The sequence below is a fragment of the Pristiophorus japonicus genome, chromosome 12 (genome assembly GCF_044704955.1).
Source record: "Pristiophorus japonicus isolate sPriJap1 chromosome 12, sPriJap1.hap1, whole genome shotgun sequence".
NCBI classification, from domain to species: domain Eukaryota; kingdom Metazoa; phylum Chordata; class Chondrichthyes; family Pristiophoridae; genus Pristiophorus; species Pristiophorus japonicus.
Window position 1 is genome coordinate 201,166,395 of NC_091988.1, and position 144,179 is coordinate 201,310,573.

Consider the following 144,179-nt stretch of genomic DNA (forward strand, 5'->3'; position numbering starts at 1 on the left):
ACACACACACACACACACACAAAACAGCCACATATACTTTTTGAGTAGTACGGGAGTGCAACAATAAGATGTGTACTTACTCTGCCTGCCGCCACCACATTGTTCCATCTCTTCCTGCACTGGTCGCCATCACGAACCATGGTGCCCACTGCTGACATGGCCTCCCCAATCTCCCGGCAAATGCCTTTATATTGGGGCGGGGCTGGGTTGTCACGACCATCCTGGTTGAGGTCTTTATAATGGCGCTCCACCTCTGAGACAAGTGCCTCCAGCTCTTTATCAGTAAACCAGAGAGCTCCTGGCCTCCCTCCATTAGGCTCCTTGGCAGCTTTTCTTCCACTCATGAGAGCTTTGTAAGGTGGATGGCTGATGAATCTGTTGACTCACTCACTCACTCTCACTCACTCTCACTCTCACTCTCACTCACTCTCACACTCTCACTCTCTCTCTCACTCTCTCACTCTCACTCTCTCTCTCTCTCACTCCCCTCTGTCAGGTGCAAGTGAGTAATGAGGTTTTATGCGCATGCGCAGCTGAGCCCTCAGCCCCAATCGTGGGAAAAGTGATGTCATCGGGCAAAAGAAACTACAAAAAAAATTCAAAATCTCGCGCATGCGCGGTGCACGGCCTCCGATGTTTCCCGAGTCGAGAGACCTGCACCTACCGCCTGCTGCTGCTGCCTGCCGCTCACAGCCGCTGACTTCCGCTGCCTGCCGCTCCCGCTGACAAAACGCGATGAACTTCATGCCCGACTGGCCCCAGCGGTAGCGGGCGGCAAAACATCACCTACTCCTCCCGGGGAGAGCCGAAAAACGGGTGGGCCTAAGGTTTCACCATCCTGGGCCCACTATTCTGTTCAGCCACCTAATGCCCTCCTCAACTCCCCTTTTTTGGATAATCAGCAGCCCTTTAACAGCTGCTAGCCGGTCCAATCTTCTGATCGACTGGCAACCTGCTTCGAATTAAAGTGAGGGGCCTCAATCGAACACTTGAGCCAGGCCAGCCCTCCATCTTTAACACAAGATAGTTACTGATAAATCCAATAGGGAAATCTGGATAAATTACTTTACTCAGAGAGTGGTTAGAATGTGGAACTCACTACCACAGGAAGTGGTTGAGGTGAATTGCTTAGATGCTTTCAAAAGGAAACAAGATGAGTACATGAGAGAAAGGGGGATAGAAAGATATGGTGAGAGGCTGAATTGAGGCAGATGGAATGGGAGGCGACTCGTGTGGAGTATAAACCCCAGCACAGACTGGTGGGGCCGAATGGCCTGTTTCTGTGCTGTAAATTCTATGTATTTAAAAATGAAATCAGGCAAACTTCCAAATTCAGGCAGGGAATACTCTCTGAGCTGTCAAAGCCCAGAGTGAATTAGTTAAAAATCTATCTTATCTCCTCATTAGAGTGACATTTCCGGAATTGAAATACCTGTATTGATTATCAATCTTACAAATATCTCTTTCCACAGTTAGACTCCTAATCAATAAGAGTCTATTTGGTTGCGATGAATTTTTACTGGCTGTAACACACGAGATTACAACATCATCACAAACGAATGATTCGATCTGATTCAGTAGATCTGTCAGATTAATGGTTATTTCTATCCACACCAGTGTCAGCAAGCCCTACATAGCAACTGAAACAAACACAGCCCCTCAACTACACCACTAACCCACTTGCTTTTCAGAAATGTTCAAAACATTTTACGACAAAAACATATCTTTAAGGAGCTCCTGATTCTCCGTCCACCTCCCGTGCAATGACCTAAATCTTTATTAATATCGGACAGGATATACATTGGAGTTCTGCACAACTATAGAAGGATTTAGAATTATAGGGCTCAATTTTCCTGAGTCATTTGCACCGTTTTTTTGGCGTGCACCATTTTTTCTGATGTAATTATTTAATTCAAAGTTTTCCCCTAGAATCTGCTTTAGTTACAATTTTTTTAGGTTAGGTTTTTTTCCTTGTGTCTGTGCCAGTTTTCAGCATTTTTCGCAGTTTGCCCAAATTTTTTTAATCCTAGGTCGGTGTATCTGGCCATTCTCGAAAAACCTTCCGGTGAGTTAACAGCAAGCAGCGCACATTGAGAAATCAGCGCTGAAAGACGCCATTGTTTTTCATCAAAGTTTTTGGAGGGTGTCTCTAACACTTGAAATATCCATAATAAAGTTCAACTTTTATTTTACCTTTCAACGGAGTACATAGAAGTTTCTTGGATTTCTGAAGTTTTCATTTTTCGCCACCACCGAACATCTTCAAGCAGGGCTGGAGGGGGGTCTTAGCGTCGGCCGTCAGAATTGGCCCCGTGCCCGGACATAGGGACTCAGGGCTCAACTAGAAAACAGGCCTTGGCAAGGGGGGGGGGGGGGGAGACGTGGCGATCAGAAGGCTTCTGCACTGAGCCCAGGGAGAGAGGTGCCGATCGTAAGGCTTCTACACTAGACACAAGACTGCAATGAGTTGGGGGGTTGGGGGGAAAGGAGAAGTCACAAGACCTGGGTGTAGTCCGTGTGGTCCATCCATACAGACCTTGGGGAGAGAGAACAAAGAACCTGCCCTGCCTGCCTTCCTGCCATTTTGAGCTTCTTGCAAAGATACATTTTAACTATGGGGGCAATACTGACAATGCCATATCTTATGCGAGCCTTCTGCATCATGGTGCTACATAGGAGACAATTGATTCGATGTCATCACATGAGGAACCTCAGAGCCCGTAGGGTGCTGGGCAGGAGGCCTTACCCATGTCGGGTATATCGTACCTGCACCTGAGTGATGCAGACTGTGTCAGAAGGCTGCGTTTCCGCAAAGAAGTTGTAACTGAGATCTGTGAGTTGGTGAAAGCAGACCTGCAACCTAGAAGTGCCAGGAGGACTGCTTTGTCAGTTGAAGTGAAGGTTACAGCTGCACTTTCATTCTATGCCTCCGGATTGTTTCAAGCTATATCTGGGGATGTGTGCACCATCTCTCAACATGCAACACATGTCTGCATTCGGCAGGTGACAGCTGCACTATATGCCCAGAGGAATGACTACGTAAAGTTCCCCATGACCGCCCAAGCAATGTATGACAGGGCTGTGGGCTTCTCCAGGATTGCTGGCTTCCCAAAGGTACAGGGCTGCATTGATTATACCCACATCGCCTTGCAAGCACCTTTGGATGATTCCGAGATGTACAGGAACAGAAAAGGCTTCCACTCCATTAATGTACAGCTCGTATGTGACGACATGCATTGCATCATGTCAGTCGATGCAAGATACCCTGGGAGCATCCTTGATGCATTCATCCTACGCGAGAGCATTATATCAGCCATGTTTCAGCAGCAGCAGCCAGAAGGGCAGAGCTGGACCTATTCCGTAAGGGAGACAAAGGGTACGGCCTCGCTACCTGGCTCCTGACGCCCCTACGCGTAACCCGGACAGAAGCTGACCGGCAATACAACATGTTGCACATTGCGACATGCAGCATCATAGAGAGGACCGTTGGCATCATGAAACTTGCTGTACTCCCTTGAGATTGTCGGTCAGTTCACTGCTGTGTGGCAGCAGCAGCTGGTAGGGGAAGACCCACCTGCGGTGAGAGTGGCTGATGATAATCATGAGGAAGATGCAGATGACGAGCAGGAGGATGAGGACGAGGAAGCCATGCAAGTACCTGAACCCGGAGCACGACGGCGGAGGAGGTGGGGGGGGGGCATCGTGCCCCTTTAACGATTGCTCGAGCCTTGCGCCAGCAACTAATCCATGAACGCTTTGCTGATGCCTGAGGGCTCAGCGACAACTATTCTATATGAACCATGTTTACTGTTTGGACCTGTTCCGTAATATTGTGTTGTGTTAATGCAAAAAATTATGGAAATGATTCTTGTTTACTTCACAAGTTGTGTTAATAATCGAATAAATAATGGAAATGATTTTTCTTGAGTTCCAAAAGTTGTGATAATAATGGAACAAATAATGAAAATTATTCAGATTTAATGTAAAATATATTTTATTCAAAAGTTTAACAAACAGTTCTTTGTACTTAACTTTAATAAAATTATTATTGTATCAAACTTTAAAGTTTTCAGTTATGATCACTTAAAAACTTTAAGATCACTTAAAAACTTTTAAACTCGTAAATTTACATAACTTACAAAAAACTTTTAATTTGAGAACAACAGTTACAACAGTAACAATAATAACAACAGCAGCAGCAGCAAAGAAAGGCTGCACCCATCTCTCCTCCACCTTATCCTAAGACCACCCGCTGTGGTGACTCCACAACCCCTGCCTGCAGGCGGTGGCGCAGTGTTTCTGGGGTTGGTGCCAAGCTTATTCTTTCTAAGATCTCGGGTAGTGCGCACATGTTGGGGGGAGAGGGGGGCTGCGGCGGCGGCAGGCGGCAATGTGGAGGGCCGAGGAGACAGTATGGAGGGCCCGACCTGGGCCTCTTCACAGGCTGGTCTGGGGATTGGAGTGGGAGTGGCAGTTGATTCTGTCAATGGACGCGGGGTCTGGGCGTGTTCCCTTATTGCAGCAGCTAACTCCAACATGCCATCCCTCATGCGCCCTGACACTGTCTCATCGACCTGCAACATTCCCTCCCTCGTGCTCACTTATAGTGTTTGCACCATCTCTGACGTTCCCTCCCTGATGATCACTGACACTGCATCAGCTACCTGTGACATTCCCTCCCTGATGATCACTGACACTGCATCAGCTACCTGTGACATTCCCTCCCTGATGTTCAATGACAGCGCATCACCTACGTGTGACATTCCCTCACTCATGGTCCCGGACATTGTTCCCATTTCTCGTGAGATTGCTGTTACTTCTCCCAACAGTCCCGCTACCTTGTCACACACCCCACTGATGGTGTCCAGGAGTGATCGCGTAAGGTCAATGCTCTCCCCATTCATTGCCATCATCTGAAGCACATCTGTTAGATCCTGCACCTCAGGAGAGCGCAGTCCAGCTCTCCTTCCCCTCCTCCCCACGGGTATGGCGCGCACCCCACCACTGGGACCCGCAGCCTCGGAAGGTAGGACCCTGGCTGTGCCTCGCTGCACCCCACCACTAGGACTCGCAGCCTCGGAAGGTGGGGCCCTGGGTGTGCCCTGATGCATCCCACCATTGGGACCCGCAGCCTCGGAAGGTAGGGCCCTGGGTGTGCCTCACTGCACCCCACCACTGGGACCCACAGCCTCGGACGTTAGGAAACCATGGAATGTCCCACCAACACTCAAACCACTAGTCACGAAAGGGGCTGGCACCTCAGTGGGCGGCACCTGCACCTCCACCAAAGTCAGTAAAACAGTAGGGGCTTCATCCATCTCCATCCCCTCCCCCTTCCACTCACCCCCATGCTCTTGGTCTGGAGGGTAAGATTGGAAGAAGTTCTCCTCTTCAGGCTCATCCTCGTCTGAATCTTCTTCTTCATCGTCAGGATCGGCCTCAAGTTCTGCAAAATATAACAGACAAATGGTTAGCAGCAGAGGCGAGAGCAAGGTGGGTGGCATGAGCAGGCTCACACAGCACAGGCCAGGCAGCAGGCTGATTTGAAGGACCACAATGAATGATAGTACATTGCATCAATCGAAGCGTAGCTGACGGAGACATCCCTAGGAACTGAAGCATGACTAGCCTGTGCAGTACTTAACATTTGGCAAAGCCAGGCTGGAATTTGCAGGACTTACCCTCTCCCTCCAGTGTGGGCCCAGCTTGTGCGGTGGTGGTTGCTTTTCTCCAGGCAGGGCCCACCCCATCAAAGCAGCGACCCTCTCTTCCCAGGGTGTCAGTAGCTGCAGATTTGCCGGGCCTCCTCCTGTTTGAGTTCTTTCCCTTTTGTTATGTGCCACCTTCCTCTGCAAAGATGAAAATGCAACTTTTTAGAGAGGGTATCTTTTTGCTGGGTGGGACATATACAGCTGGTCAATTTACAATTGCAATTTCATTGAATAAATGAAAATATTACTTACACTAACAACTTGACCAGGGTCCTGCCACTTCTTTTTACACTGGCCTCCAGATCTCGTGGTGATCACCATTGCACAGTAATCTTCTGCAACTTGGTTCCAGCGTTTCTTCATTTCTTTGGGTGGAACTTTTATGTGACCTCTGCAGGTGTCCAGCTCCTGCCACCTGATCTCACTCACAGTAACTAGTGCCTCCACTTCACCCTGTAGGAAATTCTTGGTCCTTGCACCGTGTTGCATCTTGTACTGCTGCAGCTGCGATTTTTCCACTGCTCTCACACAACACTCCTTCTCACACAACTGCCTCTTTAAAAATGGCCGATTGCCAACCCGGAGCTATACTGCGCATGTTCGTCCATTGAAATAACATCAAAAACGTCACTTTTTTTGTTGCGCATACGCAGAAGGTACGGCATCATCTTTTCGGCGCAGACAGCAGACTCCGCCCCCCCCCCCGAGGCGACTGGACACACTGCGCGGCACCAGATTTGAATTATTCATCAGGGAAACTTTGGCAAAATATTTCTGGCACATTTCTGGCCAAGAAAAATGGCTGTAACTCTGGCAATACACTAGAAAACAGGCATGGGGAAAATTGAGCCCACTGAATAGAAGCACGGAAGGAGGCCATTCAGCCTACTGTGCCTGTTCCGGCTCTTTGAAAGAGCTATCCAATTAGTTCCATAGCCCTGCAATTTTCTCGCTTTCAAGTATTTATCCAATTCCCTTTTCAAAGTTACTATTGAATCTGCTTCCACTATCATTTCAGGCTGTGCATTGCAGATCATAACAATTTGCTGCGTTAAAAAAAATTCTCCTCATCTCACCTCTGCCTTTTTGGCCAATTACCTTAAATCAATGTCCTCTGGTTACCGACCCTTCTGCCAGTAGAAACAGTTTCTCCTTATTTACTCTATCAAAACCCATTGGTAATTTTGAACACCTCTATCAAATCTCCCCTTAACCTTCTCTGCTCTAAGAAGAACAATCCCAGCTTCTCCAGTCTATCCAAAGAACTGAAGTCCCTCATCCCTGGTACCATTCTGGTCACTACCCTCTGAACCCTCTCTAAGCATCCTACCCAAAGTGCAGTGCCCAGAATTGTAAACAATATTCCAGCTGGGGCCTAACTAGTGATTTATAATGGGTTGGCATAAGAATTTGTGACAGACAAGAGTCAATCAGGGCAACTTTCTTCATGACTGCGATACCCTCGTATTGTAGATTTCCCAGCATAAATTTCTTTTGTAAGGTGAGTGCGAGTTATTCAGTATAACTCTCCGAGCATGACTGAAAAATTCTCTCTCATTCGGGCACAATCATGCTGCTTAAACCCCTCTGATAGATTCAGTCAAAAGTCCAGGATGTAACTTTGCCAATCCATAGACTTCTGGGCCTCAACTGGTTTTTAAAAAGGCAGCATCTCGATCGAGGTATTAAGAGAACAATTTATTTTAAAAAACAGGTCCCAACTCCAAAATGGATGCAGAAGTCAGAGAAAAGAACACAGGTAGGTGTCTGAAGCCATCGTTTTAAGAAGGAAAGGAGGAAAAATATGGGAATTGGAATATGACACAGATAGAGTATGGCAATTAGTTTGAATATTGAGCTCGAATATGATAATTAGCTAGAATATGATAATTAGCTCGAATAGCTATTAGCCATAAGATAAAAAGTGAATGGGGAAAGTGGAAGGCAAGATATAAAGTGTTTGTGATTTTTGTTTTTAATCAACAATGTATTTAAGTGTTTATTTGTGTATTAATGATGATGTATAATTGTGGGAATTTTGAGCAGTTTTATTAATGTTGTTTTCAATGTTATTAAAAAAATATTTAAAAGTGGAGATTGTAACTCTCCCGAGTCTCTGGCAATTGAAAATCAGCATTTTAAGTATTACATTTTTGCTTTATTATTGGGTGCGAAGACATAGGAGTAGGAGGAGGCCAGTCAGCCCCTCAAGCCTGTTCCACCATTCAATTAGTGTCAGCTGTGTCTCAGTGGGTAGCACCCTCGGCTCTGTTGTTGGTTCATATCCCACTCCAGAGACCTGAGCACAAAAATCCAGACTGACACTCTCAGTGTGGCACTGTCGGAGGTGGCGTCTTTTGGATGCGACGTGAAACCGAGACCCCATCTTACCTCTCAGGTGGATGTAAAAGATCCCACCGCACTATATCAAAGAAGAGCAGGGGAGTTCTCCCCCGAGTCCTGGTCAATATTTATCCCTCAATCAACAAGTGTAAAACAGATAATCTGGTCATTATTCACATTGCTGTTTGTGGGAGCTTGCTGACGCTTTCCTACATTACAACAATAACTACACTTCAAAAGTACTTCAGTGGCTGTAAAGCGCTTTGGGACATCCTGAGGTTGTGAAAGGCGCTATATAAATGCAAGTCTTTTTTTTAGATCATGGCTGATCTGTATCTTAACTCCATCTACCCGCCTTTGTTCCCTAATCATTAATACCCTTACCCAACAAAAATCTAGCGATCTCGGTCTTGAAAGCTCCAATTGGTCCCCAGCCTCAACAGCTTTTTGGGGGAGAGAGTTCCAGATTCCCAGCACCCTTTGTGTGAAGAAGTGCTTCCTGACATCACCCCTGAACGGCCTGGCTCTCATTTTAAGGTTATGCCCCCTTGTTCTGGACTCCCTCACCAGAGGAAAGTTTCCCCCTATCTACCCTATCCAATCCTTTAAAGGAGACTAACACTTCCCCACATGTAGTGTGAGCAGACACCAGCCACTTACACAGGAGATTTGTCTCAGTTACTTTGGAGAGCCAAACTGCCTCTTTCATTTATTCCCCAGTTGGCGGGAGTGATTGTAAAATTTAAGCCACTTGCGTTAAATGTTGCTGTTTAAAGGGCCTATATTTCCCACAGATAAAGCAGTCGTTTAAAGTAATACTTGTGAGTTTTACAACCACTCCTTTATTGCAGCAGTTAGCTGGGAGACACTGTAATAGAGGGAGTTGAAACAATACAAATGGTCTCACTTAAATTCGGAGCCATCGACCGTCAGACTGCAGCGTTTGCAGGAGTGACTGGAGGAAAGTCTGGTGTTAATCCAATTCCACTTTCAAGGGCAGGAGTTATGAATCCACAGTTCCGCTCACTGACGACTAGGAGGAGATACAGGGACCCCCCCAGACAGTGAAGGGAGGAGATACAGTGACCTCCACCCCCACAGAGCGAAGGAAGGAGATACACTGCACCCCGCCCCCATGACAATGAAGTTAGTCCGGTGTCAGTGATTACTGATACCAGCTTTTAAAAATTGAATTCAAATTCTTCACCCTGTCAAAATCCTTCATAATTTTGCAAGCTGCTATTAAATGTCCTCTTAGCTTTCTCTACATTAGCCCGAGTATCTTGAGTCTCTCCTCAGCCTTGGTATCATCACACTGGACGTTCTCTGGCTTTAATGTCCTTTCTATAACGGGCTGTCTAAAGCTGCTCACAGTACATTGCCAGGTACACATTTATCATTGCCTCTTTGCTCTATGCCTGTTTATAAAACACAAAATACTAGTGGACTTTTTCTTACAGCTTTAACTACCCGCACTCGCACTGACAGGGAATTTTAAAATATGTTGGTATGTTTTAAACGTGTTAGTGTGTGTTTTAGATGTGTTACTGTGTTTAAACGTGTTAGGATGTGTTTAAACATATCAGTATGTATTTTCAATGTGTAAGTATGTGTTTTGAATGTGTTAGTGCATTTTAAACATACTAGAATGAGTTTTCATTTGAAACATCTTCTTAAACACAGAAGTACACAGTATGATTAAGCCAAATGAGTGCAAATAGTCCGCTTGATAATATTTGTGAAATATTATTAGATGAGGGGAGAACAGAAAGTTATTTGCAATGATGGGGAAGGTCACAGCCCATATTGTCCGTATTTAATGTCTTTTGGAAGCTGGCAACGGAATAAATGTGATGACACGTCCTCTCCTGGAAATGAGGCAATTTTTAGAAAATGCAAAAACTCATTATCTCTCTCAAGTCAAGGGATTAAATCAATTTATCAGCTCTGTTAAGGTATTAAGTGATGACACACAGCACAGCCTGCTATTGTACTGTACCCATCAATTTCACACAATCGCTGTCTGTATCTATTGGTGACCTTCACTGTGGACAACACTCCATTAACAAATCAAATAATGATCCTTTTTTTTAATTAAAACACCCATTTTGCTACATTTTGAAGGGGCCTCCAATTCCTTCTGTCATTGCTTTCCTTCACGAATATTACTGACATTACAATACAATTGATCTTTGATGCTAGCCTTGAATCTGGCATGTGCTTGTATCTGTCCCGAAACCTGCCACGTGGTAATAGGATCGAGGCTGCTATTCGACTGCCTTAGTGACAATAGTGACTCCAATACCAACAAAAGCAAGTTAACTGTTCAATCATCTCATTGCTGTTTATGGAATATTGCTGCTACATAATGGCTGTCATATCTGTCTTTTTAATTAAGAGGGGGCAAAATAGAGTACGAGAAGAAGCTTGCAGGGAACATAAAAACTGACTGCAAAAGCTTCTACAGATATGTGAAGAAAAAAAAATTAGTGAAGACAAACGAAGGTCCCTTGCAGTTGGATTCAGGTGAATTTATAATGGGGAACAAAGAAATGGCAGACCAATTGAACATATACTTTGGTTCTGTCTTCATGAAGGAAGACATAAATAACCTTCTGGAAGGACGACGGGACCGAGGGTCTAGTGAGAAGGAGGAACTGAAGGATATCCTTATTAGGCGGGAAATTGTGTTAGGGAAATTGATGGGATTGAAGGTCGATAAATCCCCGGGGCCTGATAGTCTGCATCTCAGAGTACTTAAGGAAGTGGCCCTAGAAATAGTGGATGCATTTGAGATCATTTTCCAACAAGCTATCAACTCTGGATCAGTTCCTATGGACTGGAAGGTAGCTAATGTAACACCACTTTTTAAAAAGGGAGGGAGAGAGAAAGCGGGTAATTATAGACTGGTTAGCCTGACATCAGTAGTGGGGAAAATGTTGGAATCAATTATTAAGGATGAAATAGCAGTGCATTTGGAAAGCAGTGGCAGGATCGGTCCAAGTCAACATGGATTTATGAAGGGGAAATCATGCTTGACAAATCTTCTGGAATTTTTTGAGGATGTAACTAGTAGAGTGGACAAGGGAGAACCAGTGGATGTGGTGTATTTGGACTTTCAAAAGGTTTTTGACAAGGTCCCACACAAGATATTGGTGTGCAAAATCAAAGCACATGTTATTGGGGGTAATATATTGTCGTGGATAGGGAATTGGTTGGCAGACAGGAAGCAGAGAGTCGGGATAAACGGATCCCTTTCAGAATGGCATGCAGTGACTAGTGGGGTGCCGCAGGGCTTAGTGCTGGGACCCCAGCTCTTTACAATATACATCAATGATTTAAATGAAGGAATTAAGTGTAATATCTCTAAGTTTGCAGATGACACTAAACTGGGTGGTGGTGTGAGCTGTGAGGGGGGTGCTATGAGGCTGCAGGGTGACTTGGACAGGTTAGGTGTTTGGGCAAATGCATGGCAGATGCAGTATAATGTGGATAAATGTGAGGTTATCCACTTTGGGGGCAAAAACGCGAAGACAGAATATTATCTGAATGACGGCAGATTAGGAAAAGGGGAGGTGCAACGAGACCTGGGTGTCATGGTTCATCAGTCTTTGAAAGTTGGCATGCAGGTACAGCAAGCGGTGAAGAAGGCAAATGGTATGTTGGCCTTCATAGCTAGGAGATTTGAGTACAGGAGCAGGGAGGTCTTACTGAAGTTGTACAGGGCATTGGTGAGGCCTCACCTGGAATATAGTGTTCAGTTTTGGTCTCCTAATCTGAGGAAGGACATTCTTGCTATTGAGGGAGTGCAGCGAAGGTTCACCAGACTGATTCCCGGGATGGCTGGACTGACATATGAGGAGAGACTGGATCAACTGGGCCTTTATACATTGGACTTTAGAAGGATGAGAGGGGATCTCATAGAAACATATAAGATTCTGATGGGACGGGACAGGTTAGATGCAGGAAGAATGTTCCCGATATTGGGGAAGTCCAGAACCAGGGGACACAGTCTTAGGATAAGGGGTAGGCCATTTAGGACTGAGATGAGGAGAAACCTCTTCACACAGAGTTGTTAACCTGTGGAATTCCCTGCCGCAGAGAGTTGTTGATACCAGTTCATTGGATATATTCAAGAGGGAGTTAGATATGGCCCTTACGGCTAAGGGGATCAAGGGGTATGGAGAGAAAGCAGGAAAGGGGTACTGAGGGAATGATCAGCCATGACCTTATTGAATGGTGGTGCAGGCTCGAAGGGCCGAATGGCCTACTCCTGCACCTATTTTCTATGTTTCTATGTTTAGGACCCTCCGCGATCCCTGCGCTCCTCCAATTCTGGCCTCTTGCCCATTCTCGGTTTTAATCGCTGCACCATTGACAGCTGGACCTGGTCCAGCGAAGTGGAGCTGAGTCCATGATCGGATCAGCCATGATCGTATTAAATGGCGGAGCAGGCTCGATCGGCCGTACGGCCTACTCCTGCTCCTATTTCTTATGTTCTTATGTGCCTTCAGCTGCCTGGGCCCTAAGGTCTGGAATTCCCTCCCTAAACCTCTCCGCCTCTCTACCTATCTTTCCTCCTTTAAGATGCTCCTTAAAATCTACCTCTTTGACCAAGCTGGTCAATAGAATTAGGAGCAGGTTCCGCGACAGATACAAGCATTCACCATTCAATAAGATCATAGTCGATCTTCGACCTCAACTCTACTTTCCCGCCTGATCCCCTTCTCCCTTGAATTCCTTTATGTCCAAAGAATTCTCTTAGTGACCAAAAAAAACTCACCTGTCCTAATATCCCATTATGTGGCTCGGTGTTTTACTATGTTAAAGGCAATGGGTGTTGTTGCTGTAGAACCATGTGACATAGGGTCCTTTGTCATCTGCAAATGCTCCTGAGGCATTCCGCTCAGCATTTTATCAGTCCCTCTAATGATTAGAACTTTGCCACGTATCCCAGATAAATCTGCTGGAAATGTCAATAGCAAATCTCGAACAATCCCTCAATATGTAGGAAACACTGAATTAGACGCACAGTAACTAAATAGGAAATAGTGAATTCACATTCCAAGTCTAAAATCTATATTAGTTGAGAGATATGAGGCATTCTGCCCTTCACCAATATCTATATCAGAAAATTTGACTTATTCCTAGGGGTTCATGTACGGTCCCTAAAATAGCTCCCGAGACCATTCTACGTAACGTAGCCTGAAATATCTTTGTTTTTTTTTATTAGGCCAGGTTTTGCAACAGGAGGAAGCAGTCAGACTTACCAGAGTCGTATCAAAGACTCATCTGCACACACAGTCACATTACTGACACTATCTTGTTTATCTTTAAAAAATTAATTCACGGGATATGGGTGTTGCTGGCAAGGCTGGCATTTATTGCCCACCCCAAGCTGCCCCTTGAAAAGGGGGTGGTGAGCTGCCGTCTTTCAAAAAAAATGGATTCATTCCTGGGATGTGGGTGTCACCAGCAAAGCCAGCATTTATTACCCATCTCTAATTGCTGTTGAAAAGGCGGTGATGAGCTGTCGTTGCAGAGGGCAGCTTAGAGTCAACCATATTGCTGTGGGCCAGATCGGGTAAGGATAGCAGATTTCCTTCCCTAAAAGATATTAGTGAACCAAATGGGTTTTTACAACAATAGGCTTTTATTCCAGATTTATTTATTAGCTGAATTTAAATTCCCCAGCTTCCATGGTGGGATTTGAACTTACATCTCCCAATTAATAGGCCAAGCCTTAGTCCAGTGATGTAACCACTATGCTACAGCAGCCTACATGATGAATATATGGCGGTTCTTGAACTGCTGTAGTCCGTGTAGTGAAGGTACTCCTACAATGCTGTTAGGGTGGGAGTTCCAGGAATTTGACCCAGCGACTTTTATATTACAGTTAGAATTGCCAGAAGGCTGAGTACCGACTAGTCCGGTAAAAGTAACTGATACTTAATGGTGCTGGAATTCCGATGTCCCGGATCCGTACGAAGTTTCTACGGACCTTGGAAGGCATCGGAAAAGCCGGTTTTCAACGCGCAATGCGCATGCGTTGAAAACCGGCTATTCCGATCCGTCAAGTTTCTGGTTTGACAGATCATCCGCAGATCGGGAGCGAGAACATTTGCAGGGCAAGATTTCCGATATTTACAGATATCTTGCCCTGCAAATGTCCTCAAAAATCTTGCGCCTGAAAAAGCAGGCGTATAGCTTACTTTTACAGGTGAAAGTGTTTAAAAATAGACAAAAACATTTTAAAATACAATTATAAAAACACATTTTATTCTTAAAAACCCTCCCCACTACGGTAAGTTTATTTTTAACCATAATTTACAAAACTTTTTTTTAAATCGGGAAAATATTTTATTTTATAAGACATAATAACTTTAATTTCAATTAGTTTTAAATATGTGTGGTCAGTCTTTTATTTTTTATTATTTGGTGTGATTGCTTTTGTTCCCTAACCTGAGGAAGGACATTCTTGCTATTGAGGGAGTGCAGCGAAGGTTCACCAGACTGATTCCCGGGATGGCGGGACTGACCTATCAAGAAAGACTGGATCAACTGGGCTTGTATTCACTGGAGTTCAGAAGAATGAGAGGGGACCTCATAGAAACATATAAAATTCTGACGGGGTTAGACAGGTTAGATGCAGGAAGAATGTTCCCAATGTTGGGGAAGTCCAGAACCAGAGGTCACAGTCTAAGGATAAGGGGTAAGCCAATTAGGACCGAGATGCGGAGGAACTTCTTCACCCAGAGAGTGGTGAACCTGTGGAATTCTCTACCACAGAAAGTTGTTGAGGCCAATTCACTAAATATATTCAAAAAGGAGTTAGATGAGGTCCTTACTACTAGGGGGATCAAGGGGTATGGCGAGAAAGCAGGAATGGGGTACTGAAGTTGAATGTTCAGCCATGAACTCATTGAATGGCGGTGCAGGCTAGAAGGGCCGAATGGCCTACTCCTGCACCTATTTTCTATGTTTCTATGTTTCTAGATACGCGAGTTTTAGTGCTATTAATGGGAACCTGTGAAATACTTACTAGATTGGCTGAGCAGTCACACATGACTGCATCTTCTGCATCGGGATCCTCTGGTTGGGAGCACGCTTTGCAGCGCGGGAGGAGAAGGCCTCCCAATCGGAAATCAGGGCACCTCCTAGACCACCAGGTAAATTCGTAAACAATCTCCAGCAAGGAGGCGATTGCCTGCGGGAAGACCCCCCGAGGAATTTCTGGGCCAGTATAAATCAAGGGCCCGAATCATCAAAAAAGAACATACATTTATAGTGCATCTTTGATGTCCGCAGGACATTCCAAGCTGCTTCACACTCAATGAGGTACGTTGGAAGTGCAGTCACTGTTGCTATCTGAGCAAACACAGCAGCCAATTTGTGCTCAGCAAGATCCCACTAACAGAAAATGAGGGAAAAGACCAGTTGGTGTGCTTTTGGTTGTGCTGGTTGAAGGATGAATTTTATTCACCAGGATGCTGGGGAGAACTCCCCTTGCTTTTGTTGCAGGTACTGAAATATCTCATTCCCAAATGGCCAAAGTTCCCCAAGCCCTTTGATCATGAGCTCTGCCCATCGTCTGATAGCCAAGGCTCGGAGATCATTTCATCGTCACTCTTGAAAAATAAAAGTAATTAAATGTTAACAATGGAATGATTTCCCATTCCCAGTTGGTTGCACACTGTTTGATTAAATCTGAACTTATGAAATTTCAAACTAGGGACTCACACACACACATGCACGTCCCGACACACAAACATCCAGACACACTCACATACAGACACACATACACAGACGCAGACACACATACAGAGATGCAGACATACATACACAGACACATAGATGCAGACCCAGACACATAATAAAATACAATAAAATCAAAAGCTGATTCTAACTCTCCAGCTGTTTATAGACTCCTAATAAGATGAAATACCGGCTCTGTGAGGAAGGCAGCAGGTGGCAAGTCAAGGTCATTTTTCACGCTTACCAATTTATTACCGACTGCACCTCTGAAACTTGTCACATCACCGGCTGACGGGAGGATCCAGGGGGTGGATGCGTTCGCAGACAAGATACTGCATGATGTCTGGGGGCATGGAGGTAATGGGACTGGGCCTTCCCCACAGACAGTTCTAAACCAGCACACGGCATCTGCAGAAAGGGTTGCAGCTAAAGAGGTTTTTATCCAAGGCCCATGGTTGGATTTCTCAATGGCCCATCAAACCCTAATCTTGGACGCTTGCAAAAGAACACGTCAAAAATAAATGACTCCAAACAGCTGTGAAGATTAGACCAACGTCCAGAGTAATTGCTGCAGTGACTGAAAATCACATTTTTATTTTGCAGGATTCTAGGATTTTTCCCAGTGTTGATAGATTGATACATCACGGTAGAAGGCCATTCGGCCCATCTTGCCTGTGCCGGCTCATTGAAAGAGTGATCCAATTAGTCCCACTCCCCTGCTCTTTCCCCATGACCCTGTTAGATAATGCTCCCACACTCCTCTCACACTTCTTCATCTAACCCCATTAAAATAACTTTCTATTCCTGTCTTTCGGATGAGATGTTAAATCGATGCCCCATCTGCCCTCTCAGGTGGACGTAAAAGATCCCATGGCACTATTTTGCAGGGGAGTTATCTCCAGTGTCCTGGCTAATAATTATCCCTCAATCAACATAACAAAAACAGATTATCTGGTCATTATCACATTGCTGTCTGTGGGAGCTTGCTGTGCGCAAATTGGCTGCCGTGTTTCTCACATTACAACAGTGACTACACTCCAAAAGTACTTAATTGGCTGTAAAATGCTTTGAGACGTCCGGTGGTCATGAAAGGCACTATATAAATGCAAATCTTTCTTTCTTTGTCTCACTCTCATGAGTTTATTCAGCTTCTCCTTAAATACATCTGTGCTATTTGCCCCAACCACTCCCTATGGGAGCGAGTTCCACATTCTCACCACTCTCTGGGAAAAGAGGTTTCTCCTGAATTCCCCATTGGATTTATTAATGTCTATCTTATATTTATGGCCCCTAGTTCTGGTCTCCCCCCACAAGTGGAAATATCTCTACGACGACCCTATCCGATGTAAACCCTTTTGTAATCTTCAGTGCACCTCTTTTCTAGAGAAAAGAGCCTCAGCCCATCTTTCATGATAGGTATAACCTCCCAGTTCTGGTATCATTCTAATAAATCTTTTTTGCAAATAAGTTACTCATGTAAAGAAGTTAACAACTTGGATTTCTGTAGCCAGTTGTCTCACTTGCTGTACAGATCTTGGGGCTGAACAGTGCTATCCAAATTTGGTTTGAAGACAAAAAGCTTTCAGTTTCTACATAAGGCACTAGGTCAAAAGCCTTGCAAAAATATCAATGGAAGGAGTTTAAGTGGGTTTCCCATGGGCATTACATCAGAAATCTCAAATAAAACCCACAAACCACCTGCCCAACTCATTCCTGAATGCTATGTGAGATTCTACTAAGCTGGGCCTCCCTTCTGATGACTGGAGACCACAAGTGCAGTCAGGAATATCAAGGGTACAGAACAGAATCCCATTCTCCAGCTTCAGAAGTGGCAGCTCCAAGATCATTACACAGAGCAGGGATGGCTGATTAATAATTGATCTGTTCTGACTCAGTCTGAATTGTTATTGAAGCTGAGGTATATTTCTGTCTGTGAAGGATCTGAAGATCCGATTTGTTTTTTGCAGTGTCACCATAGCTTGGGTTCAGCAGATACCTATAAAGGGTACTTGTCACCAAACCTGAACACGCTGGATTTGAACTTGGAATTGTTCATAAAACAGAGGGTAGTTTGTTCTATATTTAGTGATTATTGGGGCAACAACTGAATGGGGATTGGACAGTCTCATCTCCTTGAAGAAACTCATCGCAAAGTTTCTATCCCTGCATTTAGAAGCTAAATTAGGATATATTTTTATTATTTACAGCCTGATCAATTATTTTCACGATCTCTAAATTGTCAGACTGCTTGTCCGACATCCAGTTCTGGATTGAGCAGAAATTTCCTCCAATTGAATATTGGGAAGACCGAAGCCATTGTTTTTGGTCCCTAGCCACTGACTCCATCCCTCTCCCTAACATCTGTCTGAGGCTGAACCAGACTGTTCGCAACCTTGGTGTCATATTTGACCCTGAAATGAGCTTTCAATCACATATCCACAGCATTACTAAAACTGCCTATTTCCACCTTGGTAACATCGCCCGTCTCCGCCCTTGCCTCAGCTCATCCGCTGCTGAAACCCTCATCCATGCCTTTGTTACCTCTAGACCTGACTATTCCAACACACTCCTGGCTGGCCTCCCACATTCTACCCTATGTAAACTTGAGGTCATTCAAAACTTGGCTGCCCGTGTCCTAACTCGCACCAAGTCCCGCTCACCCATTACCCTTGTGTTTGCTGAACTACATTGGCTCCCGGTTAAGCAACACCTTGATTTCAAAATTCTCATCTTTGTTTTCAAATCCCTCCATGACCTCGCACCTCTCTATCTCTGTAATCTCCTCCAGCCCCACAATCCCCCCCGAGATGTCTGCGCTCCTCTAACCCTGCCCTCTTGAACATCCCTGATTATAACCGCTCAACCATTGGTGGCTGTGTCTTCTGTTGCCTAGGCCCTAAGCTCTGGAATCCCTCCCTAATCCTTTCCGCTTCTCTGCCTCTCTTTTAAGATGCTCTTTAAAACCTACCTCTTTGATCAAGCTTTTGGTCTCCTTATGTGGCTCGGTGTCAAATGTTTTGTCTTATAATACTCCTGTGAGGCGCCGTAGTACGTTTCACTACGTTAAAGGTGCTATATAAATACAAGTTGTTGTTGTATACTAGGCAATGTCAACCATGATAAGCTTGAAGGGGGTTTCACCTTGTCCAGAACAGTGGACCCAGAGGACACGGACTGCGCTTGAAAGGGGTTAAATTCAAAACTAATCCGCGGAAACAATATTTAAATGAGTGAGTGGCCAATCTATGGAATAGGTTTACAAGGGAGTCAGTGGAAACAGTTGGTATTGATTCATTCAAATGTGAATTAGATCGATTTCTTTCATAAAATAACATTTTGTGCTCCAGTATGTGAGCCGTGACGTGTGGTGAGTGTAGTGTGTTCGGGAGGAACAGGTGACCATGGACCTGTGGTTCCCAAAGCGCTCCCCCGCTGGGGGTTTTCCTCACCTCGGGTCTGTTGTAGACTCAGTGATGGAGATTGATCGCTGTGATTGGTCAACAACTCCATTATCGTTGGATCATGGGCCGACCAGGATGGTAGATGGTGAACGAGATGGACCTGGGTCTTATTTTTATCCAGCAATACCTATGCTCTTATGTTCCGATGCCTGTCAGTTGTTTGTTGATCGATGAGCGTATCGCCGGGTGACATGAGGTTACTGACTGACCGTGAACATGGACCTCTGCGTCAGGTGGCTGCAGCAGAAGTTTCTGATGTTGCCCCAGAGGAGGGGCCCAGCAGTGCGAGAACGTTGAACGCAGCACTGATTCCACTCAGCATGAAATGTTAATGAGCAGTATGATTGAACCATTTACTTTATATAGTTGCCACAGGAGTCGGAGCTGTCTGACATTGGGTTGAATCAGTAAGACAAGGCGTATTGATCAACCTTCTGGTACTAGATCCTTGTGACAGGATATGCTGAAATTACCAGCTCCTGCTCCGTGAAAGGAGCAAGCCTGAGGCGTAGGATTAACTTTCCTGTCTCTAAGTCAGAAGGTGAGGGGATCAAGCCCCGTTCCAGACCGTCCCAGCGAGTGAAGAGTAAAGACTGGGCTGACATCTAGCGGGGGACTTGCCCAGACGGAGAGTCAGGGGCTCAGGGGCAGTGTTCCCACCTCTGGGTCAGAAGGGTTGTGTTTGTGCCCTAATCCACACAGCCCTAGGTGAGCAGAGACTAGAGCACTGCTGTGAATACTGGATTGATGTCCAGCGGAGGGGCTGGTGACCGATGGGTGAGTGTGTAGCTGCAGCCTTGGCTACAGCCTACCTCGGAGAAGGTACACTGAAGATAAAAACTGTGAAACCGCCTCAGTGACTCTTCCCTAGTAAGTGGCTTGAGAATCTCATGTATGTGTCTTGACATAGGGTCAGTAGGCCATTCAGCCCCTCAATCCTGTTCCACCATTCAATTAGATCATGGCTGATCTGTATTTTAACTCCATCTACCTTCCTATTTTGGATCTAGTATTGTGCAATGAGAAAGGGTTCATTAATAACCTTGTAGTAAAGGAGTCTTTGGGGAAGAGTGACCATAATGTGACCATAGAATTTTATATTGAGTTTGAAAGTGATTTAGTTAAATCCAAAACTAGGGTCTTAAATCTAAACAGACCAAACTATGTAGGTATGAGGGGCGAGTTGGCCAAAGTAGATTGGAAAACTACATTAAACGGTATGATGGCAGACAAGCAATGGCTAGCATTTAAAGAATTCATACATAATTTACAACATACATTCCTTTAAGGCACAAAAAACCCACAGGAAAAGAGAAGTTAAAGATAGTATTAGATCAAAAGAAAAGTCTTATAATGTTGCCAAAAAGGGCATGTAAGCCTGAGGATTGGGAGGATTTTAAAATTCAACAAAGGAGAACCAAGAAATTGATAAAGAAAGGGAAAATAGAATATGAGAGTAAACCAGCGGGAGACATAAATACAGACGGTAAAAGCTTCTACAGGTATGTAAAAAGAAAAAGATTAGCGAAAATAAACGTGGGTCCCTTACAGGCTGAGACAGGAGAAATTATATGGGGAATAAGGAAAGGGCAGAGAAATTAAACAATTACTTTGGGATCGAAATTCCGTTTCTACTGCTATCCATTACCACCGGCGGGAGGTGTGTAACGGGCAGCAAAGGCCGACCTTCAATGGTAAACGGCATCCGCGCCTGCGCAGAAATTCAGTCGGCTCTTTGGCAGAGATGGCAAGTGCTAACGCTGTGCTGGCTAACGCCACCTGCGTGGTGACATCATCCAGCGTGCAACATCTCCTTGGCGCCTCTGTCGTGATACTTAGTTTGAACGTCGGCCTTCCCAGCAGGTGTTCTTACAACCTAAAAAACGTCTGTGGGTAAATAGCGGAACTCGGGCGGAATCGCTCAGAAGGCAAGGTAAGCTGTTTTCTTTATTTATTTCTTCATTTTTTTCATTAGTTGTAACAGTGGGGAAGTTTGTGTGTAGGTCGGAGAAGTTTGAGGTTTTTGTTCTTTGTTCCCTTTTCTTCCCGTTTTCCAGCTAGCATGGCAGCAGCCTCCCGATGCAAAATTCAGTCGACCACCTGAGCTCCTGCCCGAGGATGAATGTGCAATGTCACTTTTTAGTGCTACTCTCTCATCTTTGGGCGTAGAAACAGAATTTGGCAGTTGGAGTCTGCACCTATCGCCTGGAGGTAAAATCAGCACTCAGGCGGTGACACCGCCTCAGAAACGGCAGTACCGAATTTCGGCCCCTTTGTGTCTGTCTTCACAGAAGAAGACACAAAAAACCTCCCGGAAATAATGGAGAACCAAGAGTCTAGCGAGAATGAGAAACTGAAAGAAATTAGTATTAGTAAAAAAAGATAGTACTGGAGAAATTGATGGGACTGAAAGCCCTACATCCTAAGGTTTTGAAAGAGGTGGCTATAGAGATAGCGGATGCATTGGTTGTCATCTTCCAAAATTCCATAGATTCTGGAACAGTTCCCGCAGATTGGAAGGTAGCAAATGTAACCCCACTATTTAAGAAAGGAGGGAGAGAGAAAATGGGGAACTACAGACCAGTTAGCCTGACATCAATAGTAGGGAAAATGCTAGAATCTATTATTAAGGACGTGGTAACAGGGACTTAGAAAATAATAATAGGATTGGGCAGAGTCAACACGGATTTATGAAAGGGAAATCATTTTTGACAAATCTGTTACATTTTTTGAGGTTGTAACTAGCAGAATAGAAAAGGGGGAATCAGTGGATGTGGTTTTTCAGAAAGCATTTGATAAGGTGTTACACAAGAGGTTATTAAACAAAATTAGGGTTCATACAATTGGGAGTAATATACCAGCATGGATTGAGGATTGGTTAACGGACAGAAAACAGGAAACATTTTCGGCAGGCTGTAACTAGTGGGGTGCTGCAAGGATCTGTGCTTGGGCCCCAACTATTCACAATCTATATCAATGATTTGGATGAGAGGACCAAATGTAATATATCCAAATTTGCTGATGATACAAAGCTTGGTGAGAATGTAAGTTGTGAGGAGCATGCAAAGGGTTTTCAAGGGGATGTAGACAGACTAAGTGAATGGGCAAGAACATGATAAATGGAATATAATGTGGAGAAATGTGAAGTTATCCACTTTGGTAGGAAAAGTAGAAAATCAGAGTGTATTTTAAATGGTGAGAGATTGGGAAGTGTTGGTGTTCAGAGGGACCTGGGCATCCTTGTACACAAATCATTGGAAGTCAACATGCAGGTACAGCAAGCAATTAAAACAGCAAATGGTATGTTGGCTTTTCTTACAAGAGGATTTGAGTATAAGAGTAATATATGGCCCTGGTGAGACCACACCTGGAGTATTGTGTACAGTTTTGGTCTCCTTACCTAAGGAAGGATAGAAACATAGAAACATAGAACATAGAAAAATAGGTGCAGGAGTAGGCCATTTGGCCTTTCAAGACTGCACCACCATTCAATAAGATCATAGCTGATCATTCACCTCAGTACCCCTGTCCTGCTTTCTCTCCATACCCGTTGATCCCTTTAGCCGTAAGGGCTATATCCAACTCCCTCTTGAATATATCTAATGAACTGGCATCAACAATTCTTTGCGGAAGAGAATTCCACAGGTTAACAACTCTCTGAGTGAAGAAGTTTCTCCTCATCTCGGTCCTAAATGGCTTACCCCTTATCCTTGGTTCTGGACTTCCCCAACATCGGGAACATTCTTCCTGCATCTAACCTGTCCAGTCCCGTCAGAATTTTATATGTTTCTATGAGATCCCCTCTCATTCTTCTAAATTCCAGTGAATACAGGGCCAGTCGATCCAGTCTCTCCTCATATGTCAGTCCTGCCATCCCGGGAATCAGTCTGGTGAACCTTCGCTGCATTCCCTCAATAGCAAGAACGTTCTTTCTCAGATTAGGAGACCAAAACTGAACACAATATTCCAGGTGAGGCCTCACCAAGGCCCTGTACAGCTGCAGCAAGACCTCCCTGCTCCTATACTCATATCCCCTAGCTATGAAGGCCAACATGCCAGTTGCCTGCTGCACCTGCATGCCAACCTTCAATGACTGATGTACCATGACACCCAGGTCGCGTTGCACCTCCCCTTTTCCTAATCTGCCGCCATTCAGATAATATTCTGCCTTCGTGTTTTTGCCACCAAAGTGGAAAACCTCACATTTATGCACATTATACTGCATCTGCCATGCATTTGGCCACTCACCTAACCTGTCCAAGTTACCCTGCAGCCTCTTAGCATCCTCCTCACAGCTCACACCGCCACCAAGTTTAGTGTCATCTGCAAACTTGGAGATATTACTCTCAATTCCTTCATCTAAATCATTGATATATATTGTAAATAGCGATGGTCCCAGCACTGAGCCCTGCGGCATCCCACTAGTCACAGCCTGCTATTCTGAAAGGGACCCATTTATCCCGACTCTCTGCTTCCTGTTTGCCAACCAGTTCTCTTTCCATGTCAGTACATTACCCCCAATACATATGCTTTAATTTTGTACACCAATCTCTTGTGTGGGACCTTGTCAAAAACCTTTTGAAATACACCACATCCTCTGGTTCTCCCTTGTCCACTCTACTAGTTACATCCTCAAAAAATTCAAGAAGATTTGTCAAGCATGATTTCCCTTGCACAAATCCATGCTGACTTGGACCGATCCTGTCACTGCTTTCCAAATGCACTGCTATTTCATCTTTAATAATTGATTCCAACATTTTCCCCATTACTGATGTCAGGCTAACCGGTCCATAATTTCCCGTTTTCTCTCTCCCTCCTTTTTTAAAAAGTGGTGTTACATTAGCTACCCTCCAGTCCATAGGAACTGATCCAGAGTCAATAAACTGTTGGAAAATGATCACCAATGCATCCACTATTTCTAGGGTCACTTCCTTAAGAACTCTGGGATGCAGCCGATCAGGCCCTGGGGATTTATCGGCCTTCAATCCCATCAATTTCCCTAACACAATTTCCATAGAGGGGGTTCAACGAAGGTTCACCAGAATGATTCCTGGGATGGGGGTGATTGTCCTATGGGGAGAGATTGAGTAGACCAGGCCTATATTCTCTGGAGTTTAGAAGAATGAGAGGTGATCTCATTGATACATCCAAATTCTTACACGGCTTGACAGGGTAGATGCAGGGAGGATGTTTCCTCTGGCTCAGGAGTCTAGAACCAGGGGTCACAGTCTCAGGATAAGGGGTCGGCTAATTAGGACTGAGATGGGGAGAAATTTCTTCACTCAGAGGGTGGTGAATCTTTGGAATTCTCTGCCCCAGGGGGCTGTGGAGGCTCGGTCGCTGAGTATATTCAAGACAGAGATCGATAGATTTTTGAATAGTAAAGGATCGAGGGATATGGGGATAGCGCAGGAAAGTGGAGTTGAGGTAGAAGATCAGCCATGATCTTAGTGAATGGCGGGCAAGGCTCGAGGGGCCGAATGGCCTACTCCAGCTCCGAATTCTTATGTTCTTATGTTCCTTGGTTCTGTTTCGCTTAACACCCTTGCCCAACAAAAATCTTTCAATCTCAGTTTTGAAACTTCCAATTGACCCCCAGCCTCAGCAACTTTTTTGGGGAAGAGAGCAGATTTTCACTATTCTTTGAGTTAGGACCTGCCCTGGGGAAAGAACACAAGTGGATTCCATGAAAGTTCAGCACCTGATTAATATTTATAAAGGGATCAGCAGCAGGGGTTGGACTAACAGTGCAAAAAACAAACCATTGGGATTAAATTTTCAGCAAAACTAAAGTTAATATAAGGTCTTAATCATCAGCTGACAAGAGCACTGAATTCCTAAATTAAATGTGGCTCAAATTGTTTTACACACAAGCCATTTACAAGCGTAATCAGGAAAAAAGCCATGAATCGTTTGTCTACCCCAGATTAATGAATTCCTGCTACAACTTCACACCCTCAACACTCGTCAGTTCTGCATCAGGGCGAATAGACTCGTACATTGAGTTCATAAAATTCAATCATCGATAATGCTGTAAAATAATGTGTCAGCATTTTAATTGAGCATTCCATTAACATTAGTCTGTGAATTCCACTGATTTGGAGGCAAGATCTTTCCCTCCCTTCCTCTGTACAATACCATTTTCATGTTGTTCCACTGCACTCTAGGGTCAAGTTAGACACATCACGGATCCACTTTTCCTCTCCGAGATCTCTGTGCTCCTCCAAATTCTGGCCTATTCCACATCCCTGATTCCTTTCCCTCCACTATTGGTGTCCGTGCCTTCTGTTGCCTGGGCCCTAAGCTCTGGAATTCCCATCCTAAACCTCTCTGACTCTCTACCTCTCTCTCTCCCTTTAAGACACTCCTTAAAACATACCTTATTGACTAATCTTTTAACCTCTCCTAATATCTTACGTGGCTTGGTGTCAGATTTTGTTTGGCAATGTTCCTGTGAAGCGCCTTAAGAACATAAGAGAAAGGAGAGGTGCAGGCCATTCGAGCCTGCTCCGCCATTCAATGAGATCATGGCTGATCTTCCACCTCAACTCCACTTTCCTGCCCTATCCCCATATCCCTTAATTCCCTAATTCCCTTAGTATCCAAAAATCTACCGATTTCTGTCTTGAATATACTCAACAACTGAGCCTCCACAGTCCTCTGGGATAGAAAATCCCAAAGATTCACCATCCTCAGTGAAGAAATTTCTCCATCTCAGTCCTAAATGGCCAACCCCTTATTCTGAGACTGTAACCCCTAGTTCTAGACTCCCCAGCCAGAGGAAACATGCTACCAGCATCTACCCTGCCAAGCCCCTTAAGAATTTTATACGTTTCAGTGAGATCACCTCTCGTTCTTCTAAACTCTCGGGAACTTAGGCCTAGTCTACTTAATCTCTCCTTGTAGGACAATTCACCCCCATCCCAGGAATCAGTCGAGGCAACCTTTGTTGCCTTGGGATGTTTTAATATGTAAAAGGCGCTATATAAATGCCAGTTGTTATTGTCCACTCCATCCAATTTGTTGCACTCCTCCATCAAAAGTGATGGGAACCGGCTTCTGGAATCTTTTGCCTCAGTGGCTATTCTCCATTTGTGTCAGCAGTCTGATTTTTTTTTGCCTTCCATAGGAACATTAGGAACAGGAGGACCCCATTCAGCCCCTTGAGCCTGTTCCACCATTCAATTTGATCATGGCTGATCCGCACCTCAACTCCATTTACCCGCCTGTGCTCCATATCCCCCGATACCCTTACCCAATAAAAATCTATCGATCTCAGTCTTGAAAGCTCCAATTGACTCCCAGCACCCACTGCCTTTTTGGGGCAAACAGTTGCAGATTTCCTCTACGTTTTGTGAGGTAAAATGCTTCCTGATTTCACTCTTAAACTGTGTTGTCAGCTGTGGCTCAGTGGGTAGCACACTTGCCTCTGAGTCAGAAGATTGTGGACTCAAGTCTCACCCCTGGAACTTGAGCACATAAAAGAATCTGGGCTGACTCTCCAGTGCAGTATTGAGGGAGCACTGCACTGTTGGAGGTGCTGTCTTTTGGATGAGACATTAAACCGAGGCCCCATCTGCTCTCTCAGTTGGGGGAAAAGATCCCATGGCACTATTTCAAAGAAGTGCAGGAGAGTTATCCCCGGTGTCCTGGCAATATTTATCTTTCAATCAACATCACAAAAACAGATTATCTGGTCATTATCACATTGCTGTTTGTGGGAGCTTGCTGTGCATAAATTGGCCACCACGTTTTCCACATTACAACTGACTGCACTCCAAAAGTACTTCATTGGCTATGAAGTGCTTTGAGATGTCCGGTGGTCGTGAAAGGCACTATATAAATGCAAGTCTTTCTTTCTTTCTAAATGGCCGAGCTTTAATTTTAAGATTATGCCCCCTTGTTCTTGATTCCCCCACCAGAGGGAATAGTTTCTCCGTATCTGCCCTATTGAATCCTATTAACATTTTAAACCGCTCGATAGGATCACCCCACAATCCTCTGTGCTCAAGGGGAATACGAGCCAAGTTTATGCAACCTGTCCTCGTAATTTAACCCTTTAAGCCCTCGGATCACTGCCGCACTGCCTTCAAGCCCTGACCAGCTGATCTCAGCTCGCTCAACAGAGAGGACAAGGAAACGTCCTGTTGTGTGTGTGGTGCAGTCGGGCATTCAGCGGCTAAGTTACTAACAGATCCTCGCGGGAACCCGCACCGGGGAACATTCAACGAATCTATGCCAGGGCCAGGTTCAACATGCAGCTTTCCTCCATATCGTCATGCCAACCTATCAGACCTCAGTTTCTCACTCTGCCCTCTCTTTTCGTCTCAAATTGAGAGTCTTGATTAGTGCCTGTAAGTAAAGAACATCTCTGTATAGAATCATACAGCACTGAAGGAGGCCATTTGGCCCATCGTGTCTGTGGTAGCTCTTTGAAAGAGAAATCCCATTAGTCCCTCTCCCTTCCCCCCCCACCCCCCGCTCTCTCCCCAAAGCCCTGAAAATCTTTCCTTTTCAACTATTTATCCAATTCCCTTTTGAAAGTTACTATTATTATCTGCTCCCACCGCCCTTTCAGGCAGCACGTTCCAGATCACAACAACTCGCTGCGTAAAAAATAATTCTCCTCTTTGGTTCGTTTGCCAATTAAATACCTTAAATCCGTGTCCTTTATTTATCGAGTATCCCGCCAGTGGAAGCAGTGTCTCCTTAATTTTACTCTCTCAATACCCCTCATAATTTTGAACACCTCTATTAAATCCCCCTTAACCTTCTCTGCTCGAAGGGGGAAAAAAAATTCCAAACAGTGAGTTATTTTGTAGCGTAGTCAGGGATTGTGTAGATGAATGTAGGAGCCCAATTGCATACACCAAACTTGTATCCCAACTGGCACCTATCACCCCTGTGCTCGCTGACCAACACTGGCTCTCGGTCTGGCAATGATCAAATTTAAAATCCTCATCTTTGTTTTCAAACCCCTCCATGGCCTCGCCCCTCCCTATCTCTGTAACCTCCTCCAACACCACAACTCCCTGAGATCACTGCCCTCCTCCAATTCTGGCCTCTTGTGCATCCTGAATTTCCCACCATTGGCGGCCATACCTTCAGTAGCCGAGGCCCTATGACCACTGGAATTCCCTCCCTAAACCTCTCCACCTCCTCTCCTTTAAGAACCTTCTCAAAACCTACTTTTTGCCACTTGTCCTAATATCTCCTTATGTGACTTGGTGTCAAATTTTGTTTGATAACGCTCCTGTGACGCACTTTGGGATGTTTTACTACATTAAAGGGGTTATCTCAATGCAAGTTGTTGTTGACCCACAAACAGCAATGAGAACAACGAGCTAGTCCGTTTCTGGAGGTGTTGGTTAAGGGAAAGATGTTGGCCAGGAATCTTTGCTGCTCTTTGACTAGTATAGTGGAATATTTTAATGCCTTCTGTTTAATACATCGTCCAAAGACAACACCCCTGATGGTGCAGCACTCCCTCAGTCGTGCATTGATGTATCTTTTAGCCTAGATTATTTTCCCAAGTCCGTTAGTGGGACTTGAACCCACAACTTGTGTAACTCAGAGGCCAGATTGCTCCCAACTGAGTCGTTCTGCCAATTACGACTTACGTTTCCGGTGTACTCATCCGATAGCGAGAAATGTGTCAGAGCGCTTCACAAGCTGGAAAAATGAGGTGGATGACATACAGGAGGCCACGAGAAACAGAGAACAAAAGCATTGGGTATGGTAGTAGTGTAGTGGTTACATTACTGTACACAAGTTCAAATCCCAGCAGTTTGAGATATAGAATTCAGTTGAAAAAAACAATTTGAAATAAAAAGCAGGTATCAGTAAAAGTGACCATCATCCATCATCATCATAGGCAGTCCCTCGGAATCGAGGAAGACTTGCTTCCACTCTTAAAGTGAGTTCGTTGATGGCTGAACAGTCCAACACGAGAGCCACAGACCCTGTCACAGGTGAGACAGACATTCGTCGAGGGAAGGGGTCAGTGGGGCTGGTTTGCCGCGCGCTCCTTCCGCTGCCTGCGCTTGACCTCTTCATGCTCTCGCCGTTGAGACTCGAAGAACTCAATGCCCTCCCAGATGCAATTTCTCCACCTCGGACGGTCTTGGGCCAGGGTCTCCCAGGTGTCAGTGGTGATGTCGCACTTTACCAGGGAAGCTTTGAGGGTGTCCGTGTAACATTTCCGCTGCCCACCTTTGGCTCATTTGCCATGAAGGAGCTCCGCATAGAGAAATTGCTTTGGGAGTCTCGTGTCTGGCATGCAAACTATGTGGCCTGCCCAGCAAAGCTGATTGAGCGTGGTCAGTGCTTCAATACTGGGGATGTTAGCCTAGACGAGGATACTAATGTTGGTGCGCCTGTCCTCCCAGGGGATTTGCAGGATCTTGCGGAGACATCGTTGGTCTTATAGCTCCAGCGACTTGAGGTGCCTTCTATACATTGTCCATGCCTCTGATCCATACAGGAGGGCGGATATTACTACAGCCCTGTGGACCATGAGCTTGGTGGCAGATTTGAGGGCTTGGTCTTCGAAAACTCTTGTCCTCAGACGGCCAAAGGCTGCACTAGAGGCGATGTTGAATCTCCGCATCAATGTCTGCCTTTGTTGATAGGAGGCTCCCGAGATATGGAAAATGGTCCACGTTGTCGAGGGCCGTGCCGCGGATCTTGATGACTGGAGGGAGTGCTGTGCGGCGAGGACAGGCTGGTGGAGGACCTTTGTCTTACGGATGTTAAGTGTAAGGCCTATGCTTCCATATGCCTCGGTGAATACAGTGTGGCCATTAAAACCCAACTGGTTCATTACTGCTCTTTAGGGAAAGAAACCTGCTGGTCTGGCCTATATGTGACTCCAGTTCCACACCAACGTGGTTGCCCCGTAACAGCCCTGTGATGTAGCCTAGCAAACTACTCAGTTTTATCAAACCTGGGCAACTAGGAATGGGCAATAAATGCCAGCTTTGTCCATGAATAATAATTTTAAAAAGTATGGTTTTGAATAGGTTGTTGAAGGCAGCAGTATAGTTTCACCAGAATGATACCGGTGCTAAAAGGGTTAAATTATGAGGACAGGGTATATAGACGAGGCTTGTATTCCCTTGAAAATAGAAGTTTAAGGCATGGTCCAATTGAGGTGTTTATGATGATTAAATGATTTGATAATGTAGTTGGTGGGGGAGCGGGGGGAGAGTCCAGAACAAGGGAGCACAACCTTAAAATTAGAGCCAGGCTGTTCAGGGGTGATGTCAGGAAGCACGTCTTGGCACAAAGGGTCGAGGAAATCTGGAATTCTCTCCCCCAAAAAGCTGTTGAGGCTGGAAGCAGTCAAGATACAGATCAGCCATGATCTAACTGAATGGCGGAACAGGCACGAGGGGCTGAGTAGTCTCCTCCTGTTCCTATGAGTTCCAGAGCACGCAAATCAGAGCTGTCAGGCCTGGATCTGAATCTGGATTACAGAAGTGAAACCAGAATCTTAAACCTTCAACTCATCATAAACATGTCAACATTTCTAACCAGTGAAGCACGTTTGATCCTGCCAATGTCTGACTGATCTAATGGTAGACTGCGATTTATATTAATATGAATAGTGCACAAATAAAGCATCGCTTGTTAAAGGTTTCAGACATTCTGCCAGTTTTGATTGACCTGTAATTTCAGCTGGATATGATCGATCCAAGTCTCTGAATCCTAATTAAAAAGACCACTATTGCAATCTTCACTCAATTGTGCAGCCCTTTAAAAAAATAAATATTTTACAGCAACACAGCCCAGACGCCAAGAATTAAAATATGTAGTGCAGTTTCTCACCTCTCAGAGCCCGATGATACTCAGCTGGTTGAGTCAGCCTGGTTCAGCTCTGGCACCTCATAAATCACTAACAAGAATGTCATGCGATAAAACAGACAGTCAGAACAGTGGTAAATCAGGCAGAACTGCACTGCAAGCTCCTTCACATAATGAAATGTCAGGCAACCCTCCAAACTCTCATTAAAATTATGAATATTTAAGAAAGTTGAAGCAGTAAATAACAACCCAAAAAAACAACCTCTGCCTTAAATCCAGACAACAGGCCCTCGCATCAATAATTAGGGAGAGTTTACTTCCTATGGTTGGAGAGTCACCGTTGAGATCGCATTCATTTAAATGGCCGCTAATGGAGCACAGAGGGAGGGGAAGATATTGCACCCAGAGGGTTGTTGCTGGAGCTTGGAATGCTTTCCCACGGTGAGTGGTTGAGGTGGCAAGTGTTGCCTCTTTTAAGGGAAAGTTGTACGAAATAGTTAAAGCAGGGGTTGTAGGGAGAGAGAAGGGGAGAGAGAGAGACTAGTTTTTGGATTGCTCTAGCAAAGAGCTGGTACGGACAGAATGGGGCGAATGGCCTCCTGTGCTGTAAACGCCTGTTCACTCTAGTACTGAGAGCAGAGGATTTTGTAGCAGTTCATGATCATTTCCCTAAAAAATGAATTTCTTCAAAGTACAGCCACTACAACGCAGTCTGGATTTCTTACAATCAGTAGAACGATTAAACTGGTCCAGAATTGATCATTTCACAATACATTTCATTCAGTGATTTAAAAATAAAATTGAGACACTAAGGGCTAGTGGGTAACACACTCGCCTCTGAGTCAGAAGGTTGCAGGTTCAAATCCCACTATAAGAACTTGAGTACACAAATCTAGGTTGACACTCCCAGTGCAGTGCTGAGGGAGTGCTGCACTATCAGAGGTGCCGCCTTTTGGATGAGACATTAAACCGAAGCCCTGTCTGCCCTCTCAGGTGGAAGTAAAAGATCCCATGGCAGTATTCCGAAGAAGAGCAGGGAAGTTATCCTTGGTGTTCTGACCAATATTTATTCCTCAATCAACATAACAAAAACAGGTTATCTGGTCATTATCACATTGCTGTTTGTGGGAGTTTGCTTTGCGCAAGTTGGATGCCATGTTTCCCACATTACAACAGTGACTACATTCCAAAAGTACTTCAATGGCTATAAATTGCTTTGAGTCGTCCGGTGGTTGTGAAAGGCGCTATATAAATGCAAGTCTTTCTTCCTTCTTTCTATGAAGCAGGACACTGACAAGTTGGAAAAGGATCAGACAGAAGGCAAGGGTAATTAGGAAGCTCTGATTAGGTAACATCAGACTGGGTTTCAAAAGCGTGAAGGTTGTAGCAGTGAGGAAAGACTGAGGGAGGCAAGGAGTTCCACAGTTTTGAGGTCTTTGAGCGAGTTAGAACAGGAGATTGTGCAATGAATCTGCAGCAGTGATGATTTAAGAATAAGGAAGGCCATACAATGCATCTGAGGAACAAGATGGGAAACAATGTCTGTACAATCACAGAGAAAAGTTGAAGATTGAGTGAGATTGGAGTCTGGAGGTGAAAAATGTTTTGCTCATCAAACAACTGCCTTCCATCCAGGAATGCGAGCAAGTTACAAGAGGCTTTGCAGACATGGCAGCAGCAATTTCGGCTTGGGCTATATTTTAACCAACATCACTAAAAACAGATTATCTCATTGCTATTTCTTGGAGCTTGCTGTGCAGAAATTGGCTGCCGTGTTTCCTACATTACAAGTGACTACACTTTAGAAGTACTTCATTGGCAGTAAAGCGCTTTGGGACGTCCCGAGGTGATGAAAGGCATTGTGGAAATTTAAGTTATTTTCTCCTTCTGCTCCGTAGAAAGCTTGGATAAAGGAAGTGCTTGCTACAAGATAACTGAGCTATCGGCAACGATTTTAATGATGATAAAGCTCTGTTGATCTTTGAGATTGAGTACGGCTGATATTTCTGGCTGAACTTCCAGTACAAGCTTCAACCCTTGTATGTGAATTCCAACACATTCACTGTGAATACAAAGCTCATGGACCGATATTGCCAGCACAGAAGTTGACAGAAACTAAATAAACTTCCACTCAATAGAGACAGATTTCAAGAACGTGATCAAATCATGGGTCCAGATTATTATAAAATACCTTAATTGTTTCGAGATCATCTAACGAATTCAATTAGAGACTATAATCACTCCCTGGTGCTCATTATTCTATTCAAAAATAGAAAGGTGGCAGTGACTGTAATGGAGATAGCAATTACTACACTGAATAGATCTCTTTTTTTAAAAAAGGACTTGCATGATATTGTGTCTTTCATGGCCTCAAGATGTTTCAAAGTGCTTCACAGCCAATGGGTAACCTTTGTAGCACAGATTGTACCTCTCTAGTCTGGAACTCTTTCATCCGGAAACATCCGTGGTTTGGCATTAGTTGGGCCTGTGGGAGAGGAGTGTTTATTTTTTTAAGTTTCGATTGGCTGCACTGGTTGATCAGTCAGTGTGTTCAGCGATCGGCTGTCAGTCAGTGAGTGGGTGGGTGCTGAGGGACCCATCCACAGGCTGCCGTGGCACGCACTCACACAGGAGCCCGGCGCTGTCCACCGGCACTGGTAAGCGAGACCTCCCGTGGTTCGGGAAATTCTCTGTTCCGCTGGCCAGGTCCCGAGGGTGCCGGACTGGAGAGGTACAACTGTAATTGTGGTTCTGTAGGCAAATGCAGCAGCCGATTTTCACACAGCAAGGCCCCACAAACAGCAATGAGATAAATAACCAGTTAATGTGTTTCGGTGATGTTGACTGCGGGATAAATGTTGGCGAGAACAGGAGGACTCTCCTGCTCTTCACATAGTGTCATGGGAATTTTCACATCCATCTGAACAGACGGACGAGGGCCTCGGTTTAATGCCTCTTATTGAAAGATGGCACCTCCGACAGTGCAGCACTCCCTCAGTACTGCACTGAAGTTTCAGTCTCGATTATGTGCTTAAGTCTTGGACCCACAATCTTCTGACTCGGAATCGAGTGCCGCCACTAAGCCACAGCTGACACTTAAATCCAAGGATAGACCTAGCCGAACCAAATCAATCACAAAATTATTTTTGATACTATTCGATTTTACAGAAAGATGTTACTGGTGAGATTTAACTCAATAAAACGATCTGCACTGTCTAAATGGCAGTGTTAAATATATTTAAATGAGCAGTGGATGGCTTGTAAATTACCAAAACTAGCTAAGGGTCATTACTCTGATGCCTAAATATGCGTGGAATTCAAAAACATAAAAACTTTAATGACAATTATACTCGTTATCCATTTAGTGAACTGAAAGTGAATGAAGAAACACTGACTTTAAAAACACTGCATTAATGGAAGAATCGATGCAAAGAGGGATCGCAGATGGGGGATGGGGGTAGGTGGGAAAGGGTCAAAGGAAATGCTCTTAAATTGTACTTGGAATTAAAATGCACGCGGTTGAAGAATTACTTGTGCAGCAGGCACCTCCCCAGTAATACATCAACTCTGAAATTCTAATCACAGTCATCGATTGTGATGCAGCAATTTACAACATTCAAAGTCTCCCATTCTCCTATCAGATTAGTTAATGGCTGCTGGTTAAGTCACCGAGCTAGCGAATCAAAGATCCATCGAACAGCCATGGAGATACAATCCCAAGGGAACGATATTCAAATTTTAATAACTGTGGTAACCCTAAGATAGAGCTGCAAGCTCTCAAAAGGCACACTGATCTTTTTTTCGCTTTAGTTAGAGCTTTGTTTTAAAAACTCAGATAGAAATTTATCAAGGAGCTGTGTAAGAGATAGTGGTGATACGCAGTGACAGCGGGTTACTGTTAAAACTGAAAATCACGATGTGAGCTGTGGCTTGGTGGCAGCACTCTGACCTCTTGAGTTAGAAGGTTGTGGGTTCAAGACTCACTCCTGGGACTTGAGCCCATAATCTGACACTCCAATCCCTGAAGTACTGAGGGAGTGCTTCACTGTCAGAGGTGCCGTCTTTCAGATGATATGTTAAACCGAGAACTCGCCTGCCCTCTTGGGTCGACATAAAAGATCCCATGGCACTATTTCAACTTTAGCATCTTTCACAACCTCAGGACTTCCCAAAGCGCTTTGCAGCCAATGAATTACTTTTGAAGCATAGTCACGAAGGAAGAGACAAATGACCTTCCGGATGTACTAAGGGACCGAGGGTCTCGTGAGAAGGAGGAACTGAAGGATATCCTTATTTGGCGGGAAATTGTGTTGGGGAAATTGATGGGATTGAAGGCCGCTAAATCCCCGGGGCCTGATTGTCTGCATCCCAGAGTACTTGAGGAGGTGGCCCTAGAAATAGTGGATGCATTGGAGCTCATTTTCCAATAGTCTATCGACTCTGGATCAGTTCCAATGGACTGGAGGGTAGCAAATGTAACGGCACTTTTTAAAAAAGGAGGGAGAGAGAAAACGGGTAATTATAGACCAGCAAGTCTGACATCAGTAGTGGGGAAAATGTTGGAATCAATTATTAAGGATGAAATAGCAGCGCATTTGGAAAGCAGTGACGGGATCAGTCCAAGTCAGCATGGATTTATGAAAGGGAAATCATGCTCGACAAATTTTCTGGAATTTTTTTGAGGATGTAACTAGTAGAGTGGACAAGGGAGAACCAGTGGATGTGATGTATTTGGATTTTCAAAAGGCCTTTGACAAGGTCCCACATTAGAGATTGGTGTGCAAAGTCAAAGCACATGGTATTAGGGGTAATGTACTGGCGTGGATAGAGAATTAGTTGGCAGACAGGAAGCAGAGAGTCGGGATAAACGGGTCCTTTTCGGAATGGGAGGCAGTGACTAGTGGAGTGCCACAGGGCTCAGTGCTGGGACCCCAGCTCTTTACATTATACATTAATGATTTGGATGAGCAAATTGAGTGTAGTATCTCCAAGTTTGCAGATGACACTAAACTGGGTGGTGGTGTGAGCTGTGAGGAGGATGCTAAGAGGCTGCAGGGTGATTTGGACAGGTTAGGTGAGTGGGCAAAGGCATGGCAGATGCAGTATAATGTGGATAAATGTGAGGTTATCCACTTTGGTGGCAAAAACATGAAGGCAGAATATTAGCTGAATGGTGGCAGATTAGAAAAAGGGGAGGTGCAACGAGACCTAGGTGTCATGGCTCATCAGTCATTGAAAGTTGGCATGCAGGTACAGCAGGCGGTGAAGGTGGCAAATGGCATGTTGGCCTTCATAGCTAGGGGATTTGAGTATAGGAGTAGGGAGGTCTTACTGTAATTGTACAGGGCCTTGGTGAGGCCTCACCTGGAATATTGTGTTCAGTTTTGGTCTCCTAATCTGAGGAAGGATGTTTTTGCTATTGAGGGAGTGCAGCGAAGGTTCACCAGACTGATTCCCGGGATGGCTGGACTGACATGCGAGGAGAGACTGGATCAACTGGGCCTTTATACACTATAGAGTTTAGAAGGATGAGAGGGGATCTCATAGAAACGTGTAAGATTCTGACGGGATGGGACAGGTTAGATGCGGGAAGAATGTTCCCGATGTTGGGGAAGTCCAGAACCAGGGGTCACAGTCTTAGGATAAGGGGTAGGCCATTTAGGACTGAGATGAGGAGGAACTTCTTCACTCAAGAGAGTTGTTAACCTGTAGAATTCCCTGCCGCAGAGAGTCGTTGATGCCAGTTCATTGGATATATTCAAGAGAGAATTAGATATGGCCCCGACGGCTAAAGGGATCAAGGGGTATGGAGAGAAAGCGGGAAAGGGGTACTGAGGTGAATGATCAGCCGTGATCATATTGAATGGTGGTGCAGGCTCGAAGGGTTGAATGGCCTACTCCTGCACCTATTTTCTGTGTTTCTATGTAGGAACTGCGGCAGCCAATTATTGCACAGCAAGCTCCCAAAAAACAGCAATGAGATAAATGACCAGATAATCCATTTTTAGTGATGTTGGCTGAGGGATAAATATTGGCCAGGACACCAGGGAGAAGTCCCCTACTCTTCTTTGAAATACAGAGTCTTACATAGCATAGAAACAGGCCATGCGGGCCAACTGGTCCATGCTCCATATGAGACTCCTCCCTCCATCAACGTATCCTTCTAATCCTTTCTCCCTCGTGTTTATCCAGCTTCCCCTTAAATGCATTGATACTATTCACCTCAACCACTCTCTGTGGTAGTGAGTTCCACATTCTCACCACTCTCTGAGTAAAGAAGTTTCTCCTGAATTCCCTATTGTATTTATTAGTGACTATCTTATATTTATGGCCCCTGGTCTCCCGTGCAAAATAGTGCTCGTGGGATCTTTTGCGTCCACCTGACAGAGCAGACAGGGCCTCGATTTAACGCCTCATCCCAAACACGGCTCCTTTGACAGTGCAGCGCTCCCTCAGTACTGCACTGGGAGTGTCAGCCTGGATCTCCATGTGTTCTCACCCCAGATCCATATGCATGGACTTTCAGCGGGATCCCTGCACAGGTCCAGCCATGGCCTCATGATGTCTGCCCACTGAGATCACACCCGCTGCCGGTTCGGGAGGAGAACGGAGGAAGAATCGGCACAGGGAGTGAGATAAACGGAGATGTGGAGCGTCCTCGGGGGGAAAGAGAATGAACCAGCCGATGGCAATTTAAAGTCAGGCAAAGATTGGAGAGGAGAGACTGAACACTCAAAACAATAACTGGATAAACTCATTGAAGAATATCATTATTAATTAATCATAAGTCAACACTACATCGATTTGGAGTGCTTATTCAAGAGGCTTATTCATTGAAGCAGTCAATTATTCACTAAATACCTGCTACTGCCCAAAACACACACAACGTTTAACTTGCTGTGAGAGGCAACTTTGTATCGACTATAATGGAAAATGAATAGTGCTTTTTGGATGATTTAAATGCGGGAGTCTCAAGACCTGTACTGGCACTAGGTGCCTGAAAAGAGCTTTGTTCTCCAGCACTAAAGGTTGCCCTGCTAGTGTCAATAACACTTGGAGAACAAATTTTAAAAATAAACGCCTTATTTGCAGTCGAAATGGCGTGTACATATAAGATGATACAGCACAGAAGAGCTACCCACACCCCTGCTCTTTTTCCCCACAGCCCTGCACATTTTTCCTTTTTATGTATATATCCAGTTCCTTTCTGAAAATCACTATTGAATCTGTTTCCATCTACCTTTCAGTTACTTTCTTTTATTCCTGAGGAACTTTTCTCTGAAACACAAATAAATATTCCAGAAACGTGACAAGGCTTTTGAAAAACATTTCGCTTGTAACCAATCATTTTACAAAAGCAATTTCCCACCGTGTGTTTATTCAGCGAAGTTCCAGAAGAACCGTTATCATGAAATGGCTGTTAATGGACACGCCACTGAAGCATCCGGGATTTAGCATCTGCCGATTCACATCCCAGTCCCAAAGCAATCCCAGAATATTGTGTGCCATCAATCTGCTCTCACTCGATGCCTTAAATTGTCATTCACTAAAAACATCACAGGCAATAAATTGGTACCAAAATATGGTTATGGAAAAAATTAAATTAAAAAGCAGAACAATCACATCCTTGAATAGGTCAAAATCCTCACACAGAATCACATGACACAGAAGGAGGCCATTCGGCCTATCGTGCCTGCTCTTTGAAAGAGCGATCCCATTAGTCCCACTCACCCCTGCTCTTTCCCATTAGCCTTTCAATTTTCCCCCCAGGTATTCATCCAATTCCCCCTTAAATCTATTAAATCTCCTCCATGCGCTAAGGAGAACAATGCTAGCTTTCTAGTCTCTCCACAGAACTGTAAGGTATGAGTTGATGTTTGGAGCAACTCTTTAGTCTGTTAAATGTTGAATACACGTAGGGCAAAGGCTAGAGACGGCATCAAGGGCAAGCGGGGCAAAGTAGGCCTCATTTACAAGACACTGTGTCACCTTTGACATCAATTATTTTATTCCTTGTTCCCAAAATGTGTTTCTCCCTCAAAAAACACAAGGTTTGGAGGTGTTTGTAAAACAAGTCACATACAGTGCTTCTAAATATTTTATCTGAGCTTTAAATGAAAATGAAGAAAGCTATTGAGTTTGTAAGTGAGATCGAGAGATCAGGGCGTTCTGGCTCTGAAGCCGAGCTGGTGGGGTTGCGGGGGGGGGGGGGGGGGGGGAGGGATCTGAACACAGCCAAAGAGCCAGGACAGCTGAGAAAAGAAAATAGTACCTGGGCCCAACGCGCTGACGTTTACTGAAACCATTACATCGACAAAAAAAACCCGACAGCTTACTTAAAAAAAAGCCTCGATTAGTGACCACCCAAACTCAGTCTGGCTGAGTAACTGAAGGTGCATATACACCATATTTAAGAAAATAAATATTTGCAATTTCTTCCCAGGGCAATACTTGAAGGGGAAAATATTGCAGCGCTTTGGGGAAAGAGCAGAGGGAGTGGACTAACTGGATAGAGCTGGCACAGGCACAATGGCTTCCTTCTGTTCTGTATCATTCTATGAACTCATGAACAATTCTCCACAAAGCCCCTCAACAGAATAAGGAAACGAGTGCATCAACATGACAAATTGGAATCAAACTACTTTTTCATTTGCTCATCAGTTTATTAACAGGATCACGTAATCCAAACGCTCTGATGCATTTAACAGCACCCGCCTACCTAAAAGACATGGCACAGTGACAACTCCGTGTGACAATGTGCAGGAGGATGGTCCTAAGTCAGCACTTGAAGCATATGCCAGATACTTGACAATAAAGCACTTGGCTGCTCTTAAGAGTTTCACTCGTTCAGTTCATCAGCTATGCCCCACTGCTAAAGGCAGGCCGGTTCAGCTGAAGTTGCTGATCCTCGGATAGGTACACAGCAGAGCAAGCAGCTAAGTTACACAGTTCGTAAAATATTCATTTAACCAAAGGAAGCGAAGGCCACAGGATTCGACTAGCTGTCATCTATGCTCGAGGTTTCTTGCAACCAATCTTGTGTTAAGGGAGGAGGGAGGGGTGGGGAGGCAGAAAATCACATGAACAAGTCATCGTATCCTGGAGGAGGAAGATGATCTGGATCGGGGCTGAAAAAGAGAAACATTTTGTAACCATTTAGAAATCCAAACGTTTAGCACAAACACAGACCCCCTACACCACTCTACACAAGTAAGGTATAGTCGCCAACCCTCCAGGATTGCCCTGGAATCTTCAGGAATGAAAGATTCATCTCCCGGACACTGCCGCAACAGCTAGAAAACAAATCAAAGGGGACACTGAAAAAAGTGGTGTGTTTTTCTCAATTGCTTTGAACACTATTAGTTATAAATATATTGGAGAGGGGGGAACTTGTGGAGGTGGTGATGTTCCCGTGCGCTGCTGCCATTGTCCTTCGAGGTGGTGGAGGTCGTGGGTTTGGGCGCTGCTGTTGAAGAAGTTATGCTTCTGTCGACATACGGTGACGTAGCCCGGGAATTCACTGAGCGAGACATGGGCAAACCCCACAACAATTTCCCCATGGCTTAAGAGACTTCAGCCCATTTAAAATGAATGGCTCGATGACTTCTGTTAATAAAGAAAAGAATGCATGAAGCATTCACCCCGCTAATGTAATTATAAGGCCTACACCAGAATCTTGTGGCAAATGGGTCTCAAATGAAAATGCTCAACGCATCCTACTGGAGCATTATACACAGACACTGAAAATACACTGGGGCTGTCCAAATGAACAAACTTCTGATTGGGATGTCACGTGATTCTACCGCGGTGAGTAACATCAGGTAACCAATGTGGCAGTCAAGCCTGTCGAACTGTTTGATGTTGGAGTGTGCAGTCTTTGGGAGCAGTGGGGTGGAGCTTTGTCACACAACTAATGAAGACATGATTAATTAAAACTCATGTCCAAATCGGATCTATTTTGCATTTTTTGCAACCCTTGGATCACACCATTTAAATCTCCTTCACTTCCGTCTCCCCTCTCGCTCTCTCTCGCAACTCCTTTCTCTCTCTATTACACTACATCTATCTCCCTTTACTCAGTTTCTTCAATTCAGTCTGTGACTCTCTCCCTTTTCTTTAGTCCATCTGTACTTGTATTTTTGCACCCCTCTCACTCCTGCTCACTCTCTAATATGCATTCTTCACTTCATCTTCTCTCTCCCTCCCTCTTTCTCTCCCTCCTTCACTTCATCCACTCAACAGTACAGTTATAGATTATGTTCTTTCAAAGTCGGGCTGTATCTGGAAAGGACATTTTGAGGGGTACATGGTAATAGCGGTGGGAATAATTTGGAGTCATGAACCAAGTATATTGCACCACACTAAGCATGTTGGTTTTGAAGTGATTGTTCTGACAGTGAATGGGCACAAGTACAGTCAATCCACCACGTGGCAACGTTGCATTTTTAAAGCTTCCTGTGAATTTGTGTCAGTAAAAAGAGTTCATACATACCCAGAACGACCTGGTGCAATGGGTCCGAAGGGGTCAAACCTGGCTCCGGGCGGGACTGACCCGAGAGGAAGCTGTCCCGGTAGCCCGGACGATGGGTCAAAGCCACGACTCGGTATTCCTGACCTTAAAGGATCTGCGATCATCCCACCTCTTCGATCACTGGGGAACAAAACAACAACTTCAGAAAAACTGAGGAACAATCCTCAACTTCACCAGGGACTCAATGCAATTGGGATTGGGATTAAACCTGATCAAGGCCCAGGGTCTTCAGTCCGGGAGTGGAGGCTGATCCAGTTATTCAGGACTAGATTTCAGCGCTAATCTCAGAGCTGAAACTAGCTGTTTTTCAGTCCAGTCCCCTCACTTGTACCTCTCAGAATGAACATGAACACACAACAACAAATGCATTTATATGCTGAAGGAGCGCTGCACTGTCGGAGGTGCCGTCTTTCTGATGAAATATTAAACAGAGTCTGCTCTCTCACATGGACGTAAAAGATCCTGTGGCACTGTTTTGTAGAACAGGGGAGTTTGCCCCGAGTGTCCTGGCCAATATTTATCCCTCAATCAACATCACTAAAAATAGATTATCTGGTCATTATCTCATTGCTGTCTGTGGGAGCTTGCTGTGCGTAAATTGGCTGCTGCGTTTCTTATATTACAACAGTGACTACACTTCAAAAGTACTTCATTGGCTGTAAAGCGCTTTGTGACATCCTGAGGTTGTGAAAGGCGCTGTATAAATGCAAGTCTTTTTTCTCCTTTGACGTGGGCTATCATGGTTGGGGTGCGCTGGCTCCAGGAACTAACTGTGCAGGCCGAGACCCAGTATATCCAGGTCCGCGACGATTCCTGGGCTCTCTGCCACAATCCCAATGGAATTACAGCGGGAATGCACGTCAGAAGACCCGTGGATTTTCAGGGTTTGTCAGAGTACCAGTCTGGGCTGGGACGGGTAGAAACGAGTGCTATCACTGAATCTAAGGGCGAGAATTTCGGTTGTCGGTGAAAACGGTAGTTTTATGCCAAAATTACTGTTTTCACTGCGCTACCGTTTTTAGGCCTAAATTTTGGCCTTTACTTCTGCGCCATCGGTAAACTCGGCGCTGCGTGAGGATTCATGGCGCAAACAACATGTTTCGGCAACTTTATTCCGAGGCTGGTAGTGCTGCCTTGGGAGGGGAGGAAAAACAACAACAAAAAATTGCAAAAAAATCTTCGCAAAACCCTTACCTAGTAAATCACTGAAAAATAATTAAAAAATAAAAACTTTTTTTGCAGGTCTTCATACTGACTGCTGCTAGCAGGTTTGACCCTGTCTGTGTTCTGGGCGTGGCGGAGATCTAAAATCTACTGAATGTTACCAGCATCTTCACAGGGTTAAAGAAACCAAATGCTTGACTCAACATTACACAGATGTGCCTGGCATGATTTTACATTATATTTTAAAGTAAGTGTAACTTGGATTTAGAGAACGGCACAACTGAACCGGAGCGGGCTTATAATTAGAAACTTTAGCGACACGGACAGACTCAATCACACTGCTTTAATTAGAAAATAGATTAAAGCTTCCTGAGGCAATTATTAATCTATCTGTTTATTTATCAACTGCTATTATAACTGGAAAGGTGAGGGTAACTTTAAAATGGAATAATTCTCTACCCCAGAGGGCTGTGGCTGCTCAATCGTTGAGTATATTTAAGACTGAGATCGACAGATTTTTGGACACTAAGGGATGGAGCAAGGAAGTGGAGTTGAGGTCGAAGTTCAGCCATGATCTTATTGAATGGCAGGGCAGGCTCAAGGGGTCGAATGGCCTCCTCCTGCTCTTATTTCACACATTCTTACAACAATGTTTAAGAGCAGCATTGTGCAGACTTCTCTGTGAAAGGCTGCTCACACAGCAGGAGGAAGACATGACAGGAGCTGATTACCAATGCCCATTGCTTTACTTAACTCAAAACTGTTTCCAATCTCGTTTTTCTGCCTTTTGCCTCAATCAATTTCAGTTCGCACTTTCAAAGATCTCACTCAGCTGTCTTTTTGCCAGCACACAGTGTGATGCGGTCTGGGGCAGTGATCTTGAGCCATGGCCGATACAACCCACTGGCATGGCACCAATACAAACTTTGGCTGTGCCAGCTAGTGACCTGGTCTCCATCCCGTGGGGCTTCCCAGCAGACAGTGAAGCTCCAAGGTCAGTCAATGTCGGGATTTGTAATCACATCGCCAAAGGCAAGTCAGATGATGAACTCCGCGGTTGTACCAGCCGTGGCTCAGTGATAGCACTCTCGCCGCTGAATTGAGCGCATAATCTAGGCTGACGCTTCAGTGCCATACTGAGAGGGTGTTGCACAGCAAGGTTCCACAAACAGCAATGTGATAATGTTGGTTGAGGGTTCGATATTGGCCAGGACTCCGGGGAAAACTCCCCTGCTCTAGTGGCCATGGGACCTTTTACATCCGCCAGAGAGAGCAGATGGGGCCTCGGTTTAGCGTCTCATCTGAAGGACAGTGCGGCACTCCCTCAGTACTGGCACGGGGAGTGGAATTAAAGAGTCACATTTTGAGACAGAACGGAGGTGTTCAGTAGAGCGGTGAGTTTGGTCTGCACCGCGAACAGCGAGCAACAGACTGGAGGAAGCACATGCGAAAATCTGTTTCACACTGAATGCCTGGGCACTTAACAATGATGGGAGAGGAGATGAATGAACAGGCGCTGCTCTCACTGCAGTTCAACTGGAAGTTGACAGCAGAAGGGCAGCTGGGAGTTAGCATGATGGCAGACAAAACAAGAGTATCCCGGAGAGAACGACCCCCTCCAGAGAGCAGGGTGGGGGTGGGATGGGGAGGCGTCGGCTGGAGATGTCCTCGGTGGTGGGATCATGTTGCACAAAGGCTGGGTGCCAATGTGGCAACTGCAGTGGCTGGGGTGGATGGTGGCATGGGGCGAGGCAGGGGGTTAGGGTGGGAGCGAAAGCAGAGGCACAGGACACGATCCACGGGGAGCAGTGCAGCCTTGGTAACAATTGCCACAAATATAACTGCACGGATGTGGGACTTTGTGGCTTCGTAATGACATCTGAATGTCGTAAAAATATAATCCACTGCACAACGTACATATTTGGATCAAATAACCAAAAGGCAATAAAGTTGGTGGCAAGGAGTCCTTTCACTTTGAAGAACTCCCCACCCCCACACACAACTTATAAAACATGGGCTTGGTTATTTCAGAATTGGGGCATAACATCACTTTCACCAAGTGGGCACACTTGTCTCTCTTCTCCGCCCCCACACTCTCACTAGTTGGGCAGACTCCTCTACACGGAGGCGGTGTTGGACCTAGTCATCGATGTCTGCCCTTGCTGATAGTAGGCTTCCGAGGTATGGAAAATGGTCCACGTTGTCCAAGGCCGCGCCGTGGATTTTGATGACCAGAGGGCGCTGAGCACCTCGAGTCTCGTCGCCGAGAGCTTGTAGAAAGCAAGTGCAGTCAGTGGAAGCAGCGTGCGGCAAACCAGGGTCCCCACCTATCTTTTCCTTCAACCACCGTCTGCCCCACCTGTGACAGAGACTGTAATTCCTGTATTGGACTGTACAGCCACCTGAGAACTCACTTTTAGAGTGGAAGCAAGTCTTCCTCGATTCTGAGGGACTGCCTATGATGATGGGACTCCTCTAGCCTCCCCCCGACTATTTTGGGTCAGGAGAGTCTCCTCCTTCTTAACTAAGCAAAAATGTAAAACATTTAAACATCCATTCTGACCCAGTTCCAGTGAGCAACAACATAGCTTCACTGTACTTAAGATCAGTAATCCATGCGTGTAAAGTGCTTTGAGACAATTGGAAGTGAAAGGCACTATATAAATAAAAGTACAAGCAAATGGTATAACCTTAAGAAACAGAAAGAATCAGTGACTTCAGGAATCTGAAAGAAATTACTGCTTTGAAATGCGGTAAAATTCATGGATTGAGATTTCAAACAGTGAGCACAGGTCAAACTGTAATGTACTCGTACGAAAAATTGAACACAGTTAATACAGGACTACAAGCGCATTACCAAGTCTGCTAAAATATGATCCCTACTTAACCAAAATGGAAAAAAATGCTCTGCAGATCACACTTGCAGAATTCAGTCACTGCTGGCTTGGTTAAAAAGGGTGGTGATTTATTGGCCTTGATCTCCATAAAATACAGAATAATAATGGCGACTCGGGAGGACTGTAATATAACACAGATTGACTGATAGAGGGGATTCGGATCAAAACCTTCCATCATGCAGCATGTCCTCAATTAAAAGGCACTGTTCTACCACAAGCCAGCCACTGATATTTAATTGCAGTTTAATCAGGGAACATTAGCATCGAGAAATGAACAATGTAAAACATGGGAGAACGCATTTAAAATTTGACACAAGATGGAGAAATGCCAAGGATGGAGGAACGAGCTGGACACAGCGATTTTAAATTCTGTTAGGTGAATGAAATACTGTTGGACGGGAAGGTTCTGGGAAGAGCCTGTGTCATATTTTCATCAAAACAGATGATACTGCACTGATCGGTTCATATTTAAAGCAGTTCCTCCATGACCTGTACTGCTTAATTAATTTTTAAAGAAGAAAAATGTCCAACAATTCTCTCTTTTAAAAAATAGATTCCTCTTATTTAAATAAAAGACGAGGCAGTGTGGAGACAGGGTTGAAGAAAGTATTATAGGAAGCAATGAAAACGAAAATGAAGAGGAAAACAAATAGGTTGGTGGAAATGCTGGCTCACTGGAAACGTTTTTTACAAAATGCACAGGAAGAAAAATAAGCCTCTTCAATATCGTTCGTTCAGACGGGAATCACAGTAGGAATTGATCCTAGAGGTAAAATGGTTTGTGGAGATAATTATTGCCCTCGTTTTTGCTCTTTCATTTCCAAATACAATGCGGCCGGGGGGGGGGGCAATGCTCCCGAGTCTGATCTCCAGGAAGCCCTGAATATATTTAAAATCATTGGGACATGAAAGCATTGCCGAGATCAAAACAAGACCGTACCGACCCAAAGCTCTGCAAAGGTAATAACACAGCTTCGATCAGGCAATGCAGTTTCAAATTTAGATACACAGACTTTCAAATATTCTATTGCAGATGTATGCTAGACACTGATCGTCATTGTGGCGTGCGGGGGATCATCGATATGTGAAGAGGATGCAGACAAACAGAAGAGGACATTTACTCTGATAACAGGGCTCAGGCTGTTTAAACCCAGTTGTATTTGGGGACTACAGCAGGGACTCTACTCGGGACCATGATCGCAGAGAAATAAGTTAAATGTTCTTTAATGGTTTTCATCAATTCATCTCCAAAAGCTGGATTAGTTGAACCTGGTGATCCAATTTCAACAAGTGCTGCCCTAAAGCACGTGAGGATGGTATAGGATGAGGCAGAGTGCACGTGGGATTTGTACAAGGCCAACTATCTCGCATAAAGAGGCAGCAGAACAAATAACAGCGTGAGATTAAAGGGATATTATTCCTGTAGGTCCCTCAGTGTTACAGTCAGCCCCCTACAGATGTCTGGATAATCCTCAGTGTTAATCAGGCCCCTACAACAGCAACAACCTGCATTTATATAGTGCCTTTAACATAGTAAAATGCCCCAAGGCACTTCACAGGAGCATTATTAGACCAAATTTGACACCCAGCCAGATAAAAAGATATTAGGATAGAGGTAAGTTTTAAGGAGCGTCTTAAAGAAGGAAAGAGCGGTAGAGGCGGAGAAGTTTAGGGAGGGAATTCCAGAGCTTAGGGCCTGGGCAGCTGAAGGCACGGCTGCCAATGGTGAAATGATTAAAATTGGGGATGTGCAAGAGGCCAGAATTAGAGGAGTGCAGATAGCTTGGAGATTTGTAGGGCTGCAGGTGGTTACCGAGATAGGGAGAGGCTATGGAGGGATTTGAAAATAAGGATGAGAATGTTAAGATCTCTGCATATCCCTCAGTGTTATGGTGAGCACCCTACAGACCTCTGTATAACACCGTGTTACAGATTGATCAAACTGAAATGGATGCAACCACAAGTCCAAAACGGAAGTCTGTATTTTTGATTCAACAAAGATCCACTTATGGTTTCATCTTGTGTTTGTGTCAAGACACCTGGGTGTGGAAAATGTGCGTGCACTCTTCACCACTCAACAAGTCCTCCAAAGATCCCTGAAATTGGCAGCATTGTGTTTTAAAAAGTTCAAGACAGAGCAATGGGTTATCAATGTATTTATTAAGTAAACGCTTTCGTACCTAAACGGGTCGAGATCATCGCCTCCTGTTGCAAACGGTGCCATAGGGTCAGACCTGGAGTGGGGGAAAGAGAGAAAAGTGTGTCAGTTAGCTGTACGGAACCCAAACGATCAATGCAACAGAAGACTTCAAACATCTAAAGCAGTATCATGCCAGCAGTGGTGGAATTCTTGAAATAATTGAGCTGCCAAATATGCACTGGCTTCCTGCAGCATCCTTAAAAATGTACCAAAGGTTTACAAGCAATCTCTCAAATAGTCCTGCCCTCCACAGTCTATAACCCACCAGCAGAAGCGATTAATGAAAGCTTGCACTCTCTGTTCACACTCAACCAAGCTGCAGATTTAGTACCATAATGATGCAGAGACTGACTGTGCCACGTAATCTGCCAGGCACACTCTGGTATCCTGCCAGTTCTGAACACCTGCCACACCTTGAATATTGTGTACAGTTTTGGTCTCCTAATCTGAGGAAGGACATTCTTGCTATTGAGGGAGTGCAGCGAAGGTTCACCAGACTGATTCCCGGGATGGCAGGACTGACATATGAAGAAAGACTGGATCTCATAGAAACATATAAAATTCTGACGGGACTGGACAGGTTAGATGCAGGAAAAATGTTCCCGACGTTGGGGAAGTCCAGAACCAGGGGTCACAGTCTGAGGATAAGGGGTAAGCCATTTAGGACCAAGATGAGGAGAAACTTCTCGGAACCTGTGGAATTCTCTACCACAGAAAGTTGTTGAGGCCAGTTTGTTAGATATATTCAAAAGAGAGTTAGATGTGGCCCTTACGGCTAAAGGGATCAAGGGGTGTTGAGAGAAAGCAGGAATGGGGTACTGAAGTTGCATGATCATATTAAATGGTGGTGCATGCTCGAAGGACCGAATGGCTAACTCCTGCACCTACTTTCTATGTTTCTATGAACACAAGTCGTAAAGTGGAGACTAGGATTCGCACCAATAAAATCCACAGAATTCACATCACGGGTTAACAGTCACTCAGTTTCACTTGCAGTTCGTCTTGCTTTGTACACTTTCCTGACCGGCCTCCCATCTTCCACCCTTCACCATCTTAAGCTCATCCAAAACTCTGCCGCCGTGTCCTAACTCGCACCAAGTCCCGTTCACCCATCACCCCTGTGATCGCTGACCTGCATTGGCTCCCGGTCCAGCAACACCTCAATTTGAAAATTCTCGTCCTTGTATTCAAATCCCTCCATGGCTCTCGCCCCTCCCTATCTCTAATGTCCTCCAGCGCATAAGCCTCAAAGATCTCTGCACTCCTCCAATTCTGACCTCTTGCGCATCCCTGATTTTAAATCGCTCCACCATTGGCAGCCATGCCGTCAACAGCCTGGGCCCTAAGCTCTGAAATTCCCTCCCTAAACCTCGCCATCATTCGTTCCTTCTTTAAGATGCTCCTAAAAGCAACCTCTTTGACCAAGCTTTTGATCTCCTGTCCTTATGTGTGTTAAATTTTGTCTGATTATTATTTCATGAGCATTCGTGCAAGGAATGACCCCGAACATCCATAACACTTGAACCTGAGGATATCAGTGCTGCCCATCTCAACCCAACAGAATTAGTGCTCTCCCTCCCCTTGCCCCACCCCCGATACTCAAGTATTACAGCCACCTCTCTGCAGACCGCTGCTCAGTGAGTGGAGCCAACACAGCTACAAGGAGTTTGGGTAGCAATCTAGACACCAGAGACAGGGATGAGGGAGTAGAAATATTGCATTGACTAGAGAAGCTGAAATGGTTCTCCTTAGAGCAGAAATGGTTAAGGGGAGATTTAATAGAGGTGTTTAAAATAATGAAGGGTTTTGAAAGAGTAAATAAGGAGACACTGTTTCCAGGGGCAGGAGGGTCAGTAATTAGAGTTAAGGCGATTGGCAAAAGAACGAGAGGGGAGATGAGGAGAATTCTTTACGCAGAGAGTTGCTTCGATCTGGAATACACTGCCTGAAAGGGTGGTGGACACAGATTTAATTATAATTTTCAAAAAGGGAATTGGATAAATACTTGAAGGGGAAAAATATGCCGGGCTATGGGAAAAGAATAGGGAAGCGGGACTAATTGGATCGCTCTTTCAAAGAGACGACACAAGCACGATGGGCCCAATGGTCTCCTTATGTGCTGTATCATTCTTTGATCACACCCACACAAGATTATTCATTGGGGCAGGCAGTGTAAAACCACAAACACTTCCAACAACAGATTTTTTTGGAGAAAATTAGATGCACAGATGCCGATGGTATTCCTATGGGATGAACTCAAAATGAAGACTTGAATAGAATGAAACAGACACACAGTGCGGGTTTCCAGCCATCCTCGACTGCACCCAACCACTGCCCCGGTAAATGCTGGATATTAAAACACCTGTTTCATTCGCAATTGTAGCACGCTGGGAATCTACAAAGACGTGCTATTCATCAGAAACACATCTGACATTTGCTGCAGTCTCAAAGCCAAGAAACATCTTTGGAGCTTCAAAGCTAAGTGATTTTAAAAAGCTAATTAAAACATCAAACTAGAAGCTCCAAATGATGAAAATAGTTGATATTGTGTGTCTAAGCCATGACTTACAATCTGTAAAACTGGCAATTTCAAAACATGCCATTGTGCTACAATCTCTCCAAAGCCTCTAATTATCATATCGAGATTATAAAGAAAGCCTCAGTAAAAACGTGGTTCTATAAATCTGAAATATTATGAAGCGTTCTGATGGAGTAAATAGAGAGAAACTCTTTCTACAGGCAAGAGGGGCGGTAACCAGAGGTACCCAGATTTAAGATCAGCCATGATCTTATTGAATGGTGCAGGCTCGAAGGGCCAAATGGCCTACCATTGCACCTATTTTCTATGTTTCTATGTTAAGATAATTGGCAAAAGGACTAGAGGAGACATTTTTTATACATATTGCTACAATCTGACAGGGCGGTGGAACAGAGTCAATAGTAAATTTCAAAAGGGAATTTAATAAATACTTGAGGGGAAAAATTTACAGCAATGGGGAAAGAGCAGGGCAGTAGGACGAATTGGATAGCTCAAAGAGCCGACACAGCTAATTTTAAATAATTTCCGATCACATATGCATACAAGGTGTTGGATTTCATTAAACACATTCATTAAAATAAATCGTTTCAATTAAAACTCCTCCCGCAAATGATCTCCACATCATTTAATTTTGTTTTTATAGCTGCACAGATGCAACTGGTCACCGACACCATCGACTTGAAGTCCCGCAATCTTGGCAAGGGCAAACCAGAGAAGCAGTTGGTGCCATGAGCTGAGGGACTACCCTCTGCCTGTAATCTAGGCTGACACTCCCAGTGCAGTGCTGAGGGAATGCCATCTTTTGGATGAGATGTTAAACTGAGGCCCGCCTGCCCTTAGGTGAACGTAGGCTTGAGCAGTGGTGCAGCAGGGAGGGATTCAAATTCCTGGGGCATTGGAACCGGTTCTGGGGGAGGTGGGACCAGTACAAACCGGACAGTCTGCACCTGAACCAATGTCCTAGGGGGAGTGTTTGCTAGTGCTGTTGGGGAGGAGTTAAACTAATATGGCAGGGGGATGGGAACCAATGCAGGGAGACAGAGGGAAACAAAATGGAGACAAAAGCAAAAGACAGAAAGGAGATGAGTAAAAGTGGAGGGCAGAGAAACCCCAAGGCAAAAAACAAAAAGGACCACTGAATGTAAAGGGGTTGCAGGAGGGGTCAAAACTAAAAATCATGGTTTAAAAACTAGAATTAAAACACTTTACCTAAACGCACGCAGCATTCGAAATAAAGTAAATGAGTTGACAGCACAAATCATTACAAATGGGTATGATTTGGTGGTCATTACAGAAACGTGGTTGCAGGGTGGCCAAGACTGGGAATGAAACATACAGGGGTATCTGATAATTCGGAAAGATAGACAAGAAGGGAAAGGAGGTGGGGTAGCTCTGTTAATAAAGGATGATATCAGGGCAGTTGTGAGAGACGATATTGGCTCTAATGAACAAAATGTTGAATCATTGTGGGTGGAGATTAGAGATAGTAAGGGGAAAAAGTCACTGGTGGGCGTAGTTTATAGGCCCCCAAATAATAACTTCACGGTGGGGCGGGCAATAATCAAGGGAATAATGGAGGCATGTTGAAAAGGAACGACAGTAATCATGGGGGATTTTAACCGACATATCGATTGGTCAAATCAAATCGCACGGGGTAGCCTGGAGGAGGAATTCATAGAATGCATACGGGATTGTTTCTTAGAACAGTATGTTACAGAACCTACAAGGGAGCAAGCTATCTTGGATCTTGTCCTGTGTAATGAGACAGGAATAATAAACGATCTCCTAGTAAAAGATCCTCTCGGAATGAGTGATCACAGTATGGTTGAATTTGATTGAGGGTGAGGAAGTAGTGTCTCAAACGAGCGTACTATGCTTAAACAAAGGGGACTACAGTGGGATGAGGGCAGAGTTGGCTAAAGTAGACTGGAAACACAGACTAAATGGTGGCACAATTGAGGAACAGTGGAGGACTTTTAAGGAGCTCTTTCATAGTGCTCAACAAAAATATATTCCAGTGAAAAAGAAGGGCGGTAAGAGAAGGGATAACCAGCCGTGGATAACCAAGGAAATAAAGGAGAGTATCAAATTAAAAACCAATGCGTATAAGGTGGTCAAGGTTAGTGGGAAAATAGAAGATTGGGAAAATTTTAAACGACAGCAAAGAATGACTAAGAAAGCAATAAAGAAAGGAAAGATAGATTACGAAGGTAAACTTGCGCAAAACATAAAAACAGATAGTAAAAGCTTTTACAAATATATAAAATGGAAAAGAGTGACTAATGTAAATGTTGGTCCCTTAGAAGATGAGAAGGGGGATTTAATAATGGAAATGTGGAAATGGCTGAGACCTTAAACAATTATTTTGCTTCGGTCTTCACAGTGGAAGACACAGAAACCATGCCAGAAATTGCTGGTCACAGGAATGTGGGAAGGGAGGACCTTGAGACAATCACTATCACTTGGGGGGTAGTGCTGGACAGGCTAATGGGACTCAAGGTAGACAAGTCCCCTGGTCCTGATGAAATGCATCGCAGGGTATTAAAAGAGATGGCGGAAGTTATAGCAGATGCATTCGTTATAATCTACCAAAATTCTCTGGACTCTGGGGAGGTACCAGCGGATTGGAAAGCAGCTAATGTAACGCCTCTGTTTAAAAAAGGGGGCAGACAAAAGGCAGGTAACTATAGGCCAGTTAGTTTAACATCTGTAGTGGGGAAAATGCTTGAAACTATCATTAAGGAAGAAATAGCGGGACATCTAGATAGGAATAGTGCAATCAAGCAGACGCAGCATGGATTCATGAAGGAGAAATCATGTTTAACTAATTTACTGGAATTCTTTGAGGATATAACGAGCATGGTGGATAGAGGTGTACCGATGGATGTGGTGTATTTAGATTTTCAAAAGGCATTCGATAAGGTGCCACACAAAAGGTTACTGCAGAAGATAAAGGTATGCGGAGTCAGTGGAAATGTATTAGCATGGATAGAGAATTGGCTGGCTAACAGAAAGCAGAGAGTTGGGATAAATGGGTCCTTTTCGGATTGGAAATCGGTGGTTAGTGGTGTGCCACAGGGATCGGTGCTGGGACCACAACTGTTTACAATATACATCGATGACCTGGAAGAGGGGACAGAGTGTAGTGTAACAAAATTTGCAGATGACACAAAGATTAGTGGGAAAGCGGGTTGTGTAGAGGACACAGAGAGGCTGCAAAGAGATTTAGATAGGTTAAGCGAATGGACTAAGGTTTGGCAGATGGAATACAATGTCAGAAAGTGTGAGGTCATCCACCTTGGGGGAAAAAAAAACAGTAAAAGGGAATATTATTTGAATGGGGAGGAATTCCAACATGCTGCGGTGCAGAGGGACCTGGGGGTCCTTGTGCATGAATCCCAAAAAGTTAGTTTGCAGGTGCAGCAGGTAATCAGGAATGCAAATGGAATGTTGGCCTTCATTGCGAGAGGGATGGAGTACAAAAGCAGGGAGGTCCTTCTGTAACTGTATAGGGTATTGGTGAGGCCGCACCTGGAGTACAGCGTGCAGTTTTGGTCACCTTACTTAAGGAAGGATACACTAGCTTTGGAGGGGGTACAGAGACGATTCACTAGACTGATTCCGGAGATGAGGGGGTTACCTTATGATGATAGATTGAGTAAACTGGGTCTTTACTCGTTGGAGTTCAGAAGGATGAGGGGTGATCTTATAGAAACATTTAAAATAATGAAAGGGAGAGACAAGACAGAGGCAGAGAGGTTGTTTCCACTGGTCGGGGAGACTAGAACTAGGGGGCACAGCCTCAAAATACGGGGGAGCCAATTTAGAACTGAGTTGAGAAGGAATTTCTTCTCCCAGAGGGTTGTGAATCTGTGGAATTCTCTGCCCAAGGAAGCAGTTGAGGCTAGCTCATTGAATGTATTCAAGTGATAGATAGATTTTTAACCAATAAAGGAATTAAGGGTTATGTGGAGTGGGCGGGTAAGTGGAGCTGAGTCCACGGCCAGATCAGCCATGATCTTATTGAATGGCAGAGCAGGCTCGAGGGGCTAGATGGCCTACTCCTGTTCCTAATTCTTATGTTCTTATGTAAAAGATCCCATGGCACTATTTCGAAGAGCAGGAGAGTTCTCCCCAGTGTCCTGGCCAATATTTACCTCAACCAAGATCACTAAAACAGATTATCTGGTAATTTATCTCAGTGCTGTTTGTGGGATCTTGCTGTGTGCAAATTGGCTGCCTTCATTCCTACATTACAACAGTGACTGCACTTCAAAAGTACTTCATTAGCTGTGAAGCGCTTTGGGGCGTCGGAGGTCATGAAAGGTCCAACCAGTCCATAAATATTTTTATAATTCTGATGATTACAAACCATGATTATTCTAACAGAAGATGGACACAGAAGATTGTAGTTTGACCTCCATACCAAAAGCAGAAACAGATCACATTTCCAAGCTATGTTCATTTTACGTTAGAACATTCACCTTTTTCAACCTGGAGGTCCCTTCTGAATGATACAAGAAACAGACAGGCAAAATAAACATAGACAAAGTACTTTGCTACTAATGTTCGAATATCGACAGCACTAATTGCACAAATTTCACGCTTTTTGGACCAATTTTCCCAACAGTAAGAATTTGAAAACAAGAGTATTTTTTTAAAAAAGTAAAACGTATTCCCAAAGTTTAAAAAGATGCAACCAGATGAAAGGTGGTGGATATGCGAAACAGAAGATGTTTTCCCCAGAGACTATTTAGGGAATCAGAGAACACCTCACACTATTGTCTAGAAAGCCCTTTGACACTAGTCTGTCTGTGAAGAGAAAGAGGGAGAAATAAAGAGGTTTTATGAAACAAAAGGACTGCAGGGCAGTCAGGATTTGTAAAACAGAATGTTGTGAAAGCATATTTATTAAGCAAAGAGGTTAGAAACGGTGCATGTTAAGTTAGAAAATATCGTGGGTAAAATTCAACCATGGCGGGTTGCATAACGGGCAGTAGTGGGCCGGATGCCGTTATACATCCTGCTCGATTTTCCTTTACGCTGACTTCAATGGAAAGGGAAATTGAGTGCTATGTGTGACAGACCTGTGGACTGCTGCTGCCAAAGCTGAATCTAATCCCACCATGTTTAAGCCAAGTAAAATAATTCACTAATGTAGGGAAGCATGGTGTATACTTTATTTTGTATCAGTACACAAAAATTGTATTAAACGAACTAAGTGAATCTGAACAGAACTGTTCTGTATGTTCACTCACTGTGAAACAAAGCAGATTAACAAACCGTATCAAACCTCACCTCATCGAGCATTTTCTCAGACTTCGGACAGATTGAGAATTACATGTGCGAAAGACATGAATACCCAGTTCAGATCACAGGGGGCATTGTTTCATCCCAGAGTTAGGCTATTATATGAGTCGATATGGGGCAGTTTAAGGCACCTGCCATAAAAAGTATGATGCTCAGATCTTAAATGGGAGCAATTGACACCAATAAATCAAGTAGGTATCTATGGTTGAACTGAATTTGTAACAGTACTGAAGAGTCTGCAACCTTATAAAATATTACTGGACTGTTTTGAGGCATGTGTGTGAGAGAAACATCTACAGTCTTAGAAACCGCAAGATTCTTTTTGGGGTAGCACCAATTTCATCGGATTACACAGGATATACGGCACAGAACAGGCCATTCGACCCAACCAGTCCATGCCGGCGTTTATGCTCAACTCGAGCCTCCTCCCGTCTCTCCTCATCTAAATCTATCAGTGTAAGCCTCTATTCCCTTCTCCCTCATTTGCTTATCTAGTCACCCACCCCCCCCCCTTAAATGCATCGCACTTCAACAACTCCCTGTGGTAGCGAGTTTCACATTCTCACCACTCTTTCGGTAAAGAAGTTTCTTCTGAATTCCCCATTGAATTTCTTATATTGATGGCCTCTAGTTATGATCTTCCCCACAAGTGGAAACACTCTTTCTGTATCCACTCTATATCAAAACCTTTCATAATTTTAAAGACCTATATTAGGTCATCCCCTCAGCCATCTTTTTTCAAGAGAAAAGAGACCCAGTCTGTTCATCCTTTCACGATATGTATACCCTCGCATTTCTGGTATCATCCTTGTAAATCTACTCTGTACCCTCTCCAGTGCCTCTAAATCCTTGTTATAATACGGCAACCCGAACTGTACGCCGTACTCGAAGTGTGGTCTAACTAAGGTTCGATACGGGGTATTGGTGAGGCCACACCTAGAGTACTGCGCACGGTTTTGGTCTCCTTATTTAAGGAAGGATATACTTGCATTAGAGGCAGTTCAGAGAAAGTTCACTCGGTTGATTCCTGAGATGAAGGGGTTGACTTATGAAGAAAGGTTGAGCAGGTTGGGCCTATACTCATTAGAGTTCAGAAGAATGAGAGGAGATCTTATTGAAACATATAAGATAATGAGGGGGCTTGACAAGATAGATGCAGAGAGGATGTTTCCACTTATGGGGGAATCTAGAACTCGGGGGCATAGGTTCAGAATAAGGGATTGGCCATTTAAAACTGACATGAGGAGGAATTTCTACTCTCAGAGGGTTGTAAATCTGTGGAATTCTCTGCCCCAGAGAGCGTTGGAGGCTGGGTCATTGAGTATATTTAAGGCAGAGGTAGACAGATTTTTGAGTGCGTAAAGGGTTATGGGGAGCGGGCAGAGAAGTGGAGCTGAGCTCATGATCAGGTCAGCCATGATCTTATTAAATGGGGGAGCCTGCTCCTATTTCTTATGTTCATGTGATACAGGTTTAGCATAACTTCCCTAATTTCCAATTCTATGGGCCCAAGTTTCCACATGATTTGCGCCTGATTTTTAGGAGCAACTGGTGGAGAACGGACTATCTTAGAAATCGCAATGCTCCACATTTTTTTTTCTGCAGTTCTAGTCAGGTAGAACAGTTCTACTTTGGAACAGAATTTTTTCTTCAAAAGGGGGCGTGTCCTGCCACTGACGCCTGATTTGAAAGTTTCCACAGTGAAAATGTACTCCAAACTAAAGTAGAATGGAGCAAGTGAAGATTTTTGTAGAACTGAAAAAATCTGTTCTACACATTAAAAAATCAGGCGCAGGTTACAAATTAGGCGTCCAGAACGAGGTGGGGGGGGGTGAAGGGAACTCATTAAATTCTATAATAAATCCTTATTTATACTTATACAAATAAATCCAACCTGAATAAACATTTATAAGCAAAGAAAAGATTAAATAAACCATCTTCCTACCTGTGGGAAAGTGCTTCAGGCAGGCTTTTCGGGGCCCGTCCCCAGCACCAGATTTACAGGTAGGTGGCATTGGGTTGGGTTGGGTCGGGGAGGTTCGGTTCGGGGGGGGGGGGGGGGGGGGGGAGGTCAGGTCGGATCCAGTCCGGGAGCGGGAGTCGGGTCGGGTCGGGGGGCGGGAGTCGGGTCCAGTCGGGGGAGCGGGAACAGGAGCGCGGGTCGGGTCCAGTGGGGGTCGGGTCGGGTCCAGTCGGGGGGGTGGGGAGCGGGAACAGGAGCGGGGGTCGGGTTGGGTCCAGTCGGGGAGCGGGAATAAGAGCGCGGGTCGGGTCGGGTCCGGGGGGGCGGGGGGAAAGAGAGCGGGTGTCGGGTCTGGTCCGGAGGCGGGGGGGGGGGGGGGGGGGGGGGGAGAAAGAGAGCGGGTGTCGGGTCTGGTCCAGAGGCAGGGGGGGTGTGGGGAGCGGGTGTTGGGTCTGGTCCGGAGGCGGGGGGGGGGGGGGGGGGAGGGGTGGGGAGTGGGTGTCAGGTCTGGTTGGGGGGGGGGGAAGCAGGAGCTGGCCGTGGGAGGAGCCTTATTCACGCAGCCCCAGTGAGGCCATTCGGCCCACACAGTTCGGCGCCTGGAGCTACTGCACTTGCGTGCCCACTGTAGCGCGCATGTGCAGAGGTCCCGGCACTGTTTTCAGCGCAGGGACCTGGCTCCGCCCCCCCCACAGCTCCTGCTGCGCTGCGCCGAGGGCCAGAGGACCTACAGGGAGGTGGAGAATACCGAAGATTTTTTTAGGCGCACTTTGTGGCGCGAAAAACAGGCGTCCAGGTCGGGACTGCGCCGTTCTAGGCGCGTGTGGAAACTTGGGCCCTATATTTCTAGAAATAAACCCTAGTGTTTGGTTTGCTTTTTTATGGCCTTGCTAACTTGTGTCTCAACTTTTAATTTGTGATTTGTGTATTTGTACTCCAAGATCCCTTTGTTCCTCTACCCCACCCAGACTTGCACCTTCCAAGTAATGTGACCTCCCTATTCTTTCTACCAAAATGTAACACCTCACATTTATCTGTGTTGAACTTCATTTGCCAATTATATGTTCATTCTGCAAGTTTATTAAAGTCCTCCTGTAATTTGTTGCAGTCCTCCTCAATATTGACTATCCCTCAATTTGGTGTCATCCACAAATTTAGAAATTGTGTTTTTGATTCTAAAGTGTAAATTGTTAATGTCAATGATGACAACAGTGGTCCCAGCACTGATCCTTGTGGAACACCACTACCCACCTTCTGCCACTGTGAATAGCTACCCTTTACTCCTACTCCCTGCTTTCTGTCTTGAAGCCAGCTAGCGATCCATTCTGCTACTTGGCCCCTGACTTTGCATCCTCTGACCTGGTTCATCTGCGCGGCCCCCGGCCTGCGAACACCATCGGAGCAAGCCGGGGAGCGGAAGGAGCAGCGTGGCAGTGTACCACTCCAGGGAGCAGCACGAGCTGGAGCAGGAGAGCAACGGCAGTGAAGAATGATGACGCCAAGATCCAGGTCGGTGATTGGAGCGTGGACAGGTACAGCAGGAGGGCGAGGTTGGGGCGAAGGAGCGGCAAGGTCAGGGCGAAGGAGCGGCAAGGTCAGGGCGAAGGAGCGGCGAGAGATTGTAGAGGGACGTGATCGGGATCCAGGAGAGGCGTGAGTTCAGGGCCCAGAAGAGGCGAGGGCCCAGGGGCAGCACGGACCAGCCCACACTGCGATGTGTGCGCGCACTAAGTCCATGCAGCAGAGCTGGTCTCCAGTCGTCTTGGTTAATCCTTGCTACTGGATCAAGACCTAGCTCTGTCAAGCCCGTGTGATGTCTGGTGTGCAATGATCACCACACGTTAAAAAAATCCACGCACAGGCATCTTCCACCTTTCAAGATTTAGTTTAGTCCTGGAATTTTAGGTCCATCATTGAAACTTTTGACGTGGAAGCAAGTCATCCTCGATTCGAGGGACTGCCTATGATGACGATCAGTCTATTATGGGGAACCTTATCGAAGGCCTTTTGAAAATCTAGATAAATTACATCAACTGCATTACCATTGTCTACTCTCTCCGTTACCTCTTCAAAAATTTCAATGAGGTTGGTCAAGCAAGACCTTCCCTTTGGAAATCCATGCTGACTATTCGTTATTATATTTTTGGTTTTTAGATGTTTTATTTTCTCCTTCAGTCGGGATTCCATTATTTTTCCTAACACCGATGTTAAGCTGACTGGTCTATAATTACCTGGACATCTTCTATCCCCCTTCTTAAATATAGGTATTACGTTAGCTATCCGTCAGTCCTCTGGCACTACACCGTTTTCTAACGAATTAATAAATGTGTATGAATGCCTCTGCTATCTCTTCCCTAGATTTAAAAAAAAGTGCGTAGATGCAATCCATCCGGACCAGGAGTTTTATCCACTGACTTTAATTAGTTTATTTAATATATCCCCTCTTTTTATTTTAAATGCACTTATCTCATTACTAATCTCATCATCCAATGTCATGTCCACCTGTTCTATCTCCCTGCTAAATACTGAAGTAAAGTAATAATTTAATATTTCTGCCATTTCTCTATCATTACCTGTGGTATTATTCTGTCTATCCCTTAATGACCCTATTCCCATCCCAACCGTCCTTTTTATATTGATGCGTCTGTAAAATATTTTACTGTTTTGTTTGATGCTCCTTGATAATTTAATTTCATAGTTCCTCTTTGCCTTCCTAATTGTTTTTTTTTACTTCTCTCCTAATCTCTTCATAGTCTCGCTTATGTCCTGCTGTCTATGTACTTAATGTACCCTCAATTGTTCCCTTATGGCTTTATATATCCATGGAGCTTCGTTAGTGTTTAGTTTGTTCTTTTTAGTGGAATATATTGTTTCTGTGCTCTGTTGAACACCATTTTAAATGTTTCCATTGCTGTTCTACATCATTGTTTGCCAATATTGTTGACCATTTTATTTTCCCCAAGTTCTATTCTCAGCCCCTCAAAATCAGCTTTTCTCTAATCTATTACCCTGTCATACTTATGTTTTCGTCATACTTATGTTCTTCTCAATTATAATCTTAAAGCGTATTATATTATGCTCACTATTACCTAGATGTTCCCCTACTTTTACTTCTCTTATCTGCTGCGGCTCATTCCCCATGGACTTCTTAACAGCGGTTATTGTAGGGTAAAGGCATGACAAAGTTATAATGAATTTTCTCTAGAATATCATTTCCAATGGGACCACATTCAAAATGATGAATGAATATAAACTAATAGTAGTAGTAATACTAGCAATCCAGCAGAAAACTCACTGATACTGGTAGATATTAGGGATAAAATGAACAAGCTTATAGCATGTCGAGTCATACTTTGTGTACTCAGATGGTTGTGGGGGGGGGGGGGGGGGGCGGGTTTAGAGTGTATGGGATGGATGGAGCTAAAGATTTACAGCTAACGCACGTCTGACTCTTCCTCCACCCTCCCCAAGCTAGTACACTTGCAGCAGTAACTGGATTTTAGTGTGACTGGGCAGGTACAATAGACCATACACACTTCAGTTCCCCCTGAAACATGCACCACTCTATCTGCACCTAGACACAGAGCCATTTGCATGTATGCAGCCTATGCATGATAGGTGTGTGCAGTAACTCTGTAGACACGGGCACAGGGTCCAGGTATTGCACGTACACAGTGATGATTGGGCAAGGCGATGGTGTCACTGACTACAGGCAGGTGCAGCCCTGTGGAACAAGCGAGAATGCATGGCTTAATGCTGTCGCTCTGAGGTGCTACAACAGCCGAGTTAAAGTTTGGGGCTTCTCCAGCACTCTTAGAACGATGGGCTTGATCACCGTGGGGATATCGCAGTGTCTGTTGGGATAATGGAGGGTCATAGAATCATCACAGAATCGCATTCAGGAGGTCATTCGGACCATTGTGCCTGTGTTGACTCTTTGAAAGAGCTCCCCAATTAGTCCCACTCGCCCTGCTCTTTCCCCATAGCCATACAAATGTTTCTCCAGAGAATCATTCTAGAATGCGGCAGTAAAATCGGGCTGCAATAAATTCAGATGCCTCACTTAAACAAACTTCTTACTTTAACAGCCTGTGGAAATTCCTACATTCACTGAGCAAGAAGAAAACACGCAAGGAATACACAGTATCTTGGGAAGAATACCAACTTTAAAGTATTGTTTGTGCTTGCCATGGAACCCTTTATTTTGATTCTGAAGACCCCAAGCAGGGTGCTCACAGCTGGAGCTGGTGACCTGGCACACACAGCACTGAAATGCTTTCTGACTTTTTGAAGAAATGCCCCATTTAAAAATAAAAAAGAAAGAACTTGTGGCGTGCAGGGCGGGGGGGCGTGTGGGTGGCATGCGGGGCGAGGGGGGCGGCGTGCGGGGCGGGGGGACCGGTGTGTCGGGGGGAATGTCGCGGGGGGGGGGGGGGTGACAGTGTATATTCACATGAGCAAGCAGATATACAATTATATACAAGACTAAACTAATAACAAGTAACCAATAAATATAACGGCTGCAACCTCCAGAACACAAACTATTAAAATGATAAGTAGTCCAACTGTTAGCGGTGACATCTCAAACCAATTACACAAGTTACTGAATCCAGCTTCCACAGACATGAATGTGCCCGAGGTAATAACAAACCCTTAGGCACACTGCAAGGGGCAGGGAACACTGAAAAGCAATAATCCTACTACAGAAATAGTGCAACTCACACAAGTACTGCCTCCGTATTTAGTGATGAGCAAGCAGTGTGAGCTTGTTAGGGAGAGCATGAAGTCAGAACTTGGTGGGAGCAAGCCTACAGCAGCTTTGAGCGATTGCTGCACTGCCAGGAGTGGCAATTTTCAGATAAGTCATTGAATTAATGCTCATGTGGATATAAAAGATCTCATGGCACTATTCAAAGAGCTGGTCATCGTACCACCACCCACAAGTCTCCTGACCAAAGATCATCCCTTATACCAAAACACATGTCTGGTTATTTATCTCATCAATTGTTTGTGGGACCTTGCTCTGTGCAAAATGGTTGCTATGCTTGTTTACGCAACAGCCCTGAGCGCTTTTCAAAAGTACTTTATTGGCAGTGAAAAGAGGCAGTGGGAGCAGCTTAACCTGTCTACTTCCTGGTGGAAAAGCACAGCTCCAGAGACCTGCAGTTGGAGTGTCCGTAACTACAGTCAAACAGAGCAATTTAGCTCATGGACTCGAAGACCTGTTTCAAAATGCCATCTGGGATATCAAACAACAGTGTCCTTTCATGGGTCACATAGGAAAAAAAATGAACTTGTATTTATATAGCACCTTTTTGGACCTCAGGTCACTCCAAAGCATTTTATAGCCAATGAAGTACTTTCTGGAGTGTAGTCACTGTTGTAATGCAGGAAACGCGGCAGCCAATTTGTGCACGGCAAGCTCCCAACAACAGAAATATGATAATGACCAGATAATCTGTTTACTGATGTTGGTTGAGGGATAAATATTAGCCGGGTTACTGGAGAGAACTACTTCGAATAGTGCCATGGGATCTTTTCCAACTGGTGGGCAGGTGGGACCTCGGTTCAACTCAAAGACGGCACCTTCGACAGTGCAGCACTCCCTCAGCACTGCACTGGAGTGTCGGCCTGGATTTTGTGCTCAAGTCTCAGCGTGGGGCTCGAACCTACAACTTCCTGACTCAGAGGTGAGAGTGCTGACACCTCATCAAACATCTGCCTTTCAAGTCAAATGGCGTACCATTTAGAGAAGGCTCTTGGAGATTGCACAGAAAGGACCTTTGGGTATGAATCGCAACATTGAACTGAAAATGAGGCACTGGAGCAATTCAAGAATGCATTTCTTAAACCTTGCACAGAAAAATAAATTTATCTAAGGATGCGGACGACAATTTGCAAGTCACTGCCCAAGGGCAACTGTGTGTACAATCCATCACAGCAAAGGCACGCACTAAACACATCTGAGTCGACTCAATGAATCTAATTAATTAGAGCTGTACATAAACTTACCTTTATTAAACAGCAGAGACTGCATTGCCATAGAAATGTTATAGAAGCCCATTAAAAAGAAATCAATTCAGTGAAGCACTGTCTGCGGAATTTAAATCACATCAATCCCCATAAAACTGAAAACTGGTTTATTTAATCTCCGTAGATCTAATTTGAACACTGAACAAAATGCAACACAATACTTTCCATAACACAGGAGTTATACACTGCCACTAAACTACCAGTAGCAGGTTAACTCAACCCTGAAACAGAAGATCTGACACAAGGCTACTGTTAAACAGCATGAAGACTGAGCCACGGCAGATGTTGGGGGCTGGGAGGGTCACACAGTTAGAAAGTTTAAAAGTTGAGAAGTTTAAGCACATTTTTCTCACAAAGTTGTTGACTTTTACTGGGTATAGTTTGATGAACATAGGAAAAGGAGACCACCATTGAGCCTCTCGTGCCTGTTCCGCCATTCAATGAGATCATGGCTGATCTGCGACCTAAATCCATATACCCACCTTTGGCCCATACCCTAATATCTGGTTAGCAAAAAGCTATCAATTTCAGATTTAAAATTAACAATTAACCCAGTAGCAATTGCCATTTGCAGAAGAGAGTTCCAAATATTTCAACCGCCTTTTGTGTGTAGAAGTGTTTCCTGATTTCACTCCTGAAGGGCCTGATTCTAATTTTTTGACTATGCCCCCTTGTCCTAAAATCCCTAACCTCTCTGGTAGCAGCTATCTGGTACATCACCCGTGTATCCGCTCTGCTCTCGTACCAGCCCTGGCTCAGTGGGTAACACCTCTCGCCTTCGAGTGAGAAGGTCAGTGGCTTCAAGCCTTACTGCAGAATTTGAGCACATTTTGGTGCAGTACTGAGGGAGTAAGAACTTATCAACATAAGAATTAGGAGCAGGAGCAAGTCATACGACCCTTCAAACCTACTCCGCCATTCAATAAGATCATGGTTGATAAAATCAAAAAAAGCCCGACTTCATGGAACAGTCAGAGGAGCAGTTTGGAGTGCGAGACTGGAGCTGTGGATAAATTAAAAAAACTAGCCACTGCAGCAGCAGAATCAACAATGTGGAGGTCGGTGGCGGCTGTGGGGAGCGGCGAGGGGCGAGAGTCGGGGGTCGGGAGCGGCGAGGGTCGAGGGTCGGGAGCGGCGAGGGGCGAGAGCGGCGAGGGTCGGGGGTCGGGAGCGGCGAGGGTCGAGGGTCGGGAGCGGCGAGAGCGGCGAGGGGCGGGAGCGGCGAGGGCGGAGGTCGGGACCGACGAGGGGCGGAGGTCGGTAAGCGATGAGGGGCGGAGGTCGGGACCGACGAGGGGCGGAGGTCGGCAGAGGAGAGGACGGATGAAGCATGGAGGAGCGGAGAGATCGGGGCAGCGAGGACAAGACCACGGGACGGTGCAGCAAAGGCCAATAGCGAGGCTGTGAGGTCATGAGGCTCACATTGCGTACTATGAATTCCACATAGAGAGGGGTCCTGTGGGAAGGAGGAAGGACACATGCAGCGGAACGTGGTCTCCAGTCGTCTTAGATTCCCTTGCCACTGGATCAAGACCTTGCTCTGTCAAACCCGTGTGGTGGCTGCTGTGCAATGGCCACCCCATGTTAAAAGAATTCAAGCACAGGCATCTTCCACCGTTTAAAATGATTTAATCAGTCACCTGAGTACTCATGTTTAGTGTGGAAGCAAGTCATCATTGATCCCGAGGGACTGCCTATGATGATGATGATGGTTGATCTTCAATCCCCATATCCCTTGATTCCCTGAGTCCAAAAATATAGCCTTGAATATACTCAATGACTCAGCATCCACAGCACTTTTGGGTAGAGAATTCCTCCTCAGCTCAGTCTTAATTGGCCTAACCCTTATCGTGAGACAATGCCCCCTACTCTTAGACTCTAATCAGAGGAAACAACTGCTCAGCATCTACCCCTCAGAATCCTATACGTTTCAGTGAGATCACCTCTCATCCTTCTAAACTCCAGAGAGTGTCGGCCCAATCGACTCAATCTCTCCTCATTGGGCAACCCTCTCATCCCAGAGATCAATCTAGTGAACCTTTACACCACCTCTATGGTGCCGTCTTTCGGATGAGGCGTTAAACCAAGGCCCATAGGTGGATGCAATACAGCCCACGAGACTATTGAAAGAAGAGCAGGATGTGTCCTGGACAGTACTTGTCCCTCAACCCAGTACCACCAAAAACACATGAACTGGCCATTTATCTACATGCTGTTTGTGGGACCTTGCGATGTACAATTTGGCTTGTGTACATAACAACAGTGATTGCATAGTACCAGACCTCCAGTCCATCGAGCCCACCTATCCAGAGTCTTCCCTTATGCATTTTTAATAACCCCGATTTGTCGACTAGAACCGGTCTAGTTCGCTCATGCATACAGATACATAGAAAATAGGTGCAGGAGTAGGTCATTCGGCCCTTCGAGCCTGCACCGCCATGGCTGATCATTCCTTCAGTACCCCTTTCCTGCTTTCTCTCCATACCCCTTGATCCCCTTAACCGTAAGGGCCATAACTAACTCCCTCTTGAATATATCCAATGAACTGGCATCAACAACTCTCTGCGGCAGGGAATTCCACAGGTCAATAACTCTCTGTGAAGAAGTTTCTCCTCATCTGAGTTCTAAATGGCCTACCCCTTATCCTAAGACTATGTCCCCTGGTTCTGGACTTCCCCAACATCGAGAACATTCTTCCCGCATCTAACCTGTCTAGTCCCGTCAGAATCTTATATGTTTCTATGAGATCCCCTCTCATCCTTCTAAACGCCAATGATTAAAGGCCCAGTTGATCCAGTCTCTCCTCATATGACAGCCCAGCCATCCCTGGAATCAGTCTGTTGAACCTTCACTGCACTCCCTCAATAGCAAGAACGTCCTTCCTCAGACTAGGAGACCAAAACTGAACACAATATTCAAGGTGAGGCCTCACTAAGGCCCTGTACAACTGCATTAAGACCTCCACGCTCCTATACTCAAAACTCCTAGCTATGAAGGCCAACATACCATTTGCCTTCTTTACTGCCTGCTGTACCTGCATGCCCACTTTCAGTAACTGATGAACCATGACACCCAGGTCTCATTGCATCTCCCCTTTTTCTAGTCTGCCGCCATTCAGATAATATTTTGCCTTTGTGTTTTTGCCCCCAAAATGGAGAACCTCACATTTATCCACATTATACTGTATCTGCCATGTATTTGCCCACTCACATATTCTGTCCAAGTCACCCTGCAGCCTCTTAACGTCCTCCTCACAGCTCACACCGCCACCCAGTTTAGTGTCATCCGCAATCTTGGAGATATTACACTCTATTCCTTCATCCAAATTGTTAATGTATATTGTAAAGAGCTGGGGTCCCAGCACTGAACCCTGCGGCACTCCACTAGTAACTGCCTGCCATTCTGAAAAGGACCCATTTATCCCGACGCTCTGCTTCCTGTCTGTCAACCAGTTCTCTAGCCACGTCAGTACATTACCCCCAATACCATGCGCTTTGATTTTGCACACCAATCTCTTGTGCGGGACCTTGTCAAAAGCCTTTTGAAAGTCCAAATACACCACATCCACTGGTTCTCCCTTGAAACTCATTAGGATTTCTTGTTCCACCACCCCTGCCAGTAATCCGTTCCACAAACTTACCACCCTGCAATTTAAAAAATAAAGATCCTTCAGCATTGCCTATTTTATTTTGTTGTCTTTAATTTGTAAATATGACCCTTGTGCTCAGATTCTGTACACAGAATAATAGCTTACTTGGATCAATTTGTCATCATTTTAATGACTTCTGTCATATTCCCTCTCGCAGTCCATCTTTCCTCATACGTCATTCCATTCATTTCTAGGATCAGCTATGTACCCCCTCAAATAACTGAGTATCCTTTCTGAAATAACAGCTTGTATTTATACAGCGCCTTTAATGTAGTAGAACGTCCCACGGCCCTTCACCGGAGTGTTTTAAATCAAAAATTTGACACTGAGCCGCGCAAGGAGAAATTAGGTCAGATGACCAAAAGCTTGGTCAAAGATATAGGTGTTAATGAGCTTCTTAAAAGGAGGAAAGAGAGGTAGAGGTTTAGGGAGGGAGTTCCAGAGCTTAGGGCCCAAGGCACGGCCACCAATGGTGGAGCGATTATAATCAGCGATGCTCAAGAGGCCAGAATTAGAGGAGTGCAGATATCTCAGGGTGGGGGGGGGGGGCGGGAAATAGAGACCAAAATTGCACGCAGTACTCCAGGGCCAAATATAGTTTTAAAATTACCCCTCCGGATTTATGTTATTCCTCTTGCACCTCTACATTTATTTTTTATAAACAGTCTGGAAACATTGTTCTGATTTTAGTGACCTGACCAGTAACACCCAAAGATCTGACTTCTGCTCCAATACCTCAAATATATTCCCACTTAGCACATAATCCACATCAAACTTCCCTCTACCCAACCTCATAACCCTACATTTCCCTGCATTAAACTGCACCTGCCATTTCTCCGCCCACTGATTGAGTCTTATCAAGACCCTTTAGAGTTTGTGTGTATTGATAGTCATCACTTGCCATGACATAGAATCTTACAGTACAGGAGGCTGCCATTCGGCCCATCAGGCCTGTGGCAGCTCTGAGAGAGCGATCCAATTAGTCCCACTCCCCCGCACTATTCCCCTAGGCTTGTAAAATTTTCTTTTTCAAAGGGTATGGCCAATTCCATTTGAAAAGTTAGTGCTGAATCTGCTTCCACTACCCTGTCTGGTGGTGCATTCTAGGTCATAACAACTCAGTGCGTAAAAATAATTCTCCTCTGCTTCGGTTATTTGAACAGATGCCAAACACGCCCGACGTTTGGAAGGAGCAACATATGGGAATCTTTAAATAAAGAGCTTGTTCTCAAAAACTGCGCATACAGTAGTGAATATCTCACCCTAGTGCTGTCTAATAAAGACACTTTCACTCACATCTGATATTCCGTAATGTTCATCACTCTGGATTGCTGCAGTGAAGGAAACACATTTGTGGGGAGTGAAAGCAGCGCAGCATTCAAACGGTCACACTTACCCACAGTTTGCAAACACTGATAATTCATTTTAAAATAACATGCAGCAAGGGCTCTCTTGTATGGCTCCGGGGGTGGGGGGGGGGGAAAGCGCTCATCATGCCTCTAGGCCAGACGGTTGTGGGTTTAAGCCCCACTCCAGATACTTGAGCACAAAATCCAGGCTGACACATCCTGTGCAGTACTGAGGGAACACCGCACTGTCTGAGGTGTCATCTTTCTGACGAGGCGTTAAACCGAGGGCCCCGTCCGCGTCCCCTCAGGTGGACACAAAAGATCCCATTGCACTATTTCAACCAACTTCACTAAAACAGATAATCTGGTCATTTATTTCATTTGATGTATGTGGGAGCTTGCTGTGCTCAAATTGGCTGCCGGGTTTCCTACATTACAATATATAAGTGCAAGTCTTTCTTTCTCGTGCAATCTTCAAGCATGGGCATCGAATTAATTTCTGCCTGTGATTTTTATTTCTTAATTCTTAACCAGTCTCTTTGCAAGAGGTGAAAACGAAAATAGTCACGACTGCCAGTCAATAGAACCACTGTGTGCAGCTCCACCTTGTGACAGAAACAGGACACTAATGCAGGCTGCCACAAGTGGACCAGAACCAATTCCACTAGGCAGGAGGTGACATTGGCTCAAAAGCACAGCTGGCATACGATTTAGGGAACTGAGGAAAAGCCTGTGATTTATTGCACGGGTAGCTCTCACTTGGGCTGGCAAGTTTCAAAGTTAATTCTATTCAGGATGTCTCCCACTTAAAGGCCAGCTAATCCTTTTTATAAATAAAGGTACAAAAAATATATCAACAAAAGAAATTTTGGCACAAGGAGGTCTTTCTTGTCTGTGCTGAATGAAGTTCCATCTCAGGGACTGATTTTATATATAGGATATACGGCACAGAAACAGGCTATTCAGCCCAACCTGCTTATGCTCCACTCGAGCCTCCTCCTGTCATATTTTCTGCCTTCTTCCCATACGAGACAATTTGCATTTATATAGCGCCTTTAACATAGTAAAATATCCGAAGCAATGTCCCTTTCAGCTGAGCCAGCCGCGCAACGCTCCACAGCTAACCGCGCAGACTGCTCACCCTTAAAGGGCCATGCACCCCAAAAGATTAAAGGGAACATTGTCCCAAGGCGCTTCATAGAAGCGCAATGACAAAAATTTGATACCGAGCCAAAGAAGGATATATTAGGACAGGTGACCAAAAGCTTGGTCAAAGAAATAGGTTTAAGGAGCATCTTAAAGAAAGAGGGGGGGCGGAGAGGTTTAGGGAGGGAATTCCAGAGCTTAGGGCCCAGACAACTGAAGGCACGGCCGCCAATGGTGGAGCAAAGGAAATCAATGCTGCAGAAGAGGCCAGAATTGCTGACAGATCTTGGAGCATTGTGGGGCTGGAAGAGGTTTAAAGAGATAGGGAGGGACCAGGCCGTGTAGGGATTTGAACACAAGGATGAGAATTGTAAAGTCGAGGCATTGCCGGACCGGGAGCCAATGTAGGTACTGGGATGCTCTTTTACATTCTTCTATAAAAATACCCTTTTAAAGTCGTCTTTAAAAATAATAATTCAGTTCCTTTTTTTGAATACAGTCATTAATTGATCAGATTACAAATTGTGCCAGAACATTCCACATTCTCACCACTGCATGAAAATGTTTCTTCCGTTCATCCAGTTGCTTCTCTTGAGATTCTGGCCTTTTGCCTTCCAATTGCCTTCAGTGTGCCAGTGCAGCCTTCGGCCGCCTGAGGAAAAGAGTGTTCGAAGACCAAGATCTCAAAGCCGGCACCTACAGAGCAGTAGTGATACCCGCTCTCCTATATGCCTCAGGATGGCAGCTCCCTAGGGAGCTCCGCTGTTCAAGGCCGGCCCTAGAGTCCCTTCGGTCAGTTCAAGGCCAGCCCCGGAGTCCCTTCGGTCAGTTCAAGGCCGGCCCTAGAGTCCCTTCAGTCAGTTCAAGGCCGGCCCCAGAGTTCCTTCGGTCAGTTCAAGGCCGGCCCTAGAGTCCCTTCGGTCGGTTCAAAGCCAGCCCTAGAGTCCCTTCGGTCAGTTCAACGACGGCCCCGGGGTCCCTTCGGTCAGTTCAAGGCCGGCCCTAGAGTCCCTTCGGTCAGTTCAAGGCCGGCCCCAGAGTTCCTTCGGTCAGTTCAAGGCCGGCCCTAGAGTCCCTTCGGTCGGTTCAAGGCCGGCCCTAGAGTCCCTTCGGTCAGTTCAACGACGGCCCCAGAGTTCCTTCGGTCAGTTCAAGGCCGGCCCTAGAGTCCCTTCGGTCGGTTCAAGGCCGGCCCTAGAGTCCCTTCGGTCAGTTCAACGACGGCCCCGGGGTCCCTTCGGTCAGTTCAAGGCCGGCCCTAGAGTCCCTTCGGTCAGTTCAACGACGGCCCCGGGGTCCCTTCGGTCAGTTCAAGGCCGGCCCTAGAGTCCCTTCGGTCAGTTCAAGGCCGGCCCTAGAGTCCCTTCGGTCAGTTCAAGGCCGGCCCTAGAGTCCCTTCGGTCAGTTCAAGGCCGGCCCTAGAGTCCCTTCGGTCAGTTCAAGGCCGGCCCTAGAGTCCCTTCGGTCAGTTCAAGGCCGGCCCTAGAGTCCCTTCGGTCAGTTCAAGGCCGGCCCTAGAGTCCCTTCAGTCAGTTCAAGGCCGGCCCCAGAGTTCCTTCGGTCAGTTCAAGGCCGGCCCTAGAGTCCCTTCGGTCGGTTCAAGGCCAGCCCTAGAGTCCCTTCGGTCAGTTCAACGACGGCCCCGGGGTCCCTTCGGTCAGTTCAAGGCCGGCCCTAGAGTCCCTTCGGTCAGTTCAAGGCCGGCCCCGGGGTCCCTTTGGTCAGTTCAAGGCCGGCCCTAGAGTCCCTTCGGTCAGTTCAAGGCCGGCCCTAGAGTCCCTTCGGTCAGTTCAAGGCCGGCCCTAGAGTCCCTTCGGTCAGTTCAAGGCCGGCCCTAGAGTCCCTTCGGTCAGTTCAAGGCCGGCCCTAGAGTCCCTTCGGTCAGTTCAAGGCCGGCCCTAGAGTCCCTTCGGTCAGTTCAAGGCCGGCCCTAGAGTCCCTTCGGTCAGTTCAACGACGGCCCTAGAGTCCCTTCGGTCAGTTCAAGGCCGGCCCTAGAGTCCCTTCGGTCAGTTCAAGGCCGGCCCCGGGGTCCCTTTGGTCAGTTCAAGGCCGGCCCTAGAGTCCCTTCGGTCAGTTCAAGGCCGGCCCTAGAGTCCCTTCGGTCAGTTCAACGACGGCCCCGGGGTCCCTTCGGTCAGTTCAAGGCCGGCCCTAGAGTCCCTTCGGTCAGTTCAAGGCCGGCCCTAGAGTCCCTTCGGTCAGTTCAACGACGGCCCCGGGGTCCCTTCGGTCAGTTCAACGACGGCCCTAGAGTCCCTTCGGTCAGTTCAAGGCCGGCCCTAGAGTCCCTTCGGTCAGTTCAAGGCTGGCCCCGGGGTCCCTTTGGTCAGTTCAAGGCCGGCCCTAGAGTCCCTTCGGTCAGTTCAAGGCCGGCCCTAGAGTCCCTTCGGTCAGTTCAAGGCCGGCCCTAGAGTCCCTTCGGTCAGTTCAAGGCCGGCCCTAGAGTCCCTTCGGTCAGTTCAAGGCCGGCCCTAGAGTCCCTTCGGTCAGTTCAAGGCCGGCCCTAGAGTCCCTTCGGTCAGTTCAAGGCCGGCCCGAGAGTCCCTTCGGTCAGTTCAAGGCCAGCCCGAGAGTCCCTCCGGTCAGTTCAAGGCCGGCCCTAGAGTCCCTTCGGTCAGTTCAAGGCCGGCCCGAGAGTCCCTTCGGTCAGTTCAAGGCTGCCCCGGAGTCTCTTCGGCCAACTCGGAGCCGGCCTCGGCGGCGACCCCAGAGTCCCTTTGGCCAGTGGCCCAATCTGCGGAGGCGAAAGCAGCTGGAGGAGCTGCGGCAGAGCCACTGTTGGACATGTGGTGCAGGTAATGGCGGCGGGCACGTGGTGCGGGTAATGGCGGCGGGCACGTGGTGCGGGTAATGGCGGCGGGCACGTGGTGCGGGTAATGGCGGCGGGCACGTGGTGCGGGTAATGGCGGCGGGCACGTGGTGCGGGTAATGGCGGCGGGCACTCTATGACTTCTCTCACGATCCCTCGAGAAACTAAAATGGAGCAGGGCCCCAGTGTCTCTCATCCTCACCCTTCATCACACTTCTGATTTCCCACCATCTCTCCTGAAGGCGTTGCCCAGCGCCGAGCTTACAGCTCACATCCCACCGTAGGCAACTAGGCCCATACAGTAGAGCCTGGTCTCCAGTCGTCTCGGACCCCCTTGCCACTGGACCAATATCTTGCTCTGCTCAGCCCGTGTGGCGGTGTGCAAAGTTCACCCCACGTTAAAAGAACTCACGCACAGGCATCTTCCACCCTTCAAAATGAAGTTCGGGATCTGAAACATCAGGATCCTCATGGACAACCCCAACAGCGACAGTCCGGAACGCCGCACCGCCATTGTTGCCCGGAAGCTCAGGCGCTTCGACGTTGACATTGCCGCCCTAAGTAACAGGCAGGGGAAGGCCCGTTCCTCCGCAAGATCTTGCAAATCCACTGGGAGGACAGACGCACCAACGTCAGGGTTCTCGATCAGGCCAACATCCCCAGCATCAAAGCACTGACCACACTCGACCAGCTCCGGTGGGCAGGCCACATCATTCGCGTGCCCGACACAAGACTCCCAAAGCAAGCGCTCTACTCGGAACTCCTACACGGCAAACGAGCCCCAGGTGGGCATAGGAAATGTTTAAAGGACACCCTCAAAGCCTCCTTGATAAAGTGCAACATCCTCACCGGCACCTGAGAATCCCTGGCCCAAGACTATCCAAAATGAAGGAAGAACATCCGGGAGGGCGCTGAGCACTTCGAGCCTCATTGCCAAGAGCATGCAGAAACCAAGCGCAGATAGCGGAAGGAGCGTGCGGCAAACCAGACTCCCCACCCACTCTTTCCTTCAATCACTGTCTGCCCCATCTGTGGCAGAGACTGTAATTCCCGTATTGGACTGTACAGTCACCTGAGAACTCACTTTTAGATTGACAGCAAGTCTTCCTCGATTTCGAGGAACTGCCTATGATGATGATATGCCTCAGCGACATGGACTATGTACAGCAGGCATCTCAAAGCACTAGAAAAGTACCACCAATGTTTCCTCTGCAAAATCTTGCAAATTCATTGGCAGGATAGGCACACCAATGTCAGCGTTCTCTCTCAGGCCAACATCCCCAGCATCGAGGCATTGACCACCCTCGATCAGCTCTGATGGACGGGCCACATTGACCGCATGTCCGATACTAGACTCCCAAAACAAGCACTCTACTCCGAGCTACGTCATGGCAGGCAGGAAGGCAAAGAAAACGCTTTAAGGACACCCTCAAAGCCTCCTTGCAAATAACATCCCCACCGACCCTGGCCTAAGACCACTCAAAGTGGAGGAGAAGCATCCAAGAGGCGCCGAACACTTCGGGTCTCTTTGTCGGGAGCACTCGGAAGCCAAGTACAAACAGCAGAAGGAGTGCACGACAACCCAAGCCCCCCACCCACCCGTCCCTCCAACCACCACCTGCCCCACCTGTGACAGAGACTGTAGATCCCGCATTGGTCTCATCACTCACCTTAGAACTCATTTTAGCGTGGAAATAAGTCATCCTCGAGTCCAGGGGACTGCCTAAGAGCGGAGGTATTCTCCGTTTATCTGCAACTCTCCTCCCACAATGTTCTCAGTTCGAGAGATTACAGCCCTAAGCTGCTCCAGTCTTTCCTTGCAACTCAAGCGCCATATCCAGGGTATCATCCAGGCAAATTTGCATTACCCTAGTTCCCCACGGCCATCATATCCCACCTATAGCAAGGAATCCAAAACTGCCCTGTTCCAGATATTGCCTATCCATTGTTTTGTACAGAATCATCACAGCTTTTATATCTGTCCACCCACTTTTATAGATAAACATATCTGCACACCTACAGCTCTCTGCTCTTCCATGCACTGAGAAATTTACCATTTAAGGTAAAATTCCATTTTTTTAAATTCTTGCTCCAAAATGCATCATTTTCTGTATTAAGAAAAGACTTGCATTTATATAGCATCTTTCACGACCTCAGGGCGTCTCAAGGAACTTTACAACCAATGAAGCACTTTTGAAGTGTAGTCACTGTTCTAATGTGGGAAACATGGCAGCAAATTTGCACACGGCAAGCTCCCATAGACAGCAATGTGATAGTGACCTGAAAATGTGAGTGATGTTGGCTGAGGGATAAATATTAACCAGGACACCAGAGAGAACGGAGAGAAATAAGAGCAGGAATAGGTCATTCGGCCCCTCTAGCCTGCTCCGCCATTCAATAAAATCATGGCTGATCTGCGAACTCGAGTCTTTCTATAACAGTAATTTTTTAAATCATCAAATCTGTAGTACAATATATTCAGGAGCTGTGCCAAGGAAGGCTCCCCATGCTTACTGGGCCCCGTCTAGTGCGTATGATATCAGAAAAGGTCATTTGCCCATCAAAACACTCCTTCAACAGTGTATCCATGACGATGTCAATCACAGACTCCCAGCGCCCGCCCCCACCACATCACTGGCACTCTTTCCCTTAACTCCTGTGTGAATCAAACATCTCTACAAGCTGCAACCCACTTCCTCAACAGCTATTGATCCAGTACCATTCTAAAGGCATCAACTCGGCCGGAACTGGTGGCGTGTTCCGGCACTCTGTCTGTTAAATCCTCTTATCTGGTCAATTCCCATTTTGAGTTGTGCGTGAGGCTTTGCCAGATTTGTCATTTATGTCCTTGTGTTTTAGGCTAAATAACCTGTTTATACCCCAGCTTTATCTTCACTATTCATTGTTCGGAGAAACAGTATCACAGCTCCCACCAGTCTTTCCTTTTGCTGCAGTTAAAGCGTTCAACACCACTGAGGCTCCTCCGTCAAAGTTCTGTCTCATTAGTGTCACTACACACAAAATGTTGACCAAAATTGCCACTTCTGCTGACTGACGGTGAGCTCAACAAGATGTAATAAAACTCTCACTGGCAGGAGTGTACGTGTGCAGCATGGAAATAAACACCAGCCCTGAGGAGCTCAAATCAAGAGCACACTCTGTCCTCACATCAAAAACAAGAACAATTTTGCTCTTTCAAAAGTGTCACCTCAGGCACAATGGACCAAATGGCCTGCTTCTGTGCTGTAAGATTCTATGATTTAAATTGTGTGATTATTATTTTCTCTGTTGAGATATTGCCACAGATTTGGAGAAACAAACAACGGGCTGACACACTGGCTGCACCCATCCGTGTCTTATTGTCATCAGACAGCGTGTGGGGTAGGGGGTCCCAGAGGGAGCAGCACCTCCTTCATGAAAGTTTAAATGGATTTCCCGAGGACGATGGAAGCCACACATCCTTTTTCTTGGGAACTCTTGCCTGAGTCGGAAGGTCTGACTTGAGCTCAAAATCTAGGCTGACACTGTGACGCAGTACATAAGAATTGGAGCAGGAGTAGGCCATTAGGCCCCTCAAGCCTGCTCTGCCATTCAATAAGATCATGGCTGATCTTCTATCTCAATTCCACTTTCCTGCACCATCCCCGTATCCCTTGATTCCCTTAAAATTAAAAAATCTATCGACCTCTGCTTTGAATATACTTAAAGACTGAGCCTCCACAGCCCTCTGGGGTAGATAATCCCAAAGATTCACCACCCTCAGTGAAGAAATATCTCCTCAACTCAGTCCTAAATGGCCGACTCCTTACACTGAGACTGTGACCCCTGGTTCTAGACTCCCCAGCCCGGAGAAACATCCTCCCTGCATTTACCCTGTCAAGCCCTGTAAGAATTTTCTATGTTTCAATGAGATCACCTCCCATTCTTCTAAACTCCAGAGAATATAGGCCTAGTCTACTCAATCTCTCCTACTCCTGCTCCAATTTCTTACATTCTTAAAAAGTACTTCAATGGCGTGAAGTTGTGACTGGCGCCATATAAAGTTCTTTCTTTTTGTAGCACTCACTTCAATTTACAGAAATCTCGTCTCCGGACCCGCTTTGCTTTGTGCTCGAAGGTTAAATCAAAGGCTGCCCCAGCGCACACACTCAGCCTCCTTTTTAAAGGAGTAATGAGTTGCCTTACTCACCAGGGGGGTTGACTCTGTGGCGCACTGGGTGGAATGAAGAGTGGATTGTTGTCCGTGTGTGGTTGAGCACCTGGAGCAGACCGAACTGGCTTCTTTCCTTTCTGTGTCCCTCCTCCAGCTCTCTGCTTCGTGCCAACTAAAGGAGAAACTATCCCCGATTCAATATAACGTCGCAACTCCTCTTCCTTCTTGAAGACTCTGTGGAAGGAAGGGGCAGAAAAATATATGCGTTAGAGAGTGACAAAAAGAATGATCCTGGATAAATGAGGAAAATTACAACTGGAGGGGGTTATTGTAACCCTACTGGGGAGAGTGCCTTGAATATCCTCATACAATCATAGAATGATGCGGCAGAGAAAGAGGCCATTGGGCCCATCATACCTGTGCCGGCTCGTTGGAAGAGCTATCAATTAGCCTACCCGCACTCTTTCCCCATAGCCCTGCTAATTTGTTCGTCAAGTATTTATCCAATTCCTTTTTGAAAGTTACTATTGAATCTACTTCCACCGCCCCTCCAGGCAGCGCCTTCCAAATTATAACAACTCTCTGCGTAAAAAAACTCTTCTCATCTCCCCTCTGGTTTTTTTGCTGATTATCTTAAATGTGCGACCAGGGGAGTGGGACTAATCGGATCGCTCTTTCAGAAAGGTGGCATTGGCACGATGGCCCAAATGGCCTCCTTCTGTGCTGTAAGATTCTATGAAACTGCTGTTACTAAAAAAAAACATCCACACACAAAGCGATTCCTCTGATTGCACGCTGACCATAGATTGAAATTTCTCCATCGGTGGGTCAATTCCACTGCATCAGTTCCCCATTCAGGAAGAACAGGGCTCCCGAGTTCGCTGACAGGTTAGATTAAGTCCCAATTCTCCACAGCCGCAGGGCCATTACTCGGGAAGGTGAAATGCGAATTCTCCAAAACTGCCCGGGAAACACTCAAAGGTGCAAAACGATCTGCAGCTCTCAAGGTCCCGGAAACATTGCAGGAGCTCTGGGGAGTAAAGTTGCTTGTTTCCTCAAATTGGACAATTCTTTCTGAGCTTTAGGAGACAGGATCGATTTCTTGTCAGAGTTGAAAAAAGAGAGATCCTTTTTTCCCCTCATCGGCTATTCCACATGTCATTTATTGAGTTTCTTTGACCAGTGGAACCATTTTCTGCTGCTGTGGAAGCAAGACTACAGTCAACAACAACTTGAATTTATATAGCACCTTTGACGGAGTCAAACATCCCAAGGCACTTCACAGGAGCGTTATCAGACAATACAAATTGACACCGAGCTAAAGAAGGAGACATTAGGATAGCCAACTCCCGCCCGCACCAATATGGCAGCTCGGCGGGCAGGAGGTCACTTACGCGACTTGGCCGTCAGCGGACGGTTCCCAGCAGTATTCCCCTCCCACCGTCAGCAGACCAAGAGGAATCTGTCAATGAGGGGAGACCGCCGAAGAAACTTTGTAGCAGTTGGCGGTAAGGCCACCAATTTAGGGCCCTATGAGTTGCCAGCAATAACTATATTTCATGTTATTAGAAAACAGTGTTACGACTCGTGAAATGCACGGTCCCAGAGCCAAGTGTATAAAGACATAGTTTGGTAGTGGCTAAGATCTCACTTCCCATTCCTGGGCCGCGCTGTTCTCAGCCGGATGGGCAGTACTGACATCTTAAGCGGCTTCAGTGCCCGTGAGCTGTGGAGAGGTGGGGAGAATCAGCTTGGGGTGCCTGTCACACCGGCTAGAAAGTGCAGGTGAGCGCAACACCAAGCGAGGACAAGATTGAGGTTCAATGTGATACTGTCGGAGGTCGAAAAGCCAGCCGACACCCGCGCTCTGGGCTTGCAGCTACTTGGATGAGGTATCGGGGGGGGGGGGGGAAGAGGGGTGTGGGGCTCATGGAACCGCCCCTCAATGAGACTCCATGCTTTTGAAGACTCGGTACTTAGCATCCTCTTAAAGAAGAACACAGTTGTTAATGATGCCAGAAAGGTGCCAGCCGTGGCTCAGTGGGAAGCACTCTGGCCTCTCAGTCAGAAGGTTGTGGGTTTGAGTCCCACTCCAGGGACTTGAGCACATAATCTAGGCTGATACTCTAGTGCAATACTGAGGGAGTGCTGCACTGTTGGAGGTGCCGCGTTTCGGATGAGACGCTAAATCGAGACCCCATCTGCTCTCTCAGGTGAATGTAGCCGATCTCAGGGCATAATTTGAAGCAGGGACGTTCTCCCTTGGCCAGTATTTTTCCCTCAACCAACATCACTAAAGCAGATGATCTGGCCATTAATCTAGTTAGTGTTTGTGGTACCATGCTGTACCCCGATTGGCTGCCACGTTTCCCTACATTCCGTACGGCTACACTTCAAAAGTGCTTCATTGGTTATGAAACGATTTGGGATGTCTTGAGGCCGTGTGAGAGGCACCGAATGAATTGCAAATCCTTTCTTTTATTTTTTTACAATTGCTCTAGTGCCCTCATTCTCTGGTCCTGATCCAGTGAAAGTCAAACCAAGCTGCTGGATTGCTGCCAGAGTCAGCGATATATCGATCCCTTCTGCAGAATGCAGCATTCTGGGCCCACTGAGTAACCTGAGCTGTTAAAGAAAGAACTGGTGCAGGGAATTCAGCTGGCTGCACTGGGAGTGGAATTATTCTGACATGCAGCCGTAACATTCGCTGACAAAACGCAGCAATTACAGCCATGTACATTAGATATTCAGTGCTGCTGTGAGCACTGCTTTGGCTTGTAATCACAAGCGATGGGATTCTCTCAGTCCCAGCTTGCCAGCTCAGGCTATCAAACACATCCTGCCTCCTGGGTTTTAGTTACTCCCCGTGACCCAGAGGGAATAAGCAAGACTTTAAAAGGCTTATTTCCTTTGGTATTCAGTTAAAGTGCATTGAAGGTAAAAAAAAAACAGCTGCTGAATGCAGGCAGCCTCAGAGAGCACATTAAAACTCACACGTGGGGAGAGGCTGGGCACTGGTTTAGATCCTTCCTGTGTCCAGATTGAAAGGAGCATCATCTTAAAATTAGAGCCAGGCCATTCAGGAGTGAAATCAGGAAGCACTTTTTCACACAAAGGGCAGTAGGAATATGACACTCCATCCCTCCAAAAGGTTGTAGATGCTGGGGGTCAATTGAAAATTTCAAGCCTGAAATCGATGGATATTTACATCACACAAACAGGCCATTTGGCCCAGCAGGTCAGGTGTTTATGTCCCACACCAGCCTCCTCCCATCCTACTTCATCTCACCCTAACCTTCTATTCCTCTCTCCCTCATGTGTTTATCCAGCTTTCTTAAATGCATCTATGGTATTCGCCTCAACCACTCCTTGTGGGAGCAAGTTCCATATTCTAAACACTCTGGGTAAAGAGATTTCTCCTGAATTTCCTATTGGATTTATTACTGACAATCTTATATTTATAAATATCTTGTATTTATGGTTTCTAGTTTTGGAATCGGCCACAAGCGGAAACATCTTCTCTATGTCACCCCATCGAACCCCGTCATAATTTCTGAAGACCTCTATCTGGTCATCCCTCAGTCTTCTCTTTTGCTTTTCGTTAGGTACGGGCTTTGAGGGATGTAGAAAAAATGGAATTGAGGTACAGATCAACCATGATCGAATAGAAAGGCAGAACAGACTTGATGGACTGAACTGCCTACTCTTGTTCCTCTGTCCCCTTACCAGCAAGACCAGTTTGTCAGATACCTTTCCCAATTTACTCCTATCCTCTCGCAACTGTGTCGAGGGTTTGCTGGGGTCTGTTTCCAGTACCACATGTATAAGCTGAGGCTATGTCTGCAGGCTATTCAACCGTGAAGAGGGGACATCATAGCGCACCCTAATCCTGATTTCACTAAACAGCCAAACAGGAACTGCTTCCCAGGGACCAGGAACCGTGGCAGAGCTGAGCCCCCCATCTCATGCACCACACTAAGGGCGATCAGCTAACTCCGCACCAAGTGGGAATTAAACCCGGGCCCTACCTGTTCTGCAGGGGTCAGTATCACACCGGGCAGGGTATTTACCAGCTGGGCTTCTGGAGTGTAATCAGTCGGTCGATGTTTTTAGATCCAGGCTCGTACTTTTTTTTTTAATTAAAAAGTTTTCCCTCAGGGGATGTTAATAGTCTGGTATCACTGGGGGAATCTAAAGAGATTGCGATGTGCGTGGGAGAATGGGAGGGAAGATTGGATGGTATACTCGTGCTATACCATGTCCGGATGGGACAGGCCTGATGGACCAGCAAGTTTGGATTTTAAAACTGGAGGAAGTGGGGTGGGGGCGGGGGGGGGGGGGGACATCGAGGGAGTTCTGCCATTTGAGGTCCTCGGAAAGAATGAAGAGAGTTGGAAACGGAGCAATTAGTCTTGATTTCAACACAGTAAAGACGCAGGAAGCAGGAGAAGCATACAGGACATCTTGGATTAGGTGTTCCCATCGTAGCACCCATGGGAACAAATTTTAAATGAATGGGCCCCCATCAGTGCTTTGGTCAGAAAGTCTAGGCCCATATTTGTCATTTAGGGAAGCGAAGAGTGGAACGGTAAGAGGAACACTGACAACAGCAGTGTAGATAAAGACCCCAATACTCATTGCTATGACAGCCCACCATTATTCTAATTGTCAAACTTGACGTACTGTGCAGCACTATCAGAAACAAGCTCTCTTGTATATATTTACCTGTCATATTGCTGCAGGTGCTCGGAGCTGATATAGTCATCTAAATTTACTGTCAAATCTACAACCTGTTCAGACTGGCAATTCTGGAGAGAGAAACAAAAAGCAACAGAATGAATAGATCGCAAGGTAGGTATGGATGAGAAAGGCCATGCGATGCATCTCAATTCATCCACCCAGCCTTCATTACCCTGCTTGAGCTCCGTGTCAAGGATGCATCACTCAGTGTATAAAGAGCAACTTCCTTTCACCAGCCCTAAATTTTCTTTTTGCTGTTTTGCAACTGTCCCAATCCAATGGTGTTTGGATTTACCTGCCGTACCCGTATAATTTTAAACACCTCAATTAGGTCCCACTTCATCCCCTCCTTTCAAGGATGAAAAACTAGGTCTCTCTAGTCTCCCCTCATAACTCGATCCTTTGACACAACAACAACCACCTGCATTTATATAGCACTTTTCATATAGTAAAACATCCCAAGGCGCTTGACGGGAGCAGTGTCAAACAAAAATTGACACTGAGCCACACAAGGAAATATTGGGACGGGTCGGTTTTAAGGAGCGTCTTAAAGGACGAGAGACAGGTAGAGAGGCAGAGAGGTTTAGGGAGGGAACTCCAGAGCTTAGGACCAAGGCAGCTGAAGGCACGGCCACAATGGCAGAGCGATTAAAATCGGGAATATGCAAGAGACCAGAATTGGAGGAGCACAGAGATCGCAGAGGGTTGTGGGGCTGGAGGAGGTTACAGAGATAGGGAGGGGGGGGGGGGGGGCGAGGCCATGCAAGGTTTTGAAAACAAGAATGAGAATTTTAGCATTGAGGGTTCAGCCTCATGGTCGTCTCTGCACGATGTATAGGACTTGAATGCCTCCAAGACCAGAACTGCATTCAGTACTCAAGGTGTGATCTGACTATACTGTTCTGTCATGACCTCCTCCAACTAGACTCTACTGCTTTGGCTATATGCCTCAAATCCTGTTTGCTTTGTTGATTACCACTCTGGAGTGACTGGACTTATCACACGGCAAGTCTATGATTGTGACAACTCCCCAAAAATACTTCACTGGCTGTAAAGCGCTTTGGGTCGTCCTGAGGTTGTGAAAGACGGTATATAAATGCATGTTCTTTCTTTCTTTACTAATTGGCCTGGATTGCTTTCAACTTCACTGTTAGCTATTTCAACATCACTTGTAGACGATGTACTTTTCTGTCCCATATCTAGACTGAATTCCCCCGGCCACTGGTTAGCCCACTTGCTTTCTAGGTCTTGGCCGAATCACCCCCACCACTAATTTGGTATCATCTATGGATCCGAGTCGTGTGCAGTGTGCTTCTTTACCCAAGTTGTTAATGTATATTAGGAATATTAGAGGTCCCAGCACCAACAACTTGCATTTACATAGCACCCGTCATGTAGAAAAACATTGCCTCCCAAATCAGTGTTCATCTTTCCCACAACTTAATATTTGAATCTCTCCATCATCATAGGCAGTACCTCGAAATCGAGGAAGACTTGCTTCCACTCTAAAAGTGAGTTCTCAGGTGAATGTACAGTCCAATACGGGAATTACAGTCTCTGTAACAGGTGGGACAGACAGTCGTTGAAGGAATACTCTGCATACTCTCGGCGACGAGACTCGAGGTGCTCAGTGCCCTCCCGGATGCTCTTCATCCACTTAGGGTGGTCTTGGGTCAGGGATTCCCAGGTGCCGGTGAGGATGTTGCACTTTATCAAGGAGGCTTTGAGGGTGTCCTTGAAACGTTTCCTCTGCCCACCTGGGGCTCGCTTGCCATGTAGAAGTTCAGAGTAGAGCGCTTGTTTAGGGAGTCTTGTGTCGGGCATGCAGACGATGTGGCCTGCCAAACGGAGCTGGTCGAGTGTGGTCAGTGCTTCGATGCTGGGGATGTTGGCCTGATTGAGAACACCGACGTTGGCGCATCTATCCTCCCAGTGGATTTGCAGGCTCTTGCGGAGGCAGCGCTGGTGGTGTCTACTGTATATGGTCCACGTCTCTGAGCACTACAGGAGGGCAGGTATCACTACTGCCCTGTAGAATATAAGCTAGATGCCAGATTTGAAGTCCTGGTCTTCAAACACCCTCTTCCTCAGGTAGCTGAAGGCTGCGTCAGACCTCACCGTCGATGTCTGCCCTTGCTGATAGTAGGCTCCCGAGGTATGGAAAATGGTCCACGTTGTCCAAGGACACGCCGTGGATTTTGATGATCCGGGGGGGGGGGGGGGGGGGGGGGGAAGGGGGAGTGTTGTGAGACGGGGTCAAGTTGGTGGAGGACCTTTGTATTACAGATGTTTTGTATAAGGCCCATGCATTCGTTCGCCTCGGTGAAGATGTTGACGAAGGCTTGGAGTTTGGCCTCTGAATGTGCGCAGACGCAAGCATCGTCCGCGTACTGTAGTTCGATGACAGAGAATGGGACGACCTTGGATCTAGCCTGGAGACGACGAAGGTTGAACAGGTTCCCATTGGTTCTATAGTTTAGTTCCACTCCAGCGGGGAGCTTGTTGATAGTGAGATGAAGCACTGCAGCGAGGAAGATCGAGAAGAGCGTTGGTGCAATGACACAGCCCTGTTTGACCCCGGTCCAGACGTGAATTGGGTCTGTGGTGGATCCATTGGTCAGGATCACGGCTTGCATGTCATCGTGGAGCAGGCGGAGGATGTTGACAAACTTTTGGGGGCAGCTGAAAAGGAGGAGGACGCTCCATCGTCCCTCACGGTTGAGTGTCAAAGGCCTTTGTGAGATTAAAGAAGGCCATGTACAAGGGTTGGTGCTGTTCCCTGCATTTCTCTTGTAGTTGTCGCACGGTGAAGATCATGTCCATTGTACCCCTTAGTGGGCGGAATCCACATTGTGACTCTGGGAGGAGCTCTTCAGCCACAGGGAGAAGACGGCTGAGGAGGCTTCTAGCAATGATTTTCCCAGTGGCTGACAGCAGGGAGATTCCTCTGTAGTTGCCCCAGTTGGACTTAGAAACATGGAAAATAGGTGCAGGAGTAGGCCATTCGGCCCTTCTAGCCTGCACCGCCATTCAATGAGTTCATGGCTGAACATTCAACTTCAGTACCCCATTCCTGCTTTCTCGCCATACCCCTTGATCCCCCTAGCAATAGAAGATCCCCCTAGCAATTGTCCCCCTTTTTGAAAATGGTCATGATTATGGCATCTCTAAGATCTCCCGGCATGCTCTCCTCCTTCCAGATAAGAGAAATGAGATAATGCATTCGTGTTAATAGTGCTTCTCTGCCATACTTTAGTGTCTCGGTGGAGATTCCATCTGCTCTTGATGCCTTGTTGTTCTTGGGCTGATGGATAGCCTTTTCTACCTTGTGCGGGGCTGGGTTTTGCTGAAATGGTGGCGGGTAGCATGCTGCGGAATGGAGTCAAGGACACTCGTGTCAAAGGCAGAGTCTCGATTAAGGAGATCTTCGAAGTGCTCCTTCCAACGGGCCCTGACTGCCTCGGTGTCCTTGATGAGTGTCTCCAATCAGGCTTGTAACCCTACCACAGCACTCAACCTGTCCTCATCAAATTCACAACTGACATCCTCAGTGACTGGTGCACTATCCCTCCTTGATCTCTCTGCAGCCTTTGACATGGCCAACCGCATCAGCTTCCTCCAAAGGTTCTCCTCCATGGGTTCAGCTCAGTAGGACTGCATTCGCTTGGCTCCACATGTCTTGCCAGAGAATCGCTTGCAATGGCTTCTCTTCTCACCCCCCGGAACATTAACAATGGAGTTCCCAAGGACATCCCGTGTGCCACCGCGTGGGCCTCCCAGTCGGCTCCAGGCCAGTGATGAGGTTTCTAACAGACTCTGCATGTCGTGGAATGCAAAAAGGATCCACTCAAATACTGGATTGATAATACACTTACCATAACATTAATGATCAGACTGGCGTCCACAGTGATTGCCTTCAACAGAAGTTCTTTCTGGTCATTGTCCGAGCGATAACGCAGTGTGTACAGCTCCTGGTTGACATTCCAGCCCGTGGGCAACAGCTCCTTCTTCTTCTCATCAGTCGCGCCCTGCAAAGGGGTGGCACACACATACATTTCTGTTAAACTGACCACATCTCCACGCAAAATATGCTCCCTGTTAAGTGTGAAAGTTTAACTTCCCTCCCCAATTATTTTAAAAATTGCTTTTAACGATGCATTTTACACTGATGCATTTAAAAGGGAAGCTAGATAAACACGAGGGAGAAAGGAATCGAAGGTTATGTTGATCGGGTGAGATGAAGTAGGGTGGGAGGGGGCTCGAGTGGAGCATAAACGCCAGCATGGACCTGTTTCTGTGCTGTAACATTCTACGCAAAGTTTGGTGTTGGGGTGAAGAAGTTTTTGCTAAGCTCGTAGAATTACACAGACTCTACAGCACAGACACAGATCTATGCCGGTGTTTATGCTTCACATGAGCCTCCTTCCATTGTAATCAGCTCTTCCCACCCAGCTCTGATATCACTCTATTCCCTCCTCGCATGATCATGGGTGCATCAAGTCTCCTCTGGTGCATCAATGCTATCTACTCCAACTACGCCACGTGGCTGAGACGTTCACATTCTCACCACTGTCTGTAAAGAAATTCCTCCTAAATTCTTTACTTGATCTGTTAGTGACTATCTTATATTTATGCCCTCTTGTTCTGGACTCGTCCACGAGTAGAAACAGTTTCTCCACATCCACCCTATCGATCCACTTTATAATTTTAAAGACCTCTATCTAGTCTACTCATTTCTTTTCCAGAGAGAAGAGTCCCAGTCTGCTCATTCTCTCTTGAATAGCTGCCTTAGCATTTGATTGCACTGCTCCTGAATCAAGTCAAAGCACAAACTGACTCTGGATTAGAGCAGCCTCTACGGTAATCCAAGGGTGCTACTGACAACCTGTCTCATTGTTGGGACCTACCACAGGGAAATAGAATTATTTCCACTTAGCTCCAGGTAACCCAGTTACCTAACGGGAAGCAGGGTGCTCCTGGACAAGCAGCAGAAAGATTACCAGTGCTCTGTGCCGCTAGACCATAAAGGTCATGTGTGTGTGTGGAGGCGAAGACATGGGTATGGTTCTTTATGAATACTTGATGTCTGTTTTCACAAAAGAGTGGGGCGATTCAGACATTGCAATCAGGGAGGAAGAGTGTGAAATATTAGATGAAATAAACATAGTGGGAGAGGAAGTATTAAGGGGCTTAGCAGTTTTGAAAGTGGATAAATCCCCAGGTCCGATTGAAATGTATCCCTGGCTGTTAAGAAAAGCAAGAGGAAATAGCAGAAGCTCTGACCATCATTTTCCTATCCTCTCTGGCTACATGTGTGATGACAGAGGACTACTAACGTGGTACCTTTGTTTAAAAAGGGAAAAAGGGATAGACCGAGTAATTATAGGATGGTCAACCCAACCTCGGTGGTGGGAAAATTATTGGTAAAAATTCTGAGGGACAGGACAAACATTGATTATTAAAGGACAATCAGCACAGATTTGTTAAGGGAAGGTCATGCCTGACTAACTTAATGCATCTTTTTTTAAGGAGGTAACAAGGAGGGTCGATGAGGGTAGTGCATTTGATGTAGTGTATAAGGATTTCAGCAAGGCTTTTGCTAAGGTCCCACATGGCAGACTGGTCACAAAAGTAAAAGCCAGAGCAAAGTAGCAAGTCGGATCCAAAATTGGCTCAGAGGCAGGAACCAAATGGTAATGGTTGATGGGTGTTTTTGTGACTGGAAGGCTGTTTCCAGTGGGGTTCCGCAGGGCTCAGTACTCGGTCCCTTGCTTTATGTGGTATATATCAATGATTTAGACTTGAATGTAGTGGGTATGATTAAGAAGTTTGCAGATGACACTAAAATAGGCTGTGTGGTTGATAATGAAGAAGAAAGTTGTAGACTGCAGAAAGATATCAATGAACTGGCCAGATGGGCAGAACAATGGCAAATGGAATTCAATCCAGAGAAATGAGAGGTAATGCATTTGGGAAGGGCTAACAAGGCAAGGGAATACACATTAAATTGTAGGACACAGAAGTGTTGAGGAACAAAGGGACCTTGGAGTGCATGTTCACAGATCCCTGAAGGTAGCGGGCCAGGTAGATAAGGTGGTTAAGAAGGTATACGGGATACTTGCATAGAATATAAGAGCAGGGAGGTTATGCTTGAACTGTATAAAACACTAGTTAGGCCACAGCTAGAGTACTGCGTTCAGTTCTAGTCACCACATTACAGGAAAGATGTGATTGCACTAGAGAGGGTACAGAGAAGATTTACAAGGATGTTGCCTGGACTGGAGAATTTTAGCTTTGAGGAACGATTGGAAAGGTTGGGTTTGTTTTCTCTGGAACAATGAAGGCTGAGGGGAGACCTTATTGAGATGTATAACATTATCCGAGGGACTGCATATGATGATGATGATGATGATGATAAAATTATAAGGGGCCTAGATAGAGTGGATTGGAAGGATATATTTCCCTCAGCAGAGGGGTCAGCAACCAGAGGGCAACATTTTAAAGTAATTGGTAGGAGGTTTAGAGGAGATTTCTTCACCCAGAGGGTGAGGGGGGAGTCTGCAACTCACTGCCTGAGAAGGTGGTAGAGGCAGAAACCCTCATTGCATTTAAAAAGTACTTGGATGTGCACTTGAAGTGCCGTAACCTACAGGGCTACGGACCACGAGCTGGAAATTGGGATTAGGCTGGATAGCTCTTTGTCGGCCGGCGCGGACACGGTGGATTGAAATGTCCTCCTTCCATGCTGTAAATTCCTATGATTCTATGACAGGCTGTGTCTGTAGCTGATTAAATTCCAGCAGTAACTCTGTGCGCACTTCAGTGCCCAGTATCCTTCGCTGTGGCAAAGCTTTCTGGACTTGGGTAAGTGTTAGTCCTGGCTCAGTTGGCAGCGTATCGTCTCTCAGTCAGAAGGTTCAAGCCCTACTCCAGAGAATGAGCACATAAATGTAGGCTGACACTCCCAGTGCCAGTACTGAGGGAGTGCTGCACTGTCGGAGGTGCCGTCTTTCAGATGAGACGTTAAACTGAGGCCCCTTTCAGTGGACATAAAAGATCCCAGGGCATTATTTTGAATAAAAGCAGGGCAGTTCTCCCCGGTGTCCTGACCAATATTTATCCCTCAACCAACATCACACACAGATTTTCTGGCCATTTATCACATTGCTTTTGTGGGGTCTTGCTGTGTACAAATTGGCTGTCACATTTCCTACAATATAATAGAGACTTCACTTCAAACGTGTTTCATTGGTTGTAGATTACAATATTTTTCTAACTAATAACTGAACGTGTTCAATGAAAAACATTTTTTTCTCCCAGGTGTTGCTCCCAGGTGAACAGTGTCCAAGAGATTCATCTTTAATTCCTGGAGACTCCAGGACAGTCCAGGAGTGTTGACAAGAAAGACTTGCATTTATATAGCACCTTTCACACCCTCATGACACCCCAAAGTGCTTTACAGTCTCTGGAGTGGGACTTGAACCCACAACCTTCTGACTCAGAGGAGAGAGTGCTATCCAAGGCTGACACCTTGGTTCGGAGACTCTTCAGTGGGGAGAGAGACAGATGTCCATGAAACACGGATACTTGCCGAAGCAGATTGCCACCCTTGTCTCCTGCAAAATAAGAACCTAAGAATTAGGGGCAGGAGTAGGCCATACAGCCCCTCGAGCCTGTCCCGCCATTCAATAAGATCATGGCTGATCATCGACCTCAACTCCACTTTCCCGCCTGATCTCCATATCCGTTGATTCCCCTAAGAGTCCAAATATCCATTTATCTATCTCAGTCTTGAATACACTCAACCACTCAGCATCCACAGCCCTTTGGTGCAGAGAATTCCAAAGATTTACAACCCTCTGAGTGAAGAAATTCCTCCTCATCTCAGTTTTAAATGGCCGGCCCGTTATGCTGAGACTGTGCCCCCTAACAAAGTATGGGACGGTTGATGAGCAGTGGCGGACATTAAGGAGATATTTCATAACTTTCAACAAAAATATATCCCAATGTGAAGGAAAGACATTAAGAGAAGGGATAACCATCCGTGGCTAACTAAGGAAATAAAGGATGGTATCAAATTGAAAATAATGGTATTCAAAGTGGCCAAGATTATGAGAGGCCAGAGGATTGGGAAACTTTTAAAAACCAGCAAAGAACGACTAAAAAAAAAAAGAGGGGGAAAATAATGATGAAAGTAAACTAGTAAAAAATATTTAAAAAGACAGTAAGAGTTTCTATAGGTACATAAAAAGGAAAAGAGTGGCTAAAGTAAATGTTGGTCCCTTAGAGGATAAGACTGTGGAATGAATAATGGGGAACAGGGAAATGGCAGAAACTTTGAACAAATATTTTGTGTCGGTATTCATGGTAGATGACACTAAAAACATCCCAATAATGGATAATCAAGGGGCTATAGGAATGGACCGATAGGAAACGATCACTAAAGCAGTAGTACTTGGTAAAATAATGGGACTAAAGTCGGACAAGTCCCCTGGACCTGATGGCCTGCATCCTAGGGTCTTAAAAGAAGTGGCTGCAAAGATAGTGGATGCATTAGTTGTAATCTACCAAAATTTCCTGGATTCTGGGGTGATCCCAGCGGATTGGAAAACCGCAAATGTAGCACCCCTATTTAAAAAAGGAGGCAGACAGAAAGCAGGAAACTATAAACCAGTTAGCCTAACATCTGTGTTGGGAAAATAATGAAGTCCATTATTAAGGAAGCAGTAGCGGGACATTTGGAAAAGCATAATTCAATCAAGCAGAGTCAGCATAGTTATATGAAAGGGAAATCATGTTTAACAAATTTGCTGGAGTTCTTTGAGGATGTAACGGACAGGGTGGATAAGGAGGAACCAGTGGATGTGGTGTATTTGGACTTCCAGAGGCATTTGACAAGGTGCCACATAAAAGGTTACTACTCAGAGAGGCCAGCCGGTGCAGCTGCAGCAGAGTGAGAAGGCAAAAAAGTAGAAAGAAATCGAAAGGTGACGTCACAGCCAAGGGGGTAAGTGACTGACTGGTGATTGGTGATTGGTAAGTAGTTTTTCTTTTCTTTATCAGTAAGTAACATTTAGCATTGGTGTTGCCAAATTAAGTTAATCTAGGGGTTAAGACACGGCAGGACAACTCAGACACGTGTTATGCTCCTCCTGTAATATGTGGGAAGTCAGGGACGCTTCCGGTGTCCCTGACGACTACGTGTGCGGGAAGTGTATCCGCCTCCAGCTCCTGACGGACCGCATTGTGGCCCTGGAGCTGCGGGTGGATTCACTCTGGAGCATCCACGATGCTGAGAATGATGTGAATAGCACGTTTAGCGAGTTGCTCTTACCGCAGGTAAAGGGGACACAGCCAGATAGTGAATTGGTGACCAACAGGAAGAGCAGTGCAAGGAAGGTAGTGCAGGGGTCCCCTGCGGTCATCCCCCTGCAAAACAGATACACCGCTTTGGGTACTGTTGAGGGAGATGACTCACCAGGGGAGAGCAGCAGCAGCCAAGTTCATGGCACCGTGGGTGGCTCTGCTGTACAGGAGGGCAGGAAAAAGAGTGAGAGAGCTATAGTGGTAGGGGACTCGATTGTAAGGGGAATAGATAGGCATTTCTGTGGCCGCAACCGAGATGCCAGGATGGTATGTTGCCTCCCTGGTGCAAGGGTCAAGGATGTCTCGGAGCGGGTGCAGGACATTCTGAAAAGGGAGGGTGAACAGCCAGTTGTCGTGGTGCATATAGGTATCAATGATATAGGTAAAAAACAGGATGAGGTCCTACGAGATGAATTTAGGGAGCTCAGAGCTAAATGAAAAAGTAGGACCTCAAAAGTAGTAATCTCAGGATTGCTACCAGTGCCACGTGCTAATCAAAGTAGGAATCGCAGGATAGCTCAGATGAATACGTGGCTTGAGGAGTGGTGCAGAAGGGAGGGATTCAAATTCCTGGGACATTGGAACCGGTTCTGGGGGAGGTGGGACCAGTACAAACCGGACGGTCTGCACCTGGGCAGGACCGGAACCAATGTCCGAGGGGGAGTGTTTGGTAGTGCTGTTGGGGAGGAGTTAAACTAACATGGCAGGGGGATGGGAACCTATGCAAGGAGACAGAGGGAAGTAAAATGGAGGCAGAAGCAAAAGATAGAAAGGAGAATAGTAAAAGTGGAGGGCAGAGAAACCCAAGGCAAAAAACAAAAAGGGCGACATTACAACAAAATTCTAAAGGGGCAAAGTGTGTTAAGAAGACAAGCCTGAAGGCTCTGTGCCTCAATGCGAGGAGTATTCGGAATAAGGTGGACGAATTAACTGCGCAGACAGCAGTTAACGGATATGATGTAATTGGCATCACTGAGACATGGCTCCAGGGTGACCAATGCTGGGAACTCAACATCCAGGGGTATTCAACATTTAGGAAGGAAAGGCAGAGAGGAAAAGGAGGCGGGTGGCATTGCTGGTTAAAGAGGAAATTAATGCAATAGTAAGGAGGGACATTAGCCTGGATGATGTGGAATCGGTATGGGTGGAGCTGCGGAATACCAAAGGGCAGAAAACTCCAGTGGGAGTTGTGTACAGACCACCAAACAGTAGTAGTGAGGTTGGGGACAGCATCAAACAAGAAGTAAGGGATGTGTGCAATAAAGGTACAACAGTTATCATGGGCGACTTTAATCTACATATTGATTGGGCTAACCAAACTGGTAGCAATGCGGTGGAGGAGGATTTCCTGGAGTGTATTAGGGATGGTTTTCCAGACCAATATGTCGAGGAACCAACTAGAGAGCTGGCCATCCTAGACTGGGTGATGTGTAATGAGAAGGGACTAATTAGCAATCTTGTTGTGCGAGGCTCCTTGGGGAAGAGTGACCATAATATGGTAGAATTCTTTATTAAGATGGAGAGTGACACAGTTAATTCTGAAATTAGGGTCCTGAACTTAAGGAAAGGTAACTTCAACGGTATGAGGCATGAATTCGCTAGAATAGACTGGCAAACGATACTTAAAGGTTTGACCGTGGATAAGCAATGGCAAACATTTAAAGATCACATGGATGAACGTCAGCAATTGTACATCCCTGTCTGGAGTAAAAATAAAACGGGGAAGGTGGCCCAACTTGTGGCTAACAAGGGAAATTAAGGATAGTGTTAAAACCAAGGAAGAGGCATATAAATCGGCTAGAAAAAGCAACAAACCTGAGAACTGGGAGAAATTTAGAATTCAACAGAGGAGGACTAAGGGTTTAATTAAGAGGGGGGGAAATAAGAGTACGAGAGGATGCTTGCAGGGAACATAAAAACTGACTGCAAAAGCTTCTATAAATGTGAAGAGAAAAAGATTAGTGAAGACAAACGTAGGTGCCTTACAGTCGGATTCAGGTGAATTTATAATGGGGAACAAAGAAATGGTAGACCAATTGAACAAATACTTTGGTTCTGTCTTCACAAAGGAAGACACAAATAACCTTCCGAGTGTAGTAGGGGACAGTGGGTCTAGTGAGAAGGAGGAACTGAAGGATATCCTTATTAGGCGGGAAATTGATGGGATTGAAGGCCGATAAATCCCCGGGGCCTGATAGTCTGCATCCCAAAGTACTTAAGGAAGTGGCCCTAGAAATAGCGGATGCATTGGTGATCATTTTCTAACAGGCTATCAACTCTGCATCAGTTCCTATGGACTGGAGGGTAGCTAATGTAACACCACTTTTTTAAAAAGGAAGGAGAGAAAACGGGTAATTATAGACCAGTTAGCCTGACATCAGTAGTGGGGAAAATGTTGGAATCAATTATTTAGGATGAAATAGCAGCGCATCTGGAAAGCAGTGACAGGATCGGTCCAAGTCAGCATGGATTTATGAAAGGGAAATCATGCTTGATGAATCTTCTGGAATTTTTTGAGGATGTAACTAGCAGAGTGGACAAGGGAGAACCAGTGGATGTGGTGTATTTGGACTTTCAAAAGGCTTTTAACAAGGTCCCGCACAAGAGATTGGTTTGCAAAATCAAAGCACATGTATTGGGGGTAACGTACTGACGTGGATAGAGAATTGGTTGGCAGACAGGAAGCAGAGAGTTGGGATAAACGGGTCCTTTTCAGAATGGCAGGCAGTGACTAGTGGAGTGCCGCAGGGCTCGGTGCTGGGACCCCAGCTCGTTACAATATACATTAACGATTCAGATGAAGGAATTGAGTGTAATATCTCCAAGTTTGCAGATGACACTAAACTGGGTGGCGGTGTGAGCTGTGAGGAGGACGCTAAGAGGCTGCAGGGTGACTTGGACAGGTTAGGTGAGTGGGCAAATGCTTGGCAGATGCAGTATAATGTGGATAAATGTGAGGTTATCCATTTTGGGGGCAAAAACACGAAGGCAGAATATTATCTGAATGGCGGCAGATTAGAAAAAGGGGAGGTGCAACGAGACCTGGGTGTCATGGTTCATCAGTCATTGAAAGTTGGCATGCAGGTACAGCATGTGGTGAAGAAGGCAAATGGTATGTTGGTCTTCATAGCTAGGGGATTTGAGTATAGGAGCAGGGAGGTTTTACTGCAGTTGTACAGGACCTTGGTGAGGCCTCACTTGGAATATTGTGTTCAGTTTTGGTCTCCTAATCTGAGGAAGGACGTTCTTGCTATTGAGGGAGTGCAGCGAAGGTTCACCAGACTGATTCCTGGGATGGCTGGACTGACATATGAGGAGAGACTGGATCAACTGGGCCTTTATACATTGGACTTTAGAAGGATGAGAGGGGATCTCATAGAAACATATAAGATTCTGACGGGACGGGACAGGTTAGATGCTTGTAGAATGTTCCCGATGTTGGGGAAGTCCAGAACCAGGGGACACAGTCTTAGGATAAGGGGTAGGCCATTTAGGACTGAGATGAGGAGAAACTTCTTCACTCAGAGTTGTTAACCTGTGGAATTCCCTGCCGCAGAGAGTTGTTGATGCCAGTTCATTGGATATATTCAAGAGGGAGTTCGATATGGCCCTTACGGCTAAAGAGATCAAGGGGTATGGAGAGAAAGCAGGAAAGTGGTACTGAGGGAATGATCAACCATGATCTTATTGAATGGCGGTGCAGGCTCGAAGGACCGAATGGCCTATTCCTGTACCTATTTTCTATGTTTCTAAGCTAAGTGAGTGGGCAAACATTTGGCAGATGGAGTATAATAGAAAATGTGAGTTATCCACTTAGTCAGAACAAATAAAAAAGCAAATGATTTAAATGGAGAAAAATTACAAAATGCTGCAGTACAGAGGGACCTGGGGCTCCTTGTGCATGAAACACAAAAGGTTAGTTTGCAGGTACAGCAAGTAGTCAGGAAGGCAAATGGAATGTTGGCCTTTATTGCAAGGGGGATGGAGTATCAAAGCAGAGCAGTCCTGCTACAACTGTATAGGGTATTGGTGAGGCCACACCTAGAGTGTTGCGTACAGTTTTGGTCTCCTTATTTAAGGAAGGATATACTTGCATTGGAGGCAATTCAGAGAAGGTTCACTAGATTTGATTCCAGAGATGAAGAGGGTTGACTCATGAAGATAGGTTGAGCAGTTTGGACCGATACTCATTGGAGTTCAGAAGAATGAGAGGTGATCTAATTGAAACATGTAAGATGATGACGGGGCTCGACAAGGTGGATGCAGAGAGGATATTTCCACTCATAGTAGAATCTAGAACAAGGGGGCATAGTTTCAGAATAAGGGATCGCCCATTCAAAACTGAGATGAGGAGGAATTTCTTCTCTCAGGGTTGTGAATCTGTGGAATTCTCTACTCCAGAGAGCTGTGGAGGCTGGGTCATTGAATACTTTTAAGGCGGAGATCGACAGATTTTTGAGCGATAAGGGAATAATGGATTATAGGGAGCGGGCAGGGAAGTGGAGTTGAATTGATTCCGTGATCAGATCAGCCATGATCTTATTGAATGGCGGAGCAGGTCGAGGGGCCAAATGGCGTACTCCTACTCCTATTTCTTATGTACTCCCTCAGCATCTTAAATGTGTCAATGAGATCATCTCTCATTCTTCTAAACTTCAGAGTATAGGCCCAATCCACTCAATCTCTCATCCTAGGACAACCCTCTCATCCCACGGATTAGTTGTACATTGCAACAGTGACTACACTTCAAAAAGTGCTTCATTGGCTGTAAAGCACTTTGGGACGTGCAGTGGTTGTGAAAGGTGCTATATAAATGCAAGTCTTTCTTTTCTTTCAGGGATCAATCTCGTGGATCTTTGTTGCACCGCCTCTAAGGCATGAATGTCCTTCCTCAGATTAGAGTCTGAGGCGAGTCCCTCCAAAGGGGAGAATGATCATATTCCCTCAGCACACAAAAGTTGATTTATTTTACAGTTGGTGTGACTGGGGCTGCTCAGACACCTGGAGACTGCTCCTGGGCCTGGCCAAGGTGACCATCAACAGGTCCGGGCAATCGAGGGGTCATTTGGCCCGACTGCCTCTCTTCCGTGGCTAAGTTAGCACCCAGGTGTCCCTGGAGGGTACGAAGGTATGAGGAATGAATTGGCTATGGGATTCATTAAAAGGCATGATGTGAATAGTCAATGGCTAATATTTAAGGAACGAATGCATGAATTGCAACAGTTATACATTCCTTTCTAACGTAAAAACACAACAGGAAAAGTGGCCCAACCATGTCTAACAAAAGAAATTAAGGATAGTATTAGATCCAAAGAGGAGTTATACAAAGTTGCAAGCCTGAGGATTGGGAGCAGTTTAGAACTCAGCAAAAAATGACCAAGAGATTGATTAAGAGAGGAAAAATAGAATATGAGAGTAAACTTCAAGGAACATAAAAAACGACTGCAAAACTTTCTACCAGTACGTAAAAAGAAAAAGATTATTGAAGACAAATGTAGGTCCTTTAGACAGAAACGGGAGAATTTGTAATGGGGAACAATTAAATAATTACTTCGGTTCTGTCTTCACGGAAGAGGACACACATAACGTCCCAGAAATGCTAGGGAACCAAGGGTCTAGTGAGCAAGAGGAATTAAAGGAAATGATTATTAGTAAGAAAATAGTGCTGGAGAAACTAATGGGACGGAAGGCAGATAAATCCCCAGGGTCTGATGATCTGCATCCCAGAGTATTAAAAGAGGTAGCCATGGAAATAGTAGATGCATTGGTTGTCATCTTCCAAAATTCTATAGATTATGGAACAGTTCCTGCAGATTGGAGGGTGGCAAATGTAACCCCACTATTTTAAAAAGGAGACAGAAAATGGGGAACTACAGACCGGTTAGCTTGACATCAGTAGTAGGGAAAATGCTGGAGTCTGTTATAAAGGATGTGATAACGGCACACTTAGTTATCAACGGGATTAAACAAAGTCAACATTGATTTATGAAAGGAAAATCATGTTTGACAAAGCTACTGGAGTTTTTTGAGGATGTAACTGAGAGAATAGATAAGGGAGAACCAGTGGATGTAGTGTATTTGGATTTTCAGAAGGCCTTTGATAAAGTCCTATATAAGAGGTTAGTGTGCAACATTAAAGAACATAGGATTGGGGGTAATGTATTGGCATGGATTGAAAATTGGTTAACTGACAGGAAACCAAGAGTAGGAATAAACGGGTCTTTTTCGAGGTGGCGGGCAATGACTAGTGGGGTACTCAGTGCTTGGGCCCCAGCTATTCACAATATATAAATAAATGATTTGGATGAGCGAACCAACTGTAATATTTCCAAGTTTGATGACGACACAAAACTAGGTGGGATTGTGAGTTGTGAGGAGGATGCAAAGACGCTGCAAGATGATTTAGATAGGTTGAGTGAGTGGGCAAACACATGGCAGATGCAGTATAACGTGGATAAATGTGAAGTTACATAAGGACAAAGTATTATTTAAATAGTGATGGCTTGGGAAGTGTCGATGTAGAGGGACCTGGGTTTTCTAGTACACCAGTCACTGAAAGCAAACATGCAGGTGCAGCAAGCAGTTAGGAAGGCAAATGGTATGTTGGCCTTCATTGCAAGAGGATGAGAGTACAGGAGCAAGGATGTCTTGTACAGGGCCTTGGTAAGACCACATCTGGAGTAGTGTGTGCAGTTTTGGTCTCCTTACCCAAGAAAGGATATGCTTGCCATCGAGGGAGTGCAGCGAAGGTTCACCAGACTAATTTCTGGGATTGCAGGAATGCCGTATGAGGAGAGATTGGGTCGACCATGCCTATATTCACGAGAGTTTAGAAGAATGAGAGGGGATCTCATTGAAACATATAAAATTCTGACTGGGTTGGATAGCCTGGATGTGGGGAGGATCTTTCCCCTGGCTGGGAAGTCTAGGACAAGGGGTCACAGTCTCAGGATACGGGGTAAGAAATTTAGGATCGAGATGAGGAGAAATAGCTTCACTCAGAGGGTGGTGAACCTGTGGAATTCTCTACCACAGAAGGCTGTGGAGGCCAAGTCACTGAATATATTTAGGAAGTAGATAGATTACTAGAAACAAAAGGCATCAAGGGGTATGGGGAAAAAGCAGAAATATGATGTTGAGATAGAGGATCAGCCATGATCATAGTGAATGGTGGTGCAGACTCAAAGGGCCAAATGGCCTACTACTGCTCCTATTTTCTATGTTTCTATGAGATGGAGTATGCTTGAGGCCTTCTGCAACCGGTGGGCACCGGAGCATAATTAAGATGCCTATATGCACCTCCATAACATCATCTATCTCCACCCCTGCCTCAGCTCATCAGCTGCTGAAGCCCTCATCCATGCCTTTGTTACCTCTAGATTTGACTATTCCAACGCGCTCCTGGCTGGCCTCCCACATTCTACCCTACGTAGACTAGAGGTGATCCAAAACTCGGCTGCCTGTGTCCTAACTCACACCAAGTCCCGCTCACCCACCTACATTGGCTCCCGGTTAAGCAATGCCTCGATTTCAAAATTCTCATCCTTACTTTCAAATCCCTCTATGGCCTTGCCCCCTCCCTATCTCTGTAATCTCTTCCAGCTCCACAACCCCACCCGAGATGTCTGCGCTCCTCTAATTCTGCCCTCCTGAGCATCACCAATTATAATCGCTCGACCATTGGTGGCTGTGCCTTCTGTTGCCGAGGCCCCAAGCTCTGGAACTCCCTGCCTAAACCTCTCAGCCTCTTTATCTCTCAACTCCATCAAGACGCTGCTTAAAACATACCTCGGTGCCTCAGCTTTTAGTCACCTGCGCTAATTTCTACTTATGCGGCTCGGTGTCAAACTTTTATCTTACTCCTGTGAAGCGCCTTGGGACGTTTCACGATGTTAAACGGCGCTAAATACAAGTTGATGTTGAGTGCATCATCACCCCGGGGGGGAGAGAATTTTAATTTAATTTGTTAAGTTTCCTTTTGATTTTTTTTAATGTTAAGTTACAGTTTTTATTGGTCATGCCCCTCCTACTTAACTTCCAATAGGCAACTGGCTGACTCAAGGGGAAAGTTCAGCCACCTGCCCGGCTCAGGTGAGGCCCCACACACACCTGTAGGGGGCTCAGAGGTCGTGGGCCCCAAGGGAGGGGAGGGCCTCAAGGGAGGGGAGGGGAGGGGAGGGGGAGAGAACGCGAGGCCAAGGCCTGGGGCCTCCTCCCCCACCCCCACCCCCACCCTTGCTGTCTCATTTTCGGTTTCTATTCGCTCCCATCTCCCGGGAACCCGGGGCCTAGTCCCCTCCCCTCTCTCCCGCGGGCCTCGGCCTCGGCCTCCCGCTCACCTGGTCCCCGGTCCCCAGGCACTTGAAGCCGGCCCTGACGAGCTCCCAGTGGATGAAGCAGATCAAGGCGTCCTGGGGGGAGACCACCTCCAGGGCCACCGAGTGATAGAGCAGCTCCAAGCCCGCCATCGATGCGGGAGCGAGCGGAGGGCGGGCCGGCGTGCGCGCGCGCGCGGGGGGGGAGGAGGCGGAGGCGGAGGCGCGCGCCGACCCAAATCACCATAGCAACCAATGGGCCCAAACCTGGTGCGTGCGCACACAATAATACAGCAGGAAAGTAACCTTGTTTATTTAAAAGATTTCCTGCATTGACTTTAGACACTACCTGAAAGGAGAGAGAAAGACTTGCATTTCTATAGCGCCTTTCACCAACCTCAGGACGTCCCAAAGCGCTTTACAGCCAATGAAGTAGTGCTGAGGTGTCATCATCAATCATCATCATTGGCAGGACCTGCTTCCACTCCCAAAGTGAGTTGTTTGGTGGCTGAACAGTCCAACACGAGAGCCACAGACCCTGTCACAGGTGGGACAGACATTCGTCGGGGGAGGGGGTGGGGCTGGTTTGCCGCGCGCTCCTCCCGCTGCCTGCGCTTGGCCTCTTCATCCTCCTTGCGTCGAGACTGGAAGAGCTCAACGCCCTCCCGGATGGACTTTCTCCACCTCGGGCGGTCTGCGGCCAGGGTCTCCCAGGTGTCAGAGGTGATGTCGCACTTTACCAGCGAGGCTTTGAGGGTGTCCTTATAACGTTTCCGCTGTCCACCTTTGGCTCGTTTACCATGAAGGAGCTCCGCATAAAGCATTTGCTTAGGGAGTCTCGTATCTGGCATGCGAACTATGTGGCCTGCCCAGCGAAGCTGGTCGAGTGTGGTCAGTGCTTCAATACTGGAGATGTTAGCCTGCAGTGAAGTGTAGTCACTGTTGTAATGTGGGAAACGCAGCAGTCGTGTTGCGTACAAACAGCAATGTGATAATGACCAGATAGACTGGAGAAGCTGGGGTTGTTCTCCTTAGAGCAGAGAAGGTTGAGAGGAGATTTGATCGAGGTGTTCAAAATCATGAGGGGATTGGACAGAGTAGATAGAGAGAAACTGTTCCCTTTGGCGGAAAGTCGAGAACCAGAGGACACAGATTTAAGGTGATTGGCAGAAGAACCAAAGGTGACAACAAGAAAAAACGTTTTTACGCAGTAGATGGTTAGGATCTGGAATGCGCTGCCTGAAGGGGTGGTGGAGGCAGACTCAATCGTGGCTTTCAAAAGGGAGTTGGATAAGTACCTGAAGGAAAACAATTTGCAGGGTTACGGGAAAAGGGACTAGCTGAAGTGCTCTTGCCGAGAGCCGGCTTGAGCTTGACGGGCCAAATGGCCTCCTGTTCTGTAACCATTCTATGATTCTAGATATTCTGTTTCAGTGATGTTGATTGGCCCAGGACACCCCTGCTTTTTTTGGAAATAGTGCCATGGGATCTTTTACGTCCACCTGAGCGAGCAGACGGGATCTCGGTTTAACGTCTCATCTGAAAGACAGCACCTCTGACAGTGCAGCACTCCCTTAGTACTGCCCCTCCGAGCTCCGTGCTGCACTGGAGTGACAACCTGGATTTTTGTGCTCAGGTCCCTGGAGTGTGACTTGAACCCAGAACCTTCTGACTCAGAGGCGAGAGTGCTACCCACTGAGCCATGGCTGACACTTAGACACTACCTGAAGGGGCTGCTCCTCAATTTTTGGTTACACTTCAGTCCCACGCTTTGGGCACCCGGTGAAATGCGGGGCAGGCAGGTCGGAAGACCTCCTCGTAGGACTGCTACTGGGCCTGGCCGAGGTGGCTGTTACCAGGTCCAGGCAGCGGGCGATCGTTCAGCCTGACTGCTTGCCTCTCTTCCATGGCTATGTTAGCACCCGGGTGGCCCTGGAGATGGAGCACGCAGTGTCCACTGGCACAATCGAGGCCCTCACCGACTGGTGGTCACCGGAGGGACTGGAGTGCATCATCACCTCAGGGAATAGAATATTAATTTAATTTGTTAAGTTTCATTTTAATTTTTTGTTAAGTTACAGTTTTTATTGGATGTGCCCCTTAAGGGGGCACTTGCTTAACTTCAAATAGGCAACTGCCTGATATAAGAAGAGTCAGCAACCAATGGCCCCAAAAGCTGGTGCACACACACACAAATTATATAACAGAAAAATAACTTTATTTAAAAATTACCTGCATTGGACTTTGGTCAGAGCACACTTGGACACTACTTGAAAGGGCTGTTCCTCAATTTTTGGTTGCACTTCAGTCCCACGCTCCCAGGCACGACAGGCCTAATGGCCTCCTTTTGTGCTGTAACATTCTAAGATGCTAGACAAAGATATAAAGGAAATGGATCCGAGGCGCATGGATGGAATTACGATGCAGATCAGTCATTGAATGGTGGAACAGGCTCGAGTGGCTGAATGGCCTACTCCCGCTTCTATGATTGTTTAAAGTTAGCTGAAGAGTTAGGAGTGGAGTTGTTGCCCTGGAGTCTCCAGGAATTGAAGATTGATCTCCAGGACACTGCTGTGAGCAACACCCGGGAGATACATCATACGAGCATTAAGAAAAAATGATGCGTTTTTTTTTCATTTTGAAATGGATCATTTCAGTTGCGGACTAGATGTTGGATCTGGATGTCATAGAAACATAGAAACATAGAAAATAGGTGCAGGAGTAGGCCATTCGGCCCTTCTAGCCTGCACCGCCATTCAATGAATTCATGGCTGAACATACAACTTCAGTACCCTATTCCTGCTTTCTCGCCATACCGCTTGATCCCCTTAGTAGTAAGGACTACATCTAACTCCTTTTTGAATATATTTAGTGAATTGGCCTCAACAACTTTCTGTGGTAGAGAATTCCACAGGTTCACCACTCTCTGGGTGAAGAAGTTTCTCCTCATCTCGGTCCTAAATGGCTTACCCCTTATCCTTAGACTGTGACCCCTGGTTCTGAACTTCCCCAACATTGTGAACATTCTTCCTGTATCTAACCTGTCTAAACCCATCAGAATTTTAAACGTTTCTATAAGGTCCCCTCTCATTCTTCTGAACTCCAGTGAATACAAGCCCAGTTGATTCAGTCTTTCTTGATAGGTCAGTCCCGCCATCCCGGGAATCAGTCTGGTGAACCTTCGCTGCACTCCCCCAATAACAAGAATGTCCTTCCTCAGGTTAGGAGACCAAAACTGTACACAATACTCCAGGTGTGGCCTCACCAAGGCCCTGTACAACTGTAGCAACACCTCCCTGCCCCTGTACTCAAATCCCCTCGCTATGAAGGCCAACATGCCATTTGCTTTCTTAACCGCCTGCTGTACCTGCATGCCAACCTTCAATGACTGATGTACCATGACACCCAGGTCTCGTTGCACCTCCCCTTTTCCTAATCTGTCACCATTCAGATAATAGTCTGTCTCTCTGTTTTTACCACCAAAGTGGACAACCTCACATTTATCCACATTATACTTCACCTGCCATGCATTTGCCCACTCACCTAACCTATCCAAGTCGCTCTGCAGCCTCATATCATCCTCCTCGCAGCTCACACTGCCACCTAACTTAGTGTCATCCGCAAATTTGAAGATACTACATTTAATCCCCTCGTCTAAATCAGTAATATACAGTGTAAACAGCTGGGGCCCCAGCACAGAACCTTGCGGTACCCCACTAGTCACCGCCTGCCATTCTGAAAAGTACCCATTTACTCCTACTCTTTGCTTCCTGTCTGACAACCATTTCTCAATCCATGTCAGCACACTACCCCCAATCTCATGTGCTTTAACTTTGCACATTAATCTCTTGTGTGGAACCTTGTCGAAAGCCTTCTGAAAGTCCAAATATACCACATCAACTGGTTCTCCCTAGTCCACTCTACTGGAAACATCCTCAAAAAATTCAGAAGATTTGTCAAGCATGATTTCCCTTTCACAAATCCATGCTGACTTGGACCTATCATGTCACCTCTTTCCAAATGCGCTGCTATGACATCCTTAATAATTGATTCCATCATCTTACCCACTACCAATGTCAGGCTGACCGGTCTATAATTCCCTGTTTTCTCTCTCCCTCCTTTTTTAAAAAGTGGGGTTACATTGGCTACCCTCCACTCGATAGGAACTGATCCAGAGTCAATGAAATGTTGGAAAATGACTGTCAATGCATCCGCTATTTCCAAGGCCACCTCCTTAAGTACTCTGGGATGCAGTCCATCAGACCCTGGAGATTTATCGGCCTTCAATCCCATCAATTTCCCCAACACAATTTCCCGACTAATAAGGATTTCCCTCAGTTCCTCCTCCTTACTAGACCCTCTGACCCTTCTTATATCTGGAATGTTGTTCGTGTCCTCCTTCGTGAATACCGAACCAAAGTACTTGTTCAATTGGTCCGCCATTTCTTTGTTCCCCGTTATGACTTCCCCTGATTCTGACTGCAGGAGACCTACATTTGTCTTTACTAACCTTTTTCTCTTTACATATCTATAGAAACTTTTGCAATCCGTCTTAATGTTCCCTGCAAGCTTCTTCTCGTACTCCATTTTCCCTGCCCTAATCAAACACTTTGTCCTCCTCTGCTGAGTTCTAAATTTCTCCCAGTCTCCGGGTTCGCTGCTATTTCTGGCCAATTTGTATGCCATTTCCTTGGCTTTCACACTATCCCTGATTTCCCTTGATAGCCACGGTTGAGCCACCTTCGCTTTTTTATTTTTATGCCAGACAGGAATGTACAATTGTTGTAGTTCATCCATGCGGTCTCTAAATGTCTGCCATTGCCCATCCACAGTCAACTCCTCAAGTATCATTCGCCAATCAATCTTAGCCAATTCACGCCTCATACCTTCAAAGTTACCCTTCTTTAAGTTCTGGACCATGGTCTCTGAATTAACTGTTTCATTCTAATGCAGAATTCCACCATATTATGGTCACTCTTCCCCAAGGGGCCTCACACAACGAGTTTGCTAATTAATCCTCTCTCATTACACAACACATGTCCATCTCAGGACCAAGCCGATACACACTGTTGTCGCCTGAGCAAGCACCTGGAGAGCAGAATGGAAGTGGGATTAAGGTATGGGGTTTCTGGTGAGGATCGGCTTTGGCCTTGCTGATGCTTAGTTGATGGAACATAAGAAATAGGAACAGGAGTTATACAGCCCCTTGAGCCTGCTCCACCATTCAATAAGATCATGGCTGATCTGATCATGGACTCAGCTCCACTTCCCCGCCCGATACCCATAACCCCTTATCGTTTAAGAAACTGTCTATTTCTGTCTTAAAGTTGCTAACTTGATGCCAGACAGGCAGTCTGAGGGCAATAGGAGGTGGTGGCAGAGAGATAAAAACCTGGGTGTCAGCAGCATAAATATTCAAGCTGATCCCAAGCTAATGTCACCGAGGACCAGCAAGTAGTGGAGAATTTGGGAGGGGGTGAAAATCAAAGATGGAAAATTAAAGATGGCATTGCTGAAGTAACTGGAGGAGGAGAAATCATTGCAAGAACTGTGCTGGAATCAAAAAAGGAATGGAACTGTGAAAGGGCCACAGGTGGAGGTAAACCAGAAATGGTGGAGAATGGAGAAATTGACCATATTGAAGGCAGCAGAGAGGTTAAGGAGGATGAATGAGGATAATATGCTGCGGTTGCAATCCCACCACCACCCCTGTGCTCGCTGACCAACATTGGCTCCCGGTCCAGCAGCATCTCAATTTAAAAATTCTCATCCTAGTTTTCAAATCCCTCCATGGCCCTCGCCCCTCCCTATCTCTATAACCGCCTCCAGCCCTACAACCCTCCAAGATCTCTGCGCTCCTCCAATTCTGGTCTCTTGCGCACCTCCGATCATCGTCGCTCCACCATTGGCGGCCGTGCCTTCAGTTGGCTAACCGTGTGATTGGCTTCTGGTAATCATGTGACTGTAACCAGGAATAACATCAGAATGGCAAAGTGACAACACAGAGACGTTCTCTTCCTGGGTTGTAAGAAGAAAATTCTCTTCAAAGGTATTTTGCCAGGGCCACAAATTAAATGGGGAGCATGCAATAATTATTTATTTCCTATTCAGTATAAAATGAATGGAGATTTATTGTAAAGTAATGGGATGAGCAAGGGATAACAAAAAGTACATAAATATACTACCCAGTATGATTCGATAATAACTTTCAAAGGGAAAGTAGACATAAACTTGAAGAGGACCGATTTGCAGGGATATGGGGAAAGAGCAGGGGAATGGGATTAATTGAATAGCTCTTTCAAAGAGCTGACCCAGACACGAATATTGTGCAGAATCCTGGAATTCCATTTCCATAATGCAACAAATTTATTGAAGTAATATTATTAATTCTCGGAACGTTGGCGTAACAGGCAAGGCCAGCACTTATTGTCTGTCCCCAGTTGCCCTGTTGGAGCAGTTTGATATAACTGAGCGGCTTGCTGGGCTACTTCATAGGACAGTTAAGAATTAGTGAATCCGTTTTTTTATGACAATCCGACAGCTTCATGGTCCCTTTTACTGAGACCAGCTTTTTATTTCCACATTTAAAAAAATTCAAATTCTCAAACTTCCATGGCAAGATTTGAACTCACAGCTGTAGATTACTAGTCCAGTAACATAACGACTACCCTATACTAATTTACATTACTGGCTCACAGTATGACACAATTTGCCGAGTTCTGAATCCAATATGCACTGTGATAGAAAGAAAGGAGGCAAAATCATGATACATCAAAGACAAAAATGCTTGATTTACGATCAGTTTTTGCTTTTGTGAGCAGTATGTAGTCAGTCAAACCCGAGAGCAAGCGGGGACTTTGTGTTTCTCTTTGAGCAGTGAAAATAAATGGGATGTATTATACATCACGGGTGACAGTGGGTGTAATACATGTCATCATTGCACTAAACATAATCCAACAACAGGGGGCAGTCTTTATGCATGAAACTGACCCACTGTCCTTACTAGACCACAGTGAATCTGCAGCTGACTAACTCTGTAAAGCCCATCCATTGAAAGAAACAGTTGCAAGACATTGTCCCATTTAATTCTTAGCTGCATACTCTACTTAAGGACTTTCTGATCTAATTGAGCTGTTTGAAATGATTAAGGGATTCGTGCGGGTAAATACAGGGAAAGTATTTCCTCTGATGAGGGAACCTAGGGCGCACGATATTAAAATTACGGCCAGGACTGAAATCAGGAATCACTTTTTTTTTGCACGAAGGGTAGTGGAAATCTGGAGCACTCTCTCCCAAAAGGCTGTGAATGCTGGGAAACAGTTGGAGCTTTTAAGACTGAGTTAAAACCAGTTACATCTGTAACATTAACCAGATTTGATGAAAAGTCACAGATCTGAAATGTTAACTCTAGATTTTTGTTAGGTGTGAGTACCGAGGAATATGGAGCAAAGACGGATAAATAGAGTTGAGATACAGCTCAGCCATGATAAGAACATAAGAAAAAGGAGCAGGAGTAGGCTATTCAGCCCATCGAGCCTGCTCTGCCATTCAATAAGATCACGGCTGATCATTGACCTCGACTCCACTTTCCTGCACTGTCCCCATATCCCTTGATTCCCTTGATGATCTAATTGAATGGCAGAACAGTCTCAAGGGGTTGAATGGTCTCGTCCAATTTCTATTATCTGGGGTTAGATTTTTGTCTTTATGTCCTGGGCTTAAATAAACGAGATTACAAAGGTATGAAGGCAGAGTTGGCTAAAGTGGACTGGGAAAATAGATTAAAGTATGTGACGGTTGATGAGCAGTGACAGACATTTAAGGAAATACTGTAAGAGATGGGATAACCATCCATGGCTAGCTAAGGGAATAAGGGATGGTATCAAATTGAAAACAAGGGCATACAAAGTGGCCAAGACTAGTGGGAGGCCAGAGGATTGGGAAACTTTTAAAAGCCAGCAAAGAACGACTAAAAAAAATGATAGAGAGGGAAGATAGATTATGAAAGTAAACTAGCACAAAATATAAAAACAGATTGTAAGAGTTTCTATAGGTACATAAAAAGGAAAAGAGTGGCTAAAGTAAATGTCGGTCCCCTAGAGGATGAGACTGGGGAATTAATAACGGAGAACAGAGAAATGGCAGAGACATTGAACAAATATTTTGTATCGGTCTTCACGGTAGAAGACACTAAAAACATCCCAATAGTGGATAATCAAGGGGCTATTGGAAGGGAGGAACTTAATACAATCACTAAAGAAGTAGTACTTGGTAAAATAATGGGACTAATGGCGGAGAAGTCCCCTGGACCTGATGGCTTACATCCTAGGGTCTTAAAAGAAGTGGCTGCAGAGATAGTGGATGCATTGGTTGTAATCTACCAAAATTTCCTGGATTCTGGGGTGATCCCAGCGGATTGGAAAACCGCAAATGTAGCACCCCTATTTAAAAAAGGAGGCAGACAGAAAGCAGGAAACTATAAACCAGTTAGCCTAACATCTGTGTTGGGAAAATAATGAAGTCCATTATTAAGGAAGCAGTAGTGGGACATTTGGAAAAGCATAATTCAATCAAGCAGAGTCAGCATAGTTATATGAAAGGGAAATCATGTTTGACAAATTTGCTGGAGTTCTTTGAGGATGTAACGAACAGGGTGGATAAGGAGGAACCAGTGGATGTGGTGTATTTGGACTTCCAGAGGCATTTGACAAGGTGCCACATAAAAGGTTATTGCATAAAATAAAAGTTCACAGGGTTGGGGGTAACATATTAGCATGGATAAAGGATTGGCTAACTAACAGAGAACAGAGAGTCGGGATAAATGGTTCATTCTCTGGTTGGCAACCAGTAACTAGTGGGGTGCTGCAGGGACCAGTGCTGGGATCCCAACCATTTACAATCTATATTAACGACTTGGAAGAAGGGACTGAGTGTAATGTAGCTAAGTTTGCTGACGATACAAAGATGGGATGGAAAGCAATGTGTGAGGAGGACACAAAAAATCTGCAAAGGGACATGGACAGGCTAAGTGAGTGGGCAAAAATTTGGCAGATGGAGAATAATGTTGGAAAGTGTGAGGTCATGCATTTTGACAGAAAAAAATCAAAGAGCAAGTTATTATTTAAATGGAGAAAGATTGCAAAGTGCTACAGTACAGCGGGACCTGGAGGTACTTGTGCATGAAACACAAAAGGATAGTATGCAGGTACAGCAAGTGATCAGGAAGGCCAATGGTATCTTGGCCTTTATTGCAAAGGTGATGGAGTATAAAAGCAGGGAAGTCTTGCTACAGCTATACAAGGTTTTGGTGAGGCCACACCTGGAATACTGCATGCAGTTTTGGTTTCCATATTTACGAAAGGATATACTTGCTTTGGAGGTAGTTCAGAGAAGGTTCACTCGGTTGATCCCGGGGATGAGAGGGTTGACTTATGTGGAAAGGTTGAGTAGGTTGGGCTTCTACTCATTGGAGTTCAGAAAAATGAGAGGTGATCTTATCGAAACATATAAGATTATGAGGGTGCTTGACAAGGTGGATGCAGAGAGGATGTTTCCACTGATGGGGGAGACTAGAACTAGAGGATATGATCTTAGAATAAGGGGCTACCATTTACAACTGAGATGAGGAGAAATTTCTTCTCTGAGAGGGTTGTAAATTTGTGGAATTTGCTGCCTCAGAGAGCTGTGGAAGCTGGGACATTGAATAAATTTAAGACAGAAATAGACAGTTTCTTAAACGATAAGGGGTTATGGGAAGCGGGCGGGGAAGTGGAGCTGAGTCCATGATCGGATCAGCCATGATCTTATTGAATGGCGGAGCAGGCTCGAGGGGCCTTAAGGCCTACTCCTGTTCCTATTTCTTATGTTCTAATGTGGTGTATTTGGATCTTCAGAAGGCATTCGATAAAGTGCCACATAAAAGGTTACCGCACAAGATAAAAGTTCACGGGGTTAGGGGTCATATATTAGCATGGATAGAGGATTGGCTAACTAACAGAAAATAGAGAGTCGGGATAAATGGGTCATTTTACAGTTGGCAAACAGTACTAGTGGGGTGCTGCAGGGATCGGTGCTGTGTCCTCAACTATTTACAATCTATATTGACTTAGATGAAGGGACCGAATGTAATGTAGCCAAGTTTGCTGATGATACAAAGATGGGTGGGAAAGCAAATTGTGAGGAGGACACAAAAAATCTGCAAAGGGATATAGGTAGGCTAAGTGAGTGGGCAAAAATGAGGCAGATGGAGTATAATGTGGGAAAATGTGAGGTTATTCACTTTGGCAGAAAAAATAGAAAAGCAAATTATAATCTAAATGGAGAAAAATTACAAAGTGCTGCAGTACAGAGGGACCTGGGGGTCCTTGTGCATGAAACACAAAAAGTTAGTTTGCAGGTACAGCAAGTAATCAGGGAGGAAAATAGAATGTTGGCCTTTATTGCAAGGGGGATGGAGTATAAAAGCAGATTAGTCCTGCTACAACTGTACAGGGTATTGGTGAGGCCACACCTAGAGTACTGCGTACAGTTTTAATAACATAGAAACATAGAAACATAGAAAATAGGTGCAGGAGCAGGCCATTCAGCCCTTCTAGCCTGCACCGCCATTCAATGAGTTCATGGCTGAACATGAAACTTCAGTACCCGCTTCCTGCTTTCTCGCCATAACCCTTGATCCCCCGAGTAGTAAGGACTTCATCGAACTCCCTTTTGAATATATTTAGTGAATTGGCCTCAACTACTTTCTGTGGTAGAGAATTCCACAGGTTCACCACTCTCTGGGTGAAGAAGTTTCTCCTCATCTCGGTCCTAAATGGCTTACCCCTTATCCTTAGACTGTGACCCCTGGTTCTGGACTTCCCCAACATCGGAAACATTCTTCCTGCATCTAACCTGTCTAAACCCGTCAGAATTTTAAACGTTTCCATGAGGTCCCCTCTCATTCTTCTGAACTCCAGTGAATACAAGCCCAGTTGATCCAGTCTTTCTTGATAGGTCAGTCCCGCCATCCCGGGAATCAGTCTGGTGAATCTTCGCTGCACTCCCTCAATAGCAAGAATGTCCTTCCTCAAGTTAGGAGACCAAAACTGTACACAATACTCCAAATATGGCCTCACCAAGGCCCTGTACAACTGTAGCAACACCTCCCTGCCCCTGTATTCAAATCCCCTCGCTATGAAGGCCAACATGCCATTTGCTTTCTTAACCACCTGCTGTACCTGCATGCTAACCTTCAATGACTGATGTACCATGACACCCAGGTCTCGTTGCACCTTCCCTTTTCCTAATCTGTCACCATTCAGATAATAGTCTGTCTCTCTGTTTTTACCACCAAAGTGGATAACCTCACATTTATCCACATTATACTTCATCTGCCATGCATTTGCCCACTCACCTAACCTATCCAAGTCACTCTGCAGCCTAATAGCATCCTCCTCGCAGCTCACACTGCCACCCAACTTAGTGTCATCCGCAAATTTGGAGATACTGCATTTAATCCCCTCGTCTAAATCATTAATGTACAATGTAAACAGCTGGGGCCCCAGCACAGAACCTTGCGGCACCCCACTAGTCACTGCCTGCCATTCTGAAAAGTACCCGTTTACTCCTACTCTTTGCTTCCTGTCTGACAACCAGTTCTCAATCCACGTCAGCACACTACCCCCAATCCCATGTGCTTTAACTTTGCACATTAATCTCTTGTGTGGGACCTTGTCGAAAGCCTTCTGAAAGTCCAAATATACCACATCAACTGGTTCTCCTTTGTCCACTTTACTGGAAACATCCTCAAAAAATTCCAGAAGATTTGTCAAGCATGATTTCCCTTTCACAAATCCATGCTGACTTGGACCTATCATGTCACCATTTTCCAGATGCACTGCTATGACATCCTTAATAATTGATTCCATCATTTTACCCACTACTGAGGTCAGGCTGACCAGTCTATAATTCCCTGTTTTCTCTCTCCCTCCTTTTTTAAAAAGTGGGGTTACATTGGCTACCCTCCACTCCATAGGAACTGATCCAGAGTCAATGGAATGTTGGAAAATGACTGTCAATGCATCTGCTATTTCCAAGGCCACCTCCTTAAGTACTCTGGGATGCAGTCCATCAGGCCCTGGGGATTTATCGGCTTTCAATCCCATCAATTTCCCCAACACAATTTCCCGACTAATAAAGATTTCCCTCAGTTCCCCCTCCTTACTAGACCCTCTGACCCCTTTTATATCCGGAAGGTTGTTTGTATCCTCCTTAGTGAATACCGAACCAAAGTACTTGTTCAATTGGTCTGCCATTTCTTTGTTCCCCGTTATGACTTCCCCTGATTCTGACTGCAGGGGACCTACGTTTATCTTTACTAACCTTTTTCTCTTAACATAACATTTTCTCTAACAACATAAGAACATAAGAAATAGGAGCAGGAGTAGGCCATACGGCCCCTCGAGCCTGCTCCGCCATTCAATAAGATCATAGCTGATCTGATCATGGACTCAGCTCCACTTCCCTGCCCACTCCCCATAACCCCTTATTGTTTAAGAAACTGTTTATTTCTGCCTTAAATTTGTTCAATGTCCCAGCTTCCACAGCGAATTCCATAGATTTACAACCCTCTGAGAGAAGAAATTTCTCCTCAACTCAGTTTTAAATGGGCGGCCCCTTATTCTAAGATCATGCCCCCTAGTTCTAGTCTCCCTCTCAATCTTCTGAATTCCAATGAGTCGAGGCCCAACCTTCTCAACCTTTCCTCATAAGTCAACCCCCTCATCTCCAGAAGCAACCTAGTGAACCTTCTCTTAACTGCCTCCAAAGCAAGTATATCCTTTCGTAAATATGGAAACCAAAACTGCATGCAGTATTCCAGGTGTGGCCTCACCAATACCCTGTGTAGCTGTAGCAGGACTTCCATGCTTTTATACTCCATCCCCTTTGCAATAAAGGCCAAGATTCCATTGGCCTTCCTGATCACTTGCTTGGTCTCCTTATTTAAGGAAGGATATACTTGGATTGGAGGCTGTTCAGAGAAGGTTCACTAGGGTGATTCCAGAGATAAGGGGTTGACCTTTGAAGATAGGTGGAGTAGGTTGGGTCTATACTCATTGGAGTTCAGAAGAATGAGAGGTGATCTTATCGAAACATAAAATAATGAGGGGGCTCAACAAGATGGCTGCTGAGAGGATATTTTTACTAATAGGGGAAACTAAAACTAGAGGACATAGTCTCAGAATAAGGGGCTGCATATTTAAAACTGAGATGAGGAGGAATTTCTTCTCTGAGTGTTGTAAATCTATGGAATTCTCTGCTCCAGAGAGCTGTGGAGGCTAGGTCATTGAATATATTTAAGGCGGAGATCGACAGATTTTTGAGAGATAAGGGAATAAAGAGTTATGGGGAGCGGGCAGGGAAGTGGAGCTGAATCCATGATCAGATCCGCCATGATCTTATTGAATGGCGGAGCAGGCTCGAGGGGCCAGGTGGCCTACTCCTGCTCCTATTTCTTATGTTCTTATTAAGCTTCACCTATTTCAAAGAACTCACCGTGTCTGGATTATTAGTCCAAGCTTCTAGATTACTAGAGAGACTTGTATTAATACAGAATCATAGAATGATGCAGCGCATCGTGCCTGTGCCGGCTCTTTGAAAGAGCGATCCAATAGTGCCTTTCGCAATCTCAGGATGTCCCAAAGCAGTTTACAGCCAAAACATAGAAAATAGGTGCAGGAGTAGGCCATTCGGCCCTTCGAGCCTGCACCACCATTCAATATGATCATGGCTGATCATTCACCTCAGTACCCCTTTCCCGCTTTCTCTCCATACCCCTTGATCTCTTTAGCTGTAAGGGCCATATCTAACTCCCTCTTGAATATATCCAATGAATTGGCATCAACGACTCTCTGCGGCAGGGAATTCCACAGGTTAACAACTCTGAGTGAAGAAGTTCCTTCTCGTCTCAGTCCTAAATGGCCTACCCCTTATCCTAAGACTGTGTCCCCTGGTTCTGGACTTCCTCAACATCGGGAACATTCTTCCACATCTAACCTGTTCCCTCCCATCAGAATCTTATACGTTTCTATGAGATCCCCTCTCATCCTTCTAAACTCCAGTGTATAAAGGCCCAGTTGATCCAGTCTCTCCTCATATGTCAGTCCAGCCATCCCTGGAATCAGCCTGTGAACCTGCGCTGCACTCCCTCAATAGCAAGAACGTCCTTCCTCAGATTAGGAGACCAAAACTGAACACAATATTCCAGGTGAGGCCTCACCAAGGCCGTGTACAATTGCAGTAAGACCTCCCTGCTCCTATACTCAAATCCCCTAGCTATGAAGGCCAACATGCCATTTGCCGCCTTCACTGCCTGCTGTACCTGCATGCTAATTTTGGATTGTTGGCTCAATATAATCCAAATTAAAACTTCGTCCAAATCATTTCACCGAAGATTTTTCCAACTGACAAACAGGAAGAGACAAGAGGGAAATTATTTTATGTAGCGAGTTATGATGATCTGGAAGGCACTGACTGAAAGATTGGTGGAAGCAGATTCAATATTATCTTTCAAAAGGGAATTGGATATATACTTGAAAAAGAAAAAAATCGCAGGGTTAAGGGGAAAGAGCCAGGTGTTAGGCAAGGGTATTAAGGGTTCTGGAACCAAGGCGGATAGACAGAGCTAAGATACAGATCAGCCATGATCTGATTGAATAGTGGAACTAGCTGAAGGGCTTCCTCCTGTTCCTATGAGTGGGATTAATTGGATCGTTCTTTCAAAGAGCCTGTACAGGCACAATGGGCTGAATGGCCTCCTGCTGTGCTGTAAGATTCTATGAAAAGGATACCAAATCTGACCATGTATCTGGCAAATGGCGAAATCCAACCAACACAAGCTGCGCTCATGGACGCCCACGGATCCACTCGGGGAATTCAGAGAGGAGTGGATGGAAAAATTCAAAAATAAATCTTTCTTTGTCTTTTCTCAATGAACATAGTGGTGTCAGTACAGGGGACAACACGGGATGGGCCCTGGAGCACAGCTGGCATAAATTAGGCAACATCTGGAGAATAAACAAGCTCTTTTGAGTTGAGAGGTTTGACAGTGCTGTCATGTAAACTGCCATGTGTTTGTTTTTCTTGTGGTTTTTGTGACAAAACAAGAAGATGCACAGTGAAGTAGTGAGTTCACTTTCCCAACAAGGCCACTATCTGTCTCGCCCAGACCTGACATATGATAACTTTGCCCCTCTCCTCTCTCCTTACTCACAGAGGGCTACCAGTTACAGAACATGACACCAGGGATTCCCTCTTTACCGGCCTGGAATATTACTGCTAATCTGAGCACTGAAGCTGAGTCCGCTAGTTGGGGAGTCTAGGACTAGGTGACGTAGCCTAAAAATTAGAGCCAGGCCTTTCAGGAGTGAAGTTAGGAAACACTTCCACACACAAAGTTTGGAACTCACTTCCACAAACAGCTATTGATGCTGGGTCAATTGTTAATTTCAAATCTGAGATTGATAAGATTTTTATTAACCAACGGAATTATAGGGATATGGGGCAAAGGCAGCTATATGGAGTTAGGTCGCAGATCAGACCTGATCTCATTGAATGGCGGTACAGGCTCGAGGGGCTGAATTAGGAGTTCGCAGAAACATAGGGTCCAGTTTTAATTTGGAGGAAAATCAGGGTTAAGGGTAGGGGTGGGAATGGGTAAGTGTCTAAAAATAGCCTTACCACACCGTTTAGCAACATTACCAAAGTGACTACACTTCAATAAGTACTTCATTGGCTGTAAAGCAGTTTGGGACGTCTGGTGGTCGTGAAAGACGCTATATAAGGCAAGTCTTTCTGTCTTTTCTTTATTAGCCCCAAACGACCACCCCACTGTGACTTTCACGGAGTCCTCTGGCCTGATACAGGTGAGTGGCCTCTTCCATCCGTACCGGGGTCCTACTGACCTAGTTAGGACCCCGATTGAAATTTTAAGGGACACACGGATGAATCTTGTGACGGGGACGGCCATGCAATGGGCAGAATTTTTTTTAAAGTTGAATTATTATTTTTGGTGGAGTGATTTTCAATCGACTGCTGCCTGAAAAACTGGGTGGCCAGCTGCTGAAAGAGGACACCATGCACGTTCCGTCCATTTACACCAGGCTTGGCGAGGCCTCACCAGTGTCTCAAAACTCCTTCCACCCGCTATTGGCTCATTCAAGGTCTCATTGGAATCGCCTCCCACCCCATCACCTAGACCTGACCGACTGCCAATTTTCTGTCCTCCCACAACCAGCGAGCTGTCGGGGGTGGGGTGTGGAGCGGTGCAAAGACTCCTGCACTCTCCGCGAGGCGCCAGATGTCCATTGCCCCCTTAGTATTCAGCAGAACCTTCTCTGCAGCAGAATTGGACGGCACACTTTTTCTGAAGATGGTTTTTGCGGGAGTTGTGCAGACGCTGAGACGCTGCCCGTTGGTTTTTTTTTGGGCACTAAAATCAACATTTTTTCCAAGTGCCCCCTATAAAAGGGGAGGAGGACACTAAAAACACCGGCAATTAAAACAAATTAAATTTTAAAACATAAAATCAAATAAATAAACATTAGGTCAAGTGACCCCCGATCTGGGGGACACTCCAAACATTTTCAAGGCCCTTTTTTTGTGTTTTTTTTTGGTTTTTTTAAAAGCCTACTGCAGCTGGTATTCCCAGGCGGTCTCCCATCCAAGTAATAACCAGGCCTGACTCTGCTTAGTTTTTGAAATTGGACAAGATTGGGTGTTTTCAGACTAGTGTGGCCGTAGGTGCCCATTGGACCAGCCGCTGGCCCCAGGCTAGAATGACACCGGCCGCTACCAGCCCCGTGTAATTACAGGAAGCACGCCCCCTGCACAGTAAGCCGACTTTGCAACAGCGGTTGTGCGTTCAAGCCACACTTAGTCGGGGCCTCTTCTGTTCCCCGTGTTATAGCTGTCAGCTTCTTGCCAAAAAAAGCTGATCGGAAGAGGGTTCGCTACAGTGAGGCACTGACTGGTTCTTCCTCAACGCTCCTTCCTGGGCCAGTTTCATGAGATCGCAGAAGGAGTCTTAAAAGCGGAGCTGAGAGGCGGGGTTATAAAGTACAAGGAAACAAGCCTTTTGGAAGATAGAGTTATGAGTGTGATAGCATCTAAAGCAAGGGCAATGCACTGCACCATAACTATGCTAAAAGCAGCTGAAGTTGTATAAGTCTCTGGCCTGACATTGCAGGGGTTGATGAGTGGATTAATGAAATAGGACCCTCGAAGCTTCTTGGGTTGGGTAATCCACTCTGGGAGCAGGTGGTGACCAGTCTGCAAACAGCAACTGGCAGCAGGAGAAGGGGAAGGTGAAGAATGGGAGAAGTTTGGAGATAGATAAATCAAGGACGTATAGAGGTGCTGTGTCACTTTGGTGGAGGGGGAGTGGGTCTCAAAATGGCCTGAACAGAGGTCAGGGAGCAGGTCGCCATTGCCCTACTGGTGTGTGGTCTAAAAACAAAAATAGGGAAGAGAGAAAATATTAATGAGATGCTGTGGTTAAGGTTCTGTCTGCAAAGGTTCTGACTATTTGCTAATTATACGGCTGTCTCCTTTTATGTTTTCGCTTTATTAGAAGACAGATCAGAGTGCGTGTGTGTCCATAGGGGAGGCTTCAGCTGTGGGACTTCTGACGTGATTCTCTGAGTCTGAGTTTTGAAGACCTTCCCTTGGTCAATGTAGGAGATTAAGCGGAAAGTGTGCTGCAGAAACAGAACAAGCAGTTACTGTGCACACTGTTTTGGTTTCATAATCTGAGTAAACCTTTGCTAATTCAGGAGAAATAAAATAACGTGCGACCTGTAATTAAAGTATTAAATGTGTGGTGGGGAAGACTCTGTCATTAAGTTCAGGCTCCCTCTGAGCTGCCTGCTCATTCCATTGACAGTAAACTTTTTTTTTTGCAGACCGAGGGAGTATATTGCATGTTGTTTCAGAGCAAAAGGATTTAAATGTTAAAACGTTGGTGACTCATAGGCTTTATTGCAAGGTAGAGGATAAGAGACATAAGCTTGTGCGAGTTTGATCTTTGGAATTCACACGGAGGTAAATTGAGACCATTCTACGCTTGTGGTTATATTTTGCAATCTGCACGGTGTTCCCTGGGTGCTCACTCCAGTGGCGTTTACTACCCGCCTAACTCAACCTGCACTGCTGCCATTCAAATCGCCCGTCGGTGCCTAGTTTCTAAAATAACTGGCAGTTACCCCCACTGCCCAAGTCTGCCAACGTTACACCCAGAGTCTGGACCAAGGGGTGGGGGTGTTCTGCTTATTCTTTTCAATCTCCCTCCTCAGTTCAGCAGCCGCGACGTGGTAAATGACCAAATCATCTATTTTAGCGACGTTGATTGAGGGATAAATATTGGCCCCAGGACACCGGGGAGAACTCCCTTGCTCTTCTTCAAAATAGTGCCACGGGATCTTTTACGTCCACCTGAGGAGCAGACAGGCCTCGGTTTAACATCTGATCTGAAAGACGGCACCTCCAACAGTGCAGCGCTCACTCAGCACTGCACTGGGAGTCTCAGCCTAGATTACTTGCTCAAGTCTTTGGGGTGGGACTTGAACCCACAACCCCCTGACTCAGCAACAAGCGTGCTACCCACTGAGCCACAGCTGAAAATTAATGGTGCTGAAATTGCCCCTTTCGATAAGGCCTCTGACTGCCAGAAAGCGGCGTGGAATAGATGCCGACTCTCCATGGAGGAGGCCGCCATTTTAGAAATTGCCCTTCCTCAGGTGCGGGGCGGTGTCTGGGACCGCTCCGCCCTTTCTCCCACGTGCACGCGCCGACCCCTTATCGTCTGGCGGGGATCCCCTCACGAAATTGGCTCTTATCCAAAATTGCCTCACGGGAGCGGCCTCGCCACCCACCGGTACCCGGCCGCCATTAAAGGGGAGGGCGCACTGCCGCGACCGCCATGTTTTGTTTTTTTGTCGGCCGACTGCCAGGTCGGGCTGACAGTTACGCTCCCGGGTTTGGCCGGGCTGCCAACAGGCCTGGCAGCCTCTTGGGCTCCCCTTTAACTGAAAGGGAGAGACGTTGTGATGCGTCAGCGCGCCACTGATGCCCGATCGGGGCAGTGGACCCGCTGCGAGGGCACTTCCGCCCCGCACTCGATCGGAACGCCGCATCACGGAGAAAAAACCCCCCAAAGTGCTGAATTTCCCCGGTTTCTCCACCCTATGGACTGCGGTAGGTATGCCCTGTTTCGGGCGGAGGGCAGTTTCTAGCCCCGATGAATTTACTGATGGTCCTGCGATATTTTGCACTTGCTGTCTTATGTTACCGCAGCTGTGTTGCGCTCAGTTCTGGTGCTGTTTTGTAAACACTTGTCACACATGTTGGATGCAAAAACTCATCTCATGGGTGAAAAATGTCTCAAAAAATGGTGAGACCGAGCTGGCAATTGGAACATGGTCGAACCGGTAAATCAGCTGATGTTTACTGTTACGTCTTTGGATGCTCTGATAATGACTCGTGAGGCAATGTATTGCACTTGAACTGTAGTGACCTTAGTCCATTTAATGTAACTCCAGAGTGAGGATCACACATGGTGGCCTACCTTTTATACTAGGCCTGGCACACCTGTACAGGTAACCTACAAGTCTCCCACTGCAGTGCCCTCTGGTGGCAACCTTGGTGACCATACAGCTGGTGTACAAGTTTCCCATTGTAGTGCCCTCTGGTGGCACATCATATGTAATAGTACAGGCAGTAACATGTCTAGATACATGACATTTACTGTCTGCTCCTTTCCTCAGTGGCAGAGTGGAATGCTGAGATGCCTCGTTTAAAAGGACCTATTGAGAGGTATAGGGAGTGAAACCTAGTGAAGCCTGAGGGTGATGCACTAACATAAAGCTTGTCGCTGGATTTATAATCAGTCCAACTGCCCTGTGAATCTCTGGGTCACAATGAGGAATCTCATGGGTAGATGTGCATGACAGTGGAAGACGGGTGATAGCGAATCCACCACTCGTTTTACATCTCTCCCCATTTTTAGTTTCATTGAAGATCTGGAACGCGCTGCCTGAAAGGGAGGTGGAAGCAGATTCAATAGTAATTTTTCAAAGGGAATTGGATATATACTTGAAAAGGAAAAACATTGTAAGGGCTATGGAGAAAGTGAGGGGGAGTGGGTCTAATTGGATAGCTCATTCAAAGAGCTGAACGACCTCCTTCTGTGCTTTATCACTCTATGATTTTATGTAAAAAGGGCTGCCGATTTGCTGTCACCAGTTTTACACTATTGTACAAAGTCAAAATCTACCCTTCTGTCTCTGTTTCTAAGATACAACAACAGCACCGTATATTTATATAGCGCCTTTAACGTAGTGAAACATCCCAAGGTGCTTCACAGGAGTATTATGCGCTAAAAATTTGACACTAAGCCGCATAAGTAGAAATTAGCACAGGTGACCAAAAGCTTGGTCAAAGAGGTATGTTTTAAGGAGCGTCTTAAAGGAGGAAAGAGAGGCAGAGAGGTTTAGGGAAGGAGTTCCAGAGCTTTGGGCCCAGGCAACAGAAGGCACGGCCACCAATGATTGAGTGATTATAATCAGGGATGCTCAAGAGGGCAGAATTAGAGGAGCGCAGACATCTCGGGGGGGGGGGGGGAGGGGGTTGTGGGACTGGAGGAGATTACAGAGATTACAGTTTGTTCTTTTAAGCCTCGCAGACTTACCCCCAAATAAATACGCTGTCACACTCCTCCCTCAGCCTGTGTAATTCCGCACTGTGGGTGTTATCATTGATTCTGTAATAATATTGATTAAATCTATTCTCTAAATATCAGCAATTGGGTACACAAACACGCACACATTTAGTCAGAAACACACACACACACATAACTTGGCTCTCTGGCAACTGTGCTAACATGCTGGATTAAGTATTTAATTATTTAATTGCTCTTGTTAAATTTACTCCGATTTCTGTACTCAGTCCCAATCTATTGTCTTCAATGATGTCAGTAATCTGTCACTGAAAGCTGCAGAGTGGATTCTAGTCCGCAGGAGGGCAATGTGGAACACTCAAATTTCTCTCTCGCGTACACACTTATATACACACACACACACTTTTATACACGCACACGCACACACTTATATATACACACACACACACACTTATATATACACACACACACTTATATATATACACACGCACACTTATACACACACACACGCATACACACGCATACACACACACGCATACACACACACGCATACACACACACACACTTGCATACACACACACACACTTGCATACACACACACACACTTATATACACACACACACTTATATACGCACACACACACATTTATATACACACACGCACACACACATTTATATACACATACGCGCACACACACATACACTTATATACACACGCACACACACATTTATATACACGCACACACACATTTATATACACACACACACTTATGCACACACTTATATACATGCATACTTACAAACACGCATACTTACAAACACGCATACACTTAAACACACATACACTTAAACATGCATACACATAAACACGCATACACATAAACACGCATACACAAGCACCGCACACCAAAGTCCCTGATAATTTCTTTTGGGTGTGTGGCCCCTTTAACGGACTGCACGGCCCATTCACATTTCCACATGTGCGGATTTTCAGTTTAAAAGCCGCAGGAGCTCCAGACCGCTGCACAGCCGCGCAGCTTAAAGGGAACATTACCTCACACAGACATAGGCAGACACAGACACACATCCAGCAAACATCCGCCAGAACTTTTAACTTTGGTAGTGATATAAATCAGAGGATGTGGAATTGGCCACCTCCTGACTACATAGAAATGAAGATTGCCCAGAATATATAACACGCATGATCCGATATTGCCCGCTTTACACATTTCTATAGGATCTCTCACAACCTCAGGACATCTCAAAGCATTTCACAGCCAATTTTGAAGTGTCGTCACTGTTGTAATGTAGGAAACATGGCAAGCTCCCACAAACAGCAATGTGATAATCACCAGATCATTTGTTTGTTTTAAAGAGATGTTAATTGAGGAATAAATATTGGCCAGGACACCGAGGAGAACTCCCCTGCTCTTATTTGAAATAGTGCCGTGGGATCTTTTACGTCCACCTGATAGGGCAGATAGGGCCTCGGTTTAACGTCTCAAATGAAAGACGGCACCTCCGACAGTGCAGCACTCCCTCAGTACTGACCCTCCGACAGTGCAGCACTCCCTCAGTACTGACCCTCCGACAGTGCAACACTCCCTCAGTACTGCCCCTCCGACAGTGCGGCACTCTCTCAGTACTGCCCCTCCGACAGTGCTGTGCTCCCTCAGTACTACCCCACCGACAGTGCAGCGCTCCCTCAGTACTGCCCCTCTGACAGCGCGGCGCTCCCTCAGTACTGCCCCTTCGACAGTGCAGCACCCCCTCAGTACTGCCCCTCTGACACTGCGGCGCTCCCTCAGTACTGCCCCTCCGACAGTGCGGTGCTCCCTTAGTACTGCCCCTCCGACAGTGCGGTGCTCCCTCAGTACTGCCCCTCCGACAGTGCAGTGCTCCTTCAGTACTGCCCCTCCGATAGTGCGGCACTCCCTCAGTACCGCCCCTCCTACAATTTTGCGGCACTCCCTCAGTACTGCCCCTCCGACAGTGAATGTAACTAGTAGATTGGACAAGGGAGAATCAGTGGATGGTGGTGTATTTGGACTTTCAGAAGGCTTTGGACAAGGTCCCACAAAAGAGATTGGTGTGCAAAACTAAAGCACATGGTATTGGGGGTAATGTATTGATGTGGATAGAGAACTGCTTGGCAGACAGGAAACAAAGAGTAGGAATAAATGGGTCCTTTTCAGAATGGCAGGTAGTGACTAGTGGTGTACCGCAAGGTTCAGTGCTGGGTCCCCAGCTATTTACAATATACAGTAATGATTTGAACGAAGGAATTGAATGTAGTATCTCCAAGTTTGCAGATGACACTAAGCTGGGTGGAAGTGTGAGCTGTGAGGAGGATGCTAAGAGGCTGCAGGGTGACTTGGGCAGGTTAGGTGAATGGGCAAATGCATAGCAAATGCACTATAATGTGGATAAATGTGAGGTTATCCACTTTGAGTACAGGGGCAGAGAGGTGTTACAATTGTACAGGGCCTTGGTGAGGCCACACCTGGAGTATTGTGTACAGTTTTGGTCTCCTAACTTGAGGAAGGGCATTCTTGCTATTGAGGGAGTGCAGCGAAGGTTCACCAGACTGATTCCCGGGATGGCGGGACTGACATATCAAGAAAGACTGGATCAACTGGGCTTGTATTCACTGGAGTTCAGAAGAATGAGAGGGGATCTCATCGAAATGTTTAAAATTCTGACGGGTTTAAACAGGTTAGATGCAAGAAGAAGGTTCCCAATGTTGGGGAAGTCCAGAACCAGGGGTCACAGTCTAAGGATAAGGGGTAAGCCATTTAGGACCGAGATGAGGAGAAACTTCTTCACCCAGAGAGTGGTGAACCTGTGGAATTCTCTACCACAGAAAATTGTTGAGACCAATTCACTAAATATATTCAAAAAGGAGTTAGATGTAGTCCTTTCTACTAGGGGGATCAAGGGGTATGGCGAGAAAGCAGGAATGGGGTACTGAAGTTTCATGTTCAGCCATGAACTCATTGAATGGCGGTGCAGGCTAGAAGGGCTGAATGGCCTACTCCTGCACCTATTTTCTATGTCTATGTCTATGTTTGATGCCAAAAACAGGGAGGCAAAATATTATCTGAATGGTGACAGATTAGGAAAAGGGGAGGTGCAACGAGACCTGGGTGTCATGGTATATCAGTCATTGAAAGTTGGCATGCACGTATAGCAGGCGGTGAAGAAGGCAAATGGCATGTTGGCCTTCATAGCGAGAGGATTTGAGTATAGGAGCAGGGAGGTCTTGCTGCAGTTGTACAGGGCCTTGTTGAGACCACACTTTGAATATTGTGTGCAGTTTTGGTTTCCTAATCTGAGGAAGGACATTCTTGCTATTGAGGAAGTGCAGCGAAGATTCATCAGACTGATTCCTGGGATAGCAGGACTGACATATGAAGAAAGACTGGATCGACTAGGCTTATATTCACTGGAATTTAGAAGAATGAGAGGGGATCTCATAGAATATATAAAATTCTGACGGGATTGGACAGGTTAGATGCAGGAAGAATGTTTCCGATGTTGGGGAAGTCCAGAACCAGGGGTCACAGTCTAAGGATAAGGGGTAAGCCATTTAGAACCGAGATGAGGAGAAACGTCTTCACTCAGAGTTATGAACCTGTGGAATTCTCTATCACAGACAGTTGTTGAGGCCAGTTCGTTGGATATATTCAAAAGGAAGTTAGATGTGGTCTTTATGTCTAAAGGGATCAAGGGGTATGGAGAGAAAGCAGGAATGGGGTACTGAAGTTGCATGATCAGCCATGATCATATTGAATGGTGGTGCAGGCTCGAAGGGCCGAATGGCCTACTCCTAGCACCTATTTTCTATGTTTCTATGTTTAAGGATCTGTGGAAATGCACTTCAAGGTCCCTCTGTTCCTCCACACCTCTCATTATCCTCTAATTTATTATGTATTCCACACCCCAAATGCATTACTTCATACTTCTCCAGATTCAATTCCATTTGCAACTTTTCTGTCCAGCTAACTAGTTGAACGATATCTTCCTGCAGTCTACAGCTTTCCTCCTGTCAACCGCACGGCCAATTTTTGTATCATTTGCAAACTTCTTTATCATTTATCCTTCCATTTAAGTCTAAGTCATTAATATCTACTACAAAAAGCAAAGGACTGAGTACTGAGCCCTGTGGAACCTACTGTAAACGCCTTCCAGTCACAAAAACACCCACCAGCCATTACCCGTTGCTTCCTGCCACTGAGCCCATTTTGGATTCAATTTGCCACTCTCCCTTGAATCACATGGGCTTTTACTTTTTTGATCAGTCTGCCATGTGGGACCTGGTCAAAAACCTTGCTAAAATCTATGTAGACTACATATACTACCCTCATCGACCCTTCTTGTTATCTCCTCAAAAAATTCAATCAAGTTAGTCAGACATGACCTTCCCTTAATAAATACATGCTGACTGTCCTTGATTAATCTGTGTCTTTCTAAATGAAGGTTTATACTGGTTCTCAGAATTGATTCCAATAATTTGCCCACCACCGAGGTTAAACTTACTGGCATGTAATTACTCGGTTTATCCCTTCCTCCCTTTTTAAACAATTGTACAACATTAGCAGTTCTCCAATCCTCTGGCTCCACTCCTGTAACTCAGGAGGATTGGAAAATGATGGTCAGAGCCTCTGCAATTTCCTCCCTTGCTTTGATAGTAGCCGAGGATATATTTCATCCGGTCCTGGCGATTTATCTACTTTCAAAGATGCTAAAGCCCTTAATACTTCCTCTCTTACTATGTTTATCTCATCCAATATTTCACTCTCTTCCCCCTTAACTTCAACATCGGCATCGTCCCTGTCTTTTGTGAAGACAGCCGCAAAGTATTCATTAAGTACCTTACCCACATCCTCCGCCTCCACACATAGATCACCATGTTGGTCCCAAATAGGCCCTACTCTTTCCTTAATGATCCTCTTGCGCTTTATGTAATTATAAAACATCTTTGGGTTTACTTTGATTCTACTTGCCAGTATTTTGTCATGCCCTCTCTTTGCTTTCCTAATTTCCTTTTTAACTTCACCCTCATACTTTCTATACTCTTCTAGGTTTTCTGCAGTATTCAGCTCTCATGTCTGATATATGCTTCCCTTTTTTGCCTTATCTTACCGGAATGCAGCTCGTCATCCAGGGAGCTCTAAATTTGGCAGTTCTACCCATTTTCTTTGTGGGGGCATGTTTACCCTAACCCCTTGTATCTCCCTCTTGAATGCCTCCCACTGCTCTGACACTGATTTACCTTCAAGTAGCTGTTTCCAGTCCACTTTTGCTAAATCACTGCTCAACCTAGTAAAATTGGCCTTAAGAACCTTAACTCCTGTTTTATTTTTTTCCTTATCCATAACTATGCTAAAACTAACTGAATTATGATCACGACCACAAAAAATGCTCTCCCACTAATGCTCCTTCAACCCACCCAGCTAAATTCAGAATTGCCCTGCCTCGTGTTGGGCTTGCTACGTATTGGCTAAAAAAGTTCTCTTGAATGCAATTTAGGAATTCTGTGACTCGATATCTTTCACACTGATAGTATCCTAGTTAATATTAGGGTAATTGAAATCCCCCACTATTACTGCCCTATTATTTTTGCACTTGTCAGAAATTTGCCTACAAATTTGCTCTTCTATCTCCCTCGGACTGTTTGGGGGTCTATAGTACGCTCCCAGCAGTGTGATCGCCCCTTTGTTGTTCTTTAATTCAACCTACATGGCCTTATTTAATGATCCTGTTAACTTATCATCTCTCTGCAAAGCTTTAATTATTTCTCTGAATTGCGCTAGTAATTTCCATGGTGCCTTCTCCCCAATCTCTGGCCGTAACCACGGCAGAAACTCCGGGGGAATTTCTAAACCACTTTCCAGCTGGCATCTAAATTGCCTCATTTTGTATCATGCTTGACGAATCTTCTGGAATATTTTGAGGATGTAACTAGTAGAGTGGACAAGGAAGAACCAGTGGATGTGGTGTATTTGGACTTTCAAAAGGCTTTTAACAAGGTCCCGCACAAGAGATTGGTGTGCAAAATCAAAGTGCATGGTATTGGGGGTAATGTACTGACGTGGATAGAGAACTGGTTGGCAGACAGGAAGCAGAAAGTCGTGATAAACGGGTCCTTTTCAGAATGGCAGGCAGTTACTAGTGGGGTGCCGCAGGGCTCAGTGCTGGGACCCCAGCTCTTTACAATATACATTAACGATTTGGATGAAGGAATAGAGTGTAATATCTCCAAGTTTGCGGATAACACTAAACTGGGTGGTGGTGTGAGCTGTGAGGAGGACGCTAAGAGGCTGCAGGGTGACTTGGACAGATTAGGTGAGTGGGCAAATACATGGCAGATGCAGTATAATGTGGATAAATGTGAGGTTATTCATTTTGGGGGCAAAAACAGGAAGGCAGAATATTATCTGAATGGCAGCAGACTAGAAAAAAGGGAGGTGCAACGAGACCTGGGTGTCATGGTTCATCAGTCACTGAAAGTGGGCACGCAGGTACAGCAGGCGGTAAAGAAGGCAAATGGTATGTTGGCCTTCATAGCTAGGGGATTTGAATATAGGAGCAGGGATGTGGTGTATGTAGCACACAAATCACTGACTCCACATGGTTTGGTGTAAGTCTAACTGCTGTGATCTTTGTCTTTTATTGTTCAGCTCCAGAATGCCTCCCAGGTGTGGTGGTCAGCCTTATGTAGTCCTTATTACAGGTGCTACCAGGGTTTCCCACTGCAGCGCTCTCTGTGGTGTGGCATAGTACTTACATTACATTTAAGGTACTGGGACGATACACACATCATTACATAACATCACCTTCCCCCCCCCCCCCCCCCCCCCGACCTAGACGCAGGACAACGATACACACATCATTACATAACATCACACTTGTCCAACGGAAGGCAGGTGGGCATAGACAGTGCATTAGTATGGTACATATTATCTGGTACATTAACTGGTTATTGACTGGTAGCGGAACCTTGATTTCCTTGTTAGCCGTTATCATTAATTGTACTTCATCCATTATTTTACACAAATACAGTGGCCATTCAGCATAAAAAAGTTCATTCTTATTATGAATTCGCTATCTCACATTAATATAGCTCATTTTAGACTCGCTCTGCCAAACAGAAGTCCTTTGTGGGGACCACCTCTTTGTAAGGCCCTTTTAAGACTCCCAGGTGCATTTCCTCTTTAAGGCGCCTTCTTTGATGCAGGAGGATTCCACGAGGCTTCTCCTTGGGCGCCGCCATCTTTGATGCTCTGCAGCTCCGACACGAGGCCGCCGCCATCTTCTTCTCCGCCGCTCCGAATGCCCTCCGCCGTCGCAGCCTCCGCTCCCCTCTGCTGCCACCTGACTTGCCGCCTCTCCAGCGGCCGCACTTGCCACCTCCCCCGCGGCTGCCATGGCCGCCCGACGCTACCAGCTCCTCGGCGGGGCCCGCCCAACGGCCTCTTCCTCTATGGGGCTCTTCCGAACCGCCGGCCCCTGGATCCCTCAGCACCCCGCCCGCACCGCCCCGCCGGCTCAACCCCCACCCCCCCTTAGGCCCCTCTGTGCAGGGCTGCTTGCCTGTGGGGGCTGAGGCTGCAGGGTCTCTGTGTGAGGTCCGGGCCTGGGGCTTGCCTGTGGGGGGGGTTGAGGCTGCAGGATCTGTGTGTGAGGCCCGGGCCTGGGACTTGCCTGTGGGTGGATTGAGGCTGCAGCTCCAGCTCGGCCGGCGCTGCTCTCTGGGGTCCCGGGGCATGGCAGCACCCCGGGGAGCAGCAGCCTGTGGGGTGATGAAGTCTTCCCAGCTCCCACGGACCGTCCCCATCCACCTCCGGCCGAGGAGTGTCGGCCCATCGCCTGCAACGACCCACAAAGGTAAAGCGTGCGTCTCGTCCCCGTGGGATACCTGCACCATCGCTCTGCCGAGAACAGGTATCAGTGACCGGGACCAGCTTGGGTCGTGCAGCCGGGTTAATCCACAGTTTATCAAAAGTTCTCTGACTCATCAACGACTGACCCGAGCCCGTGTCCACTTCCATACCCACTGGGACTCCGTTGATTTTTACTTCACTTATCACTGGGGGCGAATCGTCGGTGTGCGTATAGACCAAGCACCTCATCTTCTTCGACCTGCTCCTCGCTGAACAGTGGATCATTCCCCATCTCCTCAGCCACACGGTGAGTCTGATTTCTTTTACACATACGCTGAAGGTGGCCTTTAACGTGGCAGGTATTGCACGTGTACTCCGCAAACCTGCACCGGTGAGCTCCATGGCTTCCTCCACAACGCCGGCATGGTGCTGCTTGATTGGCCCCCCTCAGCGGACTCTGAGAACTTTTGATAAACTGTGGATTAACCCGGCTGCACGACCCAAGCTGGTCCCGGTCACTGATACCTGTTCTCGGCAGAGCGATGGTGCAGGTATCCCACGGGGACGAGACGCACGCTTTACCTTTGTGGGTCATCCCGAGGTCCGTGCTCTCTGCCCCCGGCAGAGCCACGTTCTGCAGTTTTGTCCGTGGTGGGCGCTATCCTGTGGACAGTGCCTGCCGGGTTCGAGACTGTGGATTATTTGCTTGTTGCTGCAAGTCGAGGTCATATGTGCCCGACTGATGGCGATGGCCTTTGTCAGGGTGACTGTGGGTTCCGTGGCCAGCAGCTTGTGAAGGAGGCCCTCGTGGCCAATCCCCGTAACGAAAACGTCCCGCAAAGCCTCGTCAAGGTGTGCCCCAAAATCACACGGCGCCGCGAGTCTCCTGAGGTCCGCAGCATATTTGGTGACATCCTGGCCCTCAGATCTGCAGTGACGGTAAAATTTGTATCTGACCGTGAGGATGCTCTCCTTCGGTTTCAACTGGTCACGAATGAGTTCAGTCAGCTCCTCGTATGACTTGTCCCTGGCGCTCCCAGGTGCCAGCAAATCCCTGACGAGACAGTAAACCTCATCGCCACAACTGGAGAGCAATATCACCTTACGCTTCTCTCTCATTGCGTATGTGTCCTCCGTCAGGTCATTTGCTGTGAAGTAGTATTCGAGCCTTTCCGTAAAGGCCTCCCAATCATTGCCCACGGTAAAATCCTTTAGCGAGCCCAGAGTAGCCATGGTTGCGTGGAGTTCGTCCGCTTCCTCGTTGCCAATGTGGTGTATGTAGCACACAAATCACTGACTCCACACGGTCTGGTGTAAGTCTAACTGCTGTGACCTTCGTCCTTTATTGTTCAGCTCCAGAGTGCCTCCCAGATGTGGTGGTCAGCCTTATATAGTCCTTATTACAGGTGCTACCAGGGTTTCCCACCGCAGCGCCCTCTGTGGTGTGGCATAGTACTTACATTACATTTAAGGTACTGGGACGATACACACATCATTACATAACAAGGGAGGTCTTAATGCAGTTGTACAGGGCCTTAGTGAGGCCTCACCTGGAATATTGTGTTCAGTTTTGGTCTCCTAGTCTGAGGAAGGACGTTCTTGCTATTGAGGGAGTGCAGCGAAGGTTCATCAGACTGATTCCAGGGTTGGCTGGGCTGTCATATGAGGAGAGACTGGATCAACTGGGCTTTTATTCACTGGCGTTTAGAAGGATGAGAGGGGATCTCATAGAAACATATAAGATTCTGACGGGACTGAACAGGTTAGATGCGGGAAGAATGTTCTCGATGTTGGGAAGTCCAGAACCAGGGGACATAGTCTTAGGATAAGGGGTAGGCCATTTAGGACTGAGATGAGGAGAAACTTCTTTACTCAGAGAGTTGTTGACCTGTGGAATTCCCTGCCGCAGAGAGTTGTTGATGCCAGTTCATTGTATATATTCAAGAGAGAGTTAGATATAGCCCTTACGTTTAAGGGGATTAAGGGGTATGGAGGGAAAGCAGGAAAGGGGTACTAAGGAATGATCAGCCATGATCTTATTGAATGGCGGTGCAGGCTTGAATGGCCTACTCCTGCACCTATTTTCTATGTTCCTATGTTTCTATGTTTTGTGCCATGTATCCCAGCGCTGAATAACTGCTCCTAACTGGGGCGTTTACTGCTCCCCTGGTGACGAGGAACAACTCATCCTTTGTGGGTTTGGCTTGTGCCTCAATCAAATGTGCTGCATTTAATCAAACAACACATTTGTTATCCTGAGTGTGTGACTGTGTTTGTGTGTGTGTGACTGTGTTTGTGTGTGTGTGACTGTGTTTGTGTGTGTGTGTGTGACTGTGTTTGTGTGTGTGTGACTGTGTTTGTGTGTGTGTATGTGTGCGCGCGAATGTGTGTGTGTGTGGTGTGTGAGACTGTGTTTGTGTGTGTGTGACTGTGTGGTGTGTGTGTGACTGTGTTTGTGTGTGTGTGACTGTGTGTGTGACTGTGTTTGTGTGTGTGTGAGTGTGTGTGTGTGCGACTGTGTGTGTGAGTGTGGTGTGTGTGAGACTGTGTTTGTGTGTGTGTGAGTGTGACTGCGTGTGTGTGTGTGTATGGGTGTGAGTGTGACTGTGAGGATGTGTGTGACTCTGTGAGGGTGTGTAATTGTGTGTGTGCGACTGTGTGTGTGACTGTGTTTGTGTGTGTGTGAGTGTGTGTGAGACTGTTTGTGTGTGTGTGAGTGTGACTGCGTGTGTGTGTGTGTGTGTGCGTGCGTGTGTGAGTGTGAGTGTGTGTGTGCGCGACTGTGTGTGTGAGTGTGGTGTGTGTGAGACTGTGTTTGTGTGTGTGTGAGTGTGACTGCGTGTGTGTGTGTGTGTATGGGTGTGAGTGTGACTGTGAGGGTGTGTGTGACTCTGTGAGTGTGTGTAATTGTGTGTGTGTGACTGTGTGTGTGTGTGTGAGAGTGTGTGTGTACGCGACTGTGTGTGTGAGTGTGGTGTGTGTGAGACTGTGTTTGTGTGTGTGTGAGTGTGACTGCGTGTGTGTGTGTGTGTATGGGTGTGAGTGTGACTGTGAGGGTGTGTGTGACTCTGAGGGTGTATAATTGTGTGTGTGCGACTGTGTGTGTGTTGGATGTGGCAGCAGAGCTTTGAATGAACTCAAGTTTACGGAGGATGGAAGGTAGGAGGCCGGCCAGGAGTGCGTGGAATAGTCGAGTCTGGAGGTAACAAGGGCATGGATGAGGGTTTCAGCAGCGGATAAGCTGAGGCAGGGGTGGAGACGGACGATGTTACAGAGTTGGAAGGAGGCGGTTTGGTGATAACACCTCCCGTTCCCCCTCCTCCCGGCCACTCCTCACCCCTAAACCGTTGGGTTGCTGTGAAAGGGGAGCAGTCTTTAACAGGTGTTTTTTCTGGAGCGTCTAATCACAATTAGTTAGCATTTCTTTAATGCCTAGAAGCAAAACTTCATCAAAATCTATTGAAAGCATTCATATGATTTAGCAATTACACGTTCCCCAATGGGTTGCACTGCTTTACAACACTCTCAAAACAGTGACTACATCCAAAATAGTTTACTTGCGTGCAATGTCCCTCTTTCTGTTGCTGTGTGTGGGATTGTATCATTAGAAACATTTCTTGCAGTATTGGGCTTGTGTGCATCAGTTACAACAGGAGAATTCAATTACCTTTCAAACAGAATGAGATTTAAAGGGCACTGGAATTCATAAGAAACAAGAAAAACATTTGACCAATCGTTTCCTCATTTGCTACCACGGAACGATGATGGGATGTGATGCCATGGCGATAGATATTGCTGACCTTTTATTTTAGCCATCGGCCCCTCTCTCCTCCGCCCCCCCCCCCCAATAAATAAGCTCAGTCAAAAACATCTTTGTGAAGTTTACACATCTGTAAGTGCAAGAAATGATTGAGGATAGTCACATAGCCCCCTCCGATCCCACTGCCATTCTACTATGTCCCGATGTTAATCTGCAGGGAGGCAGTAGGTTCTCCTTTAAATATGCAAATTGGGAGCCTGATGACATTATCGGTCCGAGCGGGTTGGGGGGTGGGGGGGGAACTCAGAGATGGCTGCTCCGTAGGTCAGTCGAGGCCCAGGCAGGTAAGTGTGAAAACTGTAATTGCAGCGCACTTCCAGGCCTCATAAGGAAGCCTTGGGCACCCCGCTCCCCCCCAATCACAGTCTGAAATCCCCCCCAATCACAGCCAGAGATCCCCCCACTCCCCAATCACAGCCAGAGATCCCCCCACCCCCCAATCACAGCCAGAGATCCCCCCTCGCCTGAAGAATTTAAGTAAATGTTGCCTGGCCTGTTGAGATCCATGTTGCCGGATCCCTCGGGTACATTGTCCCTTTTGGGGCCTTGCCCCCTTTAAAATCAGGACCAACATGCCACAGCAACAGCTAACCAGATAGAGAGGTTGTCAATCACAGTATCCATATTATCCATACTTCTGATTCTATTAGGTCCTATTCATGCTCAGATTCTGAGCTCCAACTTGAAGTAATAGTTAGCATACTGTGGTCAAGGTATCCTGTTAAAGGTTCAGGTTAATGCCTTGACCAAGCACTGAGCTGTCCATGTGTAACTACCAACATCAGTGGGTAGTTGCACAATCCCAGAATGTGTTGACACACATGTGCACACCACTGTGATCGCTGACCTACATTGGCTCCCTATCTCTCCCTATCTCTGTAACCTCTTCCAGCCCAACAACCCTCTAAGATCTCTGCGCTCCTCTAATTCTGACCACTGAGCATCTCAGATTTCCATGGCTCCACCATTGGTGGCCGTGCCTTCAGCTGCCTGAGCCCTAAGTTCTAGAATTCCCTCCCTAAACCTCTCCGCCTCTCTCTCCTCCTATAAGAAGGCCCCTCAAATCCTACCTGTTTTATATGTAAACCTGTAAATACCTTGTTTAACCATGAGAGGGCTCATCCCCTGGAGTCCCAAGGGATCCCACAATCCCTTGGGAGCACCTATACTTAAGGAGGCCTCACAGGCTGGAGAGGCACTCTGGAAACCTGCAATAAAAGACCAAGTTCACACTTTACTTTGAGCTCACAGTATCTGGTCAGACTCTTTATTCATACACCACACTACCTCTTTGACCAATCTTTTCATCACATGTCCTAATATCTCCTCATGTGGCTTGGTGTTGAATTTTTTTTTGATAATCGCTCCTGTTGGGATGTTTTACTATGTTGGATGGGAAAGCAAATTGTGAGGACTCAAGAAATCTGCAAAGGGATATAGACAGGCTAAGTGGGTGGGCAGAAATGTGGCAGATGGAGTATAATGTGGGAAAATGTGAGGTTATCCGCTTTGGCAGAAAAAATAGAAAAGCAAATTATAATTTAAAAGGAGAAAAATTGCAAAGTGCGGCAGTACAGAGGGACCTGGAGTTCTTGTGCATCAAACACAAAAAGTTAGTATGTAGGTACAGCAATTAACAGGAAGGCAAATGTAACGTTGGCCTTTATTACAAGGGGGATGGAGTATAAAAGCAGAGAAGTCCTGCTACAACTGTACAGGGTATTGGTGAGGCCACACCTAGAGTACTGCGTGCAGTTTTGGTCTCCGTATTTAAAGAAGGATATACTTGTATTGGAGGTTGTTCAGGGAAGGATCACTAGGTTGATTCCACTCATAGGGGCAACTAAAATTAGGGGGCATAGTCTCAGAATCAGGGGTGCCCATTTAAAACTGAGATGAGGAGGAATTTCTTCTCTCAGAGGGTTGTAAATCTATGGAATTCTCTGCCCCAGAGAGCTGTGGAGGCTGGGTCATTGAGTATATTTAAGGCGGGGATAGACAGAATTTTGAGTGAGAAGGGAATAAAGGGTTATGGGGAGTGGGTAGGGAAATGGAGCTGAGTCCATGATCAGATCAGCCATGATCGTATTAAATGGCGGACCAGGCTTGACGGGCCTTATGGCCTACTCCTGCTCCTATTTCTTATATTCTTATGTTCTTAAAGGTGCTATATAAATACGGGTTGTTGCTATTGTGTGCGGCACACTAGAGAAGAAGGGAGTTCATTATTGACCATGAGCTTCTGGCACAGCCTGTCGGTTGGATGTGGTGAGCTACTCTGTGTGAACAGACGGAACATAAATGTTTTGGCATCTGCAGCACATATCTCCAATAATTACAGTGCAGATCCCTGCTTGTGGTTCTGTCTTCCTGGTACTTGGACCTTGAAAAGACAAAAGAGTTTAATAAGTTCCGGACTTCAGAGGAGCAAATACTAAAAGTTCTGAGGATGGAAGAAGAGGCCTTTAACTGAGAGTCAGCAATGGAAGAGAAATTGACCGCAGAGAGATTCCCCGAGGGTCAGTCAGTTACAACGCATGCTATGGAGAAGGAATGAGTAACGTGCGATCTTAAGGTGAATGTGATGGTGAAAACACTTTGATGCAAACATTATGGGAAATGAGAAAAATGGAAATGCGATGCGCCTCTGTGTCAGAAGGTTGTGGGTTCAAGACCCACTCCGGGGATCTCAGAGCATAGTCCAGGCTGACACTTCAGCGCAGTACTGAGGGAGCGCTGCACTGTTGGAGGTGCCGTCTTTCGGATGAGACGTTAAACCGAGGGCCCCGTCTGCCCTCTCAGGTGACAGTAAAAGATCCCAAGGCCACTATTTCGAAGAAGAGCAGGGGAGTTCTTCCCAAAGTCATGGCTAAAATATATCCCTCATTCAGCATCACTAAAACAGTTTATCTGGTCATTATCACATTGCTGTTTGTGGGAGCTTGCTGTACGTGGATTAGCTGCTGCGTTTCCTACTTTACGACAGTGACTTAATTTCAAAAGTATTTCATTGGCTCTAAAGCGCTTTGGGACATCATAAGGTCGTGAAAGGCGCTATAGAAATTCAAGTTCATAATTTATTTTTTTGGATTATGGAAAATCAGAAGGAATTTTGATCGTTTACACCTCTCAGGAATTCAGAACAGTTGGAAAGCGAAAGAGTTGAGGGACAGAATTGCAAATTCTGACTCGGATCATCGTTACAATCTTCATCAAGGAGAAAGACAGAGACATTTGTCAAACTGCTGTCAAGAGGAGTGGGCTTCAGCTGAGCATAAAGAGAAACTAAAACTCCTCCTCACACGGGGCTGTCCTACGAGGAGAGACTGAGTAGACGAGACCTATGTTCTCTCGAGTACTAATTCTTATGTGAGATTTAAGGGGTTAAATTTCCATGGACGTTTCCCCAACCATCCTCCGTAACTTTGGCAGAAGACCCCCAGTAACTCCAGAGATACGGCCTAAACTGTGTAGAGCTGGGGAGATGTCTGGTCTCATGAAAGCAGCTAAGATAAGGCTGGCATTCAAATTGGAATACCAAGTACATGTCCCAAGCAGGCAAAACAGATCGATAGGATTCTGTTGGGTAAAGGTATAAAAACATAAGAACATCGGAAGAAATAGGAGCAGGAGTAGGCCATTCGGTCTCTCGAGCCTGCTTCACCATTTAATACGATCATGGCTGATCTGATCATGGACTCAGATCCACTTCCCTGCCCGCTCCCCATAACCCTTTATCCCCTTATCGGTTAAGAAACTGTCCATTTCTGTCTTAACTTTATTCAATGTCCCAGCATCCACAGCTCTCTGAGGCAGTGAATTCCACAGATTTACAACCCTCTGAGAGAAGAAATTTCTCCTCATCTTAGATTTAAATGGGCGGCCCCTTATTCTAAGACTATGCCCTCCAATTCTAGTCACCCCTATCAGTGGAAACATCCTCTCTGCATCCACCTTGTCAAGCCCCCTCATAATCTTGTACGTTTCGATAAGATCACCTCTCATTCTTCTGAATTTCAATGAGTAAAGACCCACCCTACACAACCTTTCCTCATAAGTCAACCCCCTCATCTCCGGAATCAACCTAGTGAACTTTCTCTGAGCTGCCTCCAAAGCAAGTATATCCTTTCATAAATATGGAAACCAAAACTGCACACAGTATTCCAGGTGTGGCCTCAACAATACCCTGTATAACTGTAGCAAGACTTCCCTGCTTTTATACTCCATCCCCTTTGCAATAAAGGCCAAGATTCCATTGGCCTTCTTGATCACTTGCTGTACCTGCATACTATCCTTTTGTGTTTCATGCACAAGTATGGAGCAAAGGAGGGTAAATGGAGTTAAGATACATATCAGCCGATGATTTAATTGAATGGCGAAACAGGCTCGAGGGGCTGAATGGTCTACTCCTGTTCCTATGCCACAAAGTGTACCCTCATAACCTGTAAATAATTTTGTATTGGATCATAATAACTATTAATAGAGCTGTATCATGTGGGAGAAGCTAGCTACTGAATACTTACCATGGCCGTCTCTGAATACAAAACCTAACCCCGCCACCGACATTGCCGTTGTGGTGTGGACCATCTACAGGATGCACTGCAGTAATTCACCAAGCTTGCTACCAAAGCACTCTCCCAGCCCTCTGACCTCTGTGACTGAGAAGGACAAGAGCAGCAATTTCATGGGAACGCCATCACCAAGTTCCCCTCCAATCCATACACCCTCCTAACTTAGTGATCTATCGCCATTCCTTCATCGTCACTGGATAAAAATCTTAGAATTCCCGACCTAACACCACTGTGTGAGGGTCCAGACACTGAGGCCTGTTGAAAAGCAAATTGGTTGCCAACTGGCAAAGACCAATTTCACCTTTACATTTTGCATTAAAAAAATAATTTTCATTTCTATAGCGCCTTTCATACCTAGGACATCCTAAACGGCTTTACAGCCAAATAAGTACTTTTTGAAGTGTAGTCACTGTTGAAATGTAGGTAACGTGGCAGCCAATTTGCGCACAGCAAGCTCCCACAAACAGCAATGTGATAATGACCAAATAATCTGTTTTTTTGTTATGTTGATTGAGGGATAAATATTGACCAGGACACCGGGGAGAACTCCTCTGCTCTTCTTCGAATAGTGCCGTGGGATCATTTACGCCCTCCTGAGAGGGCAGACGGGACCTCAGTTTAATGTCTCCTCCGAAAGACGGCACCTGCGATGGTGCAGCACTCCCTCAGTGGTGCATTGGAGTGTGTCAGCCTAGATTTATCATAACTTTACTTTGCCATATTCAGTATTGGAAGTATATAATTGTTTTGTAGTTGTCTTCTAATGGTAAACACATGGAAGTCTAGAAAACTGCAAAGTATCAGCAGCACTCAGCGTATCAACTGTCATCATCTCACCCCAGATTTTACTGGTGACACATGGAATCCAACCACACGACCATGTTAGACATCATGAACATGCCAAAACAACTCGAGCCACGTTGCTTGTTATGTTGGGACCTTGTAACAAGTTGTGCCTTGGGACCTGCCAATGTTTGGTATGTTTGATAGTTTAAATGCCTACACACACATGCTGTCAGGCAGGGCACACTGACCAGCGGTGAGGAGAAGGAAGTCCAACTGAATTTCACTCTCCCTATCGTACTGAACCCGATTGTAGCAGCCTCTCCCCATACCACGATAGGTGAGGTCAGCCTACTCAGAACCCATCAGTGATCGAGGCTGAGAACCTTCAGCCTATATCTTTTGGTGGATTATTTATAAGTGCGGACGGGTAACAATTTTCAAAGTGCAAGTTGGCGACAAGACAAGGAACTTTTTGTGGCAGCAGTGCATATTGGGAAACTACAAGCAGTGTGTCTGTGATTTTCTGCGAATATCCATTGTAACTAATTGACTCAATCCCTAGACTGTCACCCTGGCATCTTTCTGAAACACCACTCAGACACAAGCTTCCACCCCTTGCTCTGTCTCCTTAATCCCAAGGCGAGTGTCAGCTGTGGCTCAGTGGGTTGCACTCTCACCTCTGAGTCAGAAGATTGTGGGTTCAAATCCACAGACTTATCAGAGGCTTGAGCACATAATCTAGCTAGTGCAGTGCTGAGGGAGTGCTGCACTGTCGAAGGTGCCATCCGTCAGATGGGATGTTAAACTGAGGCCCCATTTGCTCTCTCAGGTGGATGTAAAAGATCCCATGGCACTATTCAAAAAAAGAGCAGGGGAGTTCGCCCTGGTGTCCTAACCAATATTTATCTATCAACCAACATCAATAAAACAGATTATCTGGTCATTATCACATTGCTGTTTTGGGACCTTGCTGTGTGCAAATTGGCTGCCACGTTTCCTACATTATAACAGTGACTACACATCAAAAGTACTTCATTGGCTGTAAAGCGCTTTGAAATGTCCTGAAGTTATGAAAGGTGCTATATAAATGCAAGTCTGTCTTTTATTAGAGAGTGAAGTTAAAGAGCCGACCAATGCTCCCCTCCTACCTGTGTGCTGCATTTCCTGCATTACAACAGTAACTATACTTCATTGGCTGTAAAGTCCTGAGGTCTTAAAAGGTGCTATATAAATGTCCCTCTGTCTGTCTGTCTGTCTGCCTTCCTTCCTTCCCTTCCCTTCCCTTCCTTCCAGTCTTAAACTTAAATAAAGCCAATTACATAGGTATGAAGGACGAGTTGGCTAAGGTAGATTGGAAAAATAGATTAAAAGGCATGGCAGGAGATAAGCAGTGGCAAGCATTTAAAGAAATATTTCATAATTCTCAACAAAAATACATTCCATTGCGAAACAAAAACTCCACAGGAAAAGTGATCCATCCGTGGCTAACTAATGAAGTTAAGGATAGCATTAGATTGAAAGAAGAAGCTTATAATGTTGCGAAGAATAGCAGTAAGCCTGAGGATTGGGAGAGTGTCAGAAACCAGCAAAGGATGACCCAAAAATTGATAAAAATGGAAAAAATAGACTATGAGAGTAAACTAGCAAGAAATATAAAACCAGATTGTAAAAGCTTCCACAAGTATGTAAAAAGGAAGAGAATAACAAAGGTAAACATTGGTCCCTTAGAGTCTGAGACAGGAGAAATTATTATGGGGATTAAGAAAATGGCAGAAACGTTAAACAAATATTTTGTATCTGTCTTCACAGTAGACGATGCAAAAAGCATATCTAAGATGGTGGGGAACCAAGGGTCTCATGAGGGTGAGGAACTTAATGTAATTAGTATAAGTAGAGAAAAAGTATTAGAGAAACTAATGGGACTAAAAGCCGACAAATCCCCTGGACCTGACTGCCTGCATTCTAGGTGGCTGTAGAGATAGTAAATGCATTGGTTTTGATCTTTCAATATTCCCTAGATTCTAGAATGGCCCCAGCGGATTAGAAAATAGCAAGTGTAACACCACTATTCAAAAAAGGAGGGATAGAGAAAACAGGGAACTACAGGCCAGTTAGCCTTGCATCAGTCGTCGGGAAAATGCTGGACTCCATTGTTAAGGAAGTGCTATCAGGGCACTTAGAAAATCATAACATGATTAGGCAGAGTCAACATGATTTTATGAAAGGGAAACCATGTTTGACAAATTTATTAAGGGTTTTTGAGGATGTAACTAACAGGATAGATAAAGGGGAACCAGTGGATGTAGTATATTTGGATTTCCAAAAGGCATTCGATAAGTTGCCACATAAAAGGTTATTACACAAGATAAGGGCTCATGGGATTGGAGGTAATGTATTAGCATGGATAGAGGATTGGTTAAAGGACAGAAAACAGAGAGTAGGGATAAACGGGTCTTTTTCAAGTTGGCAGGCTATAACTAGTGGGGTGCCACAAGGTTCAGTGCTGGGGCTTAAGCTAATTACAATCTACATTAATGACCTAGATGAAGGGACCGAGTGTAATGTATCCAAATTTGCTGACGATACAAAGCTAGGTGGGACAGTAAGCTGTGAGGAGAACACAAAGCATCTGCAAAGGGATATAGACAGACTAAGTGAGTGGGCAGTAAGGTGGCAGATGGAGTATAATGTGGGGAAATGTGAGGTTAGTCGCTTTGGTAGGAAGAATAGAAAAACAGAATATTTGTTAAATGGTGAAAAAATTTTACATGTTGGTGTTCAGAGAGATTTAGGTGTCCTTGTGCAAGAAATACCAAAATCGAGCGTGCAGGTACAGCAAGCAATAAGGAAGGCAAATGGCATGTTGTCCTTTATTGTAAGGGGGTTGAAGTATAAGAGTAAGGAAGTCTTGCTACAATTGTACAGGGCCTTGGTGAGTCCACACCTGGAGTACTGTGCACAGTTTTGGTCTCCTTATCTAAGGAAGGATATACTAGCCTTGGAGCGGAACAATGGAGGTTCACTAGATTGATTCCTGGGATAAGAGAGCTGTCCTATGAGGAGAGATTCTGTAGAATGGGCCCATACTCTTGAGTTTAGAAGAATGAGAGGTGATCTCATTGAAACATACAAGATTCTGAAAGAGATTGACAGGGTAGATGCTGAGAGGTTGTTTCCCCTGGCTAGAGTGTCTGGAACTAGGGGGCACAGTCGCAGGATAAAGAGTAGGCCATTTAAGACAGAGATGAGGAGGAATTTCTTCACTCAGAGGGTTATGAATCTTTGGAATTCTCTGCCCCAGTCTCTGAATATAATCAAGACCGAGATAGATAGATTTTTGGAGTCTAGGGGAATCGAGGGATATGGAGATCGGGCGGGAAAGTGGAGTTGAGGTCGATGATCAGCCATGATCTTATTGAATGGCAGAGCAGGCTCGAGAGGCCGAATGACCTACTCCTGCTTCTAATTCTTATGTCCCTTCCCTTCCCTTTCTCCCTTTCTTTCCCTCCCTCCCTCTCCTCTCCTCTCCTGCAATTCCACAACTGCAACAGAGGGCACAAGAGCAGAAAGATGATGATAAGGATGAGAAGACAAGGAAGAGGATGATGAAGAGCGAGATGATAGACTGAAGCCCGTCCAGAAGTTGTTTAAATTTGAAAAGGTCGGATAAAGCTGGGAACCGGGGAGGGCTCGCTCTTCCTACCCTGAAAGATATTGCCCCCAACTGGGAGGAGCGCTTGTATTTCCCACATTGGATGCTTCATTGTGGGCTGGGATGGTTAGTCACAGATAAATGCTCAAAGCTTTCTTTTGTTTCCTGAGTCCACTTGGAATTACAGCAGCAGCAGAAATATTTCAGAAATATGACTAAGGCCTTCAAGGGAGCGGACGTTACAGTGGTTATTATGGGTGACAGCCTTGTCTATTTGGAGAATTACATCCAGTGATAATGAATGTCTGGAGACAGTCAGCACAGTACTGGAGTTGGGACTGAAATTAAGCAAAACAAATGGCAGCTGCATAAGCATGGAGTGAAAAATTCTGGACCATCTCATTGGTACGAGGCGTTGCAATTGGTTCCCATTGGGTTTTGTGACCCAGAAACATGGCCGAATTGCGGTAAGGCATAGGGATGATTGAAAAACGAAAGACTCGCATTTCTATAGCGCTTTTCACTACCTCGAGATCTCTCAAAGCTCTTCACAGCGAATGAATACTTTTTGGAGTGTAGTCACTATCATAATGTAGGAAACGCGGCAGCCAGTTTGCGCAAAGCAAGCTCCCATGAACAGCAATGTGATAATTACCAGATAATCTGTTTTTGTTATGTTGATTGAGGGATAAATTTTGGCCAGGAAACCAGGGATAACCCCTATGCTCTTCTTCAAAATAGTGCCATGGAATCTTTTACGTCCACCTGAAAGGGCAGACGGGGCCTCGGTTTAACGTCTCATCTGAAGGAAGGCACCTCCGACAGTGCAGCACTCCCTCAGTACCGCACTGGGAACGTCAGCCTGGATTTTTGTGCTCGGGTCTCTGGAGTGGGATGTGAACCCACAACCTATTGACTCAGATGCAAGAGAGTGCTACCCACTGGGCCAGAGCTGACACTCTAAATACTGGGATACTTGGGCAGGTTTCTACCAGATCAGCCATGTACCAGAAACTGGCAGTCGTGTCAGCTGTGGCTCAGTGGGCAGCACACTCGCCTCTGCGTTAGAAGGTTGTAGGTTCGAGTCCCACTTAAGGGACTTGCGCATGTAAAAATCTAGGCTGACACTCCAGTGCAGTACTGAGGGAGCGTTGCACTGTCAGAGGTGCTGTCTTTCGGATGAGATGTTAAGCTGAGGCCCCGTCTGCTCTCTCAGGTGGACGTAAAAGATCCCATGGCAATATTTCGAAGAAGAACAGGGAAGTTATCCCCGGTGTCCTGGCCAATATTTATCCATCAATCAATAAAACAAAAACATTATTTTATCACATTGCTGCCGTGTTTCCCACATTAGAACAGTGATTACATGTCAAAAAGTACTTAATTGGCTGTAAAGCGCTTTGAGATGTCCGGTGGTCATGAAAGGCGCTATATAAATGTCTTTCTTTCTTCCTAATGGCAGTCACAGGAAGGTTTTGGGATTGGGCCTAGGAACAGGCATTTGAGAAAGTTAAGAGAATTATATCATTAACAACAATGCAAATGTGTAAAGGTGTAAGTAAAGCTAACGGGCTCACAGTTGTGGTTTGGGAGGATTGTTGCTGAAGTACCATAGAAATTAGCTTTTATCAGAAGTGGAAGAAAAAAATATCGTGCTTAGGTATGGGTTTGTGTGAGATTTTTTTGATAATTACAGAGGTTAAGTCCTCAATACCCTCCATAAACTTCACCATCTCTCTACCTCTCTCTTCATTTTAAGACGCTCCTTAAAGCCTATTTCTTTGACCAAGCTATTGGTCATCTCTCCTAATAGAAACATAGAAAATAGGTCCAGGAGTAGGCCATTCGACCTTTCGAGCCTGCACCACCATTCAATAAAATCATGGCTGATCATTCACCTCAGTATCCCTTTCCTGCTTTCTCTCCCTATCCCCTTGATCCCTTTGGCTGTCAGGGCCATATCTAACTCCCTCTTGAATATATCCAATGAACTGGCATCAACGACTCTCTGCGGCAGGGAATTCCACAGGTTAACAACTCTCTGAGTGAAGAAGTTTCTCCACATCTCAGTCCTAAATGGCTTACCCCTTATCCTTAGACTGTGACCCCTGGTTCTGGATTTTCCCAACATCAGGAACATTCTTCCTGCATCTAACCTGTCCAGTCCCGTCAGAATTTTATATGTTTCTATGAGATCCCCTCTCATTCTTCTAAACTCCAGTGAATACAAGCCCAGTCGATCTAGTCTCTCCTCATATGTTAGTCCCGCCATCCCGGGAATCAGTCTGGTAAACCTTCGCTGCACTCCCTTAATAGCAAGAACATCTTTCCTCAGATTTGGAGACCAAAACTGAACACAATATTCCAGGTGAGGCCTCATCAAGGCCCTGTACAATTGCATTAAGACCTCCCTGCTCCTATACTCAAATCCTCTAGCTATGAAGGCCAACATGCCATGCGCAGAGGTCCCAGCACTGTTTTCAGCGACGGGACTTGGCTCCGCCCCTGGCCTCTTGTGCTGCGCCATGCCGAGCAAGAAGATGTCCTGAGGAGATCGGAGAATCGCAAGGTAAGTTTTTGGCACCCTTTTTGTTCTAGAAAGTCGGCGCACCTTATTGAGATGCGCCGTTTTTCCAGAGGAAGGAAACTTGGGTCCATAGAATCGTCATTCATCATTCATAGGCAGTCCCTCGGAATCGAGGAAGACTTGATTCCACTCTAAACGTGAGCTCTCAGGTGACTGAACAGTCCATTACAGGAATTACAGTCTCTGTCTCAGATGGGACAGACAGTGGTTGAAGGAAAGGGTGAGTGGGGAGCCTGGTTTGCCGCACGCTTCTTCCGCAGCCTGCGTTGATTTCTGCATGCTCTCGGCGACGAGACTCGAGGTGCTCAGCGCCCTCCCGGATGCTCTTCCTCCACTTAGGGCGGTCTTTGGCCAGGCACTCCCAGGTGTCGGTGGGGATGTTGCACTTTATCAAGGAAGCTTTGAATCTTACAGCGCAGAAGGAGGCCATTCGGCCCATTGTGCCTGTGCCAGCTCTCTGAAAGAGCGATCCAGTTAGTCCCACTCATCTGCTCTTCCTCCATAGCCCTGCACAGTTTTTTCTTTCTGAGTTCATATCCAATTCCTTTTTGAAAGTTACGATCGAATCTGCTTCCACCGCCCTTTCAGGCAGCGTGTTCCAGATCACAACAACTCGCTGCGTACAATAATTTCTCATCTCCACCTGCCGTTTTTGTCAAATATCTTAAATCTGTGTCCTCTGGTTACTGACCCTCCTGCCAATGCTGGAGTTTTGTGCTGAAGTCTCTGGGGTGGGACTATGAACACACAACCTGGTGACTCACAGGCAAGCGTGCTGCCCACTCAGCCACAGCTGACACTGAAGATTTGTCACGAAAGGGACAAATATATCCATGTGTTGTCCAGGCATCATCCAGGATATCAGAGAGAACGTTTCTTCATGTGAGTTCTGTCAGCTTAATTAAATGAACTCAAAGGAAAGT

At 45.9% G+C, this 144,179-nt stretch overlaps 1 protein-coding gene across 1 annotated transcript; it reads right to left on the reverse strand.

Moving 5' to 3' along the window:
- Nucleotides 1-39,717: 39,717 nt before the first annotated feature.
- Nucleotides 39,718-99,427, reverse strand: psmf1 (proteasome inhibitor subunit 1). The gene is made up of 7 exons (XM_070896422.1): nucleotides 99,267-99,427; nucleotides 85,437-85,589; nucleotides 81,547-81,629; nucleotides 76,858-77,055; nucleotides 47,848-47,901; nucleotides 41,568-41,726; nucleotides 39,718-40,203 (listed from the first exon to the last, which is right to left on the reverse strand). Exons 1-7 carry the CDS (start codon nucleotides 99,393-99,395, stop codon nucleotides 40,152-40,154), a joined length of 828 nt encoding a protein of 275 aa, XP_070752523.1. The 5' UTR covers nucleotides 99,396-99,427; the 3' UTR covers nucleotides 39,718-40,151.
- Between the last annotated feature and the right edge of the window lie 44,752 nt (nucleotides 99,428-144,179).

Coding starts and splice junctions, on each gene's coding strand:
- psmf1 (XM_070896422.1), bottom strand. CDS start 99,395: ATGGCGGGCTTGGAGCTGCTCTATCACTCGGTGGCCCTGGAGGTGGTC. Junction 47,902..76,857: donor CCACAGAGTCAACCCCCCTG/GTGAGTAAGGCA, acceptor CCCCCACTCCAG/GTCTGACCCTATGGCACCGT. Junction 41,727..47,847: donor GATGATCTCGACCCGTTTAG/GTACGAAAGCGT, acceptor TTTGTTCCCCAG/TGATCGAAGAGGTGGGATGA.